At 45.0% G+C, this 144,179-nt stretch overlaps 1 long non-coding RNA gene across 1 annotated transcript; it reads right to left on the reverse strand.

Annotated features, from left to right (window-relative positions):
• Positions 1–6,289: 6,289 nt before the first annotated feature.
• LOC128411199 (uncharacterized) lies at positions 6,290–42,577 on the reverse strand. The gene is made up of 3 exons (XR_008329720.1): positions 42,449–42,577; positions 9,418–9,534; positions 6,290–7,634 (listed from the first exon to the last, which is right to left on the reverse strand). It is a non-coding gene; the product is annotated as an uncharacterized LOC128411199 (long non-coding RNA).
• Positions 42,578–144,179: the final 101,602 nt, after the last annotated feature.

Here is a 144,179-nt window from a genome sequence, read left to right on the forward strand (position 1 = left end):
CAGAAGAATAGCTTAATGTGTATCAACCTTTAAAAAGGTGGGGGTGGGGAAGTGTTTTGACATCTAGTGCAAAGTATATGTCACTATTAGTGGAAATAAAATGCTAATGCGTCTTCCTATCCTCTCTCTCAATTTATTGTTCCCACTACCATCATAGATGGGGAACTGAGAGAAGTGGTTTTGTTTTGTGCGAAAGCTCTATCGGAGTGTGGCACTAGAAAGAACATCAGCCAAGGTGGTAAAATTACTGGTTACATGGAAATCCTCTGTTATGATGACAGAGACTTCTGCAATGCTGGCTTATAGACAGGTCCTAAAGCTGATTGAAGATCTTCCACACACCAACATATGCCTTTGGACTTTTCAGCTCCCTTTCCCCATGTGTATTTTTGGAAATCTGTGTGCCTCTGTGTGATTTGTCAATCAAGGTGTCTGAATTAAGAGTTTCCATTAAATGAAGCAAGCACTAAATGCCATGGCTACAAAGTTAGCAAATGGAAAATGCCTACACTGCAATGGAGCAAGGTGTGATGAATGAGAGGCCTGCTGCATTTGTTTTCCTAGATGGGCAGGAAACAGTTGGCACAAAACTAGTCCTCCACATGTTCTTCTTCTTCTGCCTAACATGACCACCAGGGCTGTGCATGGGACGTTATTTTAAAAGAAAGCTGGAATATTCATCACTGATGAATTCTTTCAGAGGAGGGATGTGTGTGTGTGTGGTAAATTCACACACACTACCACCTTTCTGGCAAAAAGTCGATCAGAGAAACGCAGCATAGATAGTATATTTATGCAAATATATGTATTGCTTTTTCATAGCCTCCCAGATCCACTCCATGGCCCCAACTTGGGGACCCCCTACAACAGGACTATACGTCTGCCTCAGATGCAGTCCTGAATTAGTTCTAGTTCTTGGGTTAAAGTTTATTTGGGGGCGGGGAGGGTTATACTGTTGGGATTGGGTCAGGGGAAGGAGAATTTGCAGGGGGTTCGATTCTGTTGGGTGCTCATTTCTAAGCTTCTCTGCAGGAAGTCAATTGAAAAGCAGCAGCCTGCACCCTGCAGGATCACTGCCTTTGCTCAACAGCTGTTGAGAGGAGGCATGAATTGGGCAGGGTTCACCTCAAGGGGTGGGGGTTTGAGGGAAAACTTGGGCAGGCATGGCTGATGCAAAGGGGAAACTGAGGAGCTATTTATGTCTGCTTCACTTCAACTCTCCCTTCGTCTCCTTGCAGTGCCAACCCTCCCTCCCTCTACACTATGTCCCCTTTGAAAGTAGTCACCTTTTCCAGAATTTGAGTAGGACAGGGGCTGGGGCAGTTCACAATGCTAGGAGCCACCAATAGCCTTGCCTCCAAAAATTTAGCTCCTCCTCCCTTAAAAAGGTAAAGGACCCTTGACAGTTAAGTTGGGTTGCTAACGACTCTGGGGTTGCGGCGCTCATCTCGCTTTACTGGCCGAGGGAGCCGATGTTTGTCCGCAGACGTTTTTTCTGGGTCATGTGGCCAGCATGACTAAACCGCTTCTGGTGAAACCAGAGCAGCGCACGGAAACGCCGTTTACCTTCCCACCGGAGCAGTACCTATTTATCTACTTGCATTGGCATGCTTTCGAACTGCAAGGTTGGCAGGAGCTGGGACCGAGCAACGGGAGTTCACCCCGTCATGGAGATTCGAACCGCCAACCTTCCAATCAGCAAGCCCTAGGCTCAGAGGTTTAGACCACAGTGGCACCCACGTCCCTATCCTCTTCCTTTAAAGCTACCCAAAAATAACATGAAGCAATAGCCATTAACACTGTGCAAGACCCCACCCAATGCATTTGGTTTGGAGTCTGATTCAGTTTCCATTTAAGAGAAAAGGACCGAAAAACAGTTATATAAAGAAGGCTGGGTTCTAAATAAGCAGACCAAATGCCACCAAACTCTAGCAACTAAAGAACTTACAAAAGAGTGAGTTAGTGAGACCGAGCTGCTAGTTTTCACTTCCCCTCCTCACCAAGTGAGTTTGGATCACAAAACTAGTGCTGTCATTCTGCAAAGTGCAGTTCCACTCCCACCCCACCCATCTGGCATTCTCCTTATGTGGTGGTGCTGTTTTGCAATACTTTGGAGATACACTGTCTGGAGTGTTTTGCATTCCAGATTGATCCACATTGCTACAAATGGTCCAAATTGCTACAAATCTCCCTCTCTGTCCAGGGACATTGATCAGGGTGACCCTGGCTGATTCTGTGCAAAAAGTGGACCCCCCCAAAATCCAGGAATGGAATAGATCGGGGCTGGGGAACATTATCAAGATCTCCCTTGGGGCCAAATTTGACAGGTTAGCGTGGCCTGTCAATTATGTGATGACATTATGCAGTTGACAGACAGGTGTCCCCACCCACCTGTCAAAATCCCTTGCAGGGTTCCCAAACACTTCCTGGTGCTGTGGGAGGAGAGAAAAACAAGTTCTTCCTGGTGATTTGCCCAGCAGCAGTAGGAGCCTGGGAACCCTGCTGGCTTTCCTTCTCTCCCTTTCAGTGGTGGCAGCAGCAGCAGAAAGGGTGGGACGAAGCTTATTTTTCTCCTTTTGGGTGAAAGCTTTGTCCCCCACCTCAACCAGCCAACAGCAATGGAAGGAAGGCAGTGGCTGCTGCTGTTGTGTGAAGCCTTTGGTGGCCAATGGGCTTAATTTTCCTCCTGTCCCTTTTTAGTCAGATCCTGCTACAGTCTCAAAGAAGGAAGAAGAGACTCCCAAAGGCTTTCCCCAATCTTTGCTTGCCCCCCCCCCCTGTTTTGAGACCACAGTGAGATTGGCTTTAAAAGGGAAGGGGGAGAGAAGTGTTCACACTGCAATTGCCAAGATGGAGTGGAAAACTCCCAAATGCTCCCAAACTCTTTCAAGACCCTGATCTGCTGTTTTAATTTCCACTCATTAGCTTATTAAAACCTTCTGCCTAGGCTGTGTGATCCTGTTCCCTCCTGGGAACAGCGCTGCACAGGAAACACAGGATTTAACCCTGTCCTGACATTAACCCTGTCCATGACATCAGCTGATAGACAGGTGAACTCACCATGAATGCCTTCCTCGTTCTCTTATAATGGCAATGGTAACTACCTGAGAGGGGTCCAGCTGAAAAAAAAGTTCTGGACCAAAGCATAGAGAACACAATTCATTGTATCCATTTCAATCATAGATGGGAACCTGTTTGCTAAAGAAAAAAGATGCATGTTGACTCCTGAGACGGGGTGTGATAAACACGAGACAATAGGAAATAAATTTCTTGGACGCACTTACATCGACTATTATATTGAACGCCTGTTCTGTGTTGATAAATTATAAATTGGTCAGAAAACTGATTGAAGATCCACCGTATCCTGAGGAATGCAAATGGACTTTTCCTGTGGGATGTCTCCTTCCCAGCTTTATTTTCCTATGCACATTATTTAAATTTGACCTTTTGTCTGATTCTGTGGTCTGACAATCAAGGAAGGGGTTACCTGGTATGGAACATAAAGCAAGACTAAAGGTGAATCTATACTCCTTGTTTTGAGTTACAGTTGTTTTGACCCCCCCCAAAAAAGTAGAGATAAGAAACGCTTTATTTTACAATTATGCCCTGTGACATTTTAGAATGATATCTCTAATATCGTTCTAATAACGTTAAACAGGTCTGTGTAGATCCATCCTAATTCTTGCTGAATGCCGTGCTGCTTTCCCCTCTTTCCATCACTGTATCGTTTTGACACCAACAGAAGTAGGCAGTTTCTTGCGAGTCCCATTCTGGATATTCAACATTAGTTTCTCCTAAATTAACATGCTCTATAGTTCCAACTGCTAGGAAACAGCACCAGTAATTTGGAACTAGCTTGGGCAGGATAAAATTTGGGTGGGCCTAGAATGTGATACTTGAGTGGGTTTTGACCCTGGGGTGCCTTGACTGATGGTCAGGGGTGCCACTGACAACACTGGCTTCTGTCCCTCTTTCCCTCCCTCCCTCCTCTGATGCCCTCTTGCTTCTCTGCCTCCCAAAGGCTTGCACAACTGTTTGTTGCAGCAGCCCTGGCTACTAGCTCCCCAGGCAAATGGTGCCTCTGGGGCTGGCCAGGGAGTACTTCCCAGGCCCCCGTGGAGCAGAGACACCTCTCTTTGCAGAAGGGGGCAGACAGCTAAGAGACCAGGGGTGGCAGCTGCGACTGCCCAGAGGACTCCCAAGGAGAGGGGAGAGGAGAGGAGGCTGAGGGAACACTCCACAAGAGAGGGTGAGAGGCTGCCAGCTCTGCAGGCAAGGAGTGATATAACTGGGCTCCTGAGCCCCACAGAGGTGCAACAGAAAGAATGTAGTTGGTCAAGGGAGCCATGGACTCAAAAAGGTTTAAAACCTCTGCTTGAATGAAATAAAAAGCACTTCCTTTGCCAATCATTCAGTTTTATTCTGTTCATTTAATCCACCATTCCTATCACAAATTATTGCTACTTTGTTTTTTTAGACACATTGAACCATTCAGATTTTCAGTAGATTGATTGGCTTCTGAAGGATCTGTCTTTATACTTCTCTTCCTACTCTTATTTCTACAATGTTGTCTCTACTGAGCATTTTCTGTCAATAAACCATTTAGTTTAAGTTAAAGTAATGACTTTGTCTCTATCTATCTATCTATTATTACTACTACTACTACTACTACTACTACTACTACTACTACTACAAAGAAAATGATTTTATTTATGGATTTATTTCATAAAGTTCCTACACCTCTCCATCATAAAAAGTCATCAAAGAGGTTTACAAAAAGGATAAAGCAAAAAGGAAAAATTGACAGCAATAATTTGAGACTTTTGAAAAGTTAAAACAAAAGACTAAAAACAGATTAAAACCTCCATCCATTTTCCTAAACATTTGGATAGGCTCATCTAAACAAAAATGTTTTTAGCAGGAGTCAAAAAAAGTACAGTGAAGGCATCTGCCTGATTGTAATACAGGGAGTTCCAAAGTATAAGGTGTTACCACACAAAAAGATCGAGTCGGATATTATTAAGTGGTGCCTGTAACAGTTCCAGTTCAGCTGACTGAAGCAGTCTAGTCAATATTGTAGGTAAACTGATAATGCCAAGCTTATAGGACATCGCAAATAATGCCGTTTTCTGGGCTGCCACCCCTCAAACATCTGAGGGTGATGTAAGTACCAAGAAGGCACCATCTGATCTTAATCTTGGATGGTGTCAGGAGTTTCTGCACATGGTGTTGATGGAAGTGGGGGGCAGGTGGGTTCATCGACTTGGGAAGGTAGTCCATGTAACAGAAAGAAAGATCTGATACCTCCGCTGCCTTGCAGAATATATTCTGGAAAAGAAAAGGCCTAGAGAGTAACCTCTATACAAATTTGGAGTCCCTAAGACTGTTGGATGGCACCTTGTACAGCTCCTTCTGGCAACTCCTGCAGTCAAGCTGGTACCAAACATATAGCTCTGCTTTCCTTTGGACCACACCAGTGAGGCCAAGAGGAGGGTTTTGTCATTTGGGCAGCCCAGGACTTCCATACGCACTGCTTGCATCCCAGGGAGGTCACTTGACTGTTGCCAACACAACAGTTTGACTTCACCCTCAGAGGCACATTCCATATGTTTTTTGAGGCAGATGGATGACCACAAACCATGTATTATCACCTCTGTAGTGGATTTACAATCCACTTGCAGCTCTTCAGCCAACAAAGCCTACTCATTATGCAGGTAATGATATACTCATCAAGATGCCAACAGACCACTGACAATCCATGGAGAGGAAAAGGGAAACATCCGATATGTAGGAGATTTCATAGCCCATTAGACTCACTCTTCATGCAACTAGCAGAGGAAAAATGACTCTTGAAGTGCCTGTGGAGTCATGCCCTCAATGGGATCAAAAGAAGCAGATTGTCTGTAAGTGTAATACCGTAAGTGTAATACGGAATCTCCAACTACACTGTGGGACAAGATAAGATAAGCATTACTTTCTAGAACAGGGACACATCCTGTACACTCCTTGTTTTAGTAGCTTGAAATGTTTGGTTTACTTTCCATGGAAGGAGGGTGGTGGTGCCTGCTATGGTGACACATGCTATAAGAGGAAGAAATTTGGGCCGGATAAGTATCCTCAGTTTCCAAATATTTGGGTTTCGCTGTAAATGTTTGAGAACAGAAGTGCCTTTATACTGCCACCAGAAGTTGGATGTTAATAGTCACAGCACCCCCACAAACATGGTAAATATGGAAGGCAGTTGAAAACAATATTTAAACAGAATCAAAATCACTTGCTTTATCAATCATTCATTTGTTTATTTAATCCACATTCTAATAATGAATTATTGTTACTTTGTTTCACTATGCACATTGAACCGTTCAGATTTGCAGTACATTGATATGCTTTTGAAGGATCTGTGTTTCTCTTCCTGTTCTTCCTAATATATTGTTTCTGTACTGAGTGTTATCAGTCAACAAACCTTTTAGTTTAAGTTACAATGACAACTCTGTGGTTATTAACTCTATTTCTATTACTATTAATTCATTTTTGTCTTCCTTCACTCAGGTCCCAGGGTGGCTTACAACAATTTTAAAATACAAAATATAACATTAAATATAACATTAAAATAATCAAATATTCCTCACAGAGTTGTAATGAGAAAGGAAAAGAAGGGATTGCTCATGCTTTCTTGAATTTATTGGAAGGATGAAAAGAGGGACAAATTATCCAAAATGTGTAATAGTTAGGCTAGATTGGTTGAACCCTTGGAGCTGTACCAGTTTGAGTGGGAAGGACAGAAAAACATGGCTCTTTATAAGACAAAGATGTGCCAGTCTGGTTAAAGGAACCAATATTCTTTTGTTTGCTATTATACAAAAACAAATGCTCAGAATAGGGACTTGTTCATCAGTTGAGGAGCAGGGATTAAATCCTGATGGTTTTGCAGCAGAAGTCTTGTTTCCTGCTGGGAACGTGGTGCACAGCCAGTGCATGATTAAGCCCTGCCCTTCCTATCTCACCAATGATGTCAGCTGAAGGATGGATGGGCATGGTTTGGAAAGAATGGCCTCACAGGCTAAATTAGACCCTCTGGCAACCCAAGATTGATTGGTTTATGGGACTGAGGTCCTGGTGTATCATAGAATCCTAGAAATGTAGAGTTGGAAGGGACCCCATAGGGCATCTAGTCCAATGCCCTCCAATGAAGATATCATACATGACAGATGGCCATCCAACCTCCAAGGAGGGAGAGTTCATCACCCCCCAAGGGAGTCTGCATTTTGAAGGTGTTAACTTGGTAGCCATGGACGACACTTAAGATCTTACTTTTGAATATATATATATATATTAATGGAAACGCTTTAGAATTCCGCACTCAGAGCCATAATCACACTCAGAGTCATGCCTTTAACCACTATGAGCATGGGACAAAGGAAAACTAAAGGGCACAGACAATGCACACATGCGCTGATGTGTGGAGGATCTTCAAGCTGCTTCCAGTGCCGTGAGAAATTTGTCATTGCAGAAGTCACTGTCTTCGCAGCAGAAGAATTCGGTCCACTGGTCTGGGAACGGGGCGGGCTCTGAGGTGCCGCACTTTGCATCTTTCTTTGTCCTGCAGCTTAGTGTTTGTATTTGAAGATCACCATCTGTGATGGCAGAGGATAAAATGAATTGAAAGAGTGGGGAAATGAGTAAGCATTTCCATTTATATTTTCATAGGTATATATACTAGGTGCTGCTATCCCTGCTTGCATTGCTCACCAACCCTGCCTGGCTGGGTGCCCACTCCCTTCACGTGGCCTCTCTCTCATTCAGCCAGGCCACCCATTCATTTGGACCCCAGGCTTCCCTTCTTTACATCGTTTGCAGGTGCACTGCCTTGAACCTGAAACATTGGTTGCCCAGGGTGTGCCACCATCACCGCGGCATGTGCACATGCCCACACGTCAGCACACCCCGTGGTTTGCTGATGTCACTTGCACATGCCACAGGGAGTGTGTGCACCACCAAAAAGAAACTAGGGGGGCTGATCATTTAAAATTTGTGGGTGTGGTGCCCAGGCACCTGTTGTTGTTGTTGTTGTTGTTGTTGTTGTTGTTGTTGTTGTTGTTGTTTTGTCGTTTTGTCGAGTCCAACTCTTCGTGACCCCATGGACCAGAGCATGCCAGGCACTCCTGTCTTCCACTGCCTCCCACAGTTTGGTCAAACTCATGTTCGTAGCTTCGAGAACACTGTCCAACCATCTTGTCCTCTGTTGTCCCCTTCTCCTTGTGCCATCCATCTTTCCCAACATCAGGGTCTTTCCCAGGGAGTCTTCTCTTCTCATGAGGTGGCCCAGAGTATTGGAGCCTCAGCCTCACAATCTGTCCTTCCAGTGAGCACTCAGGGCTGATTTCCTTCAGAATGGATAGGTTTGATCTTCTTGCAGTCCATGGGACTCTCAAGAGTCTCCTCCAGCACCATAATTCAAAAGTATCAATTCTTCGGTGATCAGCCTTCTTTACGGCCCAGCTCTCACTCCTGGACCCCACTTAGTTGGCTCCTATGTCCTCCTATGTCCTTTTGTGCACACATGCAAGTGGGAAAATGGGTGGCAGCAGGAATATGGAGAACATGTGAATGCCCACTTGGGACCACCCAACTGCTTGCTCTGCCAACCTGTAACCTGGCCTGCCTGGTTTCCACACTCCACCTGCTGTTCTTTAGCCGCAATTCTTACCAAAACATTATATAGTAAGATATATATTTTTGAGTGTCCAACACCATTCCATTCAAGACAGGATTTTAGCCCAGCACTGTTCTGTGAGTGCACCACCATGTGGAGGGAGAGGAAGAACCTGGTGTACCGCTATGACACTGGCAGTTGCACAACTCACATACAGAAAGTCCACATTTCATTCCCTTGCATCCCCACATTAAAAGAGAAAATCAAGTAGTGGGTCTTATAAAAGACCTCTGCTGAAACCCTGAAGAGTCAGTTCCAGAGTATGCAAAGGGCACAGTAATGAATCATTAATCATCAGTGTGCAAATGGCTGTCCTTCCTGGACTCATATGTTTTGACAAACAGTCATACCTTGGAAGTCGAATGGAATCTGTTTCAGAAGTCTTTTTGACTTCCAAAGCATTTGAAAACCAAAGTGTGGCTTCAGATTGGCTGCAGGAAGCTCCTGCAGCCAATCGGAAGCTGCGGAAGCCTTGTTGGACCTTCAGCTTTCATTCACTTCCAGGTTTCGATCGTTCGGGAGCCAACAAATTCGAGAACTAGGCTGTTCAAAAACCAGAGTACATCTGTACTCTGCAACAAGATATGTACCAAACTGTGGGAAGCAGATGGAACTGTAAACATGGAATTTGATGTCAGTGAAATTTGCATTGGCATTATTGCTCCATAATTAAGCCCAAAGAAGAGGAAGATTAGATTACTTACTAAGGTACACCTTTAGGGCATGGCAGGTTTGCCTTTCAGGATCAGCTTCACAGGCACGAGGAGGCAAAAATTCTTCCCATGGACTGGAGGAGCTTTCCCGACATTGCAGCGTATCAACTTCAAAAGACAAATCATCCTGATTATAATACCAAGCTTGACCTCAAGTGACAATGAATGAATAATCTATTCTTTGAAGTCACTGAAGTTTGCCATATGAACATGAAGTGCAGAATCCTTAAATTAAGGATAATGCTGGCTGAATGGATGCAAAATATTAACTATTTGACGCCCTTTAAGATTAGATTATGTGCTTGTGAAGTCACTGAATGGGCCTTATGAGGAGCTTTTGAAGGATCTTGGTAGGTTTAGCTTGGAAAAGATGAGACTGAGATGAGATATGTTAGCCATCTTCAAATGTCTTAAGAGCTGTCACATGGAAATAGGAACAAGCTTATTTTCTCCTGCTCTGGAGAGTGGGATTCGAACCAATGGCTTCAAGTTACAAGAAATGAGACTCTAACTAAACATCAGGAAGAACTTTCTGACTGTAAGAGCTGTTCAACAGTGGAATAGTCTCCCTCGGGAGGTTGTGGACTCTCTTTGCTTGGAGGTTTTTAAGCAGAAGTTGGATGGCCATCTGTCATGGATGCTTTAGCTGAGATGCCTGCATTGCAAGGGGTTGGACTAGATGATCCTTGGGTATCCTCCAACTCTATGATTCATTAGCAATGCAACTTCTACAACACAAGTTAAAGGTCTTTGGATCATGCATGTGGCACTCACTGGGACATGGTGGGTCAAGATTCCAGTGAGAGCTCATTTGCTGTTTGTTGTAGCTTGGAAGTGCATGACCACCCTCAGGGGTCACCACCAGCTTCTGGACTTCCCAGCCTCTTTGCCTCAAACCATTTCCTCAGCATTACTGCAGGCAGACTTTTCACCTGGACAGTATGCACAGAAATCCATCAGTGCATGCACTATGGTTCACAAACTTGTTTTGTGCCACCCCCCCCTTGGTTCTATAAACTTATCTGCAATATCCCCATCCCTTTAAAAAACATCATTCAGAAGAGCACAACCCACCAAGGAAGATCATAGCACAATACAATTCATGACACTAACCATTAATTGCACATTTCCCCACAATATCCAATAAAACTATTTAGTTTAATTAATTCAACAAAATGGATAAACTTGATGCCAGCTTTTCAAAGTCTGTGTCAGAGCTGTTCCCTTTCAGAACAGCACAACCCATCAAGGAAGATAATAGCACAATACAATTCAGACACTAAACATTAATTGCACATTTTTTCAAAATCCTGTTAAAACTATTTAGTTTAATTCAACAAAATGGATGAACTTGACCCAGTGATGCTGGCTTTTCAAAGTCTGAAAGTCATTTACACCTGCAACACCCTCCTGCTGACACCTGCACAGATAACAAGGAGCAGGATTGGAAGCATGGGGAACATATTGGAATCAAGAAGGTTCTGTGAGCCACAGTAAAGCTCTAGGTTCTTCAAAGGAGACACAATGATGTCCACTCCCTCCCAACAAGACAGGACAACCTGCTTCTTTTATCCCTTTACTGGCATGTGTACAGAAGCATTCTGTCCCCATTAACTGTGGACATAGGGAGTTCAGTGGGCACTGACTGGAAAGAAAACGATGTCCAACCAGTAGATTGTGACCTACATGTAGATCCCCGGCTGATCCTGGTAGATCACGGGATCCTTATCATGTTCAAAAAGTTACAAGGGAAAAGCTAAAAAAAACCTCTGTGCAATGACAATGGGTAGATCACTGCCAGTTTTTTTATACTGGGAGTAGATCACAGTCTTTTGGGAGTTGGACGAGCCTGGCATAGACTACTGAAGATATTTGCTTGAATGCTTCCTAGCTTCCTGGTTTTGCAACTGGTGACTACAATCTGAATCCCTGATCTGTACATATGTTGAGGGCTTCATGCTCACTAGAATGTGATCATTACAATGTGCAATTGTTATATTGCAAGCCATTGCCCATGGGACCCTCTGTCTCTGATAAGGATGGAGTGCACTTAAGGGTATCTGGGCAAGCACATCATCAAATGGATAAAAGGAAGCTGCTTGTTCGCCCCAGTAGAAGTGAGTGGAGATCACCATTGCCTCCTCTGTAACCAAGAGCTCTGCTGTGGCAAGATGTCCCTCATGGTTCAAATAATGCTCCTTGGTATCTGTGTTAGCCTCTTCCTTCCTCCTGGAGGTAAGTTCCTGATAAGGATGGAGATTTTCAAAGTCCGTGTCAGGGCTGTTCCTTTTCGGAACAGCACAACCCACCAAGGAAGATAATAGCACAATACAATTCAGACACCAAACATTAATTGCACATTTTTTTTCAAAATCCTGTTAAAACTATTTAGTTTAATTCAACAAAATGGATGAACTTGACCCAGTGATGCCAGCTTTTCAAAGTCTGAAAGTCATTTAAACCTGCAGCACCCTCCTGCTGACACCTGCCTCATCGTGCCCCCTAAGTAAGATCACGTTTCAGAACCACGGCTGAGGTTTGCTCATGCTTTCCTATGTACTGAAATGAGTTACTATTGTCCCCTTTCTCTTTTTTAAATGCTTTTGTCTATGATACCTTGAGTGAACAGCTTTCTTTCAGCTCTGGGATAAGGAACTTACCTTCATGTGGAAGGAAGGGAAAAGCACAGATAACAAGGAGCAGGAGTGGAACCCTGGGGGACATACTGGAATCAAGAGGGTTCTTTGCACCACAGTAAAACTCTAGGTTCTTCAAAGGAGACACAATGATGTCCACTCCCTCCCAACAAGACAGGACAACCTGCTTCTTTTATCCCTTTACTGGCATGTGTACAGAAGCATTCTGTCCCCATTAACTGTGGACATAGGGAGTTCAGTGGGCACTGACTGGAAAGAAAACGAACACACATTGTAACACCGAAGTGAGGGGAGGACGACACTGTTTTGTACATTCTAAGACAAGATGTGAACCTTAAAAGAACTATCCCTGAAAATTTACACTTATTTTAATTTTGTGATATGATTCTCCAACCAAATAAATATATTTTCTTCCACCTTGGGCAGCATCATGCCACATTGGGTGAATGCCTCTTCAGAGGTGTCCAAATTAGTGTAGCTTGGAACAGTCTAGTCTGCCATCTTGATCCAAAATGGCATTCAACGCTTCCCAAATGTAGACAAAAAACAGCTCCTACATTTCAGAAATCAATATGCCAGATATCTTCACAAAGTCTTCATGGAAGACAGCGGCACTTCCTCCCATTATATATCTGACAAGTGCCTTCTCTATTGTCTTTTTAGCACCTACTCAAAACATTCCACTTTGAACTAGCCTTCTTAGTGGATATCTTCATCCAAGCTGATATCGGTATTTCATCTGGAGTGAATTTATTCATGTTATCTCTCTCCCCCCTGCCTAAGAAACAGTATCTGACTTTCCTCCTTGATCTGGGCTGATCCAGGGAACTCTCAACCAGGATCTGGTCCCCAAAGTCAATTGCAAGCAGGGCTAACATTTAACAAGGGCTTTTTAAACCCTGTATGGTGGGGAGACACATTGCCATGGGGGCAATAACCCATGGTGAGAGACCTATTGACGCTGCTACCTCAGTTGGTAGAACAGGGAATTCTTAATCTCAGGATCATGGATGTGAACTCCACATTGGGCAGGTGATTCCTGCACTGCAGGGGGTTGAACCAGATGATCCATGTGGTTCCCTCCAACTCTCACATTTTAAGATTCTTTGACCCCTGGCGCTATCCCAACATTAGTTTTGTATCAGATTGTTTTACAGTTTTGGAAGGTTCAGCTCACCATCTTGATTTCAAATGGAGTCCAATGGTTTCCAATTATAGAACAAAACCCCTTCCTTCGTCCCAGGAATCACCATGCCAAATTGGGCAATGGAATCTTCTGTGAGGTCCCAAGCAGTGTAGCTTGGTATTGTTTGGTCCACCCTCTTGACATTGCAAAATGAAGCAATTTGCAATGGTAAATCTCCATGGGATGCCTCATGGGAAGCAATTCATAAATGAAACAATAACGAAATAAATAAAGTTGTTGAAAGGGAATGAAATTTCGGAGATCGCAATACTGGATAGTTAACTTTTATAAATATTAGTTAGAGACATTTTCCCTTGGAAAACAATGATAAACACAACCCTTGTTGGATGCCCATTTCATGACTGTGGACAGCCAGAGATGATGTATTGGGCAGACCCAAGAGCAGTACGATGTTTTTCTCTCATTTAACAGAGGTTGCAGCAACACCATACATTTAAAGAACTCCTACACCACTTAAACAGCCATGGCTTCCCCAAGAACTGTAGTTTCTTAAGGGTGTTGACCTCACAGTGCTACAATTCCCAGCACTCTTAAATAGCTACAGTTTCGAGGATTCTCAAACCCAAAGTAGTATAAGAGTGCTGTCAATGTATAGCATACATCTGAACATAGGGAAAACCCATTCTACAACCACAGGTGTTTCAAAGTTGGCCTCGCTAGCTGTTTTTGATTCCTTCTATGGAATTGCATAGGCCAGGGATGTCCAACCAGTAGATTGTGACCTACATGTAGATCCCCGGCTGATCCTGGTAGATCACGGGATCCTTATCATGTTCAAAAAGTTACAAGGGAAAAGCTAAAAAAAACCTCTGTGCAATGACAATGGGTAGATCACTGCCAGTTTTTTTATACTGGGAGTAGATCACAGTCTTTTGGGAGTTGGACGAGCCTGGCATAGACTACTGAAGATATTTGCTTGAATGCTTCCTAGCTTCCTGGTTTTGCAACTGGTGACTACAATCTGAATCCCTGATCTGTACATATGTTGAGGGCTTCATGCTCACTAGAATGTGATCATTACAATGTGCAATTGTTATATTGCAAGCCATTGCCCATGGGACCCTCTGTATCTGATAAGGATGGAGTGCACTTAAGGGTATCTGGGCAAGCACATCATCAAATGGATAAAAGGAAGCTGCTTGTTCACCCCAGTAGAAGCGAGTGGAGATCACCATTGCCTCCTCTGTAACCAAGAGCTCTGCTGTGGCAAGATGTCCCTCATGGTTCAAATGCTGCTCCTTGGTATCTGTGTTAGCCTCTTCCTTCCTCCTGGAGGTAAGTTCCTTTCCCCAGTGCTGGGAGAAGGTTTTTCAGATGGCAGCAATAAACCTTTGATAACCAGTTGTTGGCAATCACAAGTGAAGAAAGTGCTGTGGAGCTCAGGTCCTACTTGTGGACATCTGGTCAGGCACTGTGAGAAGAGAATGCTGAACTCAATGGGCCACTCTCCTGATCCAGCAGAGCTCTTCTGAGGTTCTTCTACATAAATTACACTTGAGGTTCAAGGTTGGTATTTTGGAGTCTGAGAGGGACTCAGAGGCAATATGTCTCCAAATAGCAGGGTATTCACCAGTGGCTGAAGTGCTATTGAGCTCACGTCTTACTTGTGAACTTCCCAAAGGGATCTGTTGGGCCTCTGTGAGAACAGGGTGCTGGACCAGCTGGGCCATTGGCCTGAACTAACAGGCTCTTCTTGTGTTCTTATACATTGATTACCCATTTATTATCACCTGACTTTCAAGACTGGTATTCTGATAACCTTGAGGTTCTCCCTTTTGATTCAGATGCATTGACATGTCGACTTTGCATGGCCCCATCTGAAGGGAGTCCATGTCGCCCTTCAGCTACATGCTCAGCAAACCCTGAAACACAAGTGTGCCATGCCTACACAGTGACCAAAGGTAAGAGTTCTACATTTCTCCATTGCATATAATTATGAAGGGTGGTATAATATATCACAGAAATACCTTTATAAGGAAACCTATGCTGCTATACTAACATGGCAATCAGGGACACGATGCTGGCCATGAAAATTTCATCAATATTTCTTGCTGCAGAAATTCCATATTATTACAGTCCTTTCTCCTTTTGGAATTTTGTTTCCTGTGGTGGAAACCATAAGTATGTCTAACGTCCTGCATTCCGGAAGAGCCCCCATGGCCTAAAGCAAAGATGGAGAAAAGGTGAAGCTCCAGATTTGTTGTACTACAGTTCCTATTGGCCTTTGCAATTGACCAAGCTGGCTGGGGCTGGTGGGAGCTGGAGTCTACAACAAGTTGACCATTCCTAAACTCAAGGATAGGCACAAAACTGAGCAATGATTGGGCACTAGCTAAGAGCAACTCCCGAGTGTCCTTCAGATCACCCTCTACCTGATGTATTTTAACTGGAGACCTTCCATATGCAAACCATTTGCTCTGCATGCTTGTTCATCATACTGGTGTGCAGTGCAGCTTTCCCCACAAAAATAGTCCAGGAACGCAGCCCTGTCCCTCCTGCTTACATGTACGAGCTGGAGAGGCAGGGCTGTGAGGGGATTGACAGAGCAGACGTGCAGGGAAGAAGCCTCCCTGCATGTCAGCTCTGCAAGCCGCAACTGTCCCTCCTGCATGCAGCCTTGCCTCTCTGACAGGCGCATGCGAGCCACAGGTACAGAGCGGCTTGCAGAGTGACGCTCAGGGTGGCTTCTTCCTGCCCATCAGCTGTTAGCCAGGAAGCTGAAAAGCCTCATCAAAGCCCCGCTGCACCTCCAGCTCATGAGAAAACCCTTTTCAGAGCCCACAGAGGATGTCCCCTTTGTGCTCCAAGGACAGTCTTCTCATGAGTCAGAGGTACTATGGGCCCAGAGGTGTTACTGCTGAAGAAAGCCCTGCCAGTGTGCCAACTGATTCACAACTGTGGCACAACCTGGATCCTGTAATTAGCATGGCTGATAGTTTCACCACACTCACAAGTGGGGAGAATGAAGACCCAGGAGAGGACTTCATTTGTTGTAAACTGTAGATGTGAGGTGTAGTAGCCTCTGTGTCCAGAGAGCATAAATATAAATGTCTTCTCCTTTTCTCTCTCTACTTGCATTCTGCTGTCACCATCATAGATGGGAAAGTTCACCAGAAAATTCTAGGCTGCAAGTCAAAGGAATCTGGAGTTTGCAACACCGGCACCAATACTGATGGATATGAGGCTCGACATATCTGCTGTGGTGACAGAGACTTCTGCAATGAGGATCTGTAGACAGGAACTAAAAACAACCTGAAGAATGACTGCAAATTGAAGCATGTATAGGATCTTCTGCTTATGGTCACCTTTTTCTATATTCTCTTCTTCCGTTTATTTGATACAGAGTTTTCAAGGTGTTGGGTTTTTTTGAAAAAAATTAAAGGCAACTGCTACACACAAATACAGCTACAGCAGAGCAAGATGACGATGATTATTCTTTCTATCTATCTATCTATCTATCTATCTATCTATCTATCTATCTATCTATCTAATCTATCTATCATCTATACCTATTATCTAGCGATCTAGCAATCTATCATCTATTTATCCTGCGTCCATGCCATAGTGGCTTTTAAGTGCTTTATAATCGTAAGATCAATGATGAGATCCAAATGTAATTAAAATAAATAATAAAACAATTTCAACAAAGCATCAAAAACATTCATATTATTTTCAGATTTTGGCGATGTGATTTCTGGAGTGAAACTGAGTCATCTATCAAGCATTGACACAACTTTCACAACCTATACTTCATTTGCCACCTTGTCTGCCTGCTTCCCTGTGCTATAGATGCATATGAGGATATTGATAAAACACAAAAGGCCACGTTAATGTGATTGTATGTACGATGGGGTCAATACAAGTTTTCTCCAGTGTTTCACAAATGCACAAGGCCTGCAACTGTGGAGCAGAAAGGCACTGCAGAGGTAGATTTTGGCTGCACCTATACATATCTAGGTGTGCAATAATCTATTCTTTGAAGTCACTGCAGTTCTCCATACGACCATGCACTGCAGAATCCTTAAATTAGGGATAATGCTGGCTGAATGGATGCAAAATATCAACTATTTGGTGCCCTTAAAGATTAGATTATCACTGAATGGGAACCCAAGCCTTACGAGGAACGTTTGAAGGAGCTTGTTATGTTTTGACTGGAAAAGAGGGGACTGAGACGAGATATGATAGCCATCTTCCAATGTCTTAAGAGATGTCACATGGAAATGGGGAAACAAACTGTTTTCTCCTGCTCTGGAGGGTAGGATTCAAACCAATGTCTTCAAGTTTTAAGAAAGGAGACTCTGACTAAAGATCAGGGGGGAAATGTCTGATGGTAAGAGCTGTTTGACAGTGGAATGGTGTCCCTCTCTCATTCTATAAGTAATGCAACTTTTACAACACAAGTGAAAGATCTTTGGATCATGCGTGTGGCACTCACTGGGACTGGGACATGGTGGGTCAAGGTTGCAGTGAGTGCTCAGTTACTGTTGCAGCCTGGAAGCGCATGACCACCCTCAGGGGTCACCACCAGCTTCTTGACCTCCCTGCCTCCTTGCCCCAAACCATCTCCTCCCCAGCGGTTACAGTGCTGCCACCACCTGCAGCATGTGGAGAGAGGCTCAGAACGCACAGGGTTAAGAAGTTCTGAGTGACGTCTCACATTCTGAGGCAGGGTTTAGAACACTGAGGGGAGTGGTTTCCTGTGTTCTCTCAGTGTGTGTGTGTGTTTGCTCCGTGGAGAAAGGAGCAAGATGTGCGCTCTGTCGCCGGGAAATTTATAGCTGTTGTGTTTTGCTAAGGAATAAAGACTTAAAACATAGATAAGGAGACTGCTGCGTCCAGCCTGAGTTATTGCCCTCACACGACGTTCCTGCTTCTGTTCCGCTGTGTTTACGTGCTGCTGAGTCGGAGGTCACTGGAGGAAGACCAGAGCCGCACAGAAGAAGTGTGCCGGACGCCATTGGGCTCCATAGGTTATGGGTCATCAGCAATTAAGATAAGCAACGTTCGTGTGTGAGAGACTGCAGCCGAAGGCCAGCTGATGAGACGCTGGGAAGAAAGACTGCAGTCAGAGTCGGCTGAGGAGCAGCCAAAGGCCAGCTAAGGAGAAGCTGGTGCCAGCCAGGAGTTCACTGGGAGGAGCTGAGATCTGCCGGACCGGGAGGCACTACCGCTACCTGTAAGTAGGCTGGGCCCCGGGGAGAGATGGCAGACAGCCAGAAATCGTCAATCCCTTTTGATAAGGTGGACGGGAGCAAGCCCTGGGTCGAGAGGAGGCAGGCACTGAAGAAGACAGTGGGAGCCAGGCCAGAGGGGGCTGAGAATTGCTCTGAGGAGGCACCAAGCCCAAGAGGGGCTGAGGGACGCCCAAGAAGCCCAGAGGGGGCTGGGACTGTGTTGGGAGGCTATTGGAATGCACCAACACATGAGCTGCGTGCTGGAGAGCAGCTGAGAGAAGAGGAGAGAGATGCAGTGGCTATCTCTTCCACTGAGAACTTTGCACCTGAGAGTGGGGGTGCAAGCCATTACAAGGGTCTTGAGAGTGCCCAGGCTGTTTGGCAGGAGCTGGAGGGGGTTTGCAGAGAAACCACAGCAGAAGCCAAAGGCCATTTCCCCAACAGCAGAAAAGCCTCAAGGAGTGCTGCTGGAAAGGTTGGGGGGGCAGAGAAGACCAAAGGCAAGTTTGCAAAGTTTTCCACTTGGCGATGTTTTGTTTGTGCGTCTTCTGAACACCTGCATCGGAGCTGCCCACAGAGAGCAAGGGAGACAGGGCAGGATGTGTCCAAGGTTGCTTCCCATGGGAACCAGCCGGGTTTCCATGGCTACAAGTCCTGCAGGGGAGGCAGGCGTGGGAAACCGCAGACGCTACGAGCTCCAGAGAGGGGAGAAAACGCTTATCAGCTGTCTGCGTCAATGGCAGTTTTGGAGAACACCTGCAGCGAAGGCCCCAAGGTCGGGGGCAGCAGGAAGTCGGTTGCTAAGGCAACAAAGAAGGTCAACTCCAGAGTGCTACGTTGGGTTGTGGACTCGGCTGCTAACGCCCATCTGGTAACAGCGCCACCTGATGGACAAATGTGGAACTGCAAGGCTGTTTCAACTGGGAAAACAGTTAAATTTGCTACTGGTTCACAGGGACATGTGACTCATTTTGCTAACCTGTTTGTCTCTTTCTTACAGGCTGAACTGAAGGTCTATTTCGTACCTGAGATAAAACATTGCCTGTTATCTGTACCTTGCCTTTTACAGGAGGGATATTCAGTGAGTTTTGAGAAAAATGTTTGTACAATTTCCAGAGGGGGGAAACAGCTAATAAGTGTTGAGAAAGATCAGAACAACCTCTTTGTTCTGGAAACACCTCTGGAGGGTGAGGGGAATGCTGGGAAAGCCACTGATCACACTCATGTGTCGTGTGCTTGCGTGTGGCACAAGAGAATGTCACATGGTTCCTGTGAGGACATTCAGATGTTATCAGAGTGCACCAAAGGGTGCCGGGTAAAAGAATGTGGTCAACCTTTGAATTGCAGAGCTTGCAGAAAAGCCAGGAACAAGGGATTTAATTATCCCAGGGTGGAAAGAGTAACCACAAAGCCTTTTGAGCTTGTGCATGCAGACCTTTTTGATATGCCACAGCCAAGTCTGGGCAAGGCCAAGTGGCTGGTGGTGCTGACAGATGATTATACGCGGAACGCATGGGCATTCACGCTGAAAACTAAGGAGGAGGCAACACAACTTATCAAAGATTGGGTTGCAGAGGTGGAACTGAGGTTCTCCACCAAGGTGCAGGGGTACAAGTGTGACCGAGGTTCAGAGGTCACTGGGTCTGCTTTAAAGGGTTTCTTTCGCCAGAGGGGGATACGTTACAAGGTGACTTCTCCTCAGGACAGTGGCGTGGCAGAGCTTAGGAGTAAAGCTCTGGTACAAGCATCAGAGATTCTACTGGATGACTCTGGTTTGCCTCAAAGTTTTTGGGGGGAGGCGGTAAAGACAGCCAATTTCACGATGAACAGGTGCTACAATGCAGTGGTAGGTGACACCCCGTATTTCCTGCTTCATCGACAGAAGCCGCTTGTGCATTTCTTTCGCACTTTTGGTAGCAGAGCCATGGTGCCTGTACCAAAGTTTCTGCAGCAGGAGGGTGGCCCATGGTACCAGGAAATGATCTTCTGTGGATATGAGCCTGCGACAAAAGGGTGGAGATTCGCATACCCAGAAGGTGATCAGACCAAGCTTCTGGTCAGTAAACAGGCTGAGTTCTTTGAGCAGGATGGTTGGGCAAGGCGCAAAGCGAGCTCTGACGTTCACTCAGATTGTCTGTCTGACTCTGAGGAGGAGGGAGAGCCAGAGCCTGAACCTGCTGGTGGAGACCGGGTCCCTGAACAGAGTAGGGCGTCTCCACAGGTTGTTAAAAGAGTGTCCAAGAGTGAGCCCTCATCTCCTGTGCGCATAATGGAGAAAGCTCACAGACGTGTCAAGTCAGAGGGGGAGTCTTCTGATGAGGAAGACGCACATGCTGACCCCAGTGGGTCAGAAGGAGCACCCCAGTTTGTGCCCAGGCGGTCATCGCGGGCTACAAAGGGAATTCCACCTGAGAGGTTTCAGGTCACAAATGCGTGGGTTGGTTTCGCACAGTGCGAACCTGAGATTTGTGAGGAAGTTCAACAGGTGCCTAACAACGATGCCAGGAAGGGGCGGAAGGCAATGGGGAAGGTGTTGAACACTCAGAAGTCCTCTCAGAACGTGATTCGAGAGGGGGTGTGGAGAGAGGCTCAGAACGCACAGGGTTAAGAAGTTCTGAGTGACGTCTCACATTCTGAGGCGGGGTTTAGAACACTGAGGGGAGTGGTTTCCTGTGTTCTCTCAGTGTGTGTGTGTGTTTGCTCCGTGGAGAAAGGAGCAAGATGTGCGCTCTGTCGCCGGGAAATTTATAGCTGTTGTGTTTTGCTAAGGAATAAAGACTTAAAACATAGATAAGGAGACTGCTGCGTCCAGCCTGAGTTATTGCCCTCACACGACGTTCCTGCTTCTGTTCCGCTGTGTTTACGTGCTGCTGAGTCGGAGGTCACTGGAGGAAGACCAGAGCCGCGCAGAAGAAGTGTGCCGGACGCCATTGGGCTCCATACAGCATGCTTCCCTTATGTGCTACTGATGGTGCAAGCATTACCACTGCATGTATTACTACAGGCAGACTTTTCACTTGATGCACATAAATCCATCAGCGCATGCACTATGGCACTGTTTCACAAACTTGTTTGGGGCCATCCCCACCATCCATAAACTCATCCGCAATGTCCCCATCACTTTAAAATGCATTATTCAGAACAGACCACCCACCAAGGAAGATAATAGCACCATACAGGTTACGATACTAATAATTAATTGCACTTCCCCCCCTCAAAATCCAAAAAAACTATTTAAATTAATTAATTCAACTTAATGGATGAACTTGATGTCAGCTTTTCAAAGTCTGAAAGTCATTTACACCTCCAGCACCCCTGCTGCCCCCTTGCCCCCTAAGTAAGACCACGCTTTCAGAACAATGGCTGAAGTTTCCTCATGCTTTCCTGTGTATTGAAATGATGGTGTGAATTGACCCTCACACTGTCTCTCGGAGTTACTATTGTCCTCTTTCTCTTTTTAAACTGCTTTTGTCTATGATCAGTGGTATAAAATTTGATTTAAAAGCTTGCTTGAGGGAAATAAGAAATCCATACAGCAGCAATAGTTGCCAGCATCATGCCCTCCAGGTGTTTGGATGCCTTGTGTTTTCTTATTTTGAGAATGGGGGCAGGGAGTAAGGTTGCTAACAAATTATTTGGTATGTTACTTGTATTCTCCTTACTATTAGATGTTAATGCTTGTGTGTGTGTGTGTGTGTGTGTGTGTGTGTGTCCTACACAGGCATTCATTATAAACTCTATATTTATGGATTTTTTCTTTTTGTATACATGACGTGCATTTATATTTCTTCCAACTTATATATTCATTCATATTCATTCTCTCTCTCTCTCTCTCTCTCTCTCTCTCTCTCTCTCTCTCGTCTTCTTGAAAACGTTCAAACAATCTTGTTACCTATTTCTAAACAACAAATTGGTAGGAGAGGGACGTTCATATGTTTAGGGAATGTTGAGGTTTTCAGGGATTGTATGTAGCTATATATACCTCAAACCATATTGATTTAACATCTAGACATTTCCACCACATATGAACTTCTTTGACTTTTGTGTTGCAGAAATAAATGCCTACTATTCCACCTTGGGGAGCATCATGGCAAATTGGGTGACTGTATCTTCAGAGGTGTCCAAAGCAGTGGAGTCTTTCATCAAAATGGCATCCAGAACTTTCTAAATGTAAATAAAAACCAGCTCCTCCATCTCATGAACCAGTGTGCCAAATCTGGTGACAATATCTTCAGAGGTTTCCAAAGGCATTCAACATGTGCCTTCTGTGTTGCCTTTTAGCACCTGCTAAAGACATTCCTCGTTCGTTATTTTTTTTAAAAAAAAATTATTGGAATTTTATTTACAACATAACACAGCCCCCACCCCCAAATACACAAATCCACCCTCATTAAACATGAACATAACATACAGTGAGCATAACATACAACAATACAAACAACCAAATAAAAGACTTCCTTTATCTTGTATCTGGCCTCTTTATTTACTTCTTATAAACTGTTTCTTTTATGAATAATTATTAAGATTTTTCTAATTATAACTTAAATGTCCACAAAGTCTCTTGCATTAAACAACATTAATTGAAACAAGTCCAGGTATGTATTTTAGGGCCCTGTTTTGTGAAGTATTCTCTGCATTTCCCTCAAGCTTTTTGAAACTCTTGTCTAGGGCGATCTCTAATTGCCTCTGTTAATCTAGCCAGTTCAATATACTCTAGCCATTCCTTTTTTGTTGGCACAGTTTCTTTTTTCCACTTTTTAGCAATTAGGATCCTTGCCGCTCCTGTGGCATAGAGGACTATTTTCTGATCTTCTCTTGCTATACCTGTGTCCGTTATCCCTAGTAGAAAAGCTTCTGTATTTTTTCATAAAGTTACACTTAAACATTTTTTTAAGCTCACCATACACTGTGTTCCAGAAGTTTTTGATTTTTTCACAGGTCCACCAAACATGTATAAGTGTCCCCTCTGTTTTACCACACCTCCAGCTCAGATATGTTTTTGTCTTATACATTTTAGCTATTTTGGTAGGTGTTAAGTACCATCTATAAAACATCTTGATTAGGTTTTGCCTCAATACTTAACAGGCTGTAAATTTCCAGTACTTTCTACATAGTTCTTCCCATGCTGTTAAGTTAATGGTTTTCCCAATATCTAAAGCCCACTTGATCATTATCACCTTGACCTGATATTACTTTGGTTTTGTTTTTTAATAACACTTTTTCTAATAATGAGGATTCGTTTGAGAAACCTTTTTTTCTTATCTGTCCTGAACACTTCATGCAATTAATGGTATTGGATCCAACCCATAAGGTGTTGTTTTATTTCCTCATAATCTTTAATTACCAATTTATTGTCTTTCCCCCTAATCAGATCTTTATATGTGGCCCATTCTAATTCCATATATATATATTTTATTGTAATTGCTCCTACAGGTGATGCCCACCATGGTGTTTTCGGTTCTAGGAGATCCTTATATTTTGTCCATGGTTTATATAATGATTTCCTTATGACGTGATTCATAAATCCCCTGTATACTTCCCCTTTTTCATAAGCTAAATACGCATGCCAACCATAACGGTTATTAAACCCTTCTAGATCTAACAAATTACCATCTTTTAATACAATCCACTCTTTTAGCCAATTTAGACAGACAGCATAGTAATATAAATTTAGGTCAGGTAGAGCCAGTCCACCTCTATGCTTGTCAGCATGTTGTTGACAACTTCTGCGTAGTTTCTGGCCTTATTGTTGCCAAGAAAGGTCTTCACTACCAGAACAAATGCCTTCCACGCTTCCAGTTCCACTTCGTTCATTGAGTTTCCGAACTCTGGATCTCTGATGAGCTGACGGATCTGAGGACCATCAAAGATGCCAGCTTTTAACTTCTCCATGGTCAATCCTGGAAAAGCCTGGTACAAGTAAGTGAAGCAGTCACCATCCTTGTCCAGAGCCTTGGTGAACTGCTTGATTAAGCCGAGCTTGATGCGCAGCGGTGGGAAGAGTATTCTGTCTCTGTCCACCAGAGGGTCGTTGATGACGTTACATTTTTTGGAAGGCACCAATTCCTCCCGCCCAGGCCAGTCCTTCTTCGTGTAATGCTGAACACGGTCCCTACTATCCCACATGCACAGAAAACATGGGTACTTGGTGAAGCCAGACTGTTGTCCCAACAAAAAGTTCGCCATCTTCAGGTCAACACAAATAAACCACTTATGCTGATCATAACCAATTTTCTTCAGCACATACTTCACCGCTTCATAGTTCTCCTTCAGTGTAGTCGAGTGAGCCAGGGGTATAGAAGCAAACTGGTTGCCATTGTGTAGCAGAACACATTTCAGTGATCACTTGGTGCTGTCAATGAACAGTCTCCAATCTTTGGGTTCATACTGTAGCACTCCAAGCTTGAGCAGAAGCTGTGCAATATCTGCACAGTACACCAAGTCCTTCTCTTCCGAGAAAAAACGGAGGTTTTATGACGTCAAACTGATCCCTTTTCGACATAATCACCCAGAACTATCGGACCTGAATACTTCTTGTCATTAAAATAATCATTTCCAATCAAAACAATTATTCGACATGGCATTTTACCCCCACCAACTTCTTCTAAAATGCTCCACACAAGCGTACATGAGAACGAAAACGTTAAAAAACGACATGTGGCCATAGCTCAAAAACTTGACCTGATTGAGCAAAACCAATGTGGTTTTCGGATTCAGCGCATCAGATTTGTCCTAAATCAACTGAAAAAATGCAGATAACAAATTTGTTGTTGACCAGTGTAATAATTTAGGGCCTTACAGCACATCATCCTTGAGTGTTTTAGTCCCACCAGAAGGTGTCCTTAACCTATTGTGATTATTGAATAAACTAATTGGTAAGAACTTTTCTTTGTTTTTCTCGGCTTCTTTGTTGCCACCATGAGAGGGATCTGATTCCCCAAAGCCTAATAAAGGCCGAGTTTCCAGATCCTTTATCACATTGGTTGCCCTCCTCTACACATGTCTCAGCTTGTCAACAACCTTCAGTTGTAGTGCCCAGAATTGGTGGCAGTATTCCAGGGGTGGTCAGACCAAGGCAGGTGTCTATATCTATATAGTATTTCCATGGCCTGGGACAGATTAGCTCATGTTATCAGTTGCTAATGATCAACAGTGGGAGACAGCGACTGCCTCCATGTTATGCTCCCAGAGGCATCTGCTTGGCCACAATGGGAAACAGAATACTGAACTAGATATTCGTTTTCTTTCTGATCCAGCAGGGATCTTCTGACATTAATAAGACCAGCCTTCACTCTTCACAGCTTAGTCCAAAATAAAGATGTCAATGAAAAATTGGCTTTCTCTTGGGCTATTTTTATTTTGGAATGTGAATTCCAGGAGCTCTCTTACTAGTTGGGCTCCCTTTTATGGCACACAATAATTTTTTGTGACAAAAGAACATCATATTGACTTTAAAGAACATAAGAACATTAAATGCATACTTTACGAAACACGCGTTGATCCATGTAAATGACTGTTGGAAACTCAATTCATCTGTATGCTATATCCTACAATTTTTCAACTTTAATTACATACATATATTAAAAGTGCTAACTGCTCCTGTGGGTCCTCTGTTGTGATGCCAAAATAAGAGGAGGTGGCTAACATGTTTAGCTATGTTGCAAATCTTCCATTGGCTAGTTTTACCTCATTTATAACCCGTCATTGCAGAAATCAAGGCCTATTGAAGGCTTTGATTCTTCGCAACATTTGTACTCAACATGGATACGTTTGGTCACCTGCTGTTTGGTATCACATTCTTCTTTTGGTCCACAACCAACCTTTGTCCAGATTAGTTTCCCCTCTAAAATCAGCCAGAAAAAGAAGAGGAAAAGATGCAGTGAGCCACTTTAGTCATATTAACTATCCAGAGTATAACACAGTCCAGTTTCTTTGTCCTCAACACAGATCAGGCATGAACACAGAGAACAGTGAATCTAAAGAATGAGGGTGAGGTTTCTTACCTTCATAGGCTTTGGCTATATTGCAACTTTCCAGTTCAGGGTCAGCTATGCAAATCCGATCAGAGCCTTCTACTCCAATACATCCTTCTTCAGTCACTGTGCAGTCCCGACATAGCAAAGGATATGCTCCAAAAGACAATTTTTCACAATTAAGCACATTCCAAACTACTGCTCAAACTCACACTGAATTGTGCATTCTGTGCAATAATTTTCTCACAACACAACTTTTTACTGTTTGGGCTATTTGGTGACGAATTTGAAGAACCATCAGCCTACAGATAGCACAGTTGGTTCAAACATGGTGCTGATAAGGTCAAGGTCACAGGTTCGATACCAAAATGAGACAGCTACATAGTTCTCCATTGCAGGGGATTGGACTAGATGATCCTCAGGGTCCCTCCCAATTCTATGATTCAATCATTTATTATGACTGCTTCCACTGCCCCACATTTATGATTGAGTTCTGTAGCTTCACAATGATATGTATGTTGTGTCATTCCCCCTATTTCCAATGTTTCAGAATAAATGTTTTTAAGCATCCAAAACAGCACCATTGACAACGAGGCATCAGTAACCACCCAAAGTACAGGAGGGGGGTCACATAATCATGTGAAGAGAGGGATAAATACAAGAGAAGTATGGGGAGAGATTGGGATGCGGGTGGCGCTGTGGGTTAAACCACAGAGCCTAGGACTTGCCAATCAGAAGGTCGGTGGTTTGAATCCCTGCGACGGGGTGAGCTCCCGTTGCTCGGTCCCTGCTCCTGCCAGCCTTGCAGTTCGAAAGCACATCAAAGTGCAAGTAGATAAATAGGTAGCGCTCCGGCTGGAAGGTAAACGGTGTTTCCATGAGCTGCTTTAGTTCGCCAGAAGCGGCTTAGTCATGCTGGCCACTTGACCCGGAAGCTGTACTCCGGCTTCCTCGGCCAATAAAAGCGAGATGAGTGCCGCAACCCCAAAGTCGATCACGACTGTACCTAATGGTCAGGGGTCCCTTTACCTTTTATGGGGAGAGATTTATTGTGGTGGGGTTCCAGCCCCATGAGGAACACGCATGTTCAGTGGTTGCAGAATACTAACTAGGTGGGGAGTGGAGGCAGAGGGGCAAGGGAAGTATTTTGGAGGAGCATGTGGCTGGCTGTCAGAAGCATTGAGCAGGAGTGCTCTACACTGCACCATTTCCTTAAAGACCCCACATGTTTATTCTGATTGATAATGTGCCCTAAGATCACCTTCGCTCTTCCTTATGTAGCCTGGTGTCTCCTTGTCTGATCTCCTGAAATCCACCACTGCAATATGAAATCCAGGCATCCAGAACCCTGAGCCATGGAGGCTGGGGAGACAGCCTGGCTTTTTTTTAAACCCTCATAAATATAGTAAGAAGCTGTTTGGATTTTCTTTTTATGTTAGAACATATCAAAATTGCCCCTTCCTTTAAAAAGAAAGAAAGAAAAAGAACTGCTCTTATCTATTTTTTGACATGTAGATCCATTGCCAGCCAAGTCCAGCTGCCACTAAAGGTTGCTTTCTGCATGTTACACTCGGATGAAAACGATCCCTTGTCAATGGACCTTACCTCCAGATGTGAGGAGGAGAAAGGCAGAGATTGCAAGGAGCAGGATCTGATTCTTTGGGGCCATCTTGGAATCGAGAGGGTTCTGTGGTCACAGCACAGCTCAAGTCACACTGGCTTTCAGTAAACTGGAGAAGAGGCTTCCTTTTATCCCCATGAAGAGACATCTCCAAAAGAATCCAAGAGAACATCATGTCCCCTGAAGAGGATCAAAGAGACTGCAGTGTGGTCCTATCAGCCCACTTGTGGACAAAATAAGAAGCTGTAATAGATACACCCCACAATTATGAGTGCATTTACGTGTATATAATTAACTATGAATCCTATTTTTAAATTAATTTCAATTAGTTATAGCAGGGGTGAGCAAACTTTTTCAACAGGGGGCCAGCTCACTGTCCCTCAGACCTTGTGGGGGCCAGACTGTATTTTGGAAAAAAATATGAACAAATTCCTATGCCCCGCAAATAACCCAGAGATACATTTTAAATAAAAATGCACATTCTGCTCATGTAAAAACACGTTGATTCCTGGACCGTCCACGGGCCGGATTTAGAAAGCAATTGGGCCACTCTCATCTTTTTTTTTGACATGTCGATCCATTGCCAGCCAAGCCAAGCCAAGGAATTGCACAAGGTTTGCTTTCTGCAGGTTACACTTGAGTGAAAATCCTTCCCTCTTCCCTTGTCAGACAATCTGGCCTCCAGGTTTGAGGAGGAGCAGGACACAGATTGTAAGAAGCAGGATCTGATTCTTTGGAGTCATATTGGAATCAGGAGGGTTCTGGGTCAAAGCAAATCCCGAATCAGCAAACTGGATCAAGCACCTTCTTTAATCCCACTGATGGCACATCTCAACAAGAACCCAAGACAACATCATGTCCACTTAGGATGATCAAAGGAAAAGGGGGAGTGGTGTGACAAGCAATCATTATCAGCCCATCAGAAAAGAATATATAATTGTGGGGATACAACACCACCATTATAATCATTAACCATATACAGTGGTACCTCGGGTTAAGAACTTCATTCGTTCTGGAGGTCCATTCTTAACCTGAAACTGTTCTTAACCTGAGGTACCACTTTAGTTAATGGGGCCTCCTGCTGCTGCCGCCGCGCGATTTCTGTTCTCATCCTGAAGCAAAGTTCTTAACCCGGGGTACTATTTCTGGGTTAGCAGAGTCTGTAACCTGAAGCGTCTGTAACCTGAAGCGTCCGTAACCCGAGGTACCACTGTATAATAATTAATTCACGAATGCTCATTTTAAATGAATTTGAATGAAATATATCAGTTGATATCTAATCTATCTGTCGGCTCCCTCCAAACCATGGGAATTCCCAAGTTCAGACTCCTCTTGCCATTGGTCCACCTACGGAGAATCTCGGTGCATGCCTTGCACACCATGTGTGGCGCCCAAGCTTTATCCTGGTCACCAAGTTTAATACCAAAATAAGGATGGTAAGCACGCCTTATGAAACTTGTGACTGGCTTCCTATTAGGAGCAATGGTGTATTCTCCACATATGTAGCAGAACACGTGGGGCTTATTTCTGCACGATCTTCTGGCCGAAGTCATCTCATTCACCTGCAAAACAAAAATAGGTACAAATTAGTCATAAGTTGGCGCATGCGCGGGTGGAGTTTCCTATACACTTCGTGGGGCGGCTGGCCCATTAACTTAGTTTTGATCCCCCAACTTTATGCTTTGCCGCATCAATTTATGGAAGATTTCGAGGTTTTATGACTTCAAACTGATCCCTTTTCGACATAATCACCCAGAACTATCGGACCTGAGTACTTCTTGTCATTAAAATAATCATTTCCAATCAAAACAATTATTCAACATGGCATTTTACCCCCACCAACTTCTTCTAAAATGCGCCACACAAGCGTACATGTGAACAAAAACGTAAAAAGACAACATGTGGCCATAGCTCAAAAACTTGACTTGATTGAGCAAAACCAATGTGATTTTTGGATTCAGCGCATCAGATTCGTCCTAAATCAACTGAAAAAACGCAGACAACAAATTTGTTGTTGACCAGTGTTATCTTTGAATAGATTACTATTATTATTGGGCAGCCAAATTCTGAAATACTTGGTCTTATTTACTATTGTTAATCCTGATATCTCCTGTAGTTCTTCCTTTTCTTGCTTGGTTATATTTTTTACTATCATGTTGGTTTTATTCTTGTTTAACTTGAAGCCGGCTACTTTCCCAAATTCTAATATTCTTTCAATTATCTGTAGTATGCTTTCTTGAGGGTTTTCAACAGTCAGAATCAGGTCATCCACAAATGCTTTGATATTATATTCCTTTTTCCCTAATGAGATACACTTTATTTTAAAATCATTTCTTATGGCATTCATCAATAATTCCAATAAACAGTAGTGGTGACAAGGGGCAACCTTATCTTGTCCCCCTCTCTATATTAAATCCTTCTGTTATTTCATTATAAAGGATAAGTTTGGCTTTTTGCTTCCTATATATTGCCTCTATAGCTTTAATATAATCTCCCCCCAGTTTCATTTCCTTTATGACCCTTTTCATGAAGTCCCATGACACCTGGTCGAATGCGTTTTCCGCATCTATTGATATTAAAGCAGCTTTTTTGCCTGATCTTTCTTCTAGGTATTCTAGTAAATCTATTACATTCCTCATGTTGTTGTGTTCACATCTACCTGGCAGGAATCCAGCTTGGTCTTTATGTATTTTTTTCAATCTGTTGGCTAGAATGTCAGCAAATATTTTGTAATCACTGTTCAGCAGTGATATGGGCCTATAGTTTTTAATTAGTGTCAGGTCTTGCCCTTGTTTTGGTATCAACATGACAAAAGCTTCTTCCCATGATCCTGGTATTATTCCACATTTTAAAATTCTGTTCATTACCAATTTCATTGGTGTTATTAAGATTTCCTCTAATTTTTTGTAATATGCTGCTGTCAAATCAGCTGTTCCAGGTGCTTTTCCTACTTTTGCTTTTGTAGTTGCTTGGTGCACCTCCATTGTTGCAATTGGCTGATTTAATTGTTCTCTTTTCTCTGCTCCTATTGTCTGGATTTTATTCTCTATTAGGTATTTTTCCATATCCTCCTGATTCCCTTACATTTCTTTATATAAGTTACTATAATACTTTATAAATTTTGTTTTGATTTCCTTCGGGTCTTCTATTATTTTCCTGTCCTCCATTATTTTTTCTATTATTCTTTCCTTCTGTCTCTTCTTCAGGTTCCATGCTAGCAGTCTACCTGGCTTATTGGCAGATTCAAAAGAATTTTGTCTTATCCTCTTGATTTTTTGTTCCACTTTGTAATTCAGGATCAGAGAGTTGTGTCTGCAGTGTCTTGATGTTGTTTTTTGGTGCTTCGTTTCTTGGGTTCTTGACCAAATCTTTCTCATTTCCCCTTATTTTCCCTTAAAAGTTTCTCTAAGTCCCCCCCTTTCTTTCCTTAAAATATATTTTGCTAGATGAAAAAGCCTCTTATTACGGCCTTACTAGCATCCCATACTATATTTATATCTGTCTCTTTATTTAAGTTATTATCAAAATATTCTTTTAACGTTGATTTGGCCTTTTCTAGAATTTTGTTATCGTTCAGAATTGCTTCATTTATTCTCCATCTTCTAATTTTCCTCTCTTCTCCCTTTATTTCTAATGTTGTTGGATTGTGGTTGGATATTGTTTTTACTTGTATTTCTGCCTTCTTAATTTTAGTTAATAATATTTTTGAAATCCATATTGTATCTATTCTTCCCGATGAGTTTTTGGCTTCGGAGTGGTATGTGTATTGCTTCTCACTTAAATGTTTAAATCACCATGCATCATGTAGGTCTAAGTTTTCTATTAGATTCATGAAGCTTATTGGTAATTTCCCTCCCTTCCTTTCTTTCTCCCGTGTTGTTCTGTCCATTTCTGTTGATATAACTCCGCTTAGGACACCCATGATTATTAGTTTTTCATCACTCTGATCTAGCAATTTATGTTCCATTTAAAAATAAAATAAAATTCAGCTTTCTTATTATTTAGTGCATATATTCCTACCATGAATATCTTTCCTTGTTGGGTTTTAATCCTGATTGCTATCATCCTCCCTTTTTCATCTTTAAATACAAATTCTGGATTTAATTTGGGAGTTGCGTAAATAATAACCCCTCTTTTTTAAACTACATCTGAGGATATAAATTCTTCACTTAATTTTCTATTAATTAACACCCTTCTGTGGTTTCTTGTAACATGTGTCTCTTGTAGACAGATTATATCCCATTTATTTCTTTGGCATAGGTGTTCAACTTTGTTTCTTTTAACTTTGCTGTTTAATCCATTGATGTTCCATGAAATAATTTTAAGATCCATAACTCATCAGATTCAGATTCCTTTATTTCAATTATAAATCGTATTATGTTATGTAGTATATGGTTTAAAAGTTCCTCCATATTTCTACTCTGTCATTAACATCCTGTATCTTCCTTTGTTTCTCCCTTGTCACTCTCTTGTCCCTCTTTCGTATCTCTCCTGTCCCATCCATTCCCCCCTCCTAATGCTTTATGATATCTCCTCCAATTTTTTTTTGCTTCTTCCTCTGAGTTCATCCTCTTCCTGCTCTGTTTATAAGTGAATGAAATTCTTCCGGGCATTCCCAGCAGAAGGGGATGTTGTTCTTTTTGAGTGCATCTGTTAAGCCTTTATATTTTCCTCTTTTCTTCCTCAACCTAGCTGGTATTTCATGCATAATTATAATTTCTTGTCCTTCAATTCTGAGCTTTTTCTTCTTATTTGCTTGCATTATTTTATCTTTTATAATTCGCAAGTTAAGAAAGACGAGGCAAACTCCAGGCCACCTATTGGGTCCGGCAGATCTTGACCTAATTCGGAATGCTCTGTTCATGCAGATAGAGATGTCCTCTTCCTGGATTTCCAACCAGGATGCTAAGACTTTTATTATTACTTCTTCGATATTCTCATCGTGATTTTCTTTTATTCCTCGAAATCTCAATATTCATTCTTTTTGGTTTAGTTCTTGGACTGCAACCGTGTCCAAAATACTTTCCTGTCCCATCTTTAAATCCAAAATTTACTCTCTCATTCTTTCCTGAGATTTCTTAAGTTCCTTGTTGTTTAGTCGTGTCCGACTCTTCGTGAACCCATGCACCAGAGCACGCCAGGCACTCCTGTCTTCCACTGCCTCCCACAGTTTGGTCAAACACATGTTGGTAGCTTCGAGAACACTGTCCAACCATCTGGTCCTCTGTCGTCCCCTTCTCCTTGTGCCCTCAATCTTTAGGAAAGTTCTTTACTTTATATTATTTGTTTTTTCAGTGCCTCTTCTTGTTTGTTATTTTTAAATTTAAGTTCTTGTACCTCTTTCTCTAGTTCTTTATTTTTCCCTGCTAGGTTATTCACTAGTGCTGTTAAATCTAAAATCATCTTTGTATTCTGGTCCATTCTCACACCCATCGTGTCTATTTTCCCACAGAGATTCTCCATTTTATCATTCAATTCTTTCTTCATTCCTAAAGTGACTTCTTTCAAGACTGCTCCCTGGTCTATCTCAGCCACTGAGGCTCTTCTTCCTTGTGTCCCTGATGATATAGGAGTCACCCCTGAGTGAGCCTGTATTTTCTTAATTTTGTCTATTTCTTTGTTTTCCTTAAGGGAGCTCATTAAGTTGTTTAATAGGTTAACTCAGATTTGAGGCAAAAATTCTATTGAGGGGAAATTGAGTGAGTTATTTCCTCACTCTTCCATACCTTGTTTGCTACTGTTCACTTGTTCTCATACTCCCTCTTTGTATCTTGTGACTTATTGTCAGTAAAGTTATACAATTTCAATCATAAACACAGTTATACAGTTTCAATCACAGCTGCAATACATTAACCATAAAAAAAGGGCAAGAAAAATAGAGAGGAGTATGATGTAGGGGAAGGAAACAAGAAGAGACAAGAAGAAAGCAGGAGGGTGAAAGATCTGCAGATACGTATTTTAATCAAAACATGAACTCATTTATATATTCCTGCAATTACTTCCTTCTCCACCTGGTGTCGCTATCTTCTGTTGGCAGCTTGCTTCATTTACTTTACTTGATTTACTCCTCCACCTCCTTCTTGGGCGTCATTTCTCAAACAGTCATTCAAGCAGCATGAGACAGCAGTTTTCCCCTCGCCATTTTCCTCTTTAGGGCCTTCTGTCACTCACCACCCCTCCCTTCCAAGCTCCACTATTTGTCCCTCTTTTCCTCTTTCAGTCCTCAAAATTTGCTGGGGTTCTTCCTCTCACTCTGCCATTTTTGGCAGCTCATCTGTAGCTTGGGGAAACCACTTAGAACATAGCTTGGCACGTTTGAGGTTATATTTGCAATGGGGGTGGGAGAATGAGGAAGAATGTGTGTGTGTGTGGGGGGGTAAATATTAGTAAAGTCATCCTCTCGTCTATTCCTTTCTGACCCAGAGTAAGAAAGCAACAATGTATCAGTTTGTCTCCCCCCTCTCTCTTGACTTTCCCTTTATGATACTTTATTACTTTATTACTAACGCCCGCTCAAGCATCGCTTCCTCCCCGCCCAGTTCTCAAGATGTCTCCCATCTTTACTCTGTTGAACAGTCTCCTGTCTTGTAAACTTACAGTTCAGTTGCTTTAATTTTTTCAGGTTTTATTAAACAGTGTTCTCTTGAGTCAAAATTTTACAGGGTAAATGTGCTGGTCCCGGGGGGAGTTTACTGTGGGACAAGGTCCAGGACCTGAGTCGAGGGTCGGCAGACAGTCCTCCACGGGCAAAGCAGGGTCCAAAGCAAGGAGCCAGGCAAGGACAGGAACTCTGGAGGAACAGGACTGGGTGCTGGTCGAAACAGCTCTTCAACGACATTGTTCCCACAACCTGGGACCGGGCTGACTGGCCTTTATCTTCTCTGAGGCCAGGGGCAGTCCCAGCCCCCAGGTGACCCGCCTCTTCTGGCCTTAAGGCGAGCACTCCTCCTGGGAGAAACCAGTTCCCTCCGCCTCTCTGCCCTGAGCCTCTGCAGCTCAGGAGAGGCTGGAGGGTTACTGGACCCAAGGGGAGACTCGCCTTCCCCTGACAGGGCTGGGAGAGGCGCACATGTAGGCAATGTGTCCTCAATCCCCTCCGGAGCCAGAGTAGATTCACCTGGTGCCTGCTCCTGAGGATCCGGCACAGGTGCAGGTGCCTCAGAGTCAAGGCCCTGCACCAGCTCAGCCGGCCCTGGAGGCGGGGACTCCTGTGCAGGCTGGAGTTCCTCCAATTCGGCTTCTGAATCGGATTCCCAGGCCATCACAGTAAACACCTTCATCCCACCTTCTCATTAGGCTCCACTATTACTGAAGTCATCCATTGATTGCTATACTCACTTCCTTTGATGTTTAATTATCTCCCTGCAGTTTACGGTCCGAAATCCATCACTCCCCTGGTCAGGTCAACGAGGCTTCTCACAGGAGGAATTCACACCGTCTCTAATGCTGAGGTTCTCCCGCTTGCTCCGCTGCTGTAACAGCTGGCACAGCTTCTCCGAAGACAGGGGAAACCCCTTAGTGTGCTGCTAGGCATGTTTGAAGCTCAGAATGCTTTCCCTGAGCTTTTTAGGGTGTTGCGTTGCCTCTGCTTCCCTCTTTCAACTCTACCGCATAAGTGAGCCATCTTGACCTTAAAGCTGGATGAACTCTTGACCTTAACGCAGCTGTGATGGATCTGGAAATCAAGACATTCCTCTTTCAATAAGCAGGATGAGCCTACCCATGAGGCAAGGTGAGGTGACTGAGGAGACCGGATCTCCAGCGCAGGCAATCCCAATGTCAATCTTTAGGGGGAATGCCTCAGTTGTCAAAATGTCTTGGGCCAGCCCTGTCAACAAGCCTACTAAATGGATATGTTGATTTGGATTTAGTTTATGTATGTGTTGTTGCTGTTTATTCACACACACACACACACACACACACCAGCAAACAGTACCAATTGTTGCTTGGGAAATAAAAAAAAACAAAAAAATACTGACATTTTAAGAACTCCTACATCCAGTGTTTTATCCTGGGGGTATGCTGGGGTACTCATACGCCTAAATATGTTCTGAATCTAAGTTTGGCCTCATTGAGGGGCAGTATTTCAATATATGAAGACAGGAGTGCTTGGCATGCTCTGGTCCATGGAGTCACGAAGAGTCAGACACGACTAAACGACTAACCAACAACAACAACAACAAATTTCAATATAAGTAGGAAAATGAGAGTACCCCTAAACATTTTTTTAAAGGAAAAAAGCACTGCCTACATCACTTAAACAGCCATGGCTTCTGCAAGGAACCCCAAGAACTGTAGTTTCTTAAGGGTGCTGACCTCACAGTGCTACAATTCCTAGCACTCTTAACTAACTACAGTTTCCAGGATTCTCCAACACACAGTAGTATAAGAGTGCTGTCAATGTATGGCATAGATCTGACCATAGGAAAAACCCATTCTGCAACCACAGGTGTTTCAAAGTTGGCTTCGCTAGCTGTTTTTGATTCCTTCTATGGAATTGCATAGGCTACTGAAGGTATTTGCTTGAATGCTTCCTAGCTTCCTGGGTTTGCAAATGGTGACTACAATCTTAAGCACTGATCTGTACATATGTTGATGGCTTCATGCTCACTAGAATGTGATCATTACAATGTGCAATTATTATTTTGGAAGCCATTGCCCATGGGACCCTCTGTCTCTGATAAGGATGGAGTGTACTTAAGCGTATCTGGGCAAACACATCATCAAATGGATAAAAGGAAGCTCCTTATTCGCCCCAGTAGAAGTGAGTGGAGATCACCATTGCTTCTTCTGTAACCAAGAGCTCTGCTGTGGCAAGATGTCCCTCATGGTTCAAATAATGCTCCTTGGTATCTGTGCTAGCCTCTTCCTTCCTCCTGGAGGTAAGTTCCCTTCCCCAGGGCTAGGAGACGGTTTTCCAGATGGAAGCAATAAACCTTTGATTACCAGTTGTTGGCAATCACAAGTGAAGAAAGTGCTGTGGAGCTCAGGTCCTACTTGTGGGCATCTGGTCAGGCACTGTGAGAAGAGGATGCTGAACTCAATGGGCCACTCTCCTGATCCAGCAGAGCTCTTCTGAGGTTCTTCTGCATAGATTACACTTGAGGTTCAACGTTGATATCTTGGAGTCTGAGAGGGACTCCATGGGAGCTTCTACCTCCACAATCAGAGGCAATATGTCTCCTAATAGGGGATTCACCAGTGGCTGAAGTGCTATTGAGCTCACATGCTACTTGTGAACTTCCCAAAGGGGTCTGTTGGGCCTCTGTGAGAACAGGGTGCTGGACCAGCTGGGCCATTGGCCTGAACTAACAGGCTCTTCTTGTGTTCTTATACATTGATTACCCATTTATTATCACCTGAGTTTCAAGACTGGTATTCTGATAACCTTGAGGTTCTCGCTTTTGATGCAGATGCATTGAAATGTCGACTTTGCACAGCCCCATTTGAAGCAAGTCCATGTCTACCTGAACATACATGTGAAGCAGACCCTGCATTTCAAATGTGCCATGTCTACAAGTTGACCAGAGGTAAGAGACCTACCATATTTTTCCATGTATTGGATGCCCCAATGTATACGACACCCCCTATTTTTGGGGAGTCCAAATTAAGAAAATGAGGGAAATTACCCTGACTTGTTGAGCTTTTTTGGGGGGGAGGATTGCCTAGGGGCTAATAGCCGCGCCTGTCTAACATGCCATTGTTCCCTCACCAGCAATCGCTGAGCTGTCTTGGGGGGGGGGCAGAGTTGAGGGGTTTTTTTGGTGGGTGAAGCTTTTTGTTTTAGCACTTTTTGCCTTTTCCGTGGGGCATTCTTAGTCTGCTTGCCTCCTCACACTCAGCCCACCCTACAGCTGGGAGGGAGGCTGAAGATGGTCCATTTGTGCAGCGAGGATTCTGCGCCCGGCTACTCATGAGTGGCGCTGCAGTTGTAGGGCAGGCTGAGTGGGCCAACTTGAGCGGCCAACTTGAGCGGGATGCTTCCTGAGGGAGAGCGGGGGGAGGCAAGCAGACTAGGGAGGCCCCAGGCTCACCACTGTGAGGAGCTGAGACTGCAAGAGCATATATGGTGGAAAGTTCCATATTTATTTATATATTTTATTGCTATATTCCGTGTATAAGACGACCCACATTTTTAAACTTCAAAAATGTTTTTTTGGGGGGAGCTCATCTTATACACGGAAAAATACAGTACATTTCCCCATTGCATATAATTATGAAGGGTGGTATAATATTTCACAGAAATAAGGAAACGTACATTGCTATAACTAACATGGCAACCAGGGACCCGATGCTGGCCATAAAATTTTCATCAATATGACTTGCTGCAGAAATTCCATATTATTACAGTCTTTTCTCTTTTTGAAGTTTCGTTTCCTGTAGTGGAAACCGTAAATCCCCCTGCAACAGTATGTCCAAAGTCCGGAATCCCGGAAGAGCACCCATGGCCTAAAGCAGCAATGGAGAATAGGTGAAGCTCTATATTTGCTGGACTACAGTCCCCATTGGAGTTTGCAATTGACCAAGCTGGCTGGGGCTAGTGGGAGCTGCAGTCCACAAGAAGTTGGCCAGTGCCCAATAATGGATCATTGCTCAATTTTGTGTCTATCCTTGAGTTTAGAAGGATAGGCACAAAACTGAGCAATGATCCATTATTGAGCACTAGCTAGGAGCAACTCCTGAGTGTCCTTCAGATCACCCTCTACCTGATCTATTTTAACTGGAGACCTTCCATATGTCAGCTCTGCAAGCCGCAACTGTCCCTCCTGCATGCAGCCTTGCCTCTCTGGCTGGCACATGCGAGCCACAGGTACAGAGCGGCTTGCTGAGTGACGCACAGGGTGGCTTCTTCCTGCACACCAGCTGTTAGCCAGGAGGCTGAAAAGCCTCATCAAAGCCCTGCTTTGCCTCCGGCTCATGAAAAAACCCTTTTCAGAGCCCATAGAGGATGTCCCCTTTGCTCTACGGGGAGAGTCTTCTCATGAGCCACAGGTGCAGAGGTGCCAGAGCCAGAGGTGTTGCAGCTGAAAAAAGCCTGGCCAGTGTGTCAGCTGGTTCACAACTGTGGCACAACCTGGATCCTGTGATAGGCATGGCTGGTAGTTTCACCACACTCCCAAGTGGGGGGAATGAAGACCCAGGAGAGGACTTCCTTTGTTGTAGCCTGTAGATCATAGCATTATTGTAGTAGCCTCTGTGTCCAGGTGGCAAAAATATAAATGCCTTCTTGTTTTCTCTCTCTATGTTTATTCTGCCTGCCACCATAATAGATGATGGGGCACTTCTGATGAAAGGTCTAGGCTGCCAGGATAGGACATCTGCATATTGTACCAAACCCACCGTTATTGAGGGAGTAAATTTAGAACATATCTGCTGTGATGATAGAGACTACTGCAATGAGGATCTGTAGATGGGAGCTGAAAGCAACCTGAAGAATGACTGCAAATTGAAGCATGTATCGGATCTGCTGCTTATGGCCACCTTTTCCCATATCCTCTCCTTGTGTTTATTTCATGCAGAGTTTTCAAGGTGTGTTTTTTAAATAAAAAAATAAAGGCAACTGCTACACACAAATACAACCAGGAGCAAGATGATGATGATGATCGATTGATGGATCGATATACTGCATCATCTATCTATCCTGCTTGGATGCCATAGTGGCTTATAAGTGCTTTATAATCATCAGATCAATGATGAGATCCAAATGTAATTAAAATACACAATAAAACAATTTCACCAAAACATCCCAAACATTCATGTTATTTCCAGATTTTGGAGATGTGGTTTCTGGAGTGAAACTGAGTTGTCTATCAAACACTGCCACAACTTTCACAACCTGTAGTTCATTTTCCTCTCTATCTCCCCGCTTCCCTGTACTATAGATACATATGAGGATATTGATATACACAAAAGACCACGTTAATGTGATTGCATGTACGATGGGGTCAATACAGTGGCACCTCCAATTGCGGACGGTATCCATTCCAGAGCTCCGGGCGGATCCCGAGGTTTTCGCAACTGGAGGTGACTGTTCTGCACATGCGCACGGCATGATATAGTGATTGTGCGCATGCACGCGCAGCAAACCCGGAAATATACTTCTGGGTTTGCTGCTTTTGCAACCCGAAGTTTATGTTATCTGAGGGTAACATAAGTTGAGGTTCTACTGTACACGTTTTCCCCAGTGCTTCACAAATGCACAAGGCCTTCGACTGTGGAGCAGAAAGGCACTTCAGATGTAGATTTTGGCTGCATCCGTACATATCTAGGTGTGCAATAATCTATTATTTGAAGTCATTGCAATTCTCTTTAAGATTAGATTATCACTGAATGGGTCTGGAACCCAAGCTGTACGAGGAACGTTTGAAGGAGCTTGTTATATTTAGCCTGGAAAAGAGCAGGCTGAGACGAGATGTGATAGCCATCTTCAAGTGCCTTAAGAGATGTCACATGGAAATGGGGAAACAAACTGTTTTCTCCTGCTCTGGAGGGTCAGATTCAAACCAATGTCTTCAAGTTATAAGAAAGGAGACTCTGACTAAACACCAGGGGGGAAACGTTTGATGGTAAGAGCTGTTCGACAGTGGAATGGTCTCCCTCTCTGATTCTAAAAGTAATGCAACTTTTACAACACAGGTTAAAGGAATTTGGATCATGCGTGTAGCACTCAATGGGACTGGGACATGGTGGGTCAAGGTTGCAGTGAGTGCTCAGTTACTGTTGCAGCCTGGAAGTGTATGACCACCCTCAGAGGTCACCACCAGCTCCTTGACCTCCATGCCTCCTTGCCCCAAACCATCTCCTCCCCAGCAGCTGCAGTGCTGCCACCACCTGCAGCACGCTTCCCTTATGTGCTACTGCTGGTGCAAGCATTACCACTGCATGCATTACTACAGGCAGACTTTTCACCTGATGCACATAAATACATCAGCGCATGCACTATGGCACTGGTTCACAAACTTCTTTTGGACCACCCCCACCCTTGGTTCTGTAAACTCATCAGCAATGTCTCCTACCCTTTAAAAAGCATCAATCAGAACAGCACAACCCACCAAGTGTTGCGTTTGCAAAGTAAAGGAAGGATTGAACTCTGATTAATAAGAATATACACAGAGGCTTGAACCAGCAAGACTCTGGGAAGGGTGCATATAATCGTGTCTCTCTGTGCTTGTCCGTGTCTGCAGCCCCCTGGCCCAGGTAGTTTTTATTCACAAAAGAGCTTTTTACAGAGTGTTCATAAGAACCAATCAGAGTTCTTCTGAGCATTTCCACAAACCCACGTGGGGACAAGTAAAACTACTAAAACTAATTAAGCACAAATATTTCTGGGGTAAACAAAGAACAGAACTACAAAGAAGAGCATCTGGCGACCCCGGAGGTAATAAACAATCAATACACATGATAAGGAGGATGGCCAGGAGGACAACGATCACTTTCATGTTAGTTCTGTTTCCTGGCCCTAAGATTAACATCCTACAACAAAGAAACTTGCCCACTGTCTTTGATGACCCAGGATGCCTGCCTGTCTAAGCAACTGGGCTGTGTACGTGACAAGAGAAATGGGCAGTAGAAGAAATGGCCAGAGAAGCAGAGGTGTAGATTGATCAAGAATCATATCAAAATAGTTTAAACCCAGTCAACGCAATGCTTTCATTGCTGACACAGATGGCTTACTCTATATTTGTTATAATTCCTCATAGCAATCCCACCTGATCACTACATCTCTGGATATTTGCACTCCTACAACCAAGGAAGATAATAGCATAATACAATTTATGACACCAACCATTAATTCCACATTTCCCCCCCAAAATCCGATAAAAACTATTTAGTTTAATTACCGTATTTTTCGCTCTATAAGACGCAGCGGACCACAAGACGCACCTAGTTTTTGGAGGAGGAAAACAAGAAAAAACATATTCTGAATCTCAGAAGCCAGAACAGCAAGAGGGATTGCTGCACAGTGAAAGCAGCAATCCCTCTTGCTGTTCTGGCTTCTGGGATAGCTGCGCAGCCTGCATTCGCTCCATAAGACACACACACATTCCCCCTTACTTTTTAGGAGGGAAAAAGTGAGTCTTATAGAGCAAAAAATACGGTAATTCAACAAAATGGATGAACTTAATGCCAGCTTTTCAAAGTCTAAAGTCATTTGCAGCTCCAGTGCCCCCCGTTGCCCCCTTGCCTCTTCGTGCCCCCTAAGTAAGACCACGCTTTCAGAACAATGGCTGAAGTTTCCTCATGCTTTCCTGTGTATTGAAATGATGGTGTGAATTGACCCTCACACTGTCTCTTGGAGTTACTATTGTCCCCTTTCTCTTTTTAAACTGCTTTTGTCTATGATATCTTCAGTGAACATCATTCTTTCAGCCCTGGGAGAAGGAACTTACCTTCATGTGGAAGGAAGAGAAAAGCACAGATAACAAGGAGCAGGAGCGGAACCCTGGGGGACATATTGGAATCAGGAGGGTTCTGTGCGCCACAGTAAAACTCTAGGTTCTTCAAAGGAGGAACAATGATTTCCATTCCCTCCCGAGAAGACAGGACAGGACAACCTGCTTCTTTTATCCCTTTACTGGCAGGTGTACAGAAGCATTCTGTCCCCATTAACTGCATAGAGAGACCAGTGGGCAGTAACTTGAAAGAAAACCTGCTCTTTAACACTAAATCCAAACAAACAGCAATCTGCAGAAAGCCTGATTGCTGTTTGTTCTGATCCGATGCTAAACTGGAGTTTTACCTGGGCAAAAGCGGCAGGGCAAATGGAAATGTGAAAGCTGCCTATGTGTAAGCTGCCCTCTGGCATTTGCCAATGGGTGATATTGTTTGGTGTCCATTTGTTTCAGGAGACTATGGGGCATGCACTTTGGTGGGTGAAGTCAAACATTTGGAAGATTATAGAGGAGACCTGTTTTGTTGCATTTGGGGTAGATGAAGGTGTCTGGTTGTGGTGCTGCAAATGTACCATGGTGTTTCTTTTCTCTTGCCACTGCTACAGATCCATCACCTGACTGTCAGCCTCCAGGCACTGTGGTCATCTGCAAGGGATTCCCACAAGGCGGGGTTAATGTTGCCAGCCTTCGTGTCACATCTGCAGATATCTTTGTGACATAGAGTTGGTCTGCCAACGAGCCTGGTCCCTGAGGCCAGCTCCCCGTAGGTCACGTCCTTGGGGATTATTTAAGAGAATTTATGCACTCTTTTCCTGTAAGAAAAACCCCTCAAAGCAGTATCTATGTAAATAAACATTAAGCGGCATAAATATAAATATATTTTTCTTCTCCCCCTCTCTATATTCATTCTACCCAGTACTACCATAGATGGGAAGGATCTACAGAGAATTCTAGGCTGCAGGTCAAAGGGACCTGGCGTTTGTAGTGTCACATTGAATTCTGCAGCAGGCCTGATACAACATCTCTGCTTTGATGATGGAGACTTCTGCAATGATAAGCTCTAGGTAGTGGCTTGAAGCAACCTGAAGAATGGCTGCAAATTGACACATGTGCACGATCTTCTCCTTATGGTTACTTCTTTTCCATATCCTCTCCTTTTGTTTATTAGGGACTGGGCAGAGGAGGAATGATGGAGACCACTTCCGCAGCCTGACCCTTCCAGAGAGGAGGAAAGCAGTTCAGAATCACAAGGAGCACTCACACTTTACATTGTGGGTGCTCTTTGTGGGATCGTGCACGGTGCTACAATTCCCATGGAGCTTACTGGCAAACAGGGGCTGGCTTGCCTCTCAGTGTTAATTTTTGGAGGTTCACACCCAGCCTCAGAAATCAAGTTTCTTGCTGGGAGGTGGGGCCAGCACCATTTATAAATAGGGGGTGGGGCCGACAATAGTCAGGCAGTCGGCTCTGGAGATTCACCCTCCCTCTGTTTGCAGGTTAACTTTTTCTTCCTGTTTAGCGGGTGCTGCTACGGTCTTTGACTGGTTGCTGTTAAAGGACCGGGAAGAAATTTTCCTGCATTGGCAGGTTTTGTCTTCCCCGTAGCAATTCATCACAACTTTGGCAGTTATGGCCTTCGGTGGAATCCTTTAGTCTTTTCTTCCCTATTTTGTGTGTGTGTGAAGTGGTGACTCACCCCCCTGCGACGATGATTCCAGGGTCGCCCTCTTAAAGGGGTTATATATATGGGTGTCTCTGGCCATACATTGAAAGGTCATCAGTGAACTACCCTGCGTGCGGGGATATGGGCTTGGCTGCCTGCTACATTTACGTCTCGCAGAGCACCCCCATATCCCATTTACCCTGATGAGCCCCAGTTCCCCCCGGCTGGGGGGCTAGGAGGGATACACACCCAAGGCCTAAGCCAAGGTCTTCCTACATTCAGAAGTTTAATAAAGTTGTGGCCTTTTTTTGATTCCATATAACGTTGTCAGAGTCTTTATTCCTTCTTTATGATCCCTTGGGGGCTGGGGCTGTCGCCGCCTGGTCACGCAACAGCGGTTTGGGGGAGGTCACACCTCAGAGGCAGAGAAGGCGACAAGTTGGGAAATAATGGGAGAGGAGGAGGAGGAGGAGGAAGAGGAAACACCAGAGGGGTGACAGCTGACAGACACAGTTTCTTTAGAAAGCATTTCAGACCCCCCCCCAATTCCCAGAACCTGGCAAGCCTTGAAAGTAGGAGAGCAAAGAACTCAAATGCATGGGGCACTTATCAGCACCTGTAGAGATGATAAATGAGGAAGTGCAGAGTTTTCAAGGTTCTTGTTTTTTAAATTTTAAATGAAAGGCAAGTTCACAACCACTACACACCTATCCAGCTAGGAGCAATAGGATGAAGATGATGTATGCCCTAATACTTGCCATACTGGCTTTCAGATGGTTCATAACAGGAAAAAAAAGATAACATCCAACTGTCATTAAATATACAATAGAACAATTCCACCATTTCCAGAGTTTGGAGATATGATTTCTGCCGTGAAACCAAGGAGTCTATCAAGAGTTGCTACAAATTTCAAAAGCTACAGTATAGTTCTTTTGCCTCTCCCTCCCTCCACTTCCCTGTGCTGTAGATGCATTGAGGATAATGATATAACACAAAAGTCCACTTTGGTGTGATTGCATGGTTGATGGTGCCAATATACATTTTTTTCCAGTGCTTCACAAGTACACAAGGACTGCAACTGTGGAGCAGGAAAGCACTGCAGAGGTAGATTCTGGCTGCATTTGTACACATGACGGTGTGGATGTATAAATGTGCAGTGATTTCTCAACAAGTCCATGTAAAAAGAAAGCTGCTCTACCACGGCTTCAAATACAGGCTCCTATTTCCACATTAAGGGGTATTGCTTTTGCAATCTGCTTTATCTGCTGCTCAACAAGAAAATGAATGCAGTAGTAAAATAAAATTTCTGAATGAAACAGAGTATGCGTCAGATCCACACCATACATTTAAAGCATTAACAGCCATAGCTTTTCTCGAAGCATCCTGGGAGCTATAGTTTGTCATGAGTGCTAACCTCATAAAGCTTTGATTTCCCATTCCCTTAATAAAATATGGTCCTCAGGATTCTCTCTTCTATAATAGTGTTTTAAAATGTTTCATTTGGCTGTGCCTGTCATAAATGTACAGACCAAACTGTGCATGGATATTAGTCAGTAATGAGTTTCTCATGGAACCCATGGAAATAAAGATAGGAGTTGATAGGCAGAGTGGATCACATCCCTTATTAGTTGCATTTTTTCCTATAATGTCTTTCAGAGGCTAGGGATGGACAAAAAACTCAGTTTGGTTGGGATTTTAACGTGTACTTTACTAATCTGCACATTCTAAGACAAGCTGTGAACCTTAACAGAACTATCCTTGGAATGTTACACTTATCTGAATTTTGTGATGTGATGAAGACAAAAAACAGCTCCTCTATTTCAGGAATTAATATGCTGGATTTGGTGACAATATCTTCAGAGGTTTCTAAATGCATAGATATCTTCACAAAGTCTTCACGGAAGATAATGGTACTTCCTCCCATTATATATCAGACAGATGCCTTCTCTATTTATTTTTAGCACCTACTCAAAACATTCCACTTTGAACAAGCCTTCTTAGTGGATATCTTTATCGAAGCTGACATCTGTATTTCATCTAGAGTGAATTTATGCATATTCTCTCTTTCACCCCTGCCGAAGAAACAGTATCTGACTTTTCTCCTTGATCTGGGCTGATCCAGGGAACTCCCAACCAGGATCTGTTTCCCAAAGTCAATTGCGAGCAGGGCTAACATTTAACAAGGGCTTTTTAAACCCTGTATGGTGGGGAGCCATATTGCCACGGGGGCAATAACCCATGGTGAGAGACCTATTGACTCTGCTAGCTCAGTTGGTAGAACATGGAGTCCTTAATCTTAATCTCAGGGTCATGGATGCAAGCTCCACATTGGGCAAAAGATTCCTGCACTGCAGGCAGTTGCACCAGATGATCCATGTGGTTCCTTCCAACTCTACTCAGTTTCATATTTCTCTGACCCTTGGCGCTAGCCCAACATTAGTTTCGTATCAGATTGTATTACAATCAGAGCAGTTTTGAAAGGTTCAGCTCACCATCTTCATTTAAAATGGCGTCCAATGGTATTCAATTATAGAACAAAACCCCTACCTAATCTCCAGGAATCCCCATGTCAAATTGGGAAATTGAATGTTCTCTGATGTCCCAACCAGTGTAGTCTGGTATTGTTTGGTCTACCCTCTTGACATTGCAAAATGAAGCAATTAGCAATGGTAAATCGCCATGGGATGCCTCATGGGAAGCAATTCATAAATGAAACAATAACAAATAACATAGATTTAAAGAACTCCTACCCCAAGGAACCCCAAGAACTGTAGTTTCTTAAGGGTGCTGACCTCACAGTGCTACAATTCCCAGCACTCTTAACTACAGTTTCCAGTATACAAAGTAGTATAAGAGTGCTGTCAATGTTTGGCATAGATCTGACGATAGGAAAAACCCATTCTGCAACCACAGGTGTTTCAAAGTTGGCCTCGCTAGCTGTTTTTGATTCCTTCTATGGAATTGCATAGCTATTTGCTTGAATGCTTCCTAGCTTCCTGGGTTTGCAACTGGTGACTACAATCTTAATCCCTGATCTGTACATATGTTGATGGCTTCATGCTCACTGGAATGTGATCATTACAATTTGCAATTATTATTTTGGAAGCCATTGTCCATGGGACCCTCTGTCTCTGATAGGGATGGAGTGCACTTAAGGGTATCTGGGCAAGCACATCATTAAATGGATAAAAGGAAGCTGCTTGTCCGCCCCAGTAGAAGTGAGTGGAGATCACCATTGCCTCCTCTGTAACAAAGAGCTCTGCTGTGGCAACAGCAAGATGTCCCTCATGGTTCAAATGCTGCTCCTTGTTATCTGTGTTAGCCTCTGCCTTCCTCCTGGAGGTAAGTTCCTTTTCGCAGTACTGGGACATAGTTTTCCAAATGGAAGCAATACACCTCTGGGCACCAGTTGTTGGTAATCTCAAGTGAGAAAAATGCTGTTGTGCTCAGTTCCTATTTGTCGACTTCCCATAGGGTTGGCCACTGTGAAACCAGGAAGTTGGTCTGAATGGGCCACTGGCCTGATCCAGCATGACTCTTCTTAGGTTCTTCTGCATAGATTACACATTCCTTATCACTTGGCATTTTGCAAACTATAAGGATTTTTCTTTTGAAGTAGGTGCCCTGCTATGCCGATTTTGCACGACTGAGCCCTGAAGGAGAGAATGTACAGTTCCCAAAACATGCTATGCCGAGCCTGGAATTAGCACAAGTATTCTCAGGTAAGAAATTTACATTTCTTCTTTGGATATAATTATGATGGGAGGGAAAATGCATCATAGAAATGTCTTTCTAAGCAGAGGCAGAGCTAGCTGCTCCAGCACCTGGAATGGAACTCATGCTTGTGCACCCATGGGGTGGGGTGAACCACCCACAGGGGCACTGCAGTGAGCTTCGCAGGGGTGCCACAGTGATGTCACCTGCCCCAGGGGTGACACCCGGGGCAGCTTGCACCCTCAATGCACCCCTTCCTCAGCCAGTGTTTCTAGGGACTATATAGTATCATTAGAGACCATTAACATGGCAAACATGAGTACAGTGTCGGCCATGAAAAGTTCATTGTTGCAGAAATTCAACGTTTTTACAGTTTACATGCTGCAGAAATTCAACATTTTTACAGTTCTCTTTCTTTCCTGGAATTTTTTTTGTCCCTTACCTGTCACTCCAGGGACCTCCCTGTGGTATTCATGGATCTCCTCACCCCATTTCATCCTCTCAGCAGCCCTGTGAGGTAGATTGGGTTGAGAGACAGTGACTGGCCCATGGTCACCCTGGGAGCTTCATGCCTTGAATGGCAGTTTGGACCTTAGCCCCCTGGGTCATAGTCTGACGCACCAAACATTACACCGCACTGGCTCTCCATTTTATTTCCTCCTTGTAAAGCCAGTGCCTCCCTGCAGCAGAATGCCCTGTGCTGTGCTGTTTTGCTTCAAGGAGTTTTACTTGCTGTTACTTGTATGTTGTTAATAGTAATAATGATTATTAATGATAATAAGTTAGACAGTTTTTAATGAGTCGTAGGGAAATATTTTTTTTACCTGGCATCTTTAGCCAATGGGTGACACATGCATTTCTAAGCAAATAAGCATAGGCATAAATGTCTTCTCTGTTTGTTCCTTTCTCTCCATTCATTCTACCTGATACCTCTATCTTAGATGGTGTGATCATACAGAGAATGCGAGGCTGCATGACGCTGTCATCATCGATATGTGGCATGACCGACCATTTGTCTACAAGTAAAAAATTTGAAAACAAGTGCTGTGATGACAAAGACTTCTGCAATGATCATCTGTAGCCAGGGGCTGAAAGAAACCTGAAGAATGGTTGCCCACCGACACATTAAGTGATAAAACATCAGACATTAAAAACTTCCCTTCAGATGCCTTCAGGTGTCTTCTTAAAGTCAGATAGTTGTTTCTTTCCTTGACATCTGATGGGAGGGCGTTCCACAGGGCGGGTGCCACTACCTAGAAGGCCCTCTGCCTGGTTCACTCTCACAGTGAGGGAACCGCCAGAAGGCCCTTGGTGCTGGACCTCAGTGTCCAGGCTGAACGATGGGGGTGGAGATGCTCCTACACTTAAGATGACTTAAATGTCAAAATGGCTTCTAAGGGCTTTGTAAGCATAAAATAAATGCCAAAATCCACCCATAATTAAAACACACAATCAAACAATACTATCAAAACATTAAAAACATCTGTATTTAAAATCCACAATCAAATCAATCATTTAAAAATCTACAATTAAAAATGCAATCCAAAATGCAATAGAAACAGATGGGAAAAGGAATTCAAATGTAGGGGCATGATTTTAAATGATTTAAATCAATCATTTAAAAATCTATAATTAAAAATGCAATCCAAAATGCAATATAAACAGATGGCAAAAGGAATTCAAGTGTAGGGGCATGCTTGCCTAAACAGATGAGTTTTCAAGAGCTGGTGAAATGCCAATAGGGATGGGGGTTCTCATATTTCAAACAACAAAGGCATACAGAGAGTAGGACCTCATCAAGCACAACTCTGTGTGCTCTCATTTCATAAACAGAGTTGTGTTTGATGAGGCTCTCATATTTTAGCATGGAGGGCATTGCAGAGCACCAGTGCAAAAGACCCCATCTTTGTTTCTGAAAGCTGATAATCATTAGTGCACAGAAAAACTAGCCAATCCAATAGTAAGTCATACATTTTAGACAATAATTTGTTGTTACCTTCTATAATGTCAATATGAAATTTTGATTTCTTGTCTTCAAATCCCAACCTCTTTTTATCTTCTTTTAATATCTCATTGATTTGGTGGTACTGTAGCCACCCTGTCAGTAAATTCCCTACTTCTTCATATGTCTTAAGCTTAATACCATGCTCAGTCTAGGACTTTCAAGACCAATGTTACGTGGTCTTGGTGGCCGCTGCCAGTCACCAGTCTAGCTGCCGCATTCTGAATTAGTTGTAGTTTCCAGGTCACCTTCAAAGGTAGCTCCACATACAGCACATTGCAGTAGTCCAAGTGGGAGATAACCAGAGCATGCATCACTCTTGCAAGACAGTCCGCAGGCAGGTAGGGTCTCAGCCTGCATACCAGATGGAGCTGGTAGACAGCTGCCCTGGACACAGAATTGACCTGCACCTCCATGGACAGCTGTGAGTCCAAAATGACTCACAGGCTGTGCACCTGTTCCTTGAGGGGCACAGTTGCCCCATTCAGGACCAGGGAGTCCACCACACCTGCTCACCTCTGTCCCCCCAAAACAGTACTTCTGTCTTCTCAGAATTCAACCTCAATCCGTTAGCTACCATCCATCCTCCAGGCACTGACACAGGCCCTTCACCACCTTCACTGGTTCTGATTTGAAAGAGAGGTAGAGCTGGGTATCATCTGCATACTGATGAACACCCAGCCCGAGCTCCCTGATGATGTCTCCCAGTTGCTGAATGTAGATGTTAAAAAGCATTGGGGAGAGGAGGGAACCCTGAGGCACCATATATATATGGTTGTTCCAGACCTAGTGTGTTGGGAGAGTTAATTACCATATTGGCCTGAATATAAGCCTCACTTTTTTTCCAAATTCTGAAAGTGAAAAGTTAAAGTGTGGCTTAAATTTGTAACCTTACAAAAAATGACTTTTATGATATTGCTGCTGAAACAGATATATGGTAAAACGGAACAAACAAACAAAATGTTTTATTGCCAATTTGCGAGCTTGAGACTGTTCATTTGCCATTTATGGTTGTGAGTGCCTGCGGAATTGTAGCAACTGAATAGTGATTTGTGATTTTAGTGATTGTATAATAACTTTTGTGAACTTGCAAAGGCTTAAATTGGCTTGGAGTTAAAATTCTACCAACTGCAGTGATTTTCAGCCTGTAACCCAATTTTTCCTCCTTGAATTTTATTTATTATTGTTTTTTAAAATAATTTTATTGATTTTCTTTTCTCATAACAATTATTCAATATCATCATTTAACATCCATTTCCTAGTTTTTCCCCTCCCTGTTGACTTCCCCCAACTTCCATTTCTGGTTTGTTACACCAAATGTTACATTCTGCTGTTTATACATAATGTTCTGTTATCACTAATTATATTTCTTGTTCTCTGTAAATAAAATTGTAAATGTTTATTTAAATCCTGCCAACGAGTCCATGTTTTTTCTGAAAGTATGTTGTAAAGGGTTCCCATTCCTTTCCAAAGTCACTATTGTCCTTTTCATGCAGTTTGTCCGTAATTTTGCCAGTTCTGCATAGTTCATCAATTTTTCTTTTTTTTTTAAATGAATGTTTATTGAGATTTTAGAAAACATAGAAATCAAACAAATGCATATATCAAAACAGAAAACAGAAAATACACACTTAATAAAGAAAAGAAAAAGAAAAAGAATCCACTTTTAAGTTTCAAGGTTCTATATCCCTCTTTCCTGACCTCACATCTCCCTTTTTTGTATTCCTCTTTATTCCGTCAAATTCAGCAAATTCTAACCCTCTTTCAAACCTCATTTATAATTATATATCCACTTATTATGTCTCTAATTTCCCTTATCTTGGTCCTTTACTCCACCTTATATACTCTGACATAATATTATTCTAGTCATACCCCCTTCTCTTTTTTAAAATTCTTTTTTCATACCTCTTTTAACCATATCCCAAATGCCATGTTACCTTCACATCCCACATCATTTTAACATTCAAACATTTTACAATATTTCTGTAGATAATCCTTGAACTTTTTCCAGTCCTCTTCCATCAACTCTTCTCCCAGGTCTCGGATTCTGCTGGTCATTTCTGCCATCTCCATATAGTCAATCACTTGCATCTGCCATTCTTCCATGGTGGGCAAATCTTGTGTCTTCCAATACATAGTTCATCAATTTTTCTTGCCATTGTTCTTTAGATGGTATTTCTCCAATCTTCCAATTTTGTTCTATTTGTATTCTTGCTGCCGTAGTAGTGTACATGAATAATGTCCTATTTTTCTTTGGCATTTCTTGTCCTAGAATACCTAACAAAAAGGTTTTTCTACAAAGGTGATTTTAAACATTTTTTCCCAATTTGTTATATATATTTCCCAATTTTTAAAAATAATCTTACAATCCCACATGTGATAAAATGTACCTTTTTTCTCCTTGAATTTTAAAGGCGAGGCATATCTGTGGGTGAAGCTTATATTTGGGCCAATATCTTCCGTTATTCACTTCTTTGCAATGTTTATCTGCATGGTACAAGGTCACATTCCATTCCTTCCACTGTTTACAGACTAGTGCACAAGCTGCAACCATAAATAACTCACATAGTGCATATCCAAACTCTGCCATTAAAATTCCACTCTAGGGCTCTTTCTCGGCACACAGTTAAAAGCAAGATCTTTTCTCAAATTCAACCGCTTAACCACATCTGTTTGGCAGCAGTTCATTCTTTATTCCCCAACTGCATTCCTGCAACAGCAGTCCAGGAATAATTTTAAATAGAGTCCATTCAGCCTCTGTCAATGGGGGAGGGCATAGGAAAAACCTTGTTAAATTCCTCGTTGAGCATAAATCAAAAGCCATCCCCCTCTTTTCTGAAGTAACAAACAGAATAACATGGCAGGGGCTACACATGTCCTTTTCATTCTGCAGGGGAGGACAGGAAAAAAGGAGAACATTTGAAAACCATAAGAAAGCATAGGAAAGCACAAAGCGGAACAGGAACGGAAAGTAATAAAGCTTCTAACCATTGATAGTACTACTACCACGGCTAATAATATTTTTTATTATCATATTGCATTGTATTTTGAGTCATTCCTTGGAAGCAGTTGTGAGAGCCAAGCAGATTGGAACATCAACAAGACTATCATGCTATAGACCTACCTGTTACATGGTGTGCTGTCTGTATTAAAGGTACTAATCACGCCACAGTGTGTGTAAACTGCAGGGTAAATGCCAAAGTCCTACTTCATTATGATAGCTCAGTGTTGAAGTGAAATATCCCATTCCAGGCTTTTGTCTGAAACTGAAAAGGAAAGTTTTGCAAGCAGAGCTGAAATTCCTCTGTCCCATTGTTGCCATTCCATAGGCAAAGACATCATCATTTGGAGGTAGGGGGATTTTAGATTCTTTGGAATAGGAACACAGGGAGCTGTCTTGTACTGAGTCAGACTGCTGGTTGCTTTAGCTCAGCATTTGCAGTTCCAGTCACCGTGCCACCCTTCTCTTGGCAGTGGCTCCATGCAAGGTGTGATAAAATAAACTCAAGCAAAAAATGTTCTGGATTAGAAAATGGCCACCACTTAACTGATGTAGGTGGAATTTTGGCTCAGGCATTAGGTGTTGTCAGCGCTGCCCAAGGTCCCAGCTCACACAAGACCAACGCTGCTTCTTGCTCAAGTTCAAAAGTCTTTATTGAAGTTCAGTCTCATTTCCAGACGTGCAGCGCGCAACGCTACATCTATCCGTCAGATCATAGAAGTCCCATCTGAATCTCCGCCCCCCTGACACCAGCTTAAGATTCTAGCTTTACTCCACCTCTTCCTCTGTTCCTTCTTTCTCTGGGTCCTTCTGCTAGTCGGAGTCTCTGCCCTCCGAGATTCTTCTGACGCTGATTCTCCCGACTCCTCCTCCCCCCTCTTTCGGGCTTTAGGACCTGGCTCCCAATCCGGGTTTTCTGCTGTCCCGCGCTCCTCCACATTTGAACTTGGCGCGCGCGCGCAGCCTCCCACTTTCCTTCTGACCGTTACACTTGTGTCACTGCTCCCCCTTTCGGGGAGGCTAGCTGGACCTGCCCTTCCCTCCGTCTCCCCACTCCCCGATGGAGGAGACGCTGGTCCTGACTCCCATGCCTCTTCTCCCCCACTGTGCTCTGGTGGGGGAACTGGCCCTACTTCTCCGCTACTCCTTTGGGACTCCCCTCTGGTTCCCTGTTTATGGATCGTCCCCTCTGGGATTCGCCTCGCCCTTACCATAGGCGCCCCCTCCTGGGAATCTTCTGATTCGCTGGAGAAGCTCATGGAATCTCTCGGTCCACTGTCATATTCCCCTACGCTCCCCTCTGATTCCTCTCCTCCGCTCTCTATTTGCTCTCTCCCCTGCTCTTCTGCTCCTGAGCCTCTGACATCCATCCCCCCCTCGAAGCCCCCCCTTCCCCCCTCCCCCTCTTCGGGTGTGGGTTCCAGGTGCTCCAGCGCTGGGGGTGTGAGTGCTGGCTTCCGTTCTCTCTCCCTGGTGTGCAACCGTCCAGCGGGATCAGGCCCCCCCACGATGGGTTCGTCGACGTCGACTTCCTCTGCTTCCATTTCTCTGCTGTCGTGCTCAAAACCAAGATCCTCCCCCCACACGTCCATGTCCTCCTCTCCCCCCGGTCCCTCGGGTGAGGCTGTGTGCAAGGGCCCCCTCAGCAGTTCCCTGCTCCACCCCACTTCTGGTTGAGTGTCCCACCAATAGGAGCGGTCCGTGGCAAACCCCGAGAGCGACCCCTCCGGGGAGCTCATCCCCGGCGTCGGCTCCTCATCTGAGGAGAAACCTTGGAACGTGCTGGCTGACAGTGTGGGTGTGAAAAGCCAGTCGTCAAAATACTCCGCCGGCATGGGTCTGTGTGGGAAGATCGAATGGAACTCGTCTTTGAGATAGTGCTCCTCCACGGCGTAGCACGGCACCCACTCGTTGGCGCTGGCCGGAGTACCCTCCCTGGCGAGGAGATATTCAACTCCCTCTTCCCCCCATCTGGAGTCCAAAATCTCTGTGACCTCGTTGAGTGGCGTCGCCCTCTGTGGTCCCTCCCCTGCTGGCGATGGGCTACGTGGAGCTGGTGCGGTCCCTGGCGCCTGAAACCTGTGGGGCGCCTTGTAAGGCGTGAGCACTGACCTGTGAAAGACTGGGTGCATTCTGGAGCCCTCCGGGAGTGTCAACCGGTAGGCCACTGGATTGATTTGTGCCGCGACCTGGTAAGGTCCCAGCTGCTTGTGTCCTAGCTTCCTCTTAGCTAGCGTTCTGGCCGGCACTGCCTGAGCTGCTAACCAGACCCAGTCCCCTACCTGTATGTCTTCCCCAACCCTCCTGTGCCTGTCTGCCTGCATCTTGTAGGCGTGTTTCGCGAGTTCCAAGTGCCTTCGGAGTTGCTCATGGACCTCCTGTAACTCTGCGGCTAAGTGCTCTGCCCCCCGTGGCTCCCCCTCTGCCTCGGTCTCCAACCCCGGGAAGGTTCTGGGGTGGCGCCCATTGTTGGCGAAGAACGGTGTCACCCCTGTAGACCCGTGCTTCGTGTTGTTGTAGGCAAACTCGGCTAGCGGTAGGTAGTCCACCCAGGTCGAGGGCTGTTGATTGGCGTAGCATCGCAGGTACTGCTGCATGATGGCGTTGACCCTCTCCGCTTGTCCGTTGGTCTGCGGGTGTCGTGCCGACGCTAAGTTGATCTTGACGTTCAGGATGCCCAGCAGCTTCTGCCAAAAGTTCGAGATGAATTGGCGGCCCCGGTCGGACAGGATGGACCGCGGCAGGCCGTGAGCTTTGAACACGTGGTCTATGAACAGCTTGGCGGTCTGTTCCGCTGTGGCCACCTTCGCGCACGGAATGAAATGCGCCATTTTGGTGAAGAGGTCCACGACCACGAGTACTGCTGTTTTGCCGCGCGAACTGGGCAGATCTGTAACAAAGTCCAGGGCCACTTTCTCCCATGGTTCGAGCGGCGTCTGCAGCGGTTCCAGCAGACCCGCCGGCTTCCTGTGTACTGGCTTGGCCCTTTGGCAGGTGTCACACCTGGAAACGTAATCCGCAACTTCTCCCCGCACCTTGGGCCACCAAAAGTCCCTGGTGACTAATTCCGCCGTCTTGTCCTTGCCGAAGTGCCCAGCGCTGGGCGCGTCGTGCAGCTGCTGCAAGACTCTCGCGCGAAGGTCTTCTCCCGGTACGTAGAGAGCCCCTTTGCGGAGGAGTAGTCCGTCGCGTATCTGGAACTCGTCGTCCCTCGCTGTGCCGTTTCGCACCTCCTCCATCTTGGTTTGCGCAAACGAATCCGCCTGTAGCGCACGACGGACTGCGTCCAGGTCCACTGCGGCTGAAGCGCACGCCCACACCTCTGGTGCGAAAATGTGTTTGGCCGCTGCCGGTGCCGCTTCCTCGAGATACTGCGGCTTCCTGGATAGCGCATCCGCCATGACGTTGTTGTCTCCCGGGATGTATTCTATCCGGAAATCGAAATCTGCAAAGAACTCCGCCCAGCGGATGTGTCTCTGGTTCAGGAATTTCGCCGTGCGCCAGTACTCCAGGTTCTTGTGGTCCGTGCGAACCTGCACCGTGTGTCTGGCTCCGACGAGGAAGTGCCGCCACGCCTTGAAAGCTGCATGAATGGCCAGCAACTCCCTGTCCCAGATGGTGTAGTTCTGCTCCGACGTGCTGAGCTTCCTGGAGTAGAATGCGCACGGTCTCCAGTCCCCTTGCGGATCTTGCTGCAACAGGACCGCCCCCACCGCTCTGTCCGAGGCGTCCATTTCAACCCTCATCGGTTTGCTGGGGTTTACGTGTAGCAGCTGTTCTTCGGACGCGAAGAGACGCTTGAGCCTCCGAAAGGACTGCTCCGCCTGGTCCGTCCAGGTGAACTTCTTCTTCTTGGAGCTGAGGGTGTCCGTGATGGCCGCTGTCTCCTTCGCGAACCCCTTGATGAACTTGCGATAAAAGTTGGCGAAACCGACGAACTTCTGGACCTCCTTCCGGTTGCGCGGGCTCTTCCAGTCCAACACTGAGCGGACCTTGGCGCTGTCCATGGCAAGTCCCTTGTCGGACAGCTTGTAGCCCAGGAAATCCACCTCTGTCGTGTCGAACTGGCACTTCTCCAGTTTGGCGTAAAGTCTGTGCTCCCGTAGTCTCTGCAGGACCTCCTTGACGTCCTCCTCGTGCGCCTCCTGCGAGTCCGAAAAGATCAGGATATCATCTAAAAAGCAGACGCACTTCTTGTAGAGGAGTCCCGCTAGCACGTGGTGCATGAAAGCTTGGAAACAATGGGAGCCATTTTGGAGACCAAACGGCATGACTCTGTATTCATAGGTTCCTAAAGGCGTAAACATGGCTGTCTTCCACTCGTCGCCCTCCCGCATGCGTATAAGGTTGTAGGCCCCTCGTAAATCCAACTTGGTGAAGATCCGTCCCTTCCTCACCGTCGCGAGCAGGTCGTCAATTTTGGGCATGGGGAATGCTGTGGGCTTTGTCCTGGAATTGATGATTCTATAATCCACTATGAGCCTCCGTTCGGGCGTGTCTCTCTTCTTCACGAAAAACACGGGACTGCCCCCCACTGCTTTGGATTCCCGGATGAATCCCCGCTTCAAATTGCGATCTATGAACTCCCTGAGTTCTTGCATTTCGTCTTCAGACATGGAGTACAGTTTCCCAGTTGGCAGCGTCGCCCCTGGCAGGAGGTCAATCTTGCAGTCGTAGGGTCTGTGGGGAGGCAGCTTGTCTGCTTCCTTCTCGCAGAAGACTTCCAAAAAGTCCTTGTACTTGTTGGGCACCGCTTGCACCACGCCTAGGTGTAGCTGCGGTGCATCCTCTTGCCCCTCTCCTTCCTGGCAGGTCTGGATGCAGTGCGCTGCGCAGTAGGAAGAGCAGAAGGTCAATTGCCGCTGGTACCACGCTAATGCCGGGCTGTGCCTATCCAGCCAACTCATGCCCAACACTATGGGCGTGTCCGACAGGTGGGTGACGTTGAAACTGATGACTTCGCGGTGGTTTCCAATTTGCATCACCAGAGGCGGTGTTTGCTGTACCACCTCTCCTCCCAGTATCTTCCTGCCATCTACCGTGACAACATTTAGGGGCATCGTGGCTGGCAGGAGTGCTATGCGATGCTGCTTGACGAAGTCCAACCCTACAAAGTCTGCGTTGCTACCAGAGTCAATGGTAATAGGGACCTCCAGGGTGAGCCCATCGGGCAGCTGGAGCGATGCAGTGAGTTGCACCACTGGTTTGGGTGGGAGGGGGTCTGTGGGCTGCAAAATCTCTGGGGACTGTTTCACTGACTCGCCTGGTTGAGCCCCAGAGCCTCCATCTCCAACCAGGCGTCGCCTTTTCCCTGCTGCTCAACTCCCTGCTGAATTCCTCCTTTAACAGTTGCTGAGGCTGCAGTGTGCTTCTGGAGCCTCTGGGGACACTCTTTCGCCATGTGCTGTGCACTGTCGCAGATGTAACACTTCCTGCTCCCTCTAGGAGCCTTCGCCTTGACTGCTCCTGGTGTCTGGGCTCTATTTGCTGTCTGAGCCCTTGCACCTCCGATTTCCATTGGCTCCTCTCCACTTATGAGAGGAGGCGTGGACTGAGCGCGCTCTGTCTCTCTGGGTAGGAAGGGAGTCGTTCTAACTGACGTGTTTGCTCTTCGCCCCTCCTCCCTGCTCCACGGGCGTTCTTCCAGGCGCACCCCAATTGCAAGCGCCCTTTGGACTACTTCTGTTGTATTTTGGGGTCTCTCCCCCCTGGCCAGCTCATCTTTAACGGCTCCATTCAGCCCCTCCCAGAACAGATCCCTGACGGCAGCTGAGTCCTTCTGCCAGCCCAGCACATTTACTAACCCAAAAAAGCGGGAATGATACTGGCGCACCGTCGCTCTCCCTTGTCGCAATCCATGCATTTCCCTTCTAGCGACATCCACATCCACCGTTGATTTAAAGCAAGCGTCCATGGCTCCAATAAAAGCGCTTGAATCTTTGAGGGCGGGGTCATTTTCGCGTAGCAAAGTTCGCAGCCACGACTTAGCTTCCCCATGCAGATGAGTGATTATGAAACCCACTTTCTCTTCCTCATCTCTAAAATCTTTCCGAAGCAAATTGAGCGTGAAGACTACTTCTGCTCTGAAGTTAGGGTACTGCTGCAGGTTCCCGTCAAAATGGGTCACAAGGCTTGCCCCCCTTTTCCCGAGGCTAACTCCCTCCGGCTTGGCTCCCAGCTGCCCCTCCTTTCCCCATTTGTCCCACCTGGCTTGCAGATCCTGGCAGAGCGCAGCTGTGTCTTCTTCTTTTTTCCTAGACGCAGCTAATTCTGCGTAGAGCGTTGACACCGCTTCCTGCAATTGCTTGACTTTTTCCTCAGTCGTCATCTTTGCCTATCTCCGTGAGCTCGCAGAGTTTATTGGGGATGGGACTTACTGTCAGCGCTGCCCAAGGTCCCAGCTCACACAAGACCAACGCTGCTTCTTGCTCAAGTTCAAAAGTCTTTATTGAAGTTCAGTCTCATTTCCAGACGTGCAGCGTGCAACGCTACATCTATCCGTCAGATCATAGAAGTCCCATCTGAATCTCCGCCCCCCTGACACCAGCTTAAGATTCTAGCTTTACTCCACCTCTTCCTCTGTTCCTTCTTTCTCTGGGTCCTTCTGCTAGTCGGAGTCTCTGCCCTCCGAGATTCTTCTGACGCTGATTCTCCCGACTCCTCCTCCCCCCTCTTTCGGGCTTTAGGACCTGGCTCCCAATCCGGGTTTTCTGCTGTCCCGCGCTCCTCCACATTTGAACTTGGCGCGCGCGCGCAGCCTCCCACTTTCCTTCTGACCGTTACACTTGTGTCACTGCTCCCCCTTTCGGGGAGGCTAGCTGGACCTGCCCTTCCCTCCGTCTCCCCACTCCCCGATGGAGGAGACGCTGGTCCTGACTCCTATGCCTCTTCTCCCCCACTGTGCTCTGGTGGGGGAACTGGCCCTACTTCTCCGCTACTCCTTTGGGACTCCCCTCTGGTTCCCTGTTTATGGATCGTCCCCTCTGGGATTCGCCTCGCCCTTACCATAGGCGCCCCCTCCTGGGAATCTTCTGATTCGCTGGAGAAGCTCATGGAATCTCTCGGTCCACTGTCATATTCCCCTACGCTCCCCTCTGATTCCTCTCCTCCGCTCTCTATTTGCTCTCTCCCCTGCTCTTCTGCTCCTGAGCCTCTGACAGGTGTATTATTGTTCCAGCCTTCTGCTGGAGAGATGAAACTTTTTCAGGGTTGTGAATAGAATTATGGCCTCCCTAAGACATTGATCCACTGAGGCGGCTGTCCTAAGGCAGCTGCTGGAAGCTCTATGGCCCATCTGCCCCACACTTGGCTTCTGGACAGAGACCTCCACTGAGACCCTCTTACGGGGTACCCTGAATACACTGCTGGTTGAGGACAGGATAATGCACCACTTTACCTCAATATTTGAAGACTAGAATTCCACTCAATGCTTTAACTGCCAAAAAGTGTGACGTTTTGCTATGGTGAAGGCAAAACCTCTAGATGGGCCAATTTGTCTGCAGACAAATTCCTTCTCAGCTCCAAATATTGCAACCGTTGGCAACCACAGCAAGGCCAGGAAATCCAAGGAATAAAGACATGGTTAAATAAAAGAAAACCTAGGGAATAAAAGATGGTTAAACCTACAACCTAGAAAGCAAAACATATTTTAGAATACACGATAAAGAATTGACAGTGTTCAACAGCGGAATGGGCTTCCTTGGGAGATTGTGGACTCTCCTTCCTTGGAGGTTTTTAAGCAGGTGCTGGTTGGCCATCTGTCATGGATGCTTTAGCTAAGATTCCTGCATTGCAGGTGGTTGGACTAGATGAGCCTTTTTGTCTCTTCCAACACTACAATTCTATGATTCCATGACCTAGAATGTAATAAACACTTAATGATAAGGGATGAAGGGAGGGTTTGCTCTTTTCCCGATGAATAATAATAATAATAATAATAATAATAATAATAATAATAATATCTTTATTGTCATTGCCCCCTCTCAGGGACAACGAAATTACTTGACTTCTCCATAAAAACACTAATTAAAACAATACAGTATAGTACAGCAAGGAAGATTAGATGACTTTCAAAGTCCAGGCTTCCCATTCAGGGCCGAGATCGCTCTGGAGAAGAAGCTGTTCTTAAGACGGCTCGTTCTTGTCTTCATCGTCCTGTATCTCCGTCCCGACGGCAGGAGCTCGAAGAGACAGTGACCAGGATGCGATGGATCTTTTACTATGTCCAGTGCCTTCCTATGGCACCTTGTGGCATAAATCTGCTCTAAGGTGGAGAGTGGGCAGCCAACAATGCTCTCTGCTGCCTTAACAACTCTGCACAACCCCATCCTGTCCTGGGTAGTACAGCTTCCGTACCACACACATAAGCCATAAGTGAGCACGCTCTCAATGGCACAGTGATAGAAGGCAAGCAGCAGTTTCTGCGGAAGATGGTTTTTCCTTAGAATTCTCAAAAAGTACAGTCTCTGCTGCACCTTCTTCACAAGCCCCCTTGTGTTGACACTCCAGGACAGATCCTCTTGTAATTCAATGCCCAAAAATCTGAACGTTGTTACCCTCTCCACACAGACCCCATCAATCAAAAGTGGCTGGATATTGCTCTTCTGTCTCCTGAAGTCCACCACAAGCTCCTTTGTCTTCCTTGTATTTATGAGCAAGTTGTTAGCTCTGCACCACTCTGTCAGCCGCTCCACCTCATCTCTATAATCCGTTTCACCCTCCCTTTCAGGGATGAGCCCAATCACGGTTGTGTCATCTGCAAATTTGACAACCCTATTACTAGGGTGAGCAGCGACACAATCGTACGTGTAGAGAATATAAAGGAGCGGACTGAGTACGCATCCCTGTGGTGTTCCTATGTTAGTCTTAAGCATATTAGAGGTATAAGGGCCCAACCGAACCCTCTGGGGGCGGTCTGACAAAAAGTCCAGTATCCACCCACAAAGTGATAACGGAAGCCCCAGATCTTCCAGTTTAGACATCAGACGTTGTGGTAGAATGGTATTAAATGCCGAGGTGAAATCTTAAAAAAGCAGTCTGGCATAACCCCCCCGCTGCTCCAAATGTGCAAGGACGGCATGGAGGGCAATCGCCACAGCGTCCTCTGTTGATCTTTTCGTTTTATAAGCAAATTGGAATGTGTCCAGTCCCTCTGGTAGGCAGGCAATGACATGATTTTGTACCAGCTTTTCAAAGCACTTCATGATTATAGGTGTGAGTGCTACTGGACGAAAGTCATTCAGATCTTCCGGGTTAGGTTTTTTTGCTATTGGAACGATAATAGAGGACTTTAGGCAGGATGGAACAATAGCCTGGGCTAGGGATCGATTTAAAATCCCAGTGAAAACTCCTGCTAGTTGATCTGCACAGTCTCTCAATACCCTTCCAGCTACCCCATCTGGCCCTGTGGCCTTCCTTGGGTTGATTCCCTTCAACACCTTCCTCATCTCTTCTTTTTCCACAGAGACTGCTACATTCCTTTGTACTGATGATGGTGATGGTAGTGATGATGGCAAAGCCTTCCCAGGGAGTGGTGGTGGTGGTGGTAAAGCCTCAGCAGGTGTTGCTGCAGATGTTACTTCAAAACGGGCAAAAAAGGCATTCAAATCCTCTGCGAGGGATGCCCCTCCCTCATCTGCCAGGGAATCCTTGGATTTATACCCTGTTAATTCTTGTACACCTTGCCACACCTGCCTGGTGTTGTTACTTTGTAGATGATTCTCCAGCCGCTGTCTATACGCCTCCTTTGCTACACGGATACCTCTCTTTAGATCCGCTCTAGCTAAGCTGTACAGCGACTTATTTCCACTTCTGAAAGCAGTATTTCTTGCCTTTAGCAACCCCTGGACCTCCCTTGTCATCCAGGGCTTCCTGTTTGGGTAGATCTTTATCCGGTGCCTCTGTGTTACATTGTCAGTGCAGAACCTAATATAGTCCAACACTTGCTCAATATGAGTCTCTACATCCTGTTGGGCGAATACCTCCCAATCGGTGTCATGAAAACAGACTCTGAGGGAGTCAAGCGTAGCCAGTTTTTATGCATTGCTGGTTGACCAAGCAGACAAGCAACCAACCCCAATCAGCCAGCAAGGCACTGCCTAATGGGGAGGCCTCCGATTGGACTGTTTAAATGTAGCTTTTTGGCGAGCAAACCTGCTCTGCAGCCGAGCCAGTTAGGGAAATCCCCCAAACCGTCAGCTGGACACACATGCCCTGGCCAGCATGAATGGCAGCCAAACATGAGGGGCTGTAACCACCCAGGAACGGGGTAAGCAGACATGTGTTGAGGTCCTACAAAGTCTCCCATCTGATACTTGCCTGATCTGGTTTAGTACCACTTGATGTGGCTTCCGGTTTATATCTCTGTATGTTAAGAATAAGTAAAAGTCTGTAAAAGAAGCTCTTCCTTAGCAAACTGATTGGACTGACGGGAGACCAACACAATATGCTGTACAGTGGTACCTCAGGTTAAGTACTTAATTTGTTCTGGAGGTCTGTACTTAACCTGAAACTGTTCTTAACCTGAAGCACCACTTTAGCTAATGAGGCCTCCTCCTGCTGCTGCGCCACCAGAGCACGATTTCTGTTCTCATCCTGAAGCAAAGTTCTTAATCTGAAGCACTATTTCTGGGTTAGCGGAGTCTGTAACCTGAAGCATATGTAACCTGAGGTACCACTGTAGTTGAATAATCCACTCTGTGCTCCAATGACCACCTGTGTTTCCAAAAGAACCAGGAAAATCTAAGCACTGACTGACATCAAAATGATGTCTATACCACACATTTTAAATCCTGTTGCGCCACTTAATCAGTCACAATCTAATGCAAGTGCTTACCTCTATGTTAATTACTTCTAGGGGGAGAAGGAAGCATTTGTACTCCATTAATCTAGAAAATCAAATCAGTAAAGTGATGAAATTTGGGGTGGCATCCCAGCACACATCTCTTTCTTAGCATTTTTATGTTATGGGTATGGGAGAATAGAAGCAATCACAAAGCCAAAGTTTCATAACATAAAAGGTAATGAAGAACATTAGAAACTGGGGCAGAAGCACTAGCATTATAACAAGAAAAAACAAATGCAATAACCCCCATGTCTAAATGCAGGGTCTGGAAATGACAGTCTATTTGTCAACCACAGCGAAAATTGTGCTTTGTCAGAAAAGAAAACTCATACCACTACCTATTGATTTGCAACTCAATCAATAAAGTTTGGGAAATGGCTAGCTAACATGATGAAATGAACTTACTTTGTTAAGAGTCAGAGACGGCATACGAAAAGATGGTGTTTATTAGAAAATGGAATTTATTTGTTTTACACTGGAATAATAAAGCACAAGATCACATTTGTTGTTGTTGTTGTTGTTGTTGTTGTTGTTGTTTAGTCATTTAGCTGTGTCCAACTCTTCGTGACCCCAAGGACCAGAGCATGCCAGGTACTCCTGTCTTCCACTGCCTCCCGCAGTTTGGTCAAACTCATGCTGGTAGCTTTGAGAACACTGTCAAACTATCTCGTCCTCTGTCGTCCCCTTCTCCTTGTGCCCTCCATTTTTCCCAACATCAGGGTCTTTTCCAGGGAGTCTTCTCTTCTCATGAGGTGGTCAAAGTATTGGAGCCTCAGCTTCACAATCTGTCCTTCCAGTGAGCACTCAGGGCTGATTTCCTTAAGAATGGAGAGGTTTGATATTCTTGCAGTCCATGGGACTCTCAAGAGTCTCCTCCAACACCATAATTCAAAAGCATCAATTCTTTGGCGATCAGCCTTCTTTATGGTCCAGCTCTCATTTCCATACATCACTACTGGGAAAACCATAGCTTTAACTATATGGACCTTTGTTGGCAAGGTGATGTCCCTTCATGGATCACTGCCTTGCCATGGCAAAGGGGCTTCAATAACTCAGAGAAGCTATGAGCTATGCTGTGCAGGGCCACCCAAGATGGACAGGTCATAGTGGAGAGTTTTGACTAAACGTGATCCACCTGGAGCAGGAACCGGCAAGCCACTCCAGTATCCCTGCCAAGAAAATTCCATGGACAAAGACAACAGGCATAAAAAAGATCACATTATTTCACATTATTTGGAGAAATACATAAGGCAAAGTAGAAAGAAAAGACAGTCAAATTCTTTCTGATATCTGTAGTCTTTAAAAAGCTTAAAGACAGATATAATAGTACCCTTTATAAGCTTCTGGGAAATAGAATATATTTGTTAGTAAAAATGAACGTGTTCCCTAAACTACTCTTCCTATTTCAATCAATTTCAATACTAGGTGGAACAGACCACCTCAAGGCGTGGCAAAGATTTATTTCTAAATTTATTTGGCAGGGGAAAAGACCTAGAATTAAACATCAAATCCTAATCGACATCAAGGATAGAAGAGGCTTTCCCTGCCAGACCTAAGATGCAGTGGCCTGTCTCACCTGGTCAAAAGAATGATGCTCACTTAAAAACCCAGACCTGTTAGATCTAGAAGGGTATTAAAACAGGTACGGTTGCCATGCGTACCTGGGATATGGGAAAATCAAAGTGCACAAGAACTTTTCAAACCAAATCATTAGAAAAACTCTATATACTTTCTGGGGAAAATATAAAGACCTCCTCAAACCCAAAGTACCATCGTGGATTTCACCACCCGAGGCACTTTGATAAAAAGGAAAAATACAAATGGAAATTGGCCTGTATACCAAGCAGTATTAAAAGAAGAAGGGAATCAATTAAAACTAAAGAGCTTTGAAGAAGTGAGAGAACAGGTATCTGACTGGTTTTAATATTATAAACTACTTGAAACATTTAAAATTGACAAGAAAAAAGGATTCGTGACAGAGATCTCAAGATTTGAAACAGACAAACCAAAACTCTTTCCAAAACATATCAACTCCTCTTTGACTGGGAAGTCAAGGAGAAGGAGGTTAAATCAGCTAAACGGGCCCAAGACTTTGGTCACAATATAGAGATGTGTCAATGGGAAAATCTATAGAAAGTAAATTGGAGATTTACGGCATGTTACCGTAAAGGGAGAACTTCCAAAAGATGTTCTTGACCCCTTATAAGCTTTCCAAAATGTACAAAAGCATCCCAAATACATGCTGGAGATGTGGAGAACCAGGCAGCACTATGTTTCATATGTGGTGGGTATGTAAAAAGATCAAAGACTTTTGCAATGATATCTATCTTGAGCTTTAAAAAATGCTAAATGTAACCTTCCTTAAAAATTCAGAATCATTCCTACTCAGTATCACAGGCCCAGACATTCCTAGAAATGTAAGAAAAGTTTTTTTATATGCCACCGTTGCTGCGAGGGTACTTATAGCCACGCAGCAGAAAATCGACAAAATCCCCACTAGATCCGAATTGGTATTGTAGCTTGTAGAATACGCTGACCTAGCTAACCTTTCTGAAAAATTGAAGATATGCTTAAGCAGCAGTTCATTTCAAACTGGGAACCCTTCAAGAGATATTTTAAAAATAGTTGCTGTCAACCAGCAAGCAACAACAACTATTAAGAACATTTATTGTTAGAATATTTGTACGTTTTGTGATTTTTGATGATATTGATTTACTGATAAAATGAATACAATTTTTTTCTGTTGTACAGATGCAATTACGAACAATAAAGCAAATGGAAAAAAATGTGTTAGTAATTTTTGGAATATATTTTATGGGTTTTTTTTTATAGATTTGTTAGTATGTTTATAAAAGCATACCGTCATGATTAAAAAGTAGGATTTATTGCAAAAACAAACTTTTCATTTCAAATAATACGGCCTGGCAAAAAATCAAAGCAATTTCATATGTTACTGCTCCTAAATTGCCAACTCAAACTTTCTGATTCAGTGTGGATACCCTGATTCCCAAAGTGGGGACTAGGTGATCCAACCATCAGATCTGTTGTTCCAGCCACTTCCTGTTTATCCCTGCCCCAAACCTTTGAAAATGTGCCTGGAAAGTACACTACACCCCTGACTCCCCCAACAAGCTTTGAAAGATCAATGAGTCCAGTAATGTTTAAGGGAGCTCCCTGTCCCAGATCTACTAGCAGTTTAAGAAGGGGGGGGGTTATGTTTTTAAAAAACCCTCCCCCACAAGTATCCTGGAGAACAACCTGCCTTCATGAAGGAAACATGCTGCTGAATCACAAAAGAGTACACTGGTAATTGACAGGACCATAATGAGGATGGGAGTGGGAGTATGAAATGGCAGAAGGACAAGAGCACCACGAGCAGACAGCCAATATGGGGCCACTTCTGTACCTCCTTCCCCAATCACTATGCAGCGAATGCTGACTTTGCCCAGGTTCAGCAGTGAGGATCATTCTTTACTCTTGAAATTTAGAACTCTGGAAGAAACATATAGACTAGACTTGCATACAGGGGAAGGAAATTGCAGCCCTCAAAAACAGCCATGATGTTGCTGAGGCAACTGACAGGTGTGCAAAGAGCCACCCACCGCCATGACCCGCCAGCAAGGGCCCTGTTGTCCAAAGGGTCATTGGTGGGCAGTGGCTGTTTTTCTCCATGCTGGTTTTTCAGGGGCGATGCTTTTATCCCTTGAAAATTAATAGCAGCACTGCCTCAATGACATGCATAAGGGGGAACTTTCTCCCACAGAAAGTATTGATGGTAACTAACCAGGATGGGTTGAAATGAGGATTGGACATTTGGATGGAAGTTAAAACTATCCATGGCTACTAGCCATGATGGTTACGGTCTGCACCCATGGTTCAAGACAGTATTGTTTTTGTATACCCTTAAAATCACGAATTGTTGTGGAAATATATATAAATATCAGAGCGGTGAGCCTCATTCTGCTCAGTGGGACATATTTTTAAATAGGCATGCAATAGTTAGCAATGTAATTGTGGCTTTGTTTTTGGTTTTAATCAAGTCATTTCTACAGATTTATTATATTAAATTAGAAACATTAAAACCACCATTCATTTATTGTTGTGCAAGAAGTAATAATATTGATGATTATTGAGTATCCCACAAAGCTCTGGCCTTTTTACACCTGATCATCTCCCTGCCCCATCCACATAGATATCTCACTGCAATCTTTCTTGTCCTGCCTATGAGGGGTCAACGTGTGATTTCATGGCCCAGAAATCTCCACCTACATTTGCTTCTTCAAAGACAGAATCATCTTCCAGGTACTTCTGCATACAAGCTATAAATGGGAACAACTTGCCCATCCCGTTGGAATGAACAGAGACTAGTCTTCCTTCTTCCATAACTTTCAGCTGTGCTGTGGCACACAGAAGCCTCCAGATAGGAAGATGTCCATAGTGTTTCAGATCCCGTTCCTTGCATTCTGTGCTATCCTTTCTCTTACATCTGAAGGTAAGTTCTTCTAAGGCTGTTAGAAATATTTTTACGTCACCAATGTGGTATGAAGCGTTTCACATAATGCCCTCCTCAGGCATTCACAAGAGAGGAGGCACATAAGTGTCCTAGGACTATTGCTGGCTAGAGATGGATAGCACCTTCAGCATCCCCGGTTCTCCATAGCTAGTGTGGTGTAGTGGTTAGAGTGTCAGACCTGGACCTGGGAGATCAGGGTTCAAATCCCTACTTGGCCATGAAGCTCACTGGTTGACCTTGGGCCCTCAGTCTAACCTATCTCAAGGGTGGTTGCGGGGATTAATTGGGGAGTAGGGAAACCATGTATGCCCCTGTGAGCTTTTTGGAAGAGCTGTCCAGAGTGGCATATAAATGTTGTGGTGGTGGTGATGGTGTACCCACTCACTGTACCTTAACTTATTGTTTCTCCTTGTTTCTTTCTCTGTTCAACTTTCAACTCGCCCCAGATGCCTCCTGGACTTAGATTCCTCGTTCCATTATCATGTGCTAGATGTTCTGAAGATAAGACAACATTATCTTGAAGAGGCTGTGCATACAACATATCCCATGCATTAAATTTCTGTTGCTAGTAACATGAGGGGGTTTTTTTTTGGTCATTGAGCATATGAAGATCTGCAAACCAAATGGCTGTGAAGAACACATTGTTGACCCTGGTGCAATGTTGGTTTGGTGTTCTTGTAATAGTCAATACTTGTCTTTTTAGGAGCAAAAGTTCGTTTTTGTGGTCACTGCAAATCGGTTGTACCAGGAAATCCCTGTAGACTAGGGCACTGCAAGATTAGCCCAGAAGGAACCTGTGTGGCCCTCATAATTTATAGAGGTAAGAAACCTATCCCAAACTCATATATTCTTTAGATTTTTTGCTCCTCACCCAAACACCTCATTTTCTCTTTAAGCCACATCTTCATTGGGTTTAATGTTTCAAGGAAGTGGGATATTCTGTAGAAGTATTGTGTTAGGAGTTTGTGAAGCTCCCAACATTGGCTGGAGAACCCTGGAAGGAATATTGAATATGTACATCCCAGCTTCTGAGTAGCCACGCGATGGTGGAAGGACAGGGATCTGATAGCTCCTGCTGAGCACTGTCAGATTTGGTTCTGCAGAGGGTCAGAGGAAGCATGAGAGCGACACAAACTCCCAAGAAAGCCCTGGTTCTGCAACTGGCAACAGTAATTCGGTGGGCTCCTTTCTCTGTCTCAGTGCTGGAAAGTATGGAGAGCGGGGGGGGGGGGGGCGGCGATGAAAAAGCTGGTTAGTTAGGTGACAACACAACCCTGCGGAGTGAAGCTTTTGTTTCCAGCCTTACAGCGGCTACTTATCAAAGAAATCTTCAAACCAAACTTCAAGGTGAGGAGTTACCAATTTAATTAGGTTGAATAATTCAGTTACAGCGGGGAGTATTAAAAGGAAGTCTACCCCTGTCTGTGGCTGCTTGCGAGCATGAGAGACAATGCAAGTGGAAAGTTTGTGGATTACTTTGATGGAGTTAGAGCCAGCTAATGTTCGAGAAGGAAGTAGGATTATACAAGTGTTTTTAATACCAATCTGAACTTTTTACTTTTTCAAATCTTGAATTTGAACTTGACCTGAAGTAGAATTAAGAAATGAACTTGACTTGAATTTGAGATTGCAATTAAGGTTCTTAAATAAGAGACCCTGATGCTGATGGAAGAAAGGAACCTTGGCTAACAGCCAAAAATATAAATATAGTTAAAGACAATTATGAAAAAACACGGATGGAGATAAAAAGGAATTTAGAAATTTGGGGAAGAATGAATATTTCATTGATAGGAAGAATATCAGTTATCAAAATGAATGTATTACCAAAAATGTTATTTTTATTCCAGTCAATTCCAGTAATCAACAATGCTTCAAAGAATGGCAAAGAGATATTTCAAGATTGATTTGGAGAGGGAAGAAGCCAAGAATAAAATATAAATCACTAACAAATGTAAAAGACAAAGGAGGATTCTTCCACATCTTCAAAAGGGGCAGGTTGCAGGGAGGCTCGAAAGGGGCATTTAATATTTTATATATTTTGTTGAAAACCTCTGCCCAAAATTTGGATTCCAGAGTGAATTTATGTTGACCTTAAACTCCAGAGATCTGGATTATAATCTTTGATCAGCAGTGGATTTTATTTCCATTGTCCTATCTATAAAATGGGAATATGTTTGACTGATTTCAGGGGCAACTAGTGATTTCGAATGGGGTTGAGCATTTCATGTGAAATCAAGTTGATTACTGGAGAAAATGCAAATGTTTAATCTCCTCACCCCCCCTTCCTCTTCTTCACTCTTCATTTCAGGGGGGAAGGTTTTTGAGAAAATACTTGGTTGCCGGAAGAAGACAGATGTGACATGTGGCCTCATCCATGTTGATAATGAGAATGCTTACCGCTATGATCTCTTCTGCTGCAGGGATAAACATTTCTGCAATGAGAAATACCCATGAGACAGTGCTTAAAGCAGCCTCTAGGCCCTCCACACACAAATAAAGCTTTTGCTGTGTTTCACTTTGGGTTTTCTCTTTTCGTACTTTCTTTCCTCACATTTGTTGGTTGGAACTTTCAATTCTATCCATGCACAACAGATAGAATTAGATATGACCATCCAGGTGCTTCACTCATGTCTGGTATGAGATCCAATAATTCCTGATGGAAGCTATGATTTAAAAAATAAAAAGAAGTTTGGATTATATAATAATCAGGACTACAAAGGCAAACTGATAACCCTACTCCATGATATATCAGGTTTGAAGGTGTGTTGAATCAGGGAAGCATTAAGAACTTCAGTTTCCCATCTGCAGTCAGAAAGAATCAGGACTAGCATCACAGCCTTCACAATGTATCCTTAAGGTAAAGGTAAAGGGACCCCTGACCATTAGGTCCAGTCGCGGATGACTCTGGGGTTGCGGCGCTCATCTCGCTTTATTGGCCGAGGGAGCCGGCGTACAGCTTCTGGGTCATGTGGCCAGCATGACTAAGCCGCTTCTGGCGAACCAGAGCAGTGCACTGAAACGCTGTTTACCTTCCTGCCGGAGCAGTACCTATTTATCTACTTGCACTTTGACATGCTTTCGAACTGCTAGGTTGGCAGCAGCAGGGACCAAGGAACGGGAGCTCACCCCGTTGCGGGGATTCGAACCACTCACCTTCTGATCGGCAAGTCCTAGGCTCTGTGGTTTAACGCACAGCACCACCCGCGTTCCTAATGTATCCTTAGGTGGGTTTAATACAAGGTTGAAATGGTCCCAGCACACACTAGCTTGACAGATGGAATCATAAAGTTGGAAATGCAGGGATCCACTGCTACATCATCTCCAATAGGTGGCAGCCCAACCTTTGCTTAACATCTTCTAACCATGGAGATTCTAACAGCTTCCTAAGACGGCTGTCTTCTAGTAGGGAGAATTTAAATGACCAACAATGAAAGTGATCAAACATTATTGCATTCCTTGAGCCCAGAGAGATCGAACAGGCTGCACCACTAAGAAGGCCCCCTCTGGTTATAAAATCCAAAATTATTATTATTATTTTTTATAAAATTTTTATTGGTTTTTCAACATATATTATAAGACATTACAAACAACAATACAAAAACAAACAAACATATAAACATGTATAATTTCATAATCTTTTTTCCTTATACCCAATTTCAACGACTTCCCCATGCCTCCCTTTTCTGCATCCCTGTTTTAAACTTTTTCAGCAACCCCTGATCTAAATTACTTATAAATCCCTTTCTTTAACCTTTTTTTTTCTCTTATCCAATCATTTATCGCTGCAAATCTGCTATGCTTTACCCATGACATTTTAACACTCACTAATTTTACAACAATTTTTAAGATAAAGTTTAAATTTCTTCCAGTCTTCTTCCACCGTCTCTTTCCCTTGGTCACGGATTCTGCCCGTCATCTCCGCCAGTCCCATATAGTCAATCACCTTCGTCTGCCACTCTTCCAGCGTGGGTAGTTCTTGTGTCTTCCAATACTTTGCTAGTAAAACTCTTGCTGCTGTTGTAGCATACATAAAAAACGTCCTATCTTTCTTTAAGACCAATTGGCCTACCATGCCCAGGAGAAAAGCCTCTGGTTTCTTATGAAAGGTACACTTGAGCACCTTCTTAATTTCATTATAAATCATTTCCCAGAAGACCTTAATCCTTGGGCACGTCCACCAAAGGTGGTAGAAAGTACCTTCAGTTTCATTACATTTCCAGCATTTATTATTGGGCAAATGGTAGATTTTTGCAAGCTTGACTGGGGTCATGTACCACCTATAAATCATTTTCATAATATTCTCTCTTAGGGCATTACATGCCGTAAACTTCATTCCGGTGGTCCATAACTGTTCCCAGTCAGCAAACATAATGTCATGTCCAATATCCTGTGCCCATTTAATCATAGCTGATTTAACCGTTTCATCCTGTGTATTCCATTTCAGCAGCAAGTTGTACATTCTTGACAGATTCTTAGTATTGGTTTATAAAATCCAAAATTAAACTATGTTCTACTCTGCCAAATTCCAATTCTGAATCCATGAAAAATACATTCTATTATATGTTTAATAACTCATAAGGCAGCTGACTACAAAACCATTCCTATTGATATCAATGTAACCAACCATAAGATTATTGCTCTTTTCATCAATATGATATTCTAAAGGTTGAAAGGGGTCTGCATGATACGCTTCATATAGTCATCCCTTCCAGGGACTTGGGAACATTTTCACTGGGAAAGAGCAGCAAGTGGAGTATCCTGCCCCCATCCTGGATTGAAGCCACAAGGCAACATGCACAGAGCTCCCCCCCCCTTCTCTAACTGCATAATGCTTATGACAACCTGGCGTCTCATACTGAATGTAAAAGACTCTGTGAATTGAAAGTGGAGAGCAGTATGTACTATTTTGTCACACATGAAGTGTTTGGGAGGACCGCTCCCTTTTCTGCCAACTCCATCCGGCCTAGGGGGCGGGGCCTGCACCCACTGCCACAGCATAAGAGGCCTGACAGAGAGACCTCCGGGACACGGCTGCTGCTGCTGCTGCTGCGCGCGTGAGTGTTTGGGAGGACCGCTCCCTTTTCTGCCAACTCCATCCGGCCTAGGGGGCGGGGCCTGCACCCACTGCCACAGCATAAGAGGCCTGACAGAGAGACCTCCGGGACACGGCTGCTGCTGCTGCTGCGCGCGTGAGTGTTTGGGAGGACCGCTCCCTTTTCTGCCAACTCCATCCGGCCTAGGGGGCGGGGCCTGCACCCACTGCCACAGCATAAGAGGCCTGACAGAGAGACCTCCGGGACACGGCTGCTGCTGCTGCTGCGCGCGTGAGTGTTTGGGAGGACCGCTCCCTTTTCTGCCAACTCCATCCGGCCTAGGGGGCGGGGCCTGCACCCACTGCCACAGCATAAGAGGCCTGACAGAGAGACCTCCGGGACACGGCTGCTGCGCACGTGAGTGCTGGGAAGACCGCTCCCTCTCCTGCCAACTCCATCCGGCCTAGGGGGCGGGGCCTGCACTACCACTACAGTTTAGAGGCCTGAGCAGCTACCGGCAGCAATGGACAAAATGGTTGTAAATGTTTTAACCGCTTTTAATTTGCAGCACTTTAAATGGTGGTTGTTGTTTTTTATAATATTATATTATTTCATTATTTTATTTTTGCTTGGGGTGGGATAAGCATTCAGTCAACACTATTGTTTCTTGTTTTGTTTTGTTTTGTTTTGTTTTGTTCTGTTTTGTTTTATTATTATTATTATTATTCTGTTAAATTATTATATAGTTTGTATTTTGCTTTTTAAGGGGAAGGGTCATGGCTGCCTGGGAGTGGGCCTCAGCCAATAGATTGGGTGGGGCAGGTTCCACAGGGGGGGATGTATTGGGACACCCGATCTCAGTGATCACGGGCAGGAGGAGGAGTTATGCTAAGACCAGACCATGTCATTACCGAGGAGGCTGGCTTAGTCGTTGTTTGAGGACTATCCCTGCCTCCAGGTCTGGTCCTGACCGGAAGGATACAGTAATCAGCAAGGGAAACCCACATGACCTGAAAGTGTTGCTGTGCAATGCCAGGTCAATGATGAATAAAACCACTGCCATCCACGACCTGATTGTGGATGGAGGATTTGACCTGGCATGTGTGACAGAGACCTGGTTGGATGAAGCAGATGGGCCTGTCCTTGCCGCTGCTTGCCCACCAGGTTTCTCTTACGCACAGCAACCCAGGTCATGTGGGCGGGGAGGGGGGGTTGCAGTGATTTTTAGGAAGTCATTAGTCTGCACCAGGCGTCCTATTGGGAAGACCCAGTTTTCTGAGTGCATGTTCTGGAAGTTGGGCAATAGGGGCAGTACAGGATTCCTTTTGGTGTACCGACCTCCCCGCTGCACCAAGGATTCCCTGCCCGAGCTGCTTCAGGTCGTGGCGGATATGCTCCTGGAGACACCTAGCTTGGTTGTCCTGGGGGATTTTAACATCCATGCCGACACGACCTTACAAGGGGCCGCTCGGGACTTCGTGGAAAGCATGGCCTCCATGGGGCTGTCCCTGAATAAGTTTGGCCCAACTCATAGCCGTGGACATGCCTTAGACTTGGTGTTCACCTCTATGGATGTTGGTGACCTGACACTAACTAAAAGCGAAACGAAAGAAGTGCCATGGTCAGATCACTTCCTGGTGCAACTGGACTTCTCCGCAACCCTTCCCCTCTGCAGGGAGGTGGGACCGATTCGGATGGTCCGCCCCCGCCACTTAATGGATCCAATTGGCTTCCAGAGAGTGGTAGGGGATGCTTTATCCCAAGTTGATGGCCTTTCAGCTGATTCCCTGGTGGCACGCTGGAATGCGGAGTTAACCAGGGCTATTGACTGTCTGGCTCCGAAGCGCCCTCTCCGATTGCATGGAGCCCGGACAGCCCCGTGGTTTTCCCCGGAGCTGAGGGTGATGAAACAATCGTTGAGACGGCTAGAGCGCCGGTGGCGGAAAACTCATTCTGAATCAGACCGGACACGGGTTAGAGCTCAACGTCGAGCCTACCAAGTGGCAATGGCGACGGCGAAGAGGGCCTTCTTCGCCGCCTCCATTGCATCTGCAGAAAACAGCAGCAGGAGACTTTTTCAGGTGGTTCGCAATCTATCGGAACCACCTGTACCACCGGGGCCTGGTAGGGACCCCAAGATCTCCTGCAATGCTTTTGCCAAGTTTTTTGCAGATAAAATCGCTCAGATTCAGAAGGAGGTAGACTCCACCGTGGGAGCAGGGCCAGGGCGGGAGAGTGCTAGAGTTCTGTCTGGTCCTGTTACATGGGATCAATTCCAATCTGTTACCTCCGAGGATGTGGACAGGCTGCTTGGACAAGTGAAACCGACCACCTGTCTCCTTGATCCTTGCCCATCCTGGCTGATAAAAGCAAGCCGGGAAGGGCTGGGCGATGGGCTGTGCGGGGTGGTGAATGCTTCCCTCTGTGAGGGAGCCTTCCCAGACCCGCTGAAAGAGGCGGTCATTAAACCGCTTCTTAAAAAAACATCTTTAGACCCGGCCAATTTGGCCAACTATCGCCCAGTCTCAAATCTGCCATTCTTGGGCAAGGTGATTGAGCGGGTGGTTGCTGAACAACTCCAAGCACGCCTGGAGGAAACGGACCATTTGGATCCCTTCCAATCAGGATTCAGGCCTCACCATGGGACTGAAACTGCCTTGGTCGCGCTGGTTGATGATCTCCGGCGGGCTAGGGACAAAGGTGAGAGCTGTTTCCTAGTTCTGCTGGATCTCTCAGCGGCCTTTGACACCATCGACCATAACATCCTTCTGGACCGTCTAGAGGGGCTGGGAGCTGGGGGCACTGTCATACAGTGGTTCCGCTCCTTCCTCCTGGGCCGTGTCCAGAAAGTGGTGGTGGGGGATGAGTGTTCAGACCCCTGGGCTCTCACTTGTGGGGTGCCTCAGGGTTCTGTCCTCTCCCCCATGCTTTTTAATATCTATATGAAGCCGCTGGGAGAGATCATCAGGGGGTTTGGGCTGGGTGTTCATCAGTATGCAGATGACACCCAGCTCTACCTCTCCTTTAAATCAGAACCAGTGAAGGCAGTGAAGGTCCTGTGTGAGTGCCTGGAGGTGGTTGGAGGATGGATGGCGGCTAACAGATTGAGGTTGAATCCTGACAAGACAGAAGTACTGTTTTTGGGGGACAGGGAGCGGGTTGGTGTGGGGGATTCCCTGGTCTTGAATGGGGTAACTGTGCCCCTGAAGGACCAGGTGCGCAGCCTGGGAGTCATTTTGGACTCACAGCTGTCCATGGAGGCGCAGGTTAACTCTGTGTCCAGGGCAGCTGTCTACCAGCTCCACCTGGTACGCAGGCTAAGACCCTACCTGCCCGCAAACTGTCTCGCCAGAGTGGTGCATGCTCTAGTTATCTCACGCTTGGACTACTGCAACGCGCTCTACGTGGGGCTACCTTTGAAGGTGACCCGGAAACTGCAATTAATCCAGAATGCGGCAGCTAGACTGGTGACTGGGAGTGGCCGCCGGGACCACATAACACCGGTTCTGAGAGATCTGCATTGGCTCCCACTACGTTTCCGAGCACGATTCAAAGTGTTGGTGTTGACCTTTAAAGCCCTAAACGGCCTCGGTCCTGTATACCTGAAGGAGCGTCTCCACCCCCATCGTTCAGCCCGGACACTGAGATCCAGCGCCGAGGGCCTTCTGGCGGTTCCCTCATTGCGAGAAGTGAGGTTACAGGGAACCAGACAGAGGGCCTTCTCGGTAGTGGCGCCCGCCCTGTGGAACGCCCTCCCATCAGATGTCAAAGAGATAAATAATTACCTGACATTCAGAAGACATCTTAAGGCAGCCCTGTTCAGGGAAGTTTTTAATATGTAACGCTGTACTGTTTTTAACACTGATTGGGAGCCGCCCAGAGTGGCTGGGGAAACTCAGCCAGATGGGCGGGGTATAAATAATAAATTATTATTATTATTATTATTAAATTGATTGATCAATTAATTAATTAATTAAACAGAGTGCTTCTACTTCTTTTTTACCTTTACTTCCTTTCAAATAACACAGCATGGCAAAAAAGCAAAGCAATTTAATATGGAAATGCTACTAAATTGCCAGCTCATCCCTTCTGATTCAGTGTGGATACCCTGACTCGCAAAGTAGGGACTAGGTGATCCATCCATCAGATCTGTTGTTCCAACCACTTCCTGTTCTTCCCTTCCCCAAAACTTTGAAAATGTGCCTAGAAAGTACAGTACACCCCTGACTTACCCAATAAGCTTTGAAGATCAATGTGCCTAGTAGTGTACCTCCTTCCCCAATTGCTATGCAGCGAATGCTGACTTTGCCCAGGTATGGCACTGAGGATCATTCTCTACTCATGAAATTTAGAACTCTGGAAGAAACATATAGATTTGCATACAGGAGAAGGAACCTTCAGCCCTCGAAAACAGTCATGATGAGTGATGTCGCTGAGGTGACTGACAGGTGTGCAAAAAGCCACCTCCCGCCATGACCCGCCAGCAAGGGCCCTGTTGTCCCAAGGGTCATTGGTGGGCAGGGGCTGTTTTTCTCCATGCTGGTTTTTCAGGGGCGATGCTTTTATCCCTTGAAAATTAATAGCAACACTGTCCCATTGACACGCAAAGGGGGAACTTTCTCCCACAGAAAGTATTGATGGTAGCTAACCAGGATGGGTTGAAATGAGGATTGGTCATTTGGATGGAAGATAAAACTATCCACACTATTAGCCATGATGGGTTCTTCAGCTCTTCTGCATTGCTCGGTCTCACCTTTTAAGGTTTCACCTTTTAAGTTGAATTACTGAAATAAATGAACTTTTCCACGATATTCTAATTTTCTGAGTTTCACCTGTATATATAAATATCAGAGCAATGAGCCTCATTCTGCTCAGTTGGACATATTTTTAAATAGCCATGCAACATGAAGCTCTGGCCTTTTTACACCTGATCTGGGAGGGCGGTGCTTGAGGTGTTGTTGGGGAGGGAGCGGTTGCTCTTGTGGCTGCTGGGTTGTTGTTTTTTTGTATCTTCTGCTGCGATTTATTGAAATTGTTCAGTTTGGTTTTGCATTTACTATTGATGGCTACTTTTGAGATGTTGTAGTTATGTATTTTTTCATTATGTAAGCTGCCTTGAGTATGGTTTGAACTGTAGAAAGGCAGAATGCAAATAAAAATATGTATGTATGTATGTATGTATGTATGTATGTATGTATTATTACATGTCTTGTCCTGCAGGGGCAAATGTTCTAGTGGAGACATGCAGAGCCCATTGTAGCCCTGAGCTAAAAGACTCTGTTCCTCCCACACATCATTATTGTCCTGTAATGAGTGGCCAGTTCATAATGTCACAGCCCACCAGTTTATCTTTATAAGTCCTTTCTGAGTACACTGTGATCTATAGAGTGGTTATAACAGGAACAGAGGAAGAAGCTTTTGTACTCTGGTGGAATCCAGTGAAGGTCTGCATTTGTTCCTCTATTACTTAGGCTTCTGCTGCAACATACACAGTGTCTTCTGCTTCCAAGATGTCCACCCCAGGCCAACTTTTTCTGGTAATCTGTGCTTTCCTGTGCCTTATACCTGGAGGTATGTTTTCTTCTTCTTCCGAGAGTTGGGGAAAGCATTATCAACCAAGGGAGATAGGTTCAAGGCAGGTAGACTGGTCGAGGGGACAAGGAAAATGTAACTTAGGTAGATTCACATCGAAATATGAACCAAACCAAACTTCTCCCTCCTCCATAGAATCTCAGCTAAGCCAATAAAATGACCCTGATTCTGTTATCTGCTGCCGCTTGATGGAAGGATTGTTTTTAGCTGACAACTGAAGGACAGGGAGAGCTAAAGACAACAGTAGTTGCAGTCGAGTGGATGGAGTGGTCCTGCTTCACATTTGCACCTTTCCTGCCAACTGCTACAGCCTGCTGGGATTTATTTATTTATTTATTTATGCATGCATGCATGCATGCATGCTACTCTCCCTAATATTTAAATTGGATATCTCGGTAGAGATACTTTGCAAATACAGAATGAACTCAAGCTGTGGTCAAATCATGGGCTCCATCATCTCAGAGCTGGGGACGGATGGGTCAATGTATTTCCATCCTGTGCCAACTCCTTTTTATCCCATTTGGGGCAAATTATGTAAGGAAAAATCAGCCCAGCTTTTCAAGCAGCAATATTGAATATTCTGAAGAGGTGGTCTGTGGAATGCCTCTTTCCCTCTTTAGTATTTTACAGCTGCTTAGAGCAGCTCTGAGGCCATGTGGCAAAACAAAATTGTGATCTCAGGAATTGACAGTGCTGTCCCTTCCTGGGGAATGGTAATGTAGAAAGGGATGCCTGCCCCTGTGTGGCTATGGGGGCAGCAATTGTAAGATACCAATACAAGAAAGAAAGAAAGAAAGAAAGAAAGAAAGAAAGAAAGAAAGAAAGGGAAGGGAAGGGGACAGAAGGAAAGGAAGCTGAGCCTGGGCCCATTACCCCTTTTCCATTGTCTGAAAGTAAGTTTACAGATTCAAAAATCTGAAATCAGGCATTCTGAAAACAAGATAGTTTTCCATTTCTTTTTTTGAAGTACACTGTCTGTGAACATTCCGTCAATGTTTTTGTAACCTGGGGGCTGCCAAAGTGTCACCCATGAGTGGATATGCATCCACAGGCACATCCCTGGTACCTACGATATCCCCTCTCCGCCCCTTGAGGAGGCAAGACTTGAAAGAAGAGCCCTATTTGTCACCCGTAGACCAGATAGTGATGTGTGCTTGGTTGCAATGTGTTGCCCATGTCAATTTTTCTTGTTTATAAATATGTCCATAGTCCCCAAAAAGTTAACAATCTCCAGCTGTTGTTGGACTATAATAATAATAATAATAATAATAATAATTTATTATTTGTACCCCGCCCATCTGGCTGGGTTTCCCCAGCCACTCTGGGCGGCTTCCATAGAAAACCAAAAATACACTAAAATATCACAGATTAAAAACTTCCCTGAACAGGGCTGCCTTAAGATGTCTTCTGAATGTCAGGTAGTTATTTATCGCTTTGACATCCGATGGGAGGGCGTTCCACAGGGCAGGCGCCACTACCGAGAAGGCCCTCTGCCTGGTTCCCTGTAGCTTTGCTTCTCGCAATGAGGGAACCGCCAGAAGGCCCTCGGCGCTGGACCTCAGCATCCGGGCAGAACGATGGGGGTGGAGACGCTCCTTCAGGTATACTGGGCCGAAGCCGTTTAGGGCTTTAAAGGTCAACACCAGCACTTTGAATTGTGCTCGGAAACGTACTGGGAGCCAATGTAGGTCTTTCAAGACCGGAGTTATGTGGTCTCGGCGGCCGCCCCCAGTCACCAGTCTAGCTGCCGCATTCTGGATTAGTTGTAGTTTCCGAGTCACCTTCAAAGGTAGCCCCACGTAGAGCGCATTGCAGTAGTCCAAGCGGGAGATAACCAGAGCATGCACCACTCTGGCGAGACAGTCCGCGGGCAGGTAGGGTCTCAGCCTGCGTACCAGGTGGAGTTGGTAGACAGCTGCCCTGGACACAGAATTGACCTGCGCCTCCATGGACAGCTGTGAGTCCAAAATGACTCCCAGGCTGCGCACCTGGTCCTTCAGGGGCACAGTTACCCTATTCAGGACCAGGGAGTCCTCCACACCAGCCCGCCCCCTGTCCCCCAAAAACAGTACTTCTGTCTTGTACTACAAGTTGCATCATCCCTAACTAGCAGGATCTGTGGTCAGGGATGATGGGAAATGTAGTAAAAAAACAAACAGAGGCCCAAGTTTGGGAAACCCTGCCCTAAGGGATTACTTTCTTGCCGAGAATATGAAGATTTCCAACCAAATGGCTACAAGGCTACCCTCGTTTATTCACATGAGACTTTGGTTTTGTCTTTTGGAGCAGATGCTCTCCAGTGTTCACTGTGCGTAGCCCTGGAAGAAGGAGGAAAATGCGAAATGAGTACCTGTGAAATTGATGGTGAAGGACAGTGTATTGCACTCATTGCCTATAAAGGTAAAAAAAAACACATCTGCTATAACGTTGTACCTTCTTTGGGCTCCATGTTCCCTTTCCCCTTAGGTGTCTTTTTTGCGGGGGGGGGGGAGGCTTAGCGATACAATAAAGGGAAATAGAATTCAATGTGGCACTAAGTGAGGAATGTGGGGGGTGGAAAAATTAGATTCTAGTGACGCATTTCAACAACAGAAGAGGTGGGGTCCCTAGATCCAAAGAGCAGGGCTAGCACACAGAAAGACCCAGCAGGGTTTAAAATCATGTCACACTTTGTGCAGTAGGACAGTGTTATGTACTGAGTTGAATAGGATCCAAACTGCAGCAGTCTGATTGGTCCTAGAACAATAGGATCCAAAAGGCAGCAGTCTGATTGGTCCTAGAACAATAGGATTCAGAATGCAGCAGTCTGATTGGTCCTAGAACAATGCAGCAGCATGATTGGTTGGCAGGAACTACCCAATCATGCTCCAGATAGAAGTGAATCCACAACCTGATTGGCTTACAGTAGAATTCCGGAATTAGCCAATCATGTGCAGCCCATTGTGTAAATAATGTATATAAAGCAGATACTTTGAGGGGACTTTCATTCATTCCTCCTCACCACTATGAGCTGAATAAAGAGCATGAAATCACTTCGCGACTCTGAGTATATTTCACTGGCGACGAAGGTGGGATCCCGCTGAGCTGACTGCCACACACAGCACCGCAGCACCGCCACCTGCCGCACCGCTGCCTCGCACCGTGTATCCAGGCTTCAGCTCCGGGACACAAGGAACTCAGAATGGCAACCGACAACAGCTTCTCGCCATTCAACCCAGCATCTGGAGACTGGGAAGCGTACGCCTCCCGTTTCACCTTCCTCCTAGAAGCCAAAGGGGTCACCGACGAAGAAGACGCCAAGAAGAGGGCGATATTCTTCAGCGTCTGCGGAGAGGAGACGTTTGAAATCGCCCGGGCCCTCCTTGCGCCTGAAGACGTCGCTACTGTTCCATACAAAACAATAATGGAACAGCTGAAGGGGCACTTTTCGCCGCAGCCCTCAGTGGTGGCTCGTCGAAATGCCTTCTACGCAAAGCGGCAAGCCCCTGGGGAAACCATAACTGGGTTTGTGACGTCTCTCCGCCAAGCCGCCCGGTTCTGCAACTTCTCAGAGCTGGAGAACATGCTTCGTGACCGCCTCGTCGGTGGCCTGAAGGATGAGAAGCTGCAACGACGCCTCTACGCTAAGAAGGACCTAACGTTCCAGGTCGCTCTGGAGGAGGCCCTGGCAACGGAAGCTGCCGAGAGGTCGACGCAAGAGGCACGGCCGAGCCAGCTGTCCCAACCGAGGGTCCACCACGAAGACCTCACCGACGACTCAGGATCCGACAGGGAGGAGGTGCACCGAGTACAGCAGCGCACTCAAGCAGCCCACATACCACAGCTGCCTCGACGAGAAGGAGGGAGCTGCGCAAGCTGTGGAGAAAGTCACGAGAGGAGGACCTGCCGTTTCCGCAACGCAGAGTGCAGGCAGTGCAGAAAATTGGGACACATCGCCCGGGTGTGTCGGGCTCGGCCCACCCGACGCCAGGCATCAGATGACCAATCCAAGAGCCCCAGGTCCCGGGGCCCAACGCACCAAGGCAACTCGACAGAGCTCACGGAATTCCAGGTATACCAGTTGCCCCACCCCAACGTAGAGAAAATTTATGTTGACGTACAGATAGAGGGGGCCCCATGCCGCATGGAGCTTGACACGGGTTCAACTCTATCCATAATCTCGGCAAGGACCTTAAGGAAACTGTGTCCTACTGGGGGTCCCAAACTCAGGCCGGCCCCATTCACCCTCCGGGACTTCCAAAAACGTAAGGTCCCCACAATGGGGGTGGGGACCTTCAGGGTGCAATACCGAGGGCGGACGCGGCAACTGGACTTGCTTGTGGTCAAGGGCCCCTACATTAGCTTACTGGGATTGGCATGGTTTGGACCACTGGGGCTAGCCGTCACCGGGGTGAACCACACTAGCTTACAAGTGGACGTGGACGCAATATGCAAGGAATTTCCGGGGGTTTTCGATGGGAAATTGGGACAGTATACGGGCCCCCCCATTGCTCTACAGCTTGACCCCGCAGTACGACCGGTCAGGCTCAAGGCCCGCCGGGTCCCGTTCGCCCTGAAACCCCGTATAGACGAGGAATTGGACCGGCTCGTGGAGCAAGGAGTGCTGGAGCCGGTGCCTAATGCCCCCTGGGAAACCCCAATCGTCACGCCCGTCAAGCCTAATGGTTCAGTCCGCATCTGCGCAGACTACAAATGTACCATAAACAAGGCCCTCACGGCCCATGCATACCCAGTGCCAGTGGTCAGCCATGTTCTTGCCACCCTGGCTGGGTCGAAAATTTTTGGCAAGCTGGACTTGGCCCAAGCATATCAACAGCTGCCAGTAGATGAGGCCACAGCAGAGGCACAGACGATTGTGACGCACAGAGGAGCATTCAGGGTAAAGCGGCTGCAATTCGGTGTCAGCGTGGCACCAGGCATATTCCAGAATCTAATGGACTCTCTACTTAAAGGGATTCCTGGCGTCACCCCCTTCTTCGATGATGTGTTGATTGCCGGGCCCACACCAGAGGAGTTTGAGGACCGCCTCCGCACCGTTCTGCACCGTTTCCAGACGGCGGGTCTCAAGGTGAAGCGGGAAAAATGTCTACTAGGAGTGCCTCAGGTGGACTTTCTGGGATTTATGGTGGACGCAGAAGGGGTCCACCCGACTGGGGACAAGGTACGGGCCATTTGTGATGCCCCAGCGCCCAAGAACAAGACTGAACTTCAGGCCTTCTTGGGACTATTGAACTTTTACCATTCCTTCCTTCCCCACAAGGCGGCGGTAGCAGAGCCCCTACACAGACTCCTGGACAAGCGGGCCCCTTGGGTGTGGGGCCAGCGCCAGGAGGCCGCATTCCAGGCAGTCAAGGACTTGCTTGTCTCAAACTCGGTCTTGGCACACTTCGACGAGAGGCTGCCGGTGGTGCTAGCATGCGATGCCTCGCCCTATGGAATTGGCGCTGTCCTGGGACACCAACTCCCAGATGGAAGAGAGGTACCGGTGGCATACTTTTCCCAGACACTCAACGCAACCGAGCGGAACTACTCGCAAATCGACAAGGAGGGTCTGGCAATCGTGAAGGGAGTAAAAAAATTCCATGATTTCTTGTACGGGCGGCCCTTCACCGTGGTGACTGACCACAAGCCGTTGCTTGGCTTATTTGCCCCTGAAAAGCAGACCCCCCAAGTGCTGTCTCCTCGCGTCCTCAGGTGGTCAATTTTCCTTGCCAGCTACCAGTATGCACTGATTCACCGTCCGGGGAAGGCGATGGGCCATGCGGATGCCCTCAGCAGGCTACCACTACCGGAAACAGGCCCCGACCCAGCACCTGCACAAGAGGTTATGAGCCTGGAGCTGCTTCCCGACCGCCCCATTCAGGCACAAGAAGTTGCACACCATTCCAAGAAAGATAGGGTCATCTCCCGGGTCCTGGACTGGGTGTGGAGGGGATGGCCCAGCAGCAGCCCCGGGCCAGAATTCGCCGGCTACACAACCCGCAAACATGAACTGTCGGCCCACAAGGGGTGCCTGTTATGGGGAAGCAGGGTCATTGTTCCCCAGCCCCTCCGCAAAAGGGTCCTCACAGCCCTACACGAGACACACCCAGGGGTAGTAAGAATGAAGGCCCTTGCCAGGAGTTATGTGTGGTGGCCGGGGATCGACGGAGAGATAGAGGCCTGGGTCAAACACTGCCAGGCCTGCCAAGAATCCCGCCCAGATCCCCCAAGGGCCCCAGTCCAGTCCTGGGAGTCCGCCCGAGCACCATGGTCACGCCTGCATGTGGACTTCGCTGGCCCCTTTCAGGGGAAAACATTCTTCATAGTGGTGGACTCCTACACCAAATGGCTGGAAGTCGCACTGGTACCGTCCACTTCTACGTCCGCAGCCATCCGGGTACTACGCAGGCTGTTTGCAACCCACGGGCTCCCTGACACTCTCGTCTCAGACAACGGGACTGCATTTACGTCAGGAGAATTCCAAACCTTCACAGCGCAGAACGCCATCCGCCACATCCGTTCGGCGCCATTCCATCCTGCCACCAATGGCCAAGCAGAACGCATGGTGCGGACCACCAAGGACACCCTTCGCCGCATGACGCAAGGGGATTGGGAGTACCGCCTTGCCACATTCCTTCTAGCACAGCACAGCACCCCCAGCTCAACGACTGGCCGGAGCCCCGCTGAACTACTAATGGGTCGGCGCCTTGCAATCAGATTGGACCGCATTCACCCCGATAGAGCTCAGGATGAGGTAGTGGTGGGGGAAGGCAGGAACCCCCGGACCTTCGAGGCCCAGGACCCAGTGTACGCAAAGAATTTTGGGGCAGGCCCAGCATGGGTACCCGCCACAGTCACCAGGGTCACTGGCCCCGTGTCGTATGAGGTGCTAACAGATGGGGGGCAATGCTGGCGCCGCCACTGCGACCAGATACGGCGACGATTCCCAGGAGAAAACCAGGAGGAGGAAAGGTCAGAGGAGTCCCAAGGGAACAGAGGGGCAGTGAGGCCCATAGAGCACGAGGGGCCAGCAGGAGAGGCAGAATCAGTAAATACAGAGAGGACCTGCGAGGCCGAAAGGACACCGGAACCAGAACCACGACTGAGCGAGCCGGTTGCGCCAGACCAAATAGCCCCATCACAGCCAGCATCCTTGGAACACGAGCCAGAACCTGGACCCCGGACCAGGGAACACCCCAGGCCGCAACGCACACGTAGGCCGCCAGCGTACCTCGAGGACTATGAATGCGACCTCCCGGGCAGGACTGGAACTTAGAGGGGAGGGGTGTTATGTACTGAGTTGAATAGGATCCAAACTGCAGCAGTCTGATTGGTCCTAGAACAATAGGATCCAAAAGGCAGCAGTCTGATTGGTCCTAGAACAATAGGATTCAGAATGCAGCAGTCTGATTGGTCCTAGAACAATGCAGCAGCATGATTGGTTGGCAGGAACTACCCAATCATGCTCCAGATAGAAGTGAATCCACAACCTGATTGGCTTACAGTAGAATTCCGGAATTAGCCAATCATGTGCAGCCCATTGTGTAAATAATGTATATAAAGCAGATACTTTGAGGGGACTTTCATTCATTCCTCCTCACCACTATGAGCTGAATAAAGAGCATGAAATCACTTCGCGACTCTGAGTATATTTCAGACAGCGTGGGGATAGGCTGTTAAAGCTGCTTTAATATCCTATTTAATCCACTAAAGCAGTGGACCCATTTCTATCCCTCTTAGCATTTAAAACACCACACCTTGTTAAGGAAGTTTTCAAATGCTTTTCTTACAGATGCAAAAGACTGATTTATTATTTGTTCCACACAGTGGCAAGCAGAAATCAGGTAGAATGCTCTTTGGTGGAAAACATAGAAGTTTAGTTTCAAAAACGCAGTCTGAGCTTGTAGGGAGCAAGCTCAGACACATTGAATGGTGGAAGAGAGTGTGGAAAGGAAGAGAAGGCTTGACTTCTTCCCTCACTGGAGAAGACAGTGTGGGACCTCAATGATTCTAGAAAACACAGTTTTCTGGTATTAACCCCTTCATACACTAACTAGCACTCAGGCACAATTATGTTTGACTGCAATGTCCCACAGTATGCATGTGGGTAGCAAGGTCTGATCACATAACAAGTATCCCCCCCCCCACACCTTTCCTTCCCATATGAACTGCTTAAACCTGTTCTGGGTTTCTGCTAGAGCAGATTAGGGAGCAGGGGAGGAGTGTGTGCCTATACCCAGAATAGCTTTGTTCCCCAAGAGTAATAAATTTTGTGTTTCTTCTTTCCTTCAGTCATCAGTATTACCAGACTATTTATTTCGAAGCTCTGCAAAACTCTCAGTAGGGGGCACAGCTCAAAGGAGAGCAGTTTAGATCTTTTAGGTGAAATTCAGTTAATCATTGTGGTGGCAATAGTGATGCAAACATTCACTCTTTTCTCTCCTCCTTTTTCCTGCTTTCTGTCCCTTTTCTCAGCTGAGGAAGTTTTTGAAAAAATACTTGGTTGTTCGAAGAAGGATGATGTCACCTGTGATGCAACAATTGATAACCCAAAAAATGGCATGCATTATAAACTCAACTGCTGCGATGAAAGTGATCTCTGCAATTCAAAGTTTTAAGACTCTGCTCACTTGCAGACATTAAAAGCTTATGCTCTTAGCTTGTCAACTTTTCTTTGAATGTTCTTTATGCAGTGAGGTCATAGTCTGAGACAGTGGCACCATGTGAGTTCAAAACAGCCAGTACTATTTCTGCAGCAGTGTCCCAAACCTACCCAATCAGTGTGAAAAGGGAGCTTTTGGGCCACTGTAGTTTCTAAAGCTAAGTATCTGGAAACACTGCAATCACAAGGGGCTTTGGATTCAAGAGAATGGTGTGCAAGTTCTGTTAAGCACAATGTGTCAATTATTTGGTTAATTAAAAAGAATTCAATGGATTCCTAAATCCAAAGGTGGGACTAAATACTCTCCAGGAAGAGAGAGCCCAGGGAAGAGTTTTTTGAAGTCACAAAACATGCAGCAGTAAAGCCTGGGAATATAGGCAATTTGACCATTTTAAATATCCCATTCTAAGTCAGTTCCAGTGCTTTCCTTTAGCATTTGACAGAGCACATTGGTTAGTAAGTTAAAATGGTTCTTACTTACAAACTTCTAAAGTTTGATTCATGCATTTTCCCATAAAGCAGCAAGCAAAACTGGAAGAAACCTTGGGTTAAAAATATGGTAAAGTTTATATAAGCACACGGTCTAAGCCGGGAGCCCGTGGTTCAGACCTCCATTACATATGGCATTCACATGGTGGGCTGAATAAACAAAGCACTTCTCTAAGCCTTCATCACCAGAGGGAAGGGAGCATGACCAAAGTCTAGGAAAAGAGTTCTGTGGTCTTAACCCCTTCGTGCATTAACTGGTACTAAACACACTGGTTGTATGAGGCTGCAAATACCCCACAAAATGGAACTTCATGGAAAACACATCTGAAGTAATTCCAAAGGATTATATTAGAAAATATTAGATCTAGCTGGAAGACAACATATGGAGATCAGCAATTATTGTGGCGATACAACCTACATCATCACCATCACCATAACCATCATCATCACCACTCCCTGCAAGGCAGGGTGCAGGTCTTCCAGGTCTTTCCTTAAAATCTACTAACCATGGAGAGTCTACCAACCAAAGAAGGCTGTCTTGTAATGGAGACCCTTAAAAAAAGCAATGAAAATGATCAAGCATTTCTGCATTCCTTCTGCCCAGAGAGATCAAACAGGTTGCACCATTAATAGGCCTCCACTGAGCATCAGATCCAATTTAACGCTACAATTTGTTGTGCCAAATGCCTTTTCTGTATCCATGAAATATAATACTCTGGTTTTATACAATTCCCTACTATATTATAGTTAATAACTTCTAATTTAAGGCAGCCGGCTATAAAACCATTCTTATGGATAGCAATATAACCAAGCACAAGCATATCACGCTTCCTGATCAATATGATATTCTAAAGGTTGAAAGGAGTCTGTATAATATGCCTGCTACATTTTACTCTGCTTTGCGTTCAGGACTATATTGGTTTCTTTTCAAGAATGATGGAGATTTCCATGGCAATTTGATAGTGAAATGAAGGGGTGAAAAGCAAGGAGCACAGAAGAATGAATGGAGCCGCCTCTTCACCCTGAACAATAAACTTCCACGTACTTGGGAACAATATATCCAAGTACAGTGGAACCTTGGTTCTCGAACGGCTTAATTGATGAACAATTGGCTCCTGAATGCCAAAAACCAGGAAGTAAGTGTTCTGGATTTCAAATGTTTTCAGAAGCCAAATGTCCAACTTGGTTGTTGGCTATTGTTTCCGGGGCACCTGCACCAATCAGAAGCCGTACCTTGGTTTTCTAATGTTTCGGGAGTCGAATAGACTTCTGGAATGGATTGAAAATCAAGGTTCCACTGTACATTTTATGGGGAAAGTGCTGCAAATGGGGGTATTTCCCCCATTTCCTGGATTGAAGTCACAAGGGAACATGAACAGAGGGCTTCTCCTTTAAAAAAAATAACACTGCATGGCTAAAAATCAAGGCTATTTAATATCTAACTTTAATTTAAGTGCCAGGTCACTACTGCTGATTCTGTGTAGATATCCTCACTCATAAACAGAATTCTAGGTGATGCATCCTGACTCCAAGTATCAAATCTGTTATTCCAATCACTTTTTGTTTATCCTTGCCCACAAACCTTTGGAAAGTGCCTAGAACGTACAGAACACTGTTTATTCCCGCAACTTGGAAGATCAATGAGTTGAATAGTTTAATAGTATTTCAGGAAATTCCGCCCAAAACAGTCAACAATAAATCATATTCTAATTTTACAGCATGTTGCCTGGAAATATTCCACCCCAAAGGGTGGCCAACTCTGTGTGGCATTCATTGACCTGAAGGCAGCATTCGATAGTATCTCCAGGAGCATCCTCTGGGAAAAACTCACCCGCTGGGGCATCGATAGAAGGCTTCTCTGGCTAATAATCAAACTCCATGAGAACTCAGCGGCTAGAGTGAGACTCACCCCGGAGGGTGATCTCACCAATTCAATTCCCATTAACAGAGGTGTCCGACAGGGTTGTATATTGGCTCCATTCCTGTTTAATTTGTTCATAAGCGACATGAGGACTCCCCTAATAGAGGCTCAAGAAAGGATTCATGCACCCCGCCTAGCACTTTATCGCTGCCCTTTGTTACTATATGCGGATGACGCAGTCATCCTTTCTTTTTCTAGAGTAGGTCTTATGAGGGCCTTAAAAAAATTTGGATCATATTGTAACGTAAATTCCCTTACAATTAAGTATGATAAATCTAAAATCCTAATTTTCTCAAAGAGCCAGAAACTCCATAATTGGAGTATTGATGGGAGAGTCATCGAACAAGTCTATAGATTCCAATACTTGGGAGTTTGGTTACAACATAACCTTAGATGGCAGGCCCATGTAGCCTATGTTACAAATAGAGCCAAAGCTATCTCCTTGGCGATCTTGCGATTTTTCTTCACCGATGGGGCCCTTCATATCCCATCGGCGTTGAAAGTCTTCAAGGCCAAGGTGATCCCGACAATTGCTTATGCCATCTCAATTTGGGGGACTTTTGTCAACCTATCTCACCTAGAGGTTATTCAAAATCAGTTTTTAAGAGGGATATTGAAACTGCCCAACTGTGTAAGTAATACAGCGCTACGCATGGAACTTAATATTGTATCCCTGGAAAACGCTCTGTGGAAGCACATACTTTGTCACTGGTTATCTCTATGGCACAATCTCCCAAACTTGTACTTGATACAATGTATGTGGAGAGATGATTTCCAGAGCCCATGGGTAAAAAATGTACAACTGAAAATTACGGCAATGGGAATCTCCCCATCCAAATTACTAGAGCAGGATATAGTTTCAGCTAAAAGAACAGTAACCTGTAAACTAGAGGAGATGGACTTGCAGCAGAAAATGGTCTTGGGCAATGGTACCTGCTCACCTCTAAACCTTGGTTTATTACCCCTCTTAAGGCTCCCAAACTATTTGAATTCCTTAACTTCTTCTGCTCATAGATATGCCTTTGTAAAGGCAAGATTCAACACCTTCCCATCGAACGTGCTGAGAGATAGATTCTCCAATGGACAGATATCGCTCTTATGTGATTGTAATTGTGGGGCACCGGAATCGTTGCATCACATAATTTTTGATTGTGCTTTTCACTCATTGGCCAGGAGCAAGTTTCTTGCTTAATATCTAAAGGGAATTGCCGATGATACGAATGAAGCCAAACTGAGATATCTATTAAATGATGATGACCCCCTAAGATCACTCATGGTTGCCAGATTCTTGATCAGCGTCCTATCCCTAAAGAAGAGAAACGGATTCCTGTGTGGCTCGGATAATCTTTTTAAACTATGATCTATGTTTTAGGATGTAATTAGGTGATTTCACCATTGATGTCTTCTACTAATTTATGAGTAGAGGGCGATGTTTATGTTACAAATTTATTGTAATGTATGATGTTGGTCTTTTGTTTTGTTTTGCTTTGGTTCTTGTCTGTTTTTTGTAAGTCTTGGCGGTTTTAAATTTGGAGGTTTAAGTACATTATGTTGGTATGGGAAACTGTCGTGTGATGGGCCAATGGCCGTAATAAAGATCAATACAATACAATTTCAGGAAGCAACCCTTAAATTTTTGACATGACCATTATTTTGCATTCCCAGAAACTGTAATGGCACAGCCATCGGTCTATGGGCCTTATCTGAGTTTTTCATTTCTTCATCTGCCTTTCATGTATGTGTGTTCTTGGCCAGCGAAGGCATTTGCTCTGGTACACTTCCCACAGTGTACTGTGCTATCTGGAACATCTGGTAGAGATCAGCCAGATTCAACTATACTGTGTACTTTAACTACAATGTGTACTAGTGTGCTCTGCTTAAGGGTTTCTTGTGTGCCCTGAATGCATTTCTAACGTGCAGGAGCTTTGCGTACCTATATGTCAGGAATACTTTCGCTGGCAATCACACATTGAGAGCTGCTTCTGAATACTACCGGTAGTTGCTGAAAATAACCAGAGGGACCCTTGTGCTTGGGTCCTTCAAGCCAGTTTTCCACAGGAATTTGGCTGACTCTTGTGAGAACAGGATGCTGGACCAGATTGGTCATTGGCCTGATCCTGCAGGCTCTTCTCATGTTCTTAATTTTGCAATCTAAACCAAATTCTGAAATTCTAAACATGGTACAGTTGTACCTTGGTTGACGAATACCTTAGCAGTCTAACCTTTTGGCTCCCGAATGGCTCAAACCCAGAAGTGAGTGTTCTGGTTTGCAAACATTCTTTTGGAAGCTGAATATCTGGTGGGGTTTCCGTGGCTTCTAATTGGCTGCAGGAAGCTCCTGGAGCCAATTGGAAGCCACGCCTTGGACGTTGAACCTTTTTGAAGTAGAAAGGGCTTCCAGAAAGGATTCCATTTGGCTTCCAAAATATGACTGTATTACTAAATATTTTTGACATTACCTTTACCATTATGAAATGTAATCTTCATGTTCATTCAGTGAAACCTGGCAGCAACTCAACAAGATAAATTTGTGCATTTGCAACAATAAAACTGTGATCCTGTATGGGTCTACTCAGAAATCAGCACTGCTGAGTTCAATAGAGCTGATTCCCTGGTCTCTTCAATACATAACAAAACAGAGGACATTGTAAGTCCGTCCTTCTTCATTAGGTGGGGGAAATGCATTTAATCTTTCAGGAACCCTGAGAAGAAGAAGAAGAAGAGTTTGGATTTGATATCCCGCCTTTCACTCCCTTTAAGGAGTCTCAAAGCGGCTAACATTCTCCTTTCCCTTCCTCCCCCACAACAAACACTCTGTGAGGTGAGTGGGGCTGAGAGACTTCAAAGAAGTGTGACTGGCCCAAGGTCACCCAGCAGCAGCATATGGAGGAGCGGAGACGCGAACCCGGTTCCCCAGATTACGAGACCACCGCTCTTAACCACTACACCACTGCGCCCGTTGTTCGGTAAAGCTCCTGCCCATTTAGTAGTTCAAAAGCATGTTAAGTGCAAGTAGATAAATAGGTACCACTCCAGCGGGAAGGTAAATGGCGTTTCCGTGTGCTGCTCTGGTTTGCCAGAAGCGGCTTAGTCATGCTGGCCACATGACCTGGAAGCTGTCTACTGACAAACGCCGGCTCCCTCGGCCTATAGAGCAAGATGAGCACTCAACCCCAGAGTTGTCCGCGACTGGACCTAACGATCAGGGGTACCTTTACCTTTTACTATCAAAATCTGCTACAAGATTGTTACCTCCATCTTTTGTATACAGTGAGGCTGCAATCCTGTATGCACCTGAGGAGAAAGGCTCATTGAACTCAATGGGGCTTACTGTTGAATAGGGATGTCCAAGGTTACAATGTAAATATAGCCTTGTTTGTGGTGTTAAAATGGACATTTCTACAATTTAATTACAGTAAAATATAAATATTAAAACCACCATCCATAGATTAGTGTGCAAGAAGTGAAAATATTGATGATTACAGATCTTGTCCTGCAGTTTTTTGGTCCTAAAAGTGGCAGGTGTGCCAGTGGAGACATGCAGAGGCCATTGAAGCTCTGACATCAAAGAATCTGTTCCACGCACACTTCAAGTTCTCACTTAAATTGGGATTTTTGTTCTGTGATGAGTGGCCAGTTCATGATGTTATGGCCCACTCATTTATCTTTATAGTCCCTTTCCGAGGACACCATGATCTCTAGGCTGTTGTTAAAAGGATCAAAGGAAGAAGCTTCTCCACCCTGGAGGAATCCATCTATTCCTCTGTGATTTGGGGCTCTGCTGGAGAACACACCTTTCGATACCAAGATGTCCATCCCAAGTCAAGTACTTCTGGCAATCTCTGTTTTCCTGTTCCTTACACCTGGAGGTATGTTCTTTTTGCAAGAGCTGGGAAAAGCACCTTCAGCCAAGGGAGGCAGCTTAAGTGCAGGTTGACAGGCCTAAGAGAGAAGGCAAATGCAACTTAGGTAGTTTAATACTGAACCGAACCAAACTTAACCCTGCCCCTCCATAAAATCTGAACTTAGCCAATGAAATGGCCCTTCTTCTGTTCTCTCCCTCTGTTGCACCTGAATTGAAAGACTGTTCCTAGGTGATAACTGAGGGAGAGGGTGAGCCAAGGGCAGCTGTTGTTGCAGTAGAGCTGATCAGAGAATCTTAGAGTTGGAAGGGACCCAAGGCTCATCTAGTCCAACCCCCTGCAATCAGTGATGAAGTGGCCCTGCTTCACATCTCTTTTTTTAAAAAAAGATATTTATTAAAGTTTTCAATTTTTATACAATCAAAAAGAAAAAAAAGAAAAAAAAGTTTTAAAACACATAAAGTTCACAATACCTATTTTTCCATGACATATTTCCCTGACCTCCTCATACCTCCCCTTCTTGTATTCCAATTCAAATTATTTGTTCAGCAAATCCTTCTCTCAAAGCATTACAGCTAAAAACCCCTTGATTTCTATCCGACATCATTCAACATTCATTAATTTTACAATATTTCTGTAGATAGTCCTTAAATTTCTTCCAATCCTGCTTCACATCTCTTCCTTTACTGCAGCCTGCTACAGTCTGCTCAAATTCATTTATTTAAGCCACTCTGCCTAATATTTAAATTTGTGTGTCAGGGCTTTTCTGAGTAAAGATACTTTGCAAGTAGAAAATAAGATTCAAGATTTGAGCAGGCTATCGGTGTCGTGCAGCAGTAAATTAATCAAAGCAGAGTCTTCTTCATAAACAGAATAAAACTTTTACTCGAGAAAATAAAGCTGTTCATAAACAGCATAGTTAAAGAGTATACACAGAGTGCTCATAGCAGCTATCTGACTCTTCACAGAGGCACAGTCTTAGTTACTGATTTACTAGAGTCCTGGAGACACTCTGTCTTCAACAACACAACACACACACCGAGCTGAGACACACACTGGCTGGCTACTTTTGTAGGGAGAATGAGTGTTCACTCAAGATGAGTCATGGATCACAGTGACTTAGCAGTTTGCTGTTAGCAGTTAGCAGGCTTGAATGATTGTGTAGGCCTTACTGTTTCTGCTCTCAAAAACCTTTGTCTCAGGACAATAGGTTCCATCATCTAAGAGCTAGGGATGGGTGGATCAATATATTTCCCTCCTGGGGTGGCACCCATTTGGTGCCTATTGTGTGAGGAACAAGCCATCAGAAATCCACCCAGCTTTACAAGCAGAAATATGAAGTTCTGAAGAGGTGGTCTGGGGGCTGCCTCTTTCTCCCTTTAACATTTTACAACTGCTTAGAACAGTTCTGTGGTCATGTTCTGTCCCTTCCTGCGGAATTGTATGGCGAAAGGGATGCCTGCCCCTATGTGCTTATGGGGGCAGCAATTTTAAAGCTATCAGATACATTGTACAGAAATAAGAGAAGAGAGCTGAGCCAGTCCCTGTTGTTGTTTTCCCAATGTCTGTACATCAGGAATTCTGAAAGCAAGATAGTGAACCATTTCTTTTCTCAAAGTGCACTGCTGGTGAACATTCCTTATGTTGCAAATGGTTGGGCTCATCAAATCAACATGGTTTGTAACCTAGGGGCTGCCAAAGTGTCATCCCCTCCCGCTCTCATTGATGGAATTAGGTTTGAAAGAAGAACCCTATGTGTTACCCACAGAACAAGTTGTGATGTGTGTTTGGTTGTTGTGTGTTCCCTGTGTCAGTTTCTCCTGAGTGTAAATATGTCCATGGTCCTCGACTATTACTAACCCAAGTCAGGATTTTCCAAACTTCCTTTGTTAGTGAGAATATGAAGACCTCCAATGAAATGGCTACAAAACCACCGTCATTTATTCACATGGGATTTTGGTTTTGTCTTTTGGAGCAGATGCTATCGTCTGTCTACACTGCGTAGCCATTTTACCAGAACTCCCATGCAACCTCCAAACCTGTGAAACTAAAGATGGAAGCCCCTGCATGGCCCTCCTCATATATACAAGTAAGAACCAGCAGCTAAGGTTGTCCTGTCTTTGGGCTCCACCACCCACCTCCCCCTTCTCCTTAAGTTCCATTTATTTCGACTTAGTGATCCAATAAAGGGAAAGAGGTCACAGAAATGCCCTTATCACATGCCTCAGCATTTAGGAGTTTATAATATTTCCAGCAACAGTAGGAAAAACATGGAAAGATTCTTGGCTATGTACATGTCAATATTGTGATATGTTAGGGGAATGCTCTGGGTGAAAATCCATGTAGCACGAAGTGTGGGGTGGAAAAATTAGATTCTGGTGACCCATGTGTGTGGGTGAACAAGAGAAGAGCCAGCAAGATACCTAGATAAAAAGAGCACACAGAAAGACCCAGGAGAGTTTAAAATCATGTCACAATTTGTGCAGCAGTACAACTAGGGACAGGCTATTAAACCTGTTTTAATATCCCATTTATTCCACTGAGCACTGAACAAAGCACACACTGAGAGATAAGTTTACAAATGCTTTACTTACAGATTCAAAAGTTGGATTTATCTGTTGTTCCATGCAGCAGCAAGGAGAACACATGCAGAATACTCACATGGAAAATACAGAAGCATAGTTTCAAGCAGGCAGTCTGGGCTTGTATACAGCAAGCACAGACATGTCTTTCTTTTTTATTTTCTTTTTTATCAATAAATTTTTATTATTTTCTTTACACAGTCATTTTACAATACATTAAACCACATATGCACTTTTAGCTCTGCCGAGCTTGAGACTTCCCTCCTTACCTTCAGTGGGTAGCCCTTATTCTCTTCAGTCGCGTATTTTAATTTTTATCCTCATATCTATATTATACATTGTAGGAGTTACTTCAGCCCTGCCAGTGTTTTTAAGTTTTTACAATTATCCTTTAAATACACAATAAATTTACTCCAACTTTCCTGGAATCTCTGATCATTCTGATCCCGAATCCTGCTGGTCAGTTTGACAAACTCCGCGTAGTTAATCATTTTCATCTGCTACTCTGCAATGGTAGGGACTTCTTGTAGTTTCCAATTTTGGGCCAACATATTCCTTGCCGCAGCTGTGGTGTACATAGATAGTCTTTGGTCCATTTTCTTAATCTTTCTCCCCATCAAACCCAACAAAAAAGCCTTTGTTTTTTTGGGGAAAGGTATATTTAAATATTTTCTTAAGTTCGTTATAGATCAACTCCCCAAAATTCTTAACTTTATTGCAAGTCCACCACATGTGATAGAAATCTCCATTCGTCTCTTTACATTTCAAGCATTTCTTGTCCCTCATCCTATATATTTTTGCCAGCTTTACTGGTGTCAAATGCCACCTATAAATCATCTTCATTAAATTTTCTTTTAGAGCCGTACATGCCGTCAATTTCATACTTTCATTCCATAATTTTAGCCATGCATCCAATTCAATATTATGCCCAAAATCTATAGCCCACTTTATCATTGCTTCTTTCACCTCTTCATCTTTTGTAAACCATTCTAATAACAAATCATACATCTTAGATAATATTTTACCTCTGCCTTCTATTAATTCTAATTGAAATCTTGATTCAGCTTGAACCCAGCTTTCCTTTTATCCTCACTCAGTATATCGTTCACCTGATGGTATTGCAGCCAACCTGTAAACATGCCTTCTATTTGATCATATGGTTTAAGCTTTAACCCTTGTTCCATTTTTCTAATGATTTCCTCATAGGTGGCTTGCCTTCCTTCCATATTCACTTTTTTGACAGTCAATACCTCTATTGGCGATATCCACCATGGGATTTTCCTTTCCAATAAATTTAAATTGACCTTCTGATCACATGATTTAAAAAACCTTTATGAACTTTTACCTTATCATACCACAGGTACGAGTGCTACCCGTACCTGTTGTCAGGACCTTCTAAATCCAAAAGGTCCCTATTTTCCAATGTTATCCATTCCTTTAACCATACGAGACAGGGTGCTTCATAAAAGAGATTCATATCTGGTAAGGCGAACCCACCTCTTTCTTTTTTATCTATCGATATTTTCATTTTAATCCTCGGCTTCTTTCCCTGCCAGACGAATCTCGACAATATTTTTTGCCATTCTCTACATTGTCCTGTCCCCTTGATCACTGGAATTGTTTGGAATAAGAATAACATTCTAGGCAAAACGTTCATCTTAATCACCGATAATTTCCGCCTGTTCCAAATTTCTAAATCCCTTTTAATCTCTCTCCATGTGATTTTGTAATTATCTTTATACAAATTTATATTTTTCGTTGTCAGCCAAATTCCAAGGTATTTCACTTTACTAACCACCATAATTCCTGTCCTATGTTGCAATTCCTCTGTCTCTTCTTTATTCATATATATATATGAGAAAATAAGCACAGACACATCTTTCCTGGCTGCTGCATGGTTGAAGAGAGTGTGAGCATGCAAAGGAAGTGAAGGCTTCACTTCCACCTGCACTGGAGAAGAGGGTGTGCATCTTAACTGAGTCTAGGGAATATGGTTCTCTTGTCTTACTTTATACACCAATTAGCGCTCATGCACACTTATCCTTGACAGCAATTTCCCAGTTTGCATGTGGGTAGCTAGGTCTGCTCACGTAACAATCTTCCCCCCACCTCTCCTATCCACATGCATGCCTGAGGTTTTCCCCTACCCTCTAGAGCAGATTTAGGAGTGCACAAGGATGGGGAGGGTGGAACATGTGTGCCTATACTGAGAATAGCATCAGCATTACCCGACTACAGGCAACTCCTCACCTGTGCAGGGATTCCATTCCCAGCTGCCACATGCACCAGCAAAACATATGTAATTGTGTCCTTCCCTTCTCCGCCCCTGCGCTGCCCTCACCTCACTCCCTTCTGGTGCCAAAAATGCCACATTGACAGCAGCCCCTCGTGGGCTAATTGTGCACAGGTAGGGCGGTGCCTGTTATTGTTTCTGTGCTCTGAAGTGGTTTAGTCATGCTGGTCACATGAGCCAGAAAGCTGTCTGTGGGCAAACGCCGGCTCCCTCAGCCTGAAAGTGAGATGGGCGCCGCAACTCCATAGTCGCCTTTGACTGGACTTAACCGTCCAGGGGTCCTTTACCTTTTATTTTACTATATACAGTGGTACCTCAGGTTAAGAACCCAATTCGGTCTGGAGGTCCGTTCTTAACCTGAGGTACCACTTTAGCTAATGGGGCCTCCCTCTGCCACCGCGCTGCTGCTGTGCGATTTTTTGTTCTCATCCTGAAGCAAAGTTCTTAACCCTGAGGTACTATTTCTGGGTTAGCAGAGTCTGTAACCTGAAGCGTCTGTAACCCGAGGTACCACTGTATACACCAAACTCCCAGTCAACAGACACAACTCATTGGAGAGCACCTTGGATATTTTATGTGAAATCCAGTTACTCATTGTTGTGGTGGTGGTGATGACCCAAACATTCACTCTTTTTTCTCTTCCTCTTTCCTCCCTTTCACCCCTTGTCTCAGATGGGAGAGTTTCTGCGAAAGTACTTGCTTGCAGGAACCCTAATTCTCCGAAGTGTGGTTCTATAGTTTATAAGCCAGAGATCGTAACCCATTATGAACTCCACTGCTGCAGGGGTAAGGATTTATGCAATGGAAAATTGTAAGACAGGCTGAAAGCAACATCAAGATTCTACACTCCTGCAAATAATAAAAGTTTGTGCTGTTTCCCCTTGGCTTGTCAATTTTTTTATTGTTTTTGTTTTAATTGTTCTATGTGAATTGGTCTAGTGGTCCGGGTTAGCAGGCGGGGGCTGGGGGTTTAAAATGGAAAATATTCTACAAAGCTACGCATTTTGTTGTTGTTGTTGTTTAGTCGTTTAGTCGTGTCCGACTCTTCGTGACCCCATGGACCAGAGCACGCCAGGCACTTCTGTCTTCCACTGCCTCCTGCAGTTTGGTCAGACTCATGTTTGTAGCTTCGAAGACACTATCCAACCATCTCGTCCTCTGTCATCCCTTCTCCTTGTACCCTCCATCTTTCCCAACATCAGGGTCTTTTCCAGGGAGTCTTCTCTTCTCATGAGGTGGCCAAAGAATTGGAGCCTCAGCTTCACGATCTGTCCTTCCAGTGAGCACTCAGGGCTGATTTCCTTAAGAATGGATAGGTTTGATCTTCTTGCAGTCCATGGGACTCTCAAGAGTCTCCTCCAGCACCATAATTCAAAAGCATCAATTCTTCGGCGATCAGCCTTCTTTATGGTTCAGCTCTCACTTCCATACATCATTACTGGGAAAACCATAGCTTTAACTATACGGACCTTTGTTGGCAAGGTCATGTCTCTACTTTTTAAGATGCTGTCTAGGTTTGTTATTGCTTTCCTCCCAAGAAGCAGACGTCTCTTAATTTCGTGGCTGCTTTCACCATCTGCAGTGATCATGGAGCCCAAGAAAGTAAAATCTCTCACTGCCTCCATTTCTTCCCCTTCTATTTGCCAGGAGGTGATGGGACCAGTGGCCATGATCTTCTTTTTTTTGATGTTGAGCTTCAGACCATATTTTGCGCTCTCCTCTTTCACCCTCAATAAAAGGTTCTTTAATTCCTCCTCACTTTCTGCCATCAAGGTTGTGTCATCTGCATATCTGAGGTTGTTGATATTTCTTCCAGCAATCTTAATTCCGGCTAGGGATTCATCCAGCCCAGCCTTTCGCATGATGAATTCTGCATATAGGTTAAATAAACAGGGAGACAAAATACAGCCTTGTCGTACTCCTTTCCCAATTTTGAACCAATCCGTTGTTCCATATCCAGTTCTAACTGTAGCTTCTTGTCCCACATAGAGATTTCTCAGGAGACAGATGAGGTGATCAGGCACTCCCATTTCTTTAAGAACTTGCCATAGTTTGCTGTGGTCGACACAGTCAAAGGCTTTTGCATAGTCAATGAAGCAGAAGTAGATGTCTTTCTGGAACTCTCTAGCTTTCTCCATAATCCAGCGCATGTTTGCAATTTGGTCTCTGGTTCCTCTGCCTCTTCGAAATCCAGCTTGCACTTCTGGGAGTTCTTGGTCCACATACTGCTTGAGCCTTCCTTGTAGAATTTTAAGCATAACCTTGCTAGCATGTGAAATGAGTGCAATTGTGCGGTAGTTGGAGCATTCTTTAGCACTGCCCTTCTTTGGGATTGGGATGTAGACTGATCTTCTCCAGTCCTCTGGCCACTGCTGAGTTTTCCAAACTTGCTGGCATATTGAGTGTAGCACCTTAACAGCATCATCTTTTAAAAATTTTAATAGTTCAGCTGGAATACCATCACTTCCACTGGCCTTGTTATTTGCAGTGCTTTCTAAGGCCCATTTGACTTCACTCTCCAGGATGTCTGGCTCAAGGTCAGCAACCACACTACCTGGGGTGTACGAGACATCCATATCTTTCTGGTATAATTCCTCTGTGATTTCTTGCCACCTCTTCTTTCTGTCTTCTGCTTCTGTTAGGTCCTTACCACTTTTGCCCTTTATTATAGTAATCTTTGAACGAAATGTTCCTTTCATATCTCCAATTTTCTTGAACAGATCTCTGGTTCTTCCCATTCTGTTGTTTTCCTCTATTTCTTTGCATTGCTCATTTAAGAAGGCCTTCTTGTCTCTCCTTGCTATTTTTTGGAAATCTGCATTCAATTTCCTGTATCTTTCTCTATCTCCCTAGCATTTTGCTTGCCTTCTTTCCCCCGCTATTTGTAAGGCCTCATTGGACAGCCACTTTGCTTTCTTGCATTTCCTTTTCATTGGGATGGTTTTCATTGCTGCCTCCTGTATAATGTTGCGAGCCTCCATCCATAGTTCTTCAGGCACTCTGTCCAGCAAATCTAAATCCTTAAACTGTTGAATGGTTTATTTAAATGTAAAGGTTCATCATTGTTGCACCCGATGTGTATGTCTTTAAGGGGCCAGAGCAAGGGCCAGAGTAAGATAACGAGACCCAGCTTTACAGCTGTGAAGCATAGCAGGTGCTGCTGAGTTGTATTTGATTAAGGTGTGTCAGCATTTGGGTGTAGTATATAAGGAGCAGCACCTAGCTCTCCCATTACCCTGGGGGATGGGTTGGTGGTTGGGTCTGGTTTGGTTGTTAATGTATTTAGTGTAAAAGGAGTTTTTGTTTTTCTTATTAAAACCTTGTTTAAGTTATTTTTGAGTCCTTTCTTTTTAATGCATGGTCTCCCCAGCAAGCTCTCTGCAGCGTTACCATACTGCAAACAGCCAACATCTTTGGTTATGGGCCCAGCTGCTGAGTGGATGACTGCATATTTTTGGACTCTGAGAAAGGTTTGAAAACTCCTTCTCCTGTTAGCGTAGTTCTGTGGGTCTGGAAGAGTTCCAGAATGGTTGACCGGGTTCCTGAAGCTGAGAAGGCTCTGGTCTTCCCACAGCTAACAGATGAGAACTATAGTTTATGGTCTTTTCGGGTGGAGGCGCTTTTGACCTCTAGAGAAGTATGGACCTATGTAACTGATGACCCTCCTGACCCTGTGACTAATGCTTGGTCGAAAGGAGATGCAAAAGCCAGGGCGATAATTAATTTGGCAGTCAGTGACCAGCAAGTAGTCTATATAAGAAATAAGAAAACTGCCAAAGAAATGTGGGACAGTCTTGCAGCAGTGCATGTTAGAAAAGAGTCAGCATCTGCATTGACGTTTTTCAAGCAGTTGTACCAGACGAAGTTGCAGCCTGGTGGTGATTTGGCAGCACACTTGAGACGTCTGGAGGCAATACGCTGCGAATTAATTCGAAGGGACATGGACATACCTGATATTCAGTATGTTTTTATCATTCTATGTTCCCTTAATGAGGACTTTGATGGTATAGCTAGCCAGATATCTGCTGTTCCACCAGCACAATTAACTGTGGAAGGGGTAACGGCAAGATTAATGGGCGAGTTGGACAGAATGGAGGCTTGTGCCATAAGCACTCCTATTTCCAGAAGTAATGAGGAACGCCATATGCAAACTTGTGGTGATACAACTGTATTTAAAGCTGCCAAGCGTTGTTGGTTCTGCAATAAGCAAGGACATTTTGCAAAGGACTGCAGATCCAAAAGAAAGCAAGGTACTCCCAAGCCTGTTTCTGTTCGTCAGTCACGGTCGTCAGCCCAGCAGGCAACATCGCATCGTAAATACAGAAATGAGCCGCGAGCTTTTCATGCTCGGACTACAGATCGTAAAAGAATTAAAGGTGCCAAGTGGAATTCTTTTATTGTCGACTCAGGAGCATCTCAGCACGTTTGCAATGATCGAAGCTTGTTTATTTCTTTCGAAGAGGAAATTGGTAATGTACATTTAGCCAATTCACAAGTCTTGCAGTCGCTTGGCAGGGGTACCGTTAAACTTGACTCTTTAAACATTACAATAGCGAACTGCATTTACTGCCCGTCAGTGGACAATTTATGGTCAGTAAGGTGCTTTGCTCGTCAAGGCATAACTGTGCGTTTCTTAAAGTCAATGTGTGAGTTTTTCGATGGGAACAAACGTCTATTATATGCCCGGGAATCTGATGGTTTATATAGACTGTATTTTCGCACCTACTCCCAATCGCCTATAAATTGCAGAGCAGCACAGTCAAGCCAGGGGTTGAGGAATGTAAGGCCACATTCCGGGTGTGTCCATGAGGCGCACAGAATTCTAGGACACCTGAATTTTGCTGATGTAATTAAGACAAAGAATATTGTTAATGGCCTCAACTTAAAACCATGTAAATTCTTTATGCAATGTCTATCCTGTTGCAAGAATAAGATTAAGGTTGCACGCAAGGGTAGATGCTCAGATAGGAAAGTAACTGAGCCATTTGAGCGTGTACATTGTGATTTAGTTGGGCCACTCCCACCATCATTAGGAGGTTCTAAGTACTGGCTTACTCTGATAGACCAGTATAGTAGATATTGTTGGACTTATGCAATAGCTGAGAAGTCCCAAGCATTTGAGAAGTACAAAGTTTTTTGCAACTGGGTAAAAACGCACTTTAACAAACCAATTAAGAACCTGTTTTCTGACCGGGGCGGGGAATTTGTTTCTGAGGATTTTGAGAAATTCCTGGAAGCGCAGGGGACTACTCATGAGTTATCTTGCCCCCGAAGTCCCTGGCAAAATGGGCTTGTTGAAGTTGTGCAGCGTGACCTACAGGCAGGGGTTAAAACGTATCTGCACGATGCTAATCTGCCCAAAGACTTTTGGGCTGAAGCGCTTAATGCGTTTTGTTATGTTAGAAATCGCAGTTATCATTCTGGTTTAGATGTCACCCCCTATGAGAAGCTGTTTAAAAAACGCCCTAATCTGAAATACCTACGCATTTGGGGTTCAGATGTAATTATGCATTATCCCGCTAAGCAGAAATTGGGTGAACGTAGTGTCCAGGGAAAATTAATGGGCTACCAGCAGGGGGCGTACAGAATTTACATACCAGCAACTGGCAAATTTCATATTACCAGAAGCATGATACAAACTGTAAATTGGAATGGAGTTGCTGTCTTCCAAGATACTGATGGTATAGATAATACTGAGGAAGAAGAGGAGGAAGCAGCAGCAGCAGGGAATAATAATGATCCTGAATTAATGGAAAAAGACAAAAAGTCTGTTGAATCTGATTTGTTTGATGATTTAAAGTTAAAGGGACCCGAGGGGAGGTTAGATTCTCTTGAGTTTTCTGACCGTGAGCTTAGCCTACAGGCATCTCTTCAATCTGACAATGATTTACAACCTGAAACTAGTGGTTCACTTAGTCCCATTAAGTCTGAGGAGTCTGACTCTCCTTCCGGACTGAGACGTTCAGATAGAAAGAGACAGAAGCCACAACGTTTTGCAGATGAACATTTTAATACTGTGTATGCCAATAAGGCAGTTTTTGAGCCAAAAAGCTACAATGATGTTCAGAAATTACCTTAAACACACCAAACATTATAGGTTGCAGTTTACAACATGTGTTGACAAAGGTTTTGAAATTTTCTGCGATGCATCTCATGCAGTGGAACAAAATAATTGCAGGGGTGTGTCTGGTATGGTGTTTTGTTATAACGGTTGTCCATTTGAATGGAAGTCCCAGACACAAACCATTATTTGTCTCTCCACAACAGAGAGTGAATTATGTGCATGCGTTCAGGCCACTCGTGATGTAGAATGGTATCTGCAAGTATTTGCAGACCTACAGATGCAAGTAACACTACCAGTAAAAGTTTACCTTGATTCCCAGAGCGGACTTGCTATCCTGTGTTCAGAGACCAATACGCAGCGCACTAGAGTCTTAAGGTTACGTTTACAGTTTGTAAAGAAACTAATTGCTGACAAAATGATTGTATTTGAATATGTTCCAGGTGACAATCAAATTGCGGACATTTTTACTAAAGCACTTCCAAAGGTTACACATGAAAGACATGTACAAAATATGCTTTATGTTTTTGTTCCACAATGATGAACCGCAGGGGAAATGTTGAATGGTTTATTTAAATGTAAAGGTTCATCATTGTTGCACCCGATGTGTATGTCTTTAAGGGGCCAGAGCAAGGGCCAGAGTAAGATAACGAGACCCAGCTTTACAGCTGTGAAGCATAGCAGGTGCTGCTGAGTTGTATTTGATTAAGGTGTGTCAGCATTTGGGTGTAGTATATAAGGAGCAGCACCTAGCTCTCCCATTACCCTGGGGGATGGGTTGGTGGTTGGGTCTGGTTTGGTTGTTAATGTATTTAGTGTAAAAGGAGTTTTTGTTTTTCTTATTAAAACCTTGTTTAAGTTATTTTTGAGTCCTTTCTTTTTAATGCATGGTCTCCCCAGCAAGCTCTCTGCAGCGTTACCATACTGCAAACAGCCAACATAAACCTGTTCCTCACTTCCACTGTGTATTCATAAGGGATTTGATTTAGATTGTATCTTACCGGCCCAGTGGTTTTTCCTACTTTCTTCAGTTTAAGCTTGAATTTTGCTATAAGAAGCTGATGGTCTGAGCCACAGTCAGCTCCAGGTCTTGTTTTTGCTGACTGTATAGAGCTTTTCCATCTTTGGCTGCAGAGAATATAATCAATCTGATTTCGATGCTGCCCATCTGGTGATGTCCATGTGTAGAGTCGTCTCTTGTGTTCTTGGAAAAGCGTGTTTGTGATGACCAGCTTGTTCTCTTGACAGAACTCTATTAGTCTTTGCCCTGCTTCGTTTTGATCTCCAAGGCCAAACTTGCCAGTTGTTCCTTTTATCTCTTGATTCCCTACTTTAGCATTCCAATCCCCTATAATGAGAAGAACATCCTTCTTTGGTGTCACTTCAATAAGGTGTTGTAAGTCTTCATAGAATTGGTCAATTTCAGTTTCTTCAGCACCAGTAGTTGGTGCATAAACTTGGATTACTGTTATGTTAAAAGGTCTGCCTTGGATTCGTATCGAGATCATTCTATCATTTTTGAGATTGCATCCCAGTACAGCTTTTGCCACTCTTTTGTTGACTATGAGGGCCACTCCATTTCTTTTGTGGGTTTCTTGCCCACAGTAGTAGATGTGATGGTCATCCAAACTGAATTCGCCCATTCCCGTCCATTTTAGTTCACTGATGCCCAGGATGTCAATATTTATTCTTGCCATCTCACTTTTGACCACATCCAACTTACCCGGGTTCATGGTTCTTCCATTCCAGGTTCCTATGCAATATTTTTCTTTACAGCTTTGGACTTTCCTTTCGCTTCCAGGCATATCCGCAACTGAGCGTCCTTTCAGCTTTGGCCCAGCTGCTTCATCAGCTCTGGATCTACTTGTACTTGTCCTCCGCTCTTCCCCAGTAGCATGTTGGACGCCTTCCGACCTGAGGGGCTCATCTTCCAGCGTCATAAATTTTATATGCCTGTTGTCTTTGTCCATGGAGTTTTTTTGGCAGGGATACTGGAGTGGCTTGCCGGTTCCTCCTCCAGGTGGATCACGTTTGGTCAAAACTCTCCACTATGACCTGTTCATCTTGGGTGCCCTGCTCAGCATAGTTCATAGCTTCTCTGAGTTCTTCAAGCCCCTTCACCATGGCAAGGCAGTGATCCATGAAGGGGAAGCTAAGCATTTAGGAACACTGAAAACCCAAGGGGCTTTGGTTTCAAGAGAATGGTGGGTAAATTTATTACGGACAATGTGTTGATTATTTAGTTAATTGGAAAGAATTTACTGGATCCCTAAATTCAAACATGGAACTGAAGACTCTCTGGTAATAAAGAGCCCCGCCCCAGTGTTTTAAAAATACAGCAGTAAAGCATGGGAATATGGGCTGTTAGATCTTCTAGAGATCCCATTCTAAGTCAATTACAGTGTTTCCCCTTTCTACCTTCTGTAATATTTAATAAACCACACCATTTAGTAAGTTAAAATGGTTTTACTTACAATCTCCAAAGGTCAGATTCATGTGTTTTTGCATACAGCAGCAAGAAAAACTCAGGCTGAAACCTTGGGTTACAAAATATGGTAGAAAGTTTATAAACATAAGAAGAGTCTCCTGGATCAGGCCAATATTTTATCTAGTCCAGCATCCTGTTCTAATAGGGACCAACAAGATGCCTGCAGGTAAACAGCAAGGAGGACCCAAACACAAGAGCACTCTGCCCTCCTGCAGTTTCCAGCAACTGACCATGGAGGCAAAGCATATACCTCAGTCATAGCTAATGGTCATTGTTGGCCTCCCACTCCATTAATATGACCAGTTCTCTTTCAAAGGCACCTAAGCTGGTGGCCATAACTGCCTCCTGCAGGAGCCAATAGCTCTGTGGTCATATGTGAACGATTCCATTCACTCACAAAAAGGAAAGCTGGTGTTGAGGACAGCATCCTCACAGAGCATTTGAAAAGTATTGCTAATTAGAAGGGCAAGTATATTATGTTTATGACACTACGGGCTTATCCCAAGATGTGCCTCCAGTGTGGCCCACCATCTGCTAGGGCTGATGGGAACAGAGAACAGCTAAGACAGGCACAACATATATTAAACAAGTGCCCAATGGGGTTGCTGCCATCACCATTGGCTATAGCACTGCGCCATCTCTAGTTTGTGTTTGCCAATAGATCACATCAAAAGAAAAGACAAGAGAAGAAATCCAAGATATGAACACGGTGCCCCATATATATTAAGCCTGTACTTGGCTATGACTCTTCTCAGAACAGAGATGGAGACATAGCTGTCAACTTTTCCCTTTTCTTGAAAGGAATCCTATTTGGAATAAGGGAATTTCCCTTAAAAAAAGGGAAACGTTGACAGCTATGGATGGAGAATCTCTTCCAGATGTTGTTGGACTTCAGCTGCCAGCTGCCCTAGCCAGGATGGCCAAAGTATTTTAATTGTGTCAGTTTGACAAGATTTCTCTACCAGCTATTTGACAAAAAACCCTGTAGTTTTCATAAGGACATATAAAATATTCATTAAAAATACTGATAAGACATTAGATAGAGTTACAGAGAGGGTGTCTCTGAGAAATATTAATGGTAGGCACTTCCAGGGAGTAGGGGCTATGCTAAAGGAACAGTTTATTGGGGTGGATGTGTTGAATAATTCTCTCTATATAGCTGACAGATGAGGAATCAGAAGTTCTTGGGAATCAGGTGGGGGATTTCCCCCATTTCTTGGATTGAAGTCACAAGGGAACAAAGGGAACGTGAACAGAGGGCACCTTCTCATTTTGAAATAACATGGCATGGGTGATAAATTGCAAAGCAATTTAATATGTACCGTATTTTTCGCTCTATAAGACGCCCCAGACCATAAGACGCACCTAGTTTTTGGAGGAGGAAAACAAGAAAAAAAAATGTTCTGAATCCCAGAAGCGAGAACACCGAGAAGGATCGTTGTTCTGGCTTCTGGGATAGCTGTGCAGCCTGCATTCACTCCATAACACACACACACACACACACACATTTCCCCTTACTTTTTAGGAGGGGAAAAGTGCATCTTATAGAGCGAAAAATATGGTAACTGCTTCTTGATTGGTCACTCCGTCCAATTCAGTGTGGATATCCTCACTCACAACGTGAGGGCTAGGTAATCCCTCCTGACTCCAAGCATCATATCTGTTGTTCCAACCACTTCCTCTTTATCCCTGCCCATAAACCTTTGAAAATGTGCCTGGAAAGTACACTACACCCCTGACTCCCCCAAGAGCTTTGAAGATCAATGACTCTAGTAGTGTTTAAGGGAGCTCCCTGTCCCAGGTTCACTAGCAGTTTAAGAAGGTGAGCTTTATTTATTTTTTAAAAAATCCTCCCCCACAAGTGTTGTGGCCAATGGCATGGCCAATCCAGTCCAGCATCTTGTTGTCTATTCAGAGTCCCTAAATGCTTAGCTTTGTAGAATAAGGTAAAGGGACCCCTGACCATTAGGTCCAGTCGTGACTGACTCTGGGGTTGCTGCGCTCATCTCGCTTTATTGGCCAAGGGATCCGGCGTACAGCTTCCGGGTCATGTGGCCAGCATGACTAAGCCGCTTCTGGCGAACCAGAGCAGCGCATGGAAACACCGTTTATCTTTCTGCCGGAGCGGTACCTATTTATCTACTTGCACTTTGACGTGCTTTCGAACTGCTAGGTTGGCAGCAGCTGGGACTGAGCAACGGGAGCTCACTCCGTTGTAGGGATTCAAACCACCAACCTTCTGATCAGCAAGTCTCTGTGTTTTAACCCACAGTGCCACCTGCGTCCCAGCTTTGTAGAACACAGTGGCCAAACTGTACTCATGAGGGGGGGGGATAGTACTTTCTCTTTCGAATCCCCAACCCCTGCCTGCTTTCCCAGACCACTAGACCACTTCTCATAGCTCAATTAAAACAAAAACAAGAAAAATTGACAAGCCAGAGGGAAACAGCATAAAAGTTTATTGTTTGCGTGGCAAGTACCCTCCCCCATGTGAAATAAAGACACGGACACAGTAATTAAGGTTAATGGGCGTAAAAGGCCACAACTTTATTGATTAGAGAATTGAAGGTATTGGCCTTAGGCATTGGCTCCTATCGACTACCCGGCATGGTGACCGGGAAGGGTTGCACACAAGCCGTGGGGATCCTGTTGAAGTACGCCAACTAGGATCCCATGGGTGTCACCGCTCGGGGGCGTGCCGGAGGCCCTTACCTTCCAAGGTTTCGGACAAGGCAACACCCCCCGAAGTCCTCTACCGGACTACCCTCTCCATTGGGGGAAGGTGATGGCAGTTCCTCCCCCCCGACCATTTGCATAACAATTAACCCCTGCCAATGCCTAACCGCCAATACCAGGAAGTTGTGACGTTTGCTACGAGGTAGGCGAAAAAACCAAAAGGCTGGAAGTGTGCCAACTTGGAAAAATTCCTACCAGGCCCCTTGCGGCGACCAACCGAAGTCCATAGCAAGGTCATAGCTACCTAAACCTAAGGGTGGGTGGGACGGGAAAACCTCTCAGCTGGTGAAGGGGGAAAGAGGGAGATCCCGGGGCGTGCCTGGCCTTAAGTACGATTTGGCCACGCCTCCCCGGCCCGCCAATTGGCGGCTGGTTTGCAGGCACACCCCGGGAATTCCCCGGGTCTCGCGGGGGCAAAGGGCTAGCCCCCCGCGAGGGTGGGAGGGGTTTTTGCCCGCAACCCCCTCTCCTCCTGATCTCGGAAATGGCTTTGCGTGGCAAGTACCCTCCCCCATGTGAAATAAAGACACGGACACAGTAATTAAGGTTAATGGGCGTAAAAGGCCACAACTTTATTGATTAGAGAATTGAAGGTATTGGCCTTAGGCATTGGCTCCTATCGACTACCCGGCATGGTGACCGGGAAGGGTTGCACACAAGCCGTGGGGGTCCTGTTGAAGTACGCCAACTAGGATCCCATGGGTGTCACCGCTCGGGGGCGTGCCAGAGGCCCTTACCTTCCAAGGTTTCGGACAAGGCAACGCCCCCCGGAGTCCTCTACTGAACTACCCTCTCCATTGAGGGAAGGTGATGGCAGTTCCTGTCGTAATTCAAGCCAAAAGTCAGAGCCTCCAGCTTAGCTCTTAGTCCAGAGGAATTTGGCCACCCTCCAGGTGCCCGGCTTGAATCCTTGTGACCTCCTGTCTGCGTCTCCCGGCAAGATCAAGGGAGGTCTCCAATCGGCGATTCTCCTCAGCGTGAAGGAGAACACACCACTCCTCCCACACTCCTCTCCCAGGGAGGGGGAAAGAGACAGACAGAAATATATCTACATGTCTTTATTCCTGTCTTTCACCAGTACAGAGAAAACATGTCTGCACACTCTGCTTCCCTGCTGCAGAGAGAGAATAAACTCCACCCATGTACTTCCAGTACAGGGTCATGTGTCACTCTGAGGTAACATCCGGCTCTCAGAGCACTTTACAAACTGTCCCTGGTTCCCACGGTATAATCCAATAACACCCACATCCTGTTTACCATTCCAGCCACCTGGTGCTTGCTTCTGCATTGCTCCTTTTTCGTAACATCCTCCCCCAAAAGAATCAATGCGTGTTGCAGCAAGCAAAGCATGATCCAGAGAAGAAAACAAACAGTTGTTATACACATAACACTCTCCTGTTGTTTCAGTTCCACCCTTGGAACTCCCCGCCACTGGTTTCCCCAGTGTACCTCTCTGGTTGTCTGGTTTCCAAGGAATGAGTGCACCTGCATTACCTTGGCTAGCAACTCTTTGTTGTGTCTTTGTCTCTGACTTAGACACAGCTCCAACCTGTCCTCGGTTGTTTACAACAGCAACACATGCAACAGCTAAGTTAGCAAACTCTTTTGAGTACCTCTTGGGTGGTTGACCCTTTGTGACTCTCTCAGACCTACGTGTGAGGTGCTGATCCTCTCTGCTCACTGGTCCAGTCTCAGGACTCTTTGGAGAACTAGTTCCAATGGTAAACAGTGGTTCATCCTTCAGTTGTGAAGGCCTATCTATTGTGTGAGACTTCCTCTCAATGACTGTGACAACTGAGCTCTCCGAGCTATCAGTGTCATCACTTTCAGTACAGCTGTAATCAGTAAAATCATCATCATCTGAATCGTCCTCAGTGGGAAATGTGTGTACTATCACTCTCTCCTGTTCAGGAACACTCTCTAGAAATTTTGTGAGAATCACCTGACCAGATTCAGACAAAATTACTCTGTAGAGACCCTTTTCATACCCCACAAAAATGCCTCTGGCATTCTTTACTCCACCTGGAGCTTCTGTTCTCACATGAGACCCAAAAACCTTGAAATGGGCAACAGAAGGTTTTCTGTGGAACAGTTTCTCAAAAGGAGAACTTCCCAACTCTTTTGAAACCTTTCTCACTTTCGTATAACAGAACGACATTAGAGACTCGGCCCAGTACTCATGTGGCAGATGTGAACTGAGCAATTGCGCTTGCATCCCCTTTTGCAATTCTCTGTTCACCCGTACACAGACACCCCTGTTCCACGCTTCCGCTGAAACAGAAACCTTGTGTCTTATTCCCTTCTTCTGCAGGAACCTTTGGAAATCCTGTAAAAGAAAAATCTGCTTCTCATCTGTGAATAGACAATCAATGTTAGCATCATGCATACTCTTAACTTTGTCACAAAACTCCTGAAACCTCTCCAAGGCTTCCTGTGGCTTTCTCAACACATAAACCCAGACATAGTTAGAGAAATGATCCACACACACAAGATAATATCTTGCATTGCCTCTAGATGGTTCTAGAGGACCAATCACATCAGCATACACCCGCTGAAAAGCTCTGTTGACTCCGGTCACCTTCTTGCTCACACCTGCAAGAGAAACTAGGTTAGACACAGATGAATTACATTCCATGTAATCACTTTGGTCAAAAGTCAACAAATAAAGTCCATCTTTCTGTTTGGCAGAAAAATATAACTCTCCATCTTTGTAGATCTCGCAGCTCTCAGCGTCGTAGGACAGTTTCAGTCCTTTCTTTGCAATCTGCGAAACACTCAGCAGATTGAACTTCAATTCAGGAACCAAGTAAACATTGTTTATTGTCAAGTCCAGACTCTTAAGATAGACACTCCCCACGCCGGCCGCTTCCAGCTCCTGACCGTTGGCCTGTGTCACAGTGAAGCTTTGCTTCTTAAACGTTGAAAAGAGTCCTCTGTGTGGGGACATATGAACCGTCGCTGCAGTGTCGATAATAAACGCGTTCCCAACATCTGGCGTGGTTCCTTTCGCCATCAAAGCCTTTCCAGGTTTCACCATAGGCTTGGTACGACCTTTGCCTGACGCCTCAGGCTTTGCTGAGCGGCCCTTCGCTCCTTTAGGCTGACGTGGCTTCTTACAGCTCCGCTGAAGATGCCCAGCCTGTCCATAATTGTAACACTGTACAACGTTCAAAGCTAGAGCTTTCTCTCCAGTAGCTTCATCTGCGGGGGAATTAGAACTCCGTTCCTCCCTCCCCCTGTCCTTTACTTCCAGTGCAGCATGCCGACTGTGTTCATCTAGAACCACGGCATTCAGGGGCACTCCCCCCTTCTTGGCATCCATGCTGAATCCAAGGGTCAGCTTTACACTCAATCTCAAGCCAGCTTTCACTTTTCAAGCCAGTAAAACTCCAAAAGTCTCTGTTTACTGCTTCACTGGCAGGCAAGCCTTTGGGCTGTTTTTTCAAAACCCTTGCACAGCTGCGCAGATACACTTTCGATTTCCCAGGCTCCTTTTTAGCCATTCAGTAACTGGCAGACGCTGCCTAGCAACCTGCTCAGGACGGAACTCCTTATCTCACCACAGGAATTCCTGGTATGCAAGCCTGCTCTTTCAGAGCTTGTTTTTTCAAACGCAGCTATTGTGAACCAGAAATTAAGCCTTTCTGCGTTCATTCTCTCTTGCCCGAAATGCTGCATACCTTTTCTGGCTCCGTTGCCTTGAAATACACTCCTCTCGGTGTCCAGCTGTCTGTTTCAGCTTCTGGCTGCAGGCAGACGCTTTTCTTTATCTCCTTAGGTGCAGAGGATGGCAACGATTCATCGACCTCTCACCTCTCATGCAGATTCTCATAGATCAGATAACCATCGGTTTGCTACCAGTTGTCGTAATTCAAGCCAAAAGTCAGAGCCTCCAGCTTAGCTCTTAGTCCAGAGGAATTTGGCCACCCTCCAGGTGCCCGGCTTGAATCCTTGTGACCTCCTGTCTGCGTCTCCCGGCAAGATCAAGGGAGGTCTCCAATCGGCGATTCTCCTCAGCGTGAAGGAGAACACACCACTCCTCCCACACTCCTCTCCCAGGGAGGGGGAAAGAGACAGACAGAAATATATCTACATGTCTTTATTCCTGTCTTTCACCAGTACAGAGAAAACATGTCTGCACACTCTGCTTCCCTGCTGCAGAGAGAGAATAAACTCCACCCATGTACTTCCAGTACAGGGTCATGTGTCACTCTGAGGTAACATCCGGCTCTCAGAGCACTTTACAAACTGTCCCTGGTTCCCACGGTATAATCCAATAACACCCACATCCTGTTTACCATTCCAGCCACCTGGTGCTTGCTTCTGCATTGCTCCTTTTTCGTAACAGTTCCTCCCCCCCGACCATTTGCATAACAATTAACCCCTGCCAATGCCTAACCGCCACTCGAGCAGAGCTTGGCGCCAATACCTTCAACCCTGTAACCAACTCCTAATCCCTGCTACGATGTCCCCCAACCACATATCGTTACCGGCATCAGACAGATGCACGCCATCCTGTCTGTAGAGGCCCTCGTTGCTGTACTGGATGCCTGGGTGATCTATGATGCACCCCCCCCAGAGCCGCCACTCTACGTTCCACTGCCCGCTCCAAGACCTTTCTTGCCTTATTGATACCCACCGGGCTCACACAATCCCTCCATGTCCTCCTCTCAAGCAATGAGGACCACAAGATAGTAATGTTTGGGTAAACCGCAGTCAGGTCTGCAAAATCGTCAAAAATGTTCCATCTTAGGTCAATAGCTTTGCGGTATGCCAGGTCATTTTCCCCCAATTGGACAACCAGGGCGTCGGGTGGCCCCTGAGCGGCAGCTCTCGCCATCACTGCTGGCTTGAATTCGCTCCAGCGCATCCCTCCACGAGCTATCCACGCCAGCTCCACATTTTCAGGAAGGTTCAAATTTTGTCCCAACCCTGAGCCCATGGCACGCTTCCTGGCCCAATGCACTATGCTGTGGCCCACCAGGCAAATGCGCACTCTCTTGCGTTCTGTAAGGCAAATGGATAGAAAAACCAAGGTCAGGCATACCCATGCTAGTCAAAGATTCTTTCTGACATAAGCTCTGTACGCATTGGATTTCCACCTCCCCAAGTCCTTTATCCTATCAGTGGAGAGCCCCAGGTGAACCGCAGTGGTAGCCGCCCCAATCCGAAAGGAGTGAGCCGCGAATTCGGCCGCGGGCAGTCCGCATGCTGTTAATGCCATGCGCATCACTCGCGTGAATTGGTGTCTGGCCAAGAGGGATCCATCCGCGTGTATAAGAAGGGGGCCAGGGCCACTGGGTCTTAAATAGAGGAAACGCCTCATGTCCCTAACCGGACAGGGCCCCTTGCCCTGTGCCGCTGGTAACCGGAGGAGGGCCCCTTTTCCCTGTTGGTCTGTCTTGGAGCTGCGCACCCGAACGAACAGATCAGACTCGGAAAGGGTCAGATCGCTTAAAAGAATGCCCCTTTGAGAGTGGGCGACTCCCACCTCGCAGACTACCTCACCTACTCGCAAGGCACCAAAGAAGGCAATGGAGTAAGCGGCAGAGAATAGGCGAGCTTCATATTTGGACCAGCATATAGCTCGCAAGGTTTTGTGTATCTGGGTCAGGATATCATATGTTATGGGCCTCCTCTTATCTGATCCTGGAGGTTGCTGCCGGCGCCAACCCTCCAAAGACTTACGCACGATGAATGCTGCGCAAGGGTCAGTGGCAAAAAAGGCTTTAGAAAAATATGATATGCCCGCGGACTGAATATTGAGTGTCTTTGGTGCCCTGCCAAGCTGTTTCAGGTGGGCTAAGTATTGAAGAACCTCCTTAGTTGTGGGAATGGAATGCTGCCTTGTGCTGGCTATCCCGCTGCAAAACTTTAAAAAATTAGCCCAAGCCTTTTTATATGATCTCATTGTGGAAGGGGCCACTGCTCCGAATACTCCCTTGATCACTTCATGCTCCCAAGACTCCAGAGATGCTCCGGGAAAGGCATTGATGATGGCTCCGCATCCGGCGCTAATGAGCGGAAGCGCTCCATCTGAAAACGAGACAGAGCGTCGGCGATGTCATTATTAACGCCAGGTACGAATTTGGCCGAGAAATATATATTTCGCTCCAGGCACAGAAGTACGAAGGATCGTAAAAGGTTTCCTACCCTGGTGGATCGTGCGGACTGTCTAGCAAGAACCGATACTACTGCCTGGTTATCTGTATTGAAACAAACCCTGTGGTTGCGAAACTGCTCTGCCCAAAGGTGTACAGCCACTACAATAGGGAAAAACTCCAAGAATGTGAGATCCCGTGTGATGGGCCGGCCCTGCCAGTCGGAAGGCCACTTTTGGGCACACCACTGGCCCCTAAAATAAACCCCGAAACCCAATGACCCTGCAGCGTCTGACTGGACCTGGAAGTCCGCCTCGAGTGCCATGGAGTCTTGCCATAAGGATATCCCGTTGTACCTGTCAAGGAATTGCAGCCAGATACCTAGATCCGCCTTAACTTCTTTGGAGAGACGTACCCTATGCTGCGGTGCCCTGAGACCCGCTGCCAATCTGGCCAGGCGGCCACAAAAGGGGCGACCTGGTGCCACCACCCTACCACCCTACAAGCGAAGTTTAAGTGACCCAGCAGGGATTGAATTTGTTGTTGTTGTTGTTGTTGTTGTTGTTGTTGTTGTTGTTGTTGTTTTAAGGTTAATGGTGCGGCTTTTCTGTCGGGATATTGATCCAGCAGGGTTTTTAGGGGCTGAAGACGAATAGGGGAAAGTACACTACACCCCTGACTCCCCCAAGAGCTTTGAAGATCAATGACTCTAGTAGTGTTTAAGGGAGCTCCCTGTCCCAGATTCACTAGCAGTTTAAGAAGGTGAGCTTTATTTATTTTTTAAAAAATCCTCCCCCACAAGTGTTGTGGCCAATGGCATGGCCAATCCAGTCCAGCATCTTGTTGTCTATTCAGAGTCCCTAAATGCTTAGCTTTGTAGAATAAGGTAAAGGGACCCCTGACCATTAGGTCCAGTCGTGACTGACTCTGGGGTTGCTGCGCTCATCTCGCTTTATTGGCCGAGGGATCCGGCGTACAGCTTCCGGGTCATGTGGCCAGCATGACTAAGCCGCTTCTGGCGAACCAGAGCAGCGCATGGAAACACCGTTTATCTTTCTGCCGGAGCGGTACCTATTTATCTACTTGCACTTTGACGTGCTTTCGAACTGCTAGGTTGGCAGCAGCTGGGACTGAGCAACGGGAGCTCACTCCGTTGTAGGGATTCAAACCACCGACCTTCTGATCAGCAAGTCTCTGTGTTTTAACCCACAGTGCCACCTGCGTCCCAGCTTTGTAGAACACAGTGGCCAAACTGTACACATGAGGGGGGGGGATAGTACTTTCTCTTTCGAATCCCCAACCCCTGCCTGCTTTCCCAGACCACTAGACCACTTCTCATAGCTCAATTAAAACAAAAACAAGAAAAAATGACAAGCCAGAGGGAAACAGCATAAAAGTTTATTGTTTGCAGGAGTGTAGAATCTTGACGTTGCTTTCAGCCTGTCTTACAGTTTTGCATTGCAAAAACCCTGCAGCACTGGAGTTCATAATGGGTGATGAGCTCTGGCTTATAAGTTATAGAACCACACTTCAAAGACTTATCCGTCTTGCAACCAAGTATTTTGCCAGTAACCGAGACAAGGGGTGGAAAGGAGGAAAGAGGAAGAGAGAAAAGCGTGAATGTTTGGGTCATGACCACCACCACGACAATGATTAACTGGATTTCACATAAAATATCCAAGGTGCTCTCCAATGAGCTGTGTTTGTATTCCCTATTGACTAGGAGTTTGGTGTATATATTGCATCAGAGTACAGAAATAAATGCAGGCACCATCTTCTTGCGCACAATCAGCACACGTGGGGCTGCTGACATGAGCAGCATTTTTGGCACCAGAAGGGAGTGAGGTGAGGGCAGGGCAGGGGCAGAAAAGGGAGGGACAGAATTACGTGTGTTTCGCTGATGCATGGGGCAGCTGGGAATGGAACCCCTGCACAAGTGGGGGTTCCATTCCCAGAACACCAGAATTAATTTTAAAAGTTGGCAGGTGTCAGTATATAGGTAGAAAAATTCAATTTCAGAATTCATAGGGCTGAAAGGGATAGAGTGGGGTGAAGGGAAGGATCTGTAAAGTCTGAGTCAGAAGTTCATAGATCCCACTTGAAAAAGCCCAAAGGCGCTGTGTAGTAAGAAGCTGAATTGATGGCTTGAAACATGAGTTTTGATTAAAAAAAATACAGAGTTGATGAAAGTTTTGAAAGTAGAGGAAATAAGAGCGAGTGATATATATATATAGCCAGTTAATTCTTTTTGATTAACCAAGAAATCAACACATTGTGCATAACACTTGCCCACCATTCTCTTGAAACACAAGCTCCTCATGTTTAAAGTGTTCCTAAATGTTTAGCTTTGCAGAATACAGTGACCAAAAATCTCACCTTTCATGCTGTTTGGGGTGCTTTTTTCCTTTTTAAATCATTTTTCTTAAGTTTCACCTTTTAACAATCCAATCAAATTACATAGAATGTTCAAAATTAAACAAATACCGCATTTTTCGCTCTATAGGACGCACCCGACCATAGGACTCACCTTGTTTTAGAGGGGGAGAACAAGGGGGAAAAATCTCCCCCTCTCTGCTCAGCGCCCCTTCAGCGAAGCGGCAGGAGAAACGGAGCCCCTTCCATTTCTCCTCCTGCTTCGCTGAAGGGGCGCTGCGCAGCTCTCCTTCTCTTCTGAAGCCAGGAGAGTCTTGCTCTCCTGGCTTCAGGCGGCTATCCCTGAAGCCTTTGTTCCCGCTGCGCTCCGCAGGCTTCAGGTTCCTTTCGCTGAAGCCAGGAGAGTCTTGCTCTCCTGGCTTCAGCGAAAGCAACGCCAAGCCTCCGGAGCGCGGAGGGAGCGCTCCCTCTATGCTTCGGAGGCTTCGCGTTGCTATCGCTGAAGCCAAGGAGCCTGCATTCACTCCATAAGACGCACACACATTTCCCCTTAATTTTTGGAGGGGAAAAGTGCGTCTTATAGAGCAAAAAATATGGTACATATCAAATAGTCCAAATATTCAGCCTAAATTATAAATATTTTGTTGGGACTTCCCATGCTTCAGGTTTGGCGGGCTCTGATCTGTTTGGGGTTCTATCAGATACTGCAGCCAAAATAATACCCACCCCCCATCTTGGACATCAGTGCATATAGTATATTTGAAAGAAAGGAAAAAACAAGAAAGGTTGACAAGCTGAGGGGCAACAGAATAAACGTTTATTCTTTGCAGGAAGGCAGAATCTTGAGGTGGCTCTCAGCCTGTTTTAAAAGCTTGCATTGCAGAAATCAGTATCATCACAGCACCTGAGTTCCTGAAGCATGTTGTTTCGCTGTAAAGAATTTTCACACCGCACTTTATCCTTCTTTGCACAACCGAGTATTTTATCTATAAACTTCTCATCTGAGACAAGGTGTGAAGAGGAAGAAAGAGGAAAAGAGAAAAGAGTGAAGGTTTGTATCATTCTCACCCTCAGTCCCCCACAATGATTAACTGGAATTCACTTAAAATATCCAAGGTGCTCTCCATTAAAAAGCCTGGTAATACTGATGGCTGAAAAATTAAGAAACAAAAGGGCTGAATCGAGGCATATATATATATATATATATATATATATATATATATATATATAATTAGGAAAACGTGTTGTAAACTTCATAATGGGAAATCACGTTGGAGAAAGATGGGACTCCACAGGGCCATCCAGTGTCATAGTGTTATAACGCATATAAAACGCTTTTTCTTTACTAATGCAGCTGAGTCCAAGGTTTATTACTCTGGGGGAAACAAAGCTATTCTGAATACAGGTACACATGTCTCTCTCCACTTTTCTGAATACAGGTACACATGTCTCTCTCCACTTTTTCTACAGCCCCTAAATCTGCTCTAGAAGGTAGAGAGAAACACACAAACAAGTTTAGGAAGCATATATGGGAAGGAGTGGAGTGGAGTATTCTGTGGTACCCTCATGCGTACTGTGGGATATTGCAGTGAAACACAAGTATGCATGGAGGCTTTGAGACCAGAGAGCTGTGCTTTATAGAATTGGGTCATACACCCTCTTTTCTGGTGATGTAAGTATCTTATTTGTCCTTCTTTTAATTATTTCAATGTGCTAGGGGGGCGGTGACAATAAATTTTCTGCACGGGGTACCACCTGACCTTGATACACCACTGAGTGATGGAGGAAATAAGACCTTCTCTTCCTTTCTACACTAACACTCTCTTCAACTATGCAACAGTCAGGAAAGAAATGTCTCAGCTTGCTGCATACAAGCTCAGACTGCATGCTTGAAGCTATGCTTCTGACAAAGGCATTTCCATGAATTATTCCACTTTGTTGTATCACTAAGCTGAAAGAAATGGAAAATAAGCAGAAGGGGAATGTGGACCATGGAGCCCAAACAAGGCACAACCTTTGCAGCTGTTTCTTACTTTTATAGGTGATGATGCCAACACAGATTCCTTCATCATCAACTTCACATATTGTGTGTCTGCATGGTACTCCTGGTATCATAACTATGCATGTTATACAGAGGCGAGCATCTGCTCCTAAAGAGAAAACAAAAATGTTGTGAATAATGGAGGGTTGCTTTGATTGATGGATTATATTTTTATGCCACTTTTCATCCAAAGGAACCCCAAAGTGTCTTAGAAACAATGAATGACAATAGCATCATACAGCATCAGAAATACAGCAGAAATCATATAGAATAATTAACAAGATTTTTAAAAAGTAATAGCCAAATTGCCATGGAGTTTCCCTAAGCATCTGTAAAATGTGAAATGGAGAAATGGAGAAAGAGGCAACCCCCAGACCACTTCTGAAGGACTTTCTGCTTGTAAAAGTAAAGTTGGGTGGATTTTTCATGGCTTGTTCTTTAAAGAATTGACCCCAAATGTGATTAAAAGGAGTTGGCACAGGATGGGAAAACATTGAGCCATCAACCCTTAGCTCTGAGATGAACCTATAGTTTACCCTCATCTTTTTTAAAAAATAAATAGTTTTTATTAAATATTTCTTGTGCTACAGAAGGCTTGCCCACATCTTGAGGTTTATTTTCCATTTGCAAAGTATCTCTACCCAGTAAAGGAGTCAGTTTCCCTGCTTGAAGATTAGGGAGAGTTGCTTAAATACATAAAATGTTGAACAGATTCTAACAGGCTGCAGTAAAGAAAGAGATGTGAAGCAGGGCCTCTCCATCATTGATTACAGGGAGTTGGACTAGATGACTCTTGGGTCCCTTCCAACTCTAAGATTCTCTGATTCTCTGATCAGCTTCACTGCAACAACAGCTGCCCTTGGCTCACCCTCTCCTTCAATTGCCACCTAGCAACAGTCTTTCCATTAAGGTGCAACAGAGGGAGAGAACAGAAGAATTTCCATTTAACTGACTCAGTTCAGATTCTATGGACAGAGCATAAATTGGGTTTGGTTCATACTTCAGTATGAAACTACTTAAGTTGCATTTCCCTTTTCTTAACCTGCCTCCCTTGGCTGACAGTGCTTTTCCCAACTCTTGCAAAAAGAACATACCTCCAGGTGTGAGGAACAGGAAAACACAGATTGCAAGAAGTACTTGACTTGGGATGGACATCTTGGTATCAAAAGGATACTGTATTTTCTCCTGCAGAGCCCCAAATCACAGAGGAATAGATGTGGACCTTTACTGGATTCCTCCAGGTTGGAGAAGCTTCTTCCTTTGATCCTTTTAATGACACCTTAAAGATCATGATGTTCTTGGAAAGGAACTATAAAGATAAATGGGTGGGTCGTGACATCATGAACTGGCCACTCATCATGGAACAAAATTCCCAATTTAAGTGAGAATTTGAAGTGTGGGTGGAACAGATTCTTTGATGTCAGGGCTTCAGTGGCCTCTGCAAGTCTCCACTGGCACACTTATAGCAGATTTTGATAGCCAAGATGTGTAAATAAGAAGCAGATTCTTGACGTTCCTGAAAGACTAAATGCATTCCCCCACACCCAAAGAACAAGAAAGTGTTATAGGACTTCCTTTCAACATCCTTTGTTTTATTTTGTACAGTCATACCTCATGTTGCGTCCGCTTCAGGTTATGTGTTTTCGTGTTGCGTCTCGTAGCAACCCGGAAGTACTAGAAAGGGTTACTTCTGGATTTTGCGACTGGTGCATCCGCAGAAGCACTAAATCACACCGTGCACATGCGCAGACGCAGCGCTTTGGCTTACATCAATTCCATGTTACGGATGGGCCTCCGGAATGGATTCCGTCCGTAACATGATGTTCCAGTGTATTGAAGAGACTTTATCCACTCAGTCAGTAAACCTACACCCTCTTACCAAGGAGTAAGCGCCATTTAACTAAGTAGATTTCACTTCTGAGTAGACCCATACAGAATCACCTTTTTTCAGGTTTCATTCAATGAACATGAAATGTGACATGTAATGTTAATGGCAATGTCCAGATTATCTAGTAATACTTTATTTAGAATTTCAGAATTTGGTTTTGAGTGCAAAATTAAGAAGACGAGAAGAGCCTGCTGGATCAGGCCAATGACCAATTCAGTCCAGCATTCTGTTCTCATAAGAGTCAGCCAGATGCCTGTGGGAAACTGGCTTGAAGGACCCAAGCACAAGGGTCTTCTCCCCTCTGGTTATTTTCAGCAACTGGTAATCGGTAGCAGCTCACAAAGTGTGATTGCCAGAGAAAGTGTTCCTGACAAATTGGTACACAAAGCTCCTGCACATTAGAAATGCATTCAGGACACACAAGAAACCCATAAAGAGAGAATGCAATTGCACATTGTACTTAAGGTACACAGTATAGTTCCATCTGGCTGAACTCAGATAGCAATGTCCCAACTCCTGCCTACCTTCATATAATTTCAGTACACTGTGGGAAGTGTACCAGAGCAAATGCATCTGCTGGCCAAGAAAGCAGATACATAAAAGGCAAATGATGAAATGAAAAACTCAGACAATGTCATAGGCTGAGTACTGTTTCATTTCAGTTTCTGGCCAAAAACCTCCCCTTTCATGCTATAAGGCATGGAGAGTCCTCCCCTCCCTTCAGTGACTTCAAAGAGTAGTAGCGAAGTTAGCTAATATGAATCCTCCACCTTCCATCTCCCACAACATCCCGGGCGTCAACGAGAAGTTCCTCCTCTCTGCATTCTTTTTTCTCTAAGATGGACAGACCTCCTAGTTTTGGGGGAGGGAGGGTCTCCCATACTCTCTAATGATGTCTCTGCTGGCTGTTCCTTCCCTTCTGTTTTTCTTTCCATTATCTCGTAGCTAGGCAACTCCTCTCTAAGATGCTCTGTGTCTGTGTCGCTCCCTGCTTCTGAAACTGATGGAGACAAGGGGCGCGAATCTTCCCACTCCTCCAGCTCCTCTTCAAAGAGGATCTGATCTGCCTGAGAATGCATTCCCCAATCCTCTGATTCAGACCATTCCCTGACACATGCTGATTGGGCTGTTCTAGGATACTACGGGTGGCATTGTGGTCTAAACCACTGAGCCTTGGGTTTGCCAATCAGAAGGTCGGCGGTTTGAATCCCCACAACGGGGTGAGCTCCCATTGCTCTGTCCCAGCTCCTGCCAACCTAGCAGTTCAAAAGCACGCCAAAAAGTGCAAGTAGATTAATAAGTACCGCTCCGGCAGGAAGGTAAACGGCGTTTCCGTGTGCTGCTCTGGTGTCGGTGTTTGTTTGTGCCAGAAGCGGCTTAGTCATGCTGGCCACATGACCTGGAAAAACTGTCTGCAGAGAGGACAAACACCAGCTCCCTCGGCCTGTAAAGCGAGATGAGCGCCGCAACCCCAGAGTCGTTCGCAACTGGACTTAACTGTCAGGGGTCTCTTTACCTTTACTGTACCTTAATATACTGCAGCTAAAATAGCGCCGACTAATTTGAACCCACTCAAACCCCCCCCCACTATCTTGGACTATTACACCACTGCATATATCATACTTGAAAGAAAAGAAAAGAAAAAACCAAGAAAGGATGACAAGATAAAGAGAAACAGTATATAATTTTTATTCTTTGCAGGAGGGTGAAGGCTGATGACTGTGTCAATTCTGTTTCCAAGAATTGCCATGTCCAAGCTTGCCATGTCAACATTTAAAGGGGAAATATATTAGTGCAGAGATGGACCCTCTTTTTCAACTCCAGGGAAATCCTGAAGGTGCAAGGGGTTCATACCAGTGGCCACACACATTGACTAAGAAGAGGCAGGCAGCTTATACACACATGCCATGGGAGAGAAGCACTATGACAACTGACACACTTGTTAATTTTGGATTCTGTCTCATTTCTTGATTCCTAAATTCAGTTTTCCATAATTCCACAACAATTCATTATTTTAATGATATTTGGAAGTAATTGTGATGGGCCCGGGGGTAACACGAGAACCTTGGTCCAGGTCCAGTCCAGAATCTAAAGGTTCTGCTAGGAGTCAGTCCGACAGGGTCAAGGCAGGACACGAGGCAGGAAACCAGGCAAGGACAGGTACAGGATCTGGCATACAGCAATGTTGCTCCTGCAACCTGGGGCGGGGTCTGACAGCCTTTTATCTTTGTTGGGGTAACGGCCGGTCCTGATCCCCAGGCGACTCACCTCCCTGTTTCACTCGAAGGTGAGCACTCCTCCTGCAAGTACTCAAGTCTCTCCTTCTCTCAGACCTTAGTCTCTGCAGCTAGGGAGACTTCGGTGTGTTACTAGACCCAGGGGCTGCCTCAACCTCCCCTGACCAAACCGGTAGTGGAGCAGCTGTAAGTGATGGCCCAGCTGAAGGCAACAAGGTAATCCCCGCATCTGGAGCCAGGGCAGGCTCAGGCACCAGATTCGGCCCAGTTGGTGTTTGTTGCAAGGGAACCTGTGCAGACTGGGACTCTTCAGGATCAGGCCCCAGACTTGGTTCAGATGATAGGCAAAGGATCCAGTGCAGACTGAGACTCCTCTGGTTCCGAGTCTGAGTCTGAGTCCCAAGCCATCACAGTAATACTGTCTCCAACCCTCGGGGGAAAGCATAACTATCATGGCTACTAGGCACGGATAGCCTTATCTTCCATTAATATGTCCAAACGTCACTGAAAGCCATTCAAATGAGTTGCCAGTTCCAGCAAGCTCTTCTTACATTCTTAATTATGCACTCAAAACCAAAATCTGAAATTCTAAATAAAGTTATTACTATATATTCTGGACATTACCATGAACATTATACGACTCATCTCTTGTTCCTTGAATGAAACCTGAAAAAGGTGATCCTGTATGGGTCTACTCAGAAGTGAACTCTGCTGAGTTCAGTGGAGCTTACTCCTTGGTAAGTGGGTGTAGGTTTACTGACTGAGTGGACAAAGTCTCTTCAATACAAAATAAAACAAAAGACGTTGAAAGGAAATCCTATAACACTTTCTTCTTCTTTGGGAGTGGGGAAATGCATTTAGTATTTCAGGAACGTCAGGACTCTGCTGCTTATTTGCACATCTTGGTTATCAAAATCTGCTATAAGATTGTCACTCCCATCTTTTCTATATTAGTGAGGCTAAAAGGTCTCCTTGAAGTTATTTTTGTATGGGCATGCATAAGGTTGTGAGGTAAGTATGGCTTTGCGGTGTTTATATTGTCATTTCTACAGATTTATTATATCAAATTAGAAACATTAAAACCATTGTCCATTTATTGTTGGGCAAGCATTGATGACATTTCTGATTTTGCCCTGCATTTATTTGGTCCTAATGTTGGCTATTTGCAGACTACTTGCGCTGCAGAGAGCTTGCTGGGGAGACCACACATTACAAGGAACACAAAATAACTTTAGCTAGGTTTTAATAACAAAAACAAAAACTCCTTTTACACTTAATATATCAGTAAACTTCACCCATCCACCAACCCAACCACCAGTGTACTGAGAGAGCTAGGTGCTGCTCTTTATATACTATACCCAATTGCTGACACAGCTTAATTAACACAACTTAGCAGCACCTGCTATACTGTTTCATGGCTGTAAAGCTAGGTCATGTTATTTGCTCTGGCTCTTAAAGACATACACATCTTGTGGAACAATAATGAACCTTCAAATTTAAAGAGACCATTCAACACATAAAAGTTGAATTGAACATTAAAACCATTAAAACCATTTATTGTTGGGCAAGCATTGATGATATTTCTGATTCTGCCCTGCAGTCTTTTGGTCCTAAAAGTGGCAGGTGTGCCAGTGCAGACTTGCAGAGGCCATTGAAGCCCTGACATCAAAGAATCTGTTGCACCCACACTTCAAGTTCTCACTTAAATTGGGATTTTTGTTCCATGATGAGTGGCCAGTTCATGATGTTATGGCCCATTCATTCATCTTTATAGTTCCTTTCTAAGGACACCATGATCTCTAGGGTGTTGGTAAAAGGATCAAAGGAAGGAGCTTCTCCACCCTGGAGGAATCTAGTGAAGGTCCACATCTATTCCTCTGTGATTTGGGGCACTGCTGGAGAACACACCTTTTGATACCAAGATGTCCATCCCAAGTCAAGTACTTCTTGCAATCTGTGTTTTCCTGTTCCTTACACCTGGAGGTATGTTCTTTTTGCAAGAGCTGGGAAAAGCACTGTCAGCCAAGGGAGGCAGCTTAAGTGCAGGTTGGCAGGCAGAAGTATGAACCAAACCAAATTTATGCTCTGTCCATAGAATCTGAACTGAGTCAGTTAAATGGAAATTCTTCTGTTCTCTCCCTCTGTTGCACCTTAATGGAAAGACTGTTGCTAGGTGGCAATTGAGGGAGAGGGCGAGACAAGGGCAGCAGTTGTTGCGGTGAAGCTGATCAGAGAATCAGAGAATCTTAGAGTTGGAAGGGACCCAAGAGTCATCTAGTCCAACCCCCTGCAATCAATGATGGAGTGGCCCTGCTTCACATCTCTTTCTTTACTGCAGCCTGTTAGAATCTGTTCAACATTTTATGTATTTAAGCAACTCTCCCTAATATTCAAACAGGGAAACTGACTCCTTTACTGGGTAGAGATACTTTGCAAATGGAAAATAAACCTCAAGATGTGGGCAAGCCTTCTGTAGGACAAGAAATCTTTAATAAAAACTATTTTTTTAAAAAAAAGATCAGGGCAAACTATAGGTTCATTTCAGAGCTAAGGGTTGATGGCTCAGTGTTTTCCCATCCTGTGCCAACTCCTTTTAATCTCATTTGGGGTCAATTCTTTAAAGAACAAGCCATGAAAAATCCACCCAGCTTTACAAGCATGAAGTCCTTCAGAAGTGGTCTGGGGGCTGCCTCTTTCTCCATTTCTCCATTTAATATTTTACAGCTGCTTAGGGAAATTCCGTGGCCATTTGGCTATTACTTTTTTAAAATCTTGTTAATTATTCTGTATGATTTCTGCTGTATTCTGTCTTATGATTTGTGATGTATTTCTGATGCTCTATTACCCTATTGTCATTCATTGTTTCCAAGACACTTTGGTGTTCCTTTGAATGTAAAGCAGCATAGAAATATAATCCATCAATCAAAGCAACCCTCCATTATTCACAACATTTTGGTTTTGTCTTTTGGAGCAGATGCTCGCCTCTGTAAAAAATGCCTAATTATGATACCAGGAGTACCATGCAATGACCAAACATGTGAAGTTGATGATGGAGGAACCTGTGTTGCCATCACCACCCTCGAAAGTAAGAAACAGCTGCAAATGGTGTGGCTTGTTTGGGCTCCATGGTCCACATTCCCCTTCTGCTTATTTTCCTTTTTTTTTCCAGCTTAGTGATACGGCAATGGGGAATAATTCCTGGAAATGCCTTTGTCAGAAGCATAGCTTCAAGCATGCAGTCTGAGCTTGTATGCAACAAGCTCAGACATTTCTTTCCTGACTGTTGCATAGTTGAAGAGAGTGTTAGTGTAGAAAGGAAGAGAAGGTCTTATTTCCCCCATCACCCAGTGGTGTATCAAGGTCAGGTGGTACCCCGTGCAGAAAATTTATTGTCACACCCCCCCCCCCAGCACATTGAAATAATTAAAAGAAGGACAAATAAGATACTTACATCACCAGAGAAGAGAGTGTGTGACCTAATTCTATAAAACACAGCTCTCTGGTCTCAAACCTTCCATGCATACTTATGTTTCACTGCAATATCCCACAGTACGCATGAGGGTACCACACAATACTCCACTCCACTCCTTCCCATATATGCTTCCTAAACTTGTTTGTTTGTTTCTCTCTACCTTCTAGAGCAGATTTAGGGGCTGTAGAAGAAGTTGGGGAGAGACATGTGTACGTGTATTCAGAATAGCTTTGTTTCCCCAGAGTAATAAACGTTGGACTCAGCTGCATTAGTAAAGAAAAAGCATTTTATATGCATTATAACACTGTGACACTGGATGGCACTGTGGAGTCCCATCTTTCTCCAACGTTATTCCCCATTACAGTATAAAGTTTACAACACGTTTTCCTAAAATGTTTTATATATATATATAGTCTAGATTCAGCCCTTGTGTTTCTTTATTCTTTCAGCCATCAGTATTACCAGGTTTTTTAATGGAGAGCACTTTGGATATTTTATGTGAATTCCAGTTAATCATTGTGGTAACTGAGGATGAGAATGATACATATATTCACTCTTTTCTCTTTTCCTCTTTTTTCCTCTTCACACGTTGTCTCAGATGGGGTGTTTAGAGATAAAATACTCGATTGTGCATTGAAGGACCTGGTGAACTGTGATATGCCTTGTCCTAATCAAAATGATATCTGTCGGGAAGTCAACTGCTGTGATGATTCTGATTTCTGCAATGCAAACTTTTAAAGCAGGCCGAGAGTCACCTCAAGATTCTGCCTTCCTAAAATAATAAACATTTATTCTGTTCCCCCTCAGCTTGTCAACCCTTCTTGTGTTTTCCTTTCTTTCAAATATGCTATATGCTGTGGTGTAATGGTCCAAGACAGAGGGGGGTAAGTGGGTTCAAAATGGCCAGGACTATTTTGGCTGCAATATATGATAGCAGCTGAATCAGCATGAAAGGGGAGATTTTTGCTCACTGTATTCGGCAAAGTCAATCATTTAGGAACACTTGAAACATGAGGAGCTTGGGTTTGAAGAGAACGGTGGGCAAGTGTTGTTATGCACAATGTGTCGATTTCTTGGTTAATCAAAAAGAATTCACTGACTCTATATATCACTTGCTCTCATTTCCTCTACTTTCAAAACTTTCATCAACTCCCTATTTTTTTTTAATCAAAACTCATGTTTCAAGCCATCAATTCAGCTTCCTATTACACAGCTCCTTTTGGCTTTTTCGAGTGGGATCTACGAACCACTGGCTCAGACTGTCCAAATCCTTCCCCTCACCCCACTCCATCCCTGTTGACCCTGCCAACTTTTAAAATTAAATCTGGTGTTGTGGGTGATGCAAGTCTGTTCAAGAGTTCTGACACTGTGTTATATATAGCAACTAGGCATTCATGTTGCAAGACCTCACTCCTAGTGGAACACTGAAATATGTTTTATTTTGTCTTAGGCCATATTCACACCATGCATTTAAATTACTATGATGCCACTTTAAACAGCCATGGCTTCCCCCGCCCCTAAAATCTGTTGGGATACTGCCAGGGAGACAAAGTCCATCATGGCCCCCAAGCTCTCTCCGGACGTCCACCGACCTCCCGTTTCTACGCAGTATCAATCAATTAGCGACATGAGCTCCAGAAATAGCTTGTCACATTCCAGAGCCGATGCATGCTCTATCAGCAGATAATGCACAGCGAAAGATGCACGCAGGAGAGGATTATTTAGAAGTTTATTCAGCGTTGGTCAGAACAAAGAAAAAACATGACTGCCTGCTTCGGTCTGCTCAGGCACAGAGAGAGAGAAACGAAAGCAATAACAAAACATAAACTTCCTGTGAACAGGAAATACGCAGACTCTGTGACTCACAAAGCCTGCTCCATTTTAAGGTGGAATGGAAATATCCTAACATCCTCCCCCTTTCCGTGTAACCTGTAGTACCTGTGGTTCAACCCAATTGCAACCTCTGTACGTAAACCTTAAGTTGTTCTCTGTTAACAACCTTAGACAACAAATCAGCAGGGATTTCATTTCCTGCCATGTAGGACACCTGAATGAGTCCTTTCTGAATACACTCTCTTGCACGATGTAGCTTAATCTGCAAGTACTTGGTTCTTTGCTTGCAACTCTTTGAGTTCAGCAAAGCCAAACAGGATCTATTGTCTTGATACACTTGTACAGGACATTTCACAGAAACTCCGATGTCCTTAAACAGTTGCATCAACCATTCACAATCCATGAGTGAAAATGACAGAGCATTGAGTTCTGCTTCACAGGAACTTAGGCTTACTGTCGTCTGCTTCTTGCACAGCCAGTCAAACAGACAGTGGTTGTACATGTAGCATATTCCAGAAGTGCTTGTACCATCCGTGGTGTCACTTCCAAAACTCGCATCTGCAAAGATTTCAAGACCTCCAGTCTTCTGACTGGTGAACCTCAGCCTGTATTGCAAAGTCCCTTTCAAATAGCGGGCTATGCGCTTCAGAGCTTTCCAATCCTGAACAGTAGGATTATTAGCATGTCTGCTAAGCAGGTTAGTGCTTACAGCTATTTCAGGTCTTGAATATCTAGCAATGAAATTCAGCTTGCCTAGAATACATCTGTACAGCGTAGTGTCAGAAAACGCTTCAGCAGTACTATCTACCTGGTAACCTGTCACCATCGGTGTGTCTGCTGGGTTTGCATCAACCAAATTCAACTGGTTAATACATCAGCAATTTTCTGTGTTTGGTGTACCAGAAAATTACCTGCTTGGTCCCTCTCCACCTGCAGAGAAAGATAGTTGGATACCTCACCAAGATCCTTCATGTCAAAGTGCTCCTTCAGCTGAGCTAGGGTGCTTTGGTACAAAGCCTGATTCTTCCAAAACATCAGAAGATCATCAACAAAACATAAACAATACAGTTTGTTTTGCCCCTCCTCCTTGACAAACACACACAAATCAGCTTCGCCCTGGTGAAAACCTAGAGAAAGCAATGTCTCAGTGAGTTTTGTGTTCCAACACCTGGCACTCTGCTTGAGACCATATAAGGATTTCCGCAGTTTACAGACGATTCCCTTCTGTATCTGCATTCCATCAGGTGGAAGCATGTACAGCTCCTCCCCCAAAATGCCATACAAAAAGGCTGTATTAATGTCATGATGGGAAACATGCAGTTTCTCCTCTGCAGCAATCTTGAGCATTAGCCGAATGCTCTCATATTTGACGGTGGGTGAGTAGGTCTCATGGTAATCCTGTCCTGGTACCTGTGAAAAACCTCTGGCAACCAATCTGGCTTTGTGTCTGACAACCTTGCCATTCTGGTCTGTCTTGGCCTTGAAGACCCATTTGCTGCCAACCAGTCTCATTCCTGGGACTACCGGTACCAGTTCCCAAGTTTGGTTCCTATTCAAGGAATCAACTTCAACCTTCATGGCATTAAGCCATGGCTCAGCATCTTTAGAGGTTAACTCCTGAACCTCTTTGAAGCTTGAAGGTTCCCACACCTTCTCTGAGCTACTAAGAACAGCAGTTGCCGTCTTAGCAAACTCATCAGCAAATCTCTTTGGAGGTCTGCCTTTGGTCGCCCTTTCAGACCTGTGAACTAGACGCAAGTCTTCTGGACTCATCTCCTCCTTCTTAGGAGAAAAGTGACCAATGGTGAACAGTGGTTCTTCCAGTTCATTGTCAGACGCATCAGATGGTCTGACTGAGGCCTTTGCGCTCTTGTAGTGTGCTGTGTCATCACTGTCACTGACATCAGCAGCAGCGCCGCCCACTGAACTGGAATCCGAACTCTGATCATCATCATCATCCTCATCATCATCCTCAGCTTCCTCTTCTGCCTCAACACCATCTGCCTTTTTCACATCACCTTCATCCTCCTCTGGGTAACTGGAAAATTCCCACATTTCCCCCCCACATAGGATTGTACTCAACACTCTTTGTGAACTTAATGGACTTAGAGTCAGTCATCCATACCCTGTATGCTCCTTTTTCGTACCCCATGAACAAACCATGTGCCCCATGCTTCCCAAGCTTGTTGCTCTGTGGGGTGTGTACCCACATGTCAGAACCAAAGATTCTCATGTGCTTGATGTTAGGTTTCTTACCAAACACCTTCTCAATAATAATAATAATAATTTATTATTTATACCCCGCCCATCTGGCTGGGCCTCCCCAGCCACTCTGGGCGGCTTCCATAGAAACCAAAAATACACTAAAATATCACACGTTAAAAACTTCCCTGAACAGGGCTGCCTTAAGATGTCTTCTGAATGTCAGGTAGTTGTTTATCGCTTTGACATCTGCTGGAAGGGCGTTCCACAGGGCGGGCGCCACTACCGAGAAGGCCCTCTGCCTGGTTCCCTGTAGCTTTGTTTCTCGCAATGAGGGAACCACCAGAAGGCCCTCGGCGCTGGACCTCAGCGTCCGGGCAGAATGATGGGGGTGGAGACGCTCCTTCAGGTATACTGGACCGAGGCCGTTTAGGGCTTTAAAGGTCAGCACCAACACTTTGAATTGTGCTCGGAAACATACTGGGAGCCAATGTAGGTCTTTCAAGACCGGTGTTATATGCTCTCGGTGGCTGCCCCCAGTCACCAGTCTAGCTGCCGCATTCTGGATTAGTTGTAGTTTCCGAGTCACCTTCAAAGGTAGCCCCACGTAGAGTGCATTGCAGTAGTCCAAGCGGGAGATAACCAGAGCATGCACCACTCTGGTGAGACAGTCCGCAGGCAGATAGGGTCTCAGCCTACGTACCAGATGGAGCTGGTAAACAGCTGCCCTGGACACAGATTTGACCTGTGCCTCCATGGACAGCTGTGAGTCCAAAATGACTCCCAGGCTGCGCACCTGGTCCTTCAGGGGCACAGTTACCCCATTCAGGACCAGGGAATCCTCCACACCTGCCTGCCTCCTGTCCCCCAAAAACAGTACTTCTGTCTTGTCAGGAATCAACCTCAATCTGTTAGCCGCCATCCATCCTCCAACCGCCTCCAGACACTCACACAGGACCTTCACCGCCCTCACTGGTTCTGATTTAAAAGAGAGGTAGAGCTGGGTATCATCCGCATACTGAGGAACACCCAGCCCAAACCTCCTGATGATCTCTCCCAGCGGCTGCATGTAAATGCTGAAGAGCATGGGGGAGCGGACAGAACCCTGAGGCACCCCACAAGTGAGAGCCCAGGGGTCTGAACACTCATCCCCCACCACCACTTTCTGAACACGGCCCAGGAGGAAGGAGAGGAACCACTGTATGACAGTGCCCCCAGCTCCCATCCCCTCAAGATGGTCCAGAAGGATGTTATGGTCGATGGTATCAAACGCCGCTGAGAGATCCAGCAGAACTAGGAAACAGCTCTCACCTTTGTCCCTAGCCCGGCGGAGATCATCAACCAGTGCGACCAAGGCAGTTTCAGTCCCATGATGAGGCCTGAATCCCGACTGGAAGGGATTCAAATGGTCCACTTCTTCCAGGCGTGCCTGGAGTTGTTCGGCAACCGCCCGCTCAATCACCTTGCCCAAGAATGGAAGATTTGAGACTGGGCGATAATTGGCCATCGTGGCCGCATCTAAAGATGGTTTTTTAAGAAGCGGTTTAATAACCGCCTCTTTCAGTGGGTCTGGGAAGGCTCCCTCATGGAGGGAAGCATTCACCACCCACGAAGCCCATCGCCCAGTCCTTCCCGGCTAGCTTTTATAAGCTAGGATGGGCAAGGATCCAGGAGACAGGTGGTTGGTTTCACACGTCCAAGCAGCCTGTCCACATCCTCGGAGGTAACAGATTGGAATTGATCCCACTCAACTTGACTAGACAGAACTCTAGCACTCTCCCGCCCCGGCCCTGCTCCCATGGTGGAGTCTACTTCTTCCCGAATCGGAGCGATTTTATCTGCAAAAAACTTTGCAAAATCATTGCAGGAGATTATGTGGCCCGTACTGGGCCCCGATGTTGCAGGTGGTTCCGCTAAATTGTGAACCACCTGAAAAAGTCTCCTGCTGCTGTTTTCTGCAGATGCAATAGAGGCGGTGAAGAAATTCTTCTTCGCTGTCGCTATCGCCACTTGGTAGGCTCGACGTTGAGCTCTAACCTGTGTCTGGTCAGATTCGGAATGAGTTATCCGCCACCGGCGCTCTAGCCGTCTCAACGATTGTTTCATTGCCCTCAGATCTGTAGAAAACCATGGGGCTGTCCGGGCTCCATGCAATCGGAGAGGGCGCTTCGGAGCCAAACAGTCAATAGCCCTGGTTAACTCCACATTCCAGCGGGCCACCAGGGAATCAGCTGAAAGGCCATCAACATGGGATAAAGCATCCCCTACCACTCTCTGGAAACCATTTGGATCCATTAAGCGGCGGGGGCGGACCATCCGAATTGGTCCCACCTCCCTGCAGAGGGGATGGGTCGCAGAGAAGTCCAGTTGCACCAGGAAGTGATCTGACCATGGCACTTCTTTCGTTTCGCTTTTACTTAGTGTCAGATCACCAACATCCATAGAGGTAAACACCAGGTCCAAGGCATGTCCGCGGCTATGGGTTGGGCCAGACTTATTCAGGGACCGCCCCATGGAGGCCATGCTTTCCACGAAGTCCTGAGCGGCCCCTTGTAAGGTCGTGTCAGCATGGATGTTAAAATCTCCTAGGACGACCAAGCTAGGTGTCTCCAGGAGAACATCTGCCACGACCTGAAGCAGCTCGGGCAGGGAATCCTTGGTGCAGTGGGGAGGTCGGTACACCAAAAGGAATCCTGTACTGCCCCTATTGCCCAACTTCCAGAACATGCACTCGGAAAACTGGGTCTTCCCAATAGGACGCCTGGTGCAAACCAATACACCAGGGAGTACAACCAATAGGTCATGACAGTCTGCGATTAAAGGTATAAACAAACGTTGACAGAGCCTCCCCCCCAAACTTCTCAGGGAGACTGGCATCATTCAACAAGGTTTTCAAGCCTTGAAGCAAAGTCTGATTTGCTCGCTCCGCAAGTCCATTCATCCATGGTGATCTAGGCGTTGACAAGTCATGCTGGATTCCCTTCTCAGTCAGAAAAGCTTCAAACTGCTGAGAAGTGAATTCCCCGCCCCGATCAGTAAAGAGACAGCCGATACGTTTACCGTGAACATTCTCCAACCAAGCACAGAATGCCTTGAACCTAGGAAACGCTTGCGATTTCTGCTCAAGCATAAACACATGAATGTACCTGGAAAAAGAATCAATTAGAACCATGAAGTACCTTGCTCCACCCAAAGAGGGCGCAAGTGGACCAACCAGGTCTGCGTGGACTAGCTGGTAGGGTTTGGAAGCCTGCCTGCTAGACTCCTTGCCTTTTGGAGCAACCTTCACCTTGCTCTCTGCATAAGATACACATTTCATGTGAAACTTACAGGGTTTGATGTTCAAACCCTCAACCAAAAAGGGCATCTTGGCCAGTGCCTGCCAAGACATGTGACAAAATCTTCTGTGTGCTTCATGAATACATCCTGCATGAAGAACTTTGTTAGTTTGTGCAACACAACAAGAATCAACATTAGACACAGCAACACCATTGTCATCATAAGTTATACATGTTCCGTGATTTATTAGTAGCTTTACCGGCCCCCGGGGGGTCCACACGCTTCCTCTGTGCCAACAGAGACACAGCGGGAACAGAAGCACGGTTGCCGTGTGTGCGCAATAAATCAGGCTTAACGCACGGTGTCTTCTTTATCTTACTTTAAGTCTTTATTCTCGTAGCAAAACAAACAGCTCATAACTTTCCTGGTGACAACGCACACATGTTCGCTCCTCTCTTGCACCGGAGCAATCGCACACTGAGAGAAACACAGTAAAACACTCCCCTCAGTATTCTAAACCACGCCTCAGAATGTGAGACGTCACTCAGAACTTCTTAACCCTGTGAGTTCTGATTCTCTCCACAATACAGAACAAACCATCTATAAACTTTGCATGCAAAATGTCCTCTTTGCCTTTCCTGATGACACAGATGCTCCTCTTGAAGGAAATCTCAAAGCCACGCCCAGTCAGCTGTGGGACACTGAGCAAATTGTCTGCAGCACCTGGAACATAAAGTACATCTCTGATGGTAGTGTGCAGACTTGCCAGTTTCACAGTCCCTTCTCCTGCAATTCGCAATGTCTTTCCATCAGCCAGGTGGATCTCACCATCTTGAGGTTTGAAAGAGATAAACAGATGCTTATCTTTTGCCAGATGGCGGGTGCATCCAGAATCTACAATAAATCTGGCCTTGGCCTTTGGAGCAGCTTTTCTGGCAAGCAAAACCTTGTCTTACACCGGCGTGGGCTTTTGCTGCTTGCCCCCCCTGCTCCTGGCCATCAGACTTGCCTTTAGCCTTTGGTGAAGCTGTGCCAGCAAACAAAGCCTTGTTTTCTACTGGCGTGTGCTTTCACCCCCCCCCCCCCGCCTCTGGCCATCTGCTGGCTTCTTCCTTTGTTTATTTCCAGTCTTTGGACAAAACTTCTGAGTGTGACCTTGGGTCCCACAGTTCCAGCACTTCACAGCTGCCAACGCTTTGGCTCCCCCTGGAGGCTGGAATGCTGTCCCACATTGCTCCCCCTGAAGTGCACAAGCCGACTCAGCTGCATTTCTCCTATCATACTCGTTTTGCAAAGTCGCCAAGACCTTTGTAGCAGTGAGGTCTTGTGCAGGGAGGGTCGCCAGCTGACTTGCCACGGCATGGTAGCTTTCATCCAGGGAGTCCAGGATGAGAATTGCAAACAGTGACTCAGGCATATTGAAACCTCTCTGAGTCAATTCCTGTCTGAGATGCTGCAAATGTAAAACGTGGGCTCTAAGGTCTTCCCCTGGCTCCAAACGCTTCCTGTGCAGCTTTCTGAAATAAAGCAACACAGACCCAGCCTCTTGTCGGAGATGACAGGCTCTAAGCCCATCCCACATCTCACGGGCACTGGCCTTGCCAGCCAGGGTGATTAACTCTTCAGGAGCTACTGAGAGCAAAATTATCCCCATGGCTCTTGAGTCCTGTGCCCTCCAATCATCTGTCACAGGGGCTGGGGGGTCCTCAGAAATGGTATTCCACACTCCAAGCTTTCTCATCTGGCCCTCACAGTACCTTGCCCAGGTCTGATAGTTGTGGCCATTTAGCTTTGGTGGAGACGGAGCAGCTTTTGAGTATTGTAAAAGATCCATCTCAGCTTTTTACTTGAGCCGTGAGCCTTATTCACTTCAGAGGCTCCTTATCTTGGCTACTCATAAATATTGAGGCCTCCTCGGCTCGATTCCCAGACCAATTAGGCCAGCCGGACATCAAAGTCTCTTGTCGCGGCAAACAGAAAAGCCTTATTTGCTTTCGCTATTCCCACATACCTCAACACAGTCTTACTCTCCTGTAAGTGCCGTGAATCTGGGCCCGAAACCTGTTGTTGGGATACTGCCAGGGAGACAAAGTCCATCATGGCCCCCAAGCCGTCTCCGGGTGTCCATCGACCTCTCGTAGAAATGCAGTATCAATCAATTAGCGACATGAGCTCCAGAAATAGCTTGTCACATTCCAGAGCCGATGCATGCTCTATCAGCAGATAATGCACAGCGAAAGATGCACGCAGGAGAGGATTATTTAGAAGTTTATTCAGCGTTGGTCAGAACAAAGAAAAAACATGACTGCCTGCTTCGGTCTGCTCAGGCACAGAGAGAGAGAAACGAAAGCAATAACAAAACATAAACTTCCTATGAACAGGAAATACGCAGACTCTGTGACTCACAAAGCCTGCTCCCTTTTAAGGTAGAACGGAAATATCCCAACAAAATGTTGGAGTTGTCGTTTATTTTTATTCCATTTTTTTTAAAAAAAACCCATTGTTATCGCTTTCCAAAAATATAAACATTAACAGAACAATTGGTTTTCCCCATTCCCACCCCCTCTCCCTGGAATAGAAGACTAATCAGTGAGATTTTCCCATAAGTCCATGTGAATATTTCATAAACGGGTAACATATTTCAACAAAATTATCCAGATCAGATGCCTTGTTGAGACATGTACTCTCTTTGTTAGTTTCTCAGACAAAGCAATTGTCCATATTTTTTTCCCATTATCTGATGTGTAGGTGATCAATTACTTTGCTATGATTAATTGTGCAGCCACCAGAAGAAAATCAATACAGTGGTACCTCGGGTTTCATACAATTCAGGTTACATACGCTTCAGGATACAGACTCCGCTAACCCAGAAATAGTGCTTCAGGTTAAGAACTTTGCTTCAGGATAAGAACAGAAATCGTGCTCCGGTGGCGTGGCAGCAGCGGGAGGCCCCATTAGCTAAAGTGCTGCTTCAGGTTAAGAACAGTTTCAAGTTAAGAACGGACCTCCGGAACGAATTAAGTACTTAACCTGAGGTACCACTGTAAGTTCTGTGTATAACATATTAAGTTGAATATCTGTTAATAAGCCTAGGCTTGGGGGGGGGCACTAGGGGTGCATTGGAAGATGGCCGACAATACCATCTCTCCGACCCACACGGGGTAATTAAGAGGCTGTTATGGGAGTAGGCAGCCTCCCTTGTTGCCCCAAGGGAATGGGGAACACTGCCCTTGCCTGCTGTGCCCATAAATCACCCCCAAATTTGAAAGAAGGGGGTGAGGGCACTAGGCAGAATGCCCCCATGTGGACCTCGGCTCTCCTGGACACTGTCTCTGATCGCGCACTAGCTGCAGCAATTTGGAATAATTAATTACAAAAGAAGCAAATGCACATATTTCAAGTGAAAAAGAGGAGTGAAGACTGCTACTTTAAGGGACCTCTGCGAAAGAAGACGACGGGTTGGAGCAACAGGAATATTTTATGATGAAGATACACCAAAGGTTGGGTATGTCGGCAACGGGACTGATGGGGGGGGGAACCTTTTTTACTTTCCTTCTATGTGATTTACCAAGAACCCCTCCTCATTAGAACCATCGGTTTAACTGACCCAAGCAGGGTGATTAAGGTCTGTGTGGAGATAAACTTTAACCAAAAGTATGCTTTATGGAGATCGAGAAGCAATAAGAGCTTTTGGAATGGCGCAGCAATTAATTCAGAGTCGCCATCTTGCCAAAGGATTTATAGCCGGGAGGAGGAACGGACTTGTTTTCAGACTGCATTCCTGGTGAATCTCCTCAGAGGTTTGAGAAAGGAGGCAGATTGGTGAAGATTAATGACGCTAAGACTGTTTTGAGGTATGGAAGTGATGTTATATGGAAAACGTCTGGATATGGCTACTGGATAAAAAAAATAATAATATCCATGCAGGATTACAAACTGTTTTAACCAGCTTGTGGAGACTATCAGAGGTCACAAAGAGAAAGGAAAAATATATGAAAATAACAAGAGATGTGGAAAAACAATAAGAAATGACTGGATAGTACTGTGAACATCATATGGTTAGATTTGTGGACATTATGGTTAGATTTGTTTCCTGCTTGGCAGGGGGTTGGACTCGATGGCCCTTGTGGTCTCTTCCAACACTATGATTCTATGATTCTATGATTAAAACAGCAGCAAGAAGCAAGAAGTTGATTGGATCCCCTTCGGAACTTGAAATAGGGGTACCCCCAACAAAAAATTAAAATTCAGCTGTGTAATTTGGAATTTATGTAATTTGGTTTGATTTGATGTGATTGGTCGGTTAATAAAAAATTATTCTTTTTTTTTAAAAAAAAACAAGTCTAGGCTTGGATTACATTATATGTCCTGATTCGTGATTTTGCTTATTTCTGTACATACTCTTTCCCAGAATGGTTGTAACAACTCACATGCCCACCACATATGAAAAGTCATATCAGTTGTGCTGTAGTTTATTAAGGGTGCTGAGAGTTGCTTGTAAACTCTCCTATTCCTTCCCAGAGCTACAATTCCAGAGTCATTTAACAATAATTCCCTCTTCCCCAATCCTCTGATTCAGACCATTCCCTGACACATGCTGATTGGGCTGTTCTAGGATACTACGGGTGGCATTGTGGTCTAAACCACTGAGCCTTGGGTTTGCCAATCAAAAGGTCGGCGGTTTGAATCCCCGCAACGGGGTGAGCTCCCGTTCCTCTGTCCCAGCTCCTGCCAACTTGGCAGTTCAAAAGCACGCCAAAAAGTGCAAGTAGATTAATAAGTACCGCTCCGGCAGGAAGGTAAACGACGTTTCCGTGTGCTGCTCTGGTGTCGGTAGTGGAGCAGCTTTAAGTGATGGCCCAGCTGAAGGCAACAAGGTAATCCCTGCATCTGGAGCCAGGGCAGACTCAGGCACCTGACTCGGCCCAGTTGATGTTTGTTGCAAGGGAACATGAGCAGACTGGGACTCTTCAGGATCAGGCCCCAGACTTGGTTCAGATGATAGGCAAAGGATCCAGTGCAGACTGAGACTCCTCTGGTTCCGAGTCTGAGTCTGAGTCCCAAGCCATCACAGTAATACTGTCTCCAACCCTCGGGGGAAAGCATAACTATCATGGCTATTAGGCACGGATAGCCTTATCTTCAATTAATATGTCCAAACATCACTGAAAGCCATTCAAATGAGTTGCCAGTTCCAGCAAGCTCTTCTTACATTCTTAATTATGCACTCAAAACCAAAATCTGAAATTCTAAATAAAGTTATTACTATATATTCTGGACATTACCATGAACATTATACGACTCATCTCTTGTTCCTTGAATGAAACCTGAAAAAGGTGATCCTGTATGGGTCTACTCAGAAGTGAACTCTGCTGAGTTCAGTGGAGCTTACTCCTTGGTAAGTGGGTGTAGGTTTACTGACTGAGTGGACAAAGTCTCTTCAATACAAAATAAAACAAAAGACGTTGAAAGGAAATCCTATAACACTTTCTTCTTCTTTGGGAGTGGGGAAATGCATTTAGTATTTCAGGAACGTCAGGACTCTGCTGCTTATTTACACATCTTGGTTATCAAAATCTGCTATAAGATTGTCACTCCCATCTTTTCTATATTAGTGAGGCTAAAAGGTCTCCTTGAAGTTATTTTTGTATGGGCATGCATAAGGTTGTGAGGTAAGTATGGCTTTGCGGTGTTTATATTGTCATTTCTACAGATTTATTATATCAAATTAGAAACATTAAAACCATTGTCCATTTATTGTTGGGCAAGCATTGATGACATTTCTGATTTTGCCCTGCATTTATTTGGTCCTAATGTTGGCTATTTGCAGACTACTTGCGCTGCAGAGAGCTTGCTGGGGAGACCACACATTACAAGGAACACAAAATAACTTTAGCTAGGTTTTAATAACAAAAACAAAAACTCCTTTTACACTTAATATATCAGTAAACATCACCCATCCACCAACCCAACCACCAGTGTACTGAGAGAGCTAGGTGCTGCTCTTTATATACTATACCCAATTGCTGACACAGCTTAATTAACACAACTTAGCAGCACCTGCTATACTGTTTCATGGCTGTAAAGCTAGGTCATGTTATTTGCTCTGGCTCTTAAAGACATACACATCTTGTGGAACAATAATGAACCTTCAAATTTAAAGAGACCATTCAACACATAAAAGTTGAATTGAACATTAAAACCATTAAAACCATTTATTGTTGGGCAAGCATTGATGATATTTCTGATTCTGCCCTGCAGTCTTTTGGTCCTAAAAGTGGCAGGTGTGCCAGTGCAGACTTGCAGAGGCCATTGAAGCCCTGACATCAAAGAATCTGTTGCACCCACACTTCAAGTTCTCACTTAAATTGGGATTTTTGTTCCATGATGAGTGGCCAGTTCATGATGTTATGGCCCATTCATTTATCTTTATAGTTCCTTTCTGAGGACACCATGATCTCTAGGGTGTTGGTAAAAGGATCAAAGGAAGGAGCTTCTCCACCCTGGAGGAATCTAGTGAAGGTCCACATCTATTCCTCTGTGATTTGGGGCACTGCTGGAGAACACACCTTTTGATACCAAGATGTCCATCCCAAGTCAAGTACTTCTTGCAATCTGTGTTTTCCTGTTCCTTACACCTGGAGGTATGTTCTTTTTGCAAGAGCTGGGAAAAGCACTGTCAGCCAAGGGAGGCAGCTTAAGTGCAGGTTGGCAGGCAGAAGTATGAACCAAACCAAATTTATGCTCTGTCCATAGAATCTGAACTGAGTCAGTTAAATGGAAATTTTCTGTTCTCTCCCTCTGTTGCACCTCAATGGAAAGACTGTTGCTAGGTGGCAATTGAGGGAGAGGGCGAGACAAGGGCAGCTGTTGTTGCAGTGAAGCTGATCAGAGAATTATAAAATCTTAGAGCTGGTAGGGTCCCAATGGTCATCTAGTCCAACCCCCTGCAATCAATGATGGAGTGGCCCTGCTTCACATCTCTTTCTTTACTGCAGCCTGTTAGAATCTGTTCAACATTTTATGTATTTAAGCAACTCTCCCTAATATTCAAGCAGGGAAACTGACTCCTTTACCAGGTAGAGATACTTTGCAAACAGAAAATAAAATCACGATATGGGCAAGCCTTCTGTAGCACAAGAAATCTTTAATAAAAACTATTATTTAAAAAAAAAACAAGATGAGGGCAAACTATAGGTTCATCTCAAAGCTAGGGGTGGATGGTTCAATGTTTTCCCATCCTGTGCCAACTCCTTTTAATCTCATTTGGGGTCAATTCTTTAAAGAACAAGCCATGAAAAATCCACCCAGCTTTACAAGCAGAAAGTCCTTCAGAAGTGGTCTGGGGGCTTTCTCTTTCTCCATTTCTCCATTTAATATTTTACAGTGGCTTAGGGAAATTCCGTGGCCATTTGGCTATTACTTTTTTTAAAATCTTGTTAATTATTCTTTATGATTTCTGCTGTATTCTGTCTTATGATTTGTGATGTATTTCTGATCCTCTATTACCCTATTGTCTTTCATTGTTTCTAAGACACTTTGGGGTTCCTTTGAATGAAAAGTGGCCTAGAAATATAATCCATCAATCAAAGCAACCCTCCATTATTCACAACATTTTGGTTTCGTCTCTTGAAACAGATGCTCGCCTCTGTACAAAATGCCTAATTATGGTAGCAGGAATGCCATGCAACCACCAAACATGTGAAGTTGATGATGGAGGAACCTGCGTTGGCATCACCACCCTCGAAAGTAAGAAACAGCTGCAAATGGTGTGCCTTGTTTGGGCTCCATGGTCCACATTCCCCTTCTGCTTATTTTCCTTTTTTTTTCAGCTTAGTGATACAGCAATGGGGAATAATTCATGGAAATGCCTTTGTCAGAAGCATAGCTTCAAGCATGCAGTCTGAGCTTGTATGCAGCAAGCTGAGACATTTCTTTCCTGACTGTTGCATAGTTGAAGAGAGTGTTAGTGTAGAAAGGAAGAGAAAGTCTTATTTCCTCCATCACTCAGTGGCGTAGCAAGGTCAGGTGGTACCCCGTGCAGAAAATTTATTGTCACCCCCCCAGCACATTGAAATAATTAAAAGAAGGACAAATAAGATACTTACATCACCAGAAAAGAGGGTGTATGACCCAATTCTATAAAACACAGCTCTCTGGTCTCAAACCCTCCATGCATATTTATGTTTCACTGCAATATCCCACAGTACGCATGAGGGTACCACACAATACTCCACTCCACTCCTTCCCATATATGCTTCCTAAACTTGTTTGTGTGTTTCTCTCTACCTTCTAGAGCAGATTTAGGGGCTGTAGAAAAAGTGGAGAGAGACATGTGTACCTGTATTCAGAATAGCTTTGTTTCCCCAGAGTAATGAACCTTGGACTCAGCTGCATCAGTAAAGAAAAAGCATTTTATATGCATTATAACACTGTGACACTGGATGGCACTGTGGAGTCCCATCTTTCTCCAACGTGATTTCCCATTATAAAATTTACAACATGTTTTCCTAAAATGTATATATATATATATATATATATATATATATATATATATATATATGTGTGTGTGTGTGTGTGTGTGTGTGTGTGTGTCTAGATTCAGCCCTTGTGTTTCTTTATTCTTTCAGCCATCAGTATTACCAGGTTTTTTAATGGAGCACTTTGGATATTTTATGTGAATTCCAGTTAATCATTGTGGTAACTGAGGATGAGAATGATACATATCTTCACTCTTTTCTCTTTTCCTCTTTTTTCCTCTTCACACGTTGTCTCAGATGGGGTGTTTAGAGATAAAATACTCGATTGTGCATTGAAGGATATGGTGAAGTGTAATATGCCTTCTCCTAATCAAAATGGTATCC

This window comes from Podarcis raffonei, chromosome 3 (assembly GCF_027172205.1).
Source record: "Podarcis raffonei isolate rPodRaf1 chromosome 3, rPodRaf1.pri, whole genome shotgun sequence".
Classification (NCBI taxonomy): domain Eukaryota; kingdom Metazoa; phylum Chordata; class Lepidosauria; order Squamata; family Lacertidae; genus Podarcis; species Podarcis raffonei.